The 125,079-nt window shown below is 42.2% G+C and overlaps 1 protein-coding gene across 3 annotated transcripts; it reads left to right on the top strand.

The window, feature by feature from the left end:
- Positions 1-9,187: 9,187 nt before the first annotated feature.
- On the top strand, positions 9,188-75,341 carry slc36a1 (solute carrier family 36 member 1). 3 transcript variants are annotated; one of them, XM_063053140.1, is made up of 13 exons: positions 9,218-9,301; positions 9,685-9,747; positions 20,607-20,784; positions 21,431-21,521; positions 30,366-30,454; positions 42,329-42,424; positions 45,454-45,538; positions 47,828-48,046; positions 54,343-54,441; positions 59,133-59,299; positions 66,008-66,177; positions 72,494-72,616; positions 75,153-75,341. In XM_063053140.1, the coding sequence occupies exons 3-13, from the start codon at positions 20,636-20,638 to the stop codon at positions 75,194-75,196; spliced, it is 1,332 nt and encodes a 443-aa protein (XP_062909210.1). In that variant the 5' UTR covers positions 9,218-9,301; positions 9,685-9,747; positions 20,607-20,635; the 3' UTR covers positions 75,197-75,341. The 3 variants fall into 3 exon arrangements, with proteins under 3 accessions (XP_062909209.1, XP_062909210.1, XP_062909208.1); XM_063053138.1 differs by having other exon boundaries at positions 72,494-75,341; XM_063053139.1 differs by lacking the exon at positions 9,685-9,747 and having other exon boundaries at positions 9,188-9,301; positions 72,494-75,341.
- The last annotated feature ends 49,738 nt before the right edge of the window (positions 75,342-125,079 follow it).

Consider the following 125,079-nt stretch of genomic DNA (forward strand, 5'->3'; position numbering starts at 1 on the left):
AGATGCAGGGAGAAGGCAGGAAATTGAGGCTGAGAGAAAAATTGGGCCTGCCATGATGAAATGGTGGAGCACATTCGATGGGCCAGGAGGCCTAATTCTGCTCCAATATCTAATGGTCTTTCTGGATTTGCACATTGTATGCAACGTTGGCCACAAAGCCATCAATTCCATCAGCCATAGCATTGATGTATAACCTGAAATGAATCAGTTCCAATGCCAGCCACTGTGGAACACCACTAGTCACTGGCAACCAGCCACTCTTTTCTTCCTGCAGTCAGCTAATCTCCTGTGCAAGCCAGTATTTTTCCTGGAGTTACCATGGGTTCTCATCTTGTTAAGCTGCCTCATATACAGCACCTTGTTAAAAGCCTTCTGAAAATCCAAGTACAGTTGGACCAGAGCAAGAAGAAAGTACTTAGCTATTGTGCCAGCCATCCTTTCAAGCTGAATAGATCAAGTCTGTACAATGTTGCTAGGTTTGTCACGTAACACTGTTTCCTTGGTGAAGGTGATCACAACAACTTCAAATGCTCAAGACTGGAAATAGATCACAGCCAAGCTCAGTGCTAGGGATGGTGCTTTGCAATTCCATCCAAGTTTTATTCATGATGGTAAGGAAAATCATGTGTGCAGATTTGACTCAATCATGAACCTTGTATACAAGTATATCGCTGGCTACACACTTTGAAGATCCAGTGGTTTGGATACTTTTGCCAACATACAGTTTTTAGAGAAAATCTAATTTTCTGAATGCCTTTGGTAACTTAACTCTATGGACATGTCTTGCAAAGTATGGAGGAGATCTGCTTTACCCGGCAGTCCACCAATCTAATGTCCAAGCAAATATCTTTCCTGTTAAATCATGGGGTCTTATCGTGTTCAGCAGCCTCATGTATGACACCTTGTCAAATGCCTTCTGAAAATCCAAATAAACAACATCCACTGACTTTCCTTTGTCTATCCAGTCTGTTATTGTCATAACCAGGGGTCGTTTCTTTTCCATTTACTATGTGGATTGTATTTTCTCACTGTAACCTTGTGGGTTGAGGAGCATGACTGTATATTCAATCAAATTCAGAAGTCTGCCTGGAGCAGGCCGTCCTCAAAAACTGAGTGACTGTGCAAGAAAGGGATGAGTGTGGGAGACCACCAAGAGACCTATGACAACTCTGGAAGAGTTACAAGCTTCAGTGGCTGAGATGGGAGAGACTGTGCATTCAACAACTGTTACCCAGGTACTTCACTGGTTGCAGTTTTATGGGAGAGTGGCAAAGAGAAAGCCACTGTTGGAAAAAATTCACATGAAATCTCGGCTAGAGTTTGTCAGAAGGCATGTGGGAGATTCTGAAGTCAGCTGGAAGAAGCTTGTATGATCTGATGAAACCAAAATTGAGCTTTTTGGTCATCAGATTAAATGCTATGTTTGGTGTAAGCCAAACACTGCACATCATCTAAAACAGACCATCCCTCACATGTAGCACGGTCGTGGCTGCATCATGCTCTGGGGATGTTTCACTGCTGAGGCCCTGGAAAGCCCGTGAAGGTAGAGGGTAAATGAATGCAGCAAAATGCAGTACAATCTTGGAGGAAAATATGATGCAGTCTGCATGAGAACTGCAACTTGGAAGAAGATTTGTTTTCCAGCCAGACAATGGCCCCAAACATAAAGCCAAAGCTAGACAGGAATGGCTTAAAAACAATGAAGTTAATGTCCTGGAGTGGCCAAGTCAGAGCGCAGACCTCAATCCAGTTGAGAATTCTTGGCTGGATTTGAAAAGAGCTGTTCACTCACAATCTCAATGTAATCTTGTAGAGCTTGAGCAGTTTTGTATTGAATTGAATTGACTTTATCTCTTACATCCTTCACATACATGAGTAAAAATCTTTACATTATGTCTGTCTAAATGTGCAATGTGCAATCATAGTAATTTATAATAAATAGAACAGTCAATGTAATATAGGGTACACTTAAATCAGTGTGAGTTAATCAGTCTGATGGCCTGGTGGAAAAAGCTGTCCCAGAACCTGTTGGTCCTGGCTTTTATGCTGCGGTACAGTTTCCCGGATGGTAGCAGCTGGAATAGATTGTGGTTGGGGTGACTCAGGTCCCCAATGATCCTACGGGCCCTTTTTACACACCTGTCCTTGTAGCTGTCCTGAATCATGGGAAGTTCACAACTACAGATGTGCTGGCCTGTCTGCACCACTCTCTGCAGAGTCCTGCCATTAAGGGAGGTACAGTTCCCATACCAGGCAGTGATACAGCCAGTCAGGATGCTCTCAATTGTGCCCCTGTAGAAATCTTAGGATTGTAAAGAAGAATGGAGAAAAATTGCAGTGTCCTGATAGAGCTGATAGAGACCTATCCACACAGTCTCAAGGCTATAATTGGTGCCAAAGGTATATCTACTAAATACTGACTTGAAGGGGTGAATACTCATGCAATTAATTGTTTTGTGTTTTATATTTGTAATTTATTTAAATTACTTTGTAGAGATCAGTTTTCACTTTGACACAAAAGAGTCTTTTTCTGTTGATCAGTGTCAAAAAAAAAGCTAAATTAAATCCACGGTGGTTTGATGTTGTAAAACAAAACATGAAAACTTCCAAGGGGGTTGAATGCCTTTCATAGGCACTGTGTATATTGCTCAAGACATTTTTCGTACCATGCTCAACCTTTTGATTCCTGGCTTTGTCTGAGGTCGTACCCACATCTCCTTCCAAAACTGCTTCACTAACTGTTCTGGCATTCTAGTTTCCATCCCCCTACAAATCTAGTTTAAACTCTACCATACAGCATTAACAAACCTTCCCGCTAGTATATTAGTCACCCTCCAGTTCAGATGCAAGCAGTCCCTTCTGTACAGATCCCACCTTCCCAATGATCCAAAAATCTTATGTCCTCCCTCCTACACCAACTCCCTAGCCACATATCAAACCTTATAATCTTTCCCAGTTCCCTTGCCACATATCAAACCTTATAATCTTTCCCAGTTTTGCCCACATTAGCATGTCGCACAGGTAGCAATCCTGAGATCGCAACCCTGGAGGTCCTGCCCTTGGCATCTAACTCCCTCTGCAGGACCTTATCATTTGTCCTACCTGTCTTGGTACCTACATGGACCATGACTTCTGGCTGTTCACCCCCCCACTTAAGAATGCTGAGGACTCCATCCAAGATATCCAGGACCCTGGTACCCAGGAAGCAACATACCATCCAGGAATCTCATTCTCACATGCAGAATATGCTGTCCGTTCCCCTAAATAACGAATCCCCTATCATCACAAGATGCCCCTTCTCTTCACTTCCCTTCTGAGTCACAGATGCAGTGCTAGACACACAAACACTGTGACTTTCCACTGTTAGGTCACCCCTCGACAGTCTCCAAAGTGATATACCTGTTGTTGAGGGGGATGGCCATAGGGGTACTCTACACTGGCTCCTTAACCCCTTTCCCCTTCCTCACTGTCACCTAGTTTCTTGTGTCCTGCACCTTGGATGTAACCACCTCTCTATAGGTCCTATCTATCACCCCCTCAGCCCTCCAAATGATCTGAAGTTCATCCAGTTCCAGCTCCAACTCGTTAATGTGGATTGTTAGAAGCTGCAGCTGGACACACTTCTCGCAGTTGTAGTCATCAGGACACCGGGGGTCTCCCGGCCTTCCCACATCCCACACGAGGAGCTTTCCACTCTCCTGCCTGGCATCTCTACTGTCCTAGCTCAGCAGATGTAAAGAAGGGAGGGAAAAAAAACTTAACCTTGAGCTTTTCTTTCCTTTGTTTCCCCTGACTGAAGCCTCTCTTTGCAGAAGCCTCAAAGAGCTAAAGCCTAAAAATCACCAGTCTGGCTCTGTCCACTCAAACGATGACCACTGCACATCCCCCCCGCCCTCCATTCATTTGCTCTTGCTAATCAATCCCAAACAGTGAATGGCCACTGGCGAACGCTCTTTTTCACTGTAGCAAGGATGTATGTTGAAACTTTATAAGGCATTGCTCAGCACTTGAAGTAATGTGAGTAGTTTTGGGCCCCTTATCTAGGAAAAGATGTGCTGGATTTGGAGATGGTACAGGAGAGGTACACAAGAATGATTCCAGGAATGAAAGGGTTAATGTACCAAGCATGTTGATTGTTCTAGGCCTGTACTTGCTGGAATTTTGAAGAATAAAGGGTAGGGGTGGGGAAGATCTCATTGAAGCCTATTGAATATTTAAAGCTGTAGATAGAGTTGATGTGGAGATGATTCTTCCTATAGTGGGGAAGTCTAGGACCAGAGGGCACAGCCTCAGAATAAAGGGACGTCCACTTAGAACAGGGTTGAGTCGGGAACTCTTCAGCAAATGCTACTGAATCTTTGGAATACATTGCCACAGACAGTTGTGGAGGTCAAGACATTGGGTATATTTATGTGTGTTTGATAGGTCATTGATTAGTCAAATGTCAAAGGTTATGGGGCATGAGAATGTGGTAGACGGGGGTAATAAATCAGTCATGATGGAATAGCGGAGCAGACTCAATGGGCTGCGTGGCCTAATTCTGCTCCTATGTTTTATGATCTTACGTTACAGATCACAGTTAAAATAAGGAAGTTTATCGAAACTGTAAAAAGGCATACAAGGCAAAATATGGCAGTGGTCACTATTTCTCATACTTAAAAAGCCAAACCACGAAAGCGAGGTACTAGCTAACTACAGACCTCTATCAAATCTTCTCTTCCTGGGCAAGATGCTTGAGGAAGTTATTTTTAACCAACTTAACAACTTTTGGAATGAGAACAATATTCTAGAAGTTTGTCAGGTTTTAGAGCAAACCACAGCACTGAAATAGCTCTTTGCAAATTTGTCAGTGACCTTCTCAGCATTGATGCCTCCAAGCTTTCAGTTCTAATTCTCCTCGATCTAAGTGCTGCCTTCGGGACAAATGAGACCATTTCCCACTTCCCCTTGAAAACTGGGTTGGCCTCTCTTAAATGGTTTTGCTCCTACATCTCAGAGAATTTTACTTCTGGTCTGTCCTGGAGACGTATTTTCTAAGAGATATTATGCACCTTTTGCTCAGAGAAGCTGGTTTGGTTCCCTGCTCTTCAGAATCAGGTTTATTATCACCGGCATGTGTCGTGAAATTTGTTAACTTAGCAGCAGCAGCTCAATGCAATACATAATATAGAAGAAGAAAAAAATAAGAAATAAATAAATCAATTACATTATACATATATTGAATAGATTAAAAATTGTGCAAAAAACAGAATATATATTTTAAAAAATGAGGTAGTGTTCATGGGTTCAATGTCCATTTAGGAATCGGATGGCAGAGGGGAAGAATCTGTTCCTGAATCGCTGAGTGTGTGCCTTCAGGCTTCTGTACCTCCTACCTGATGGTAACAGTGAGAAAAGGGCATGCCCTGGGTGCTGGAGGTTCTTAATAATGGACGCTGCCTTTCTGAGACACCGCTCCTTGAAGATGTCCTGGGTACCTTGCAGGCTAGTACCCAAAATGGAACTGACTAAATTTATAACCCTCTGCAGCTTCTTTCAGTCCTGTGCAGTAGCCCCACCCATACCAGACAGTGATGCAACTTGTCAGAATGTTCTCCACTGTACATCTATAGAAGTTTTTGCATGTACTTGTTGACATACCAAATCTCTTCAAACTCCTAATGAAGTATAGTCACTGTCTTGCCTTCTTTATAACTGCATCAACATGTTGGGACCAGGTTAGATCCTCAGAGATCTTGACACCCAGGAACTTGAAACTACTCACTCTCTCCACTTCTGATCCCTCTATGAGGATTGGTATGTGTTCCTTCATTTTACCCTTCCTTAAGTCCATAATCAGCTCTTTTGTTTTACTGACGTTGAGGGCAAGGTTGTTACTGCGACACCACTCCACTAGTCGGCATATCGAGCTCCTGTATGCCCTCTCTTCTCCATCTGAGATTCTACCAACAATAGTTGTAAGATCAGCAAATTTATAGATGGTATTTGAGCTATGCCTAGCAACACAGTCATGGGTATAGAGAGAGTAGAACAGAGGGTAAGCACACACCCCTGAGGTGCACCAGTGTTGATCATCAGCGAGGAGGAGATATTATCACCGATCTGCATAGATTGTGGTCTTCCAGTTAGGAAGTCGAGGATCCAATTGCAGAGGGAGGTACAGAGGCCCAGGTTCTGCAACTTCTCAATCAGGATTTTGGGAATGATGGTGCTAAATGCTGAGCTATAGTTGATGAACAGCACCCTGACATAGGTGTTTGTATTGTCCAGGTGGTCTAAGGCCGTGTAAAGAGCCATTGAGATGGCATCTGCCATTTGTGGTGATTGGCAAATTGCAGTGCGTCTAGGTCCTTGCTGAGGCAGGAGTTCAGTCAGTCATGGCCAACCTCTCAAAGCATTTCATCACTGTAGATGTGAGTGCTACTGGGCAATAGCCATTAAGATAGTCACTCTTCTCCTTATACATGCTCCCCTTATGAGACATCATTAGAGAGCATAACTTGATTTCCATAGTTATGTAGATCCCATACATTATATACCTCAGTTGAGCCTGATGATGATAAACACCTTTTCTTCTCTGACTGATGGTATGACTGTAATAAACAAATGGACGAGCAACAATTTCCTAAAACTAAACAAAGATAAAAACTGAAGTACTTTTGGTTGGTCCCAAAACCAAAAGTGCTAAAACTTCTTCATAGACTTGGGTCCCCTCGTAAAATCAGAAATAACAAGCCCAGATGTTATCACTGATTAAATTTGAATTTTAAATCCCACATAAATAAATTGACCAGAGCAGCATTTCTACACTTATGAAACATTGCAAAGGCATGTCCTTTACCGTCACATAATGCTGCTGAAAAACTAATTCACACCTTTATATCGAATAGATTACTGCAATGCACTTTTTACTGGTCTTCCAAAGCAATCCATTGACAAACTTCAATTCATTCAGAATGCTGCTACTGGACTTTTAACCAAAACCAGGATGAGGGAACAGATCACTCCCATTCTGGATACTCTGCATTGGCTTCCTGTATCTTTTATATTTGATTTTAAATTTCTTTTACTTGTTTTGAAAGCTCTCAATAGTCTGGGACTGGAGTACATCACAGAATCGCTTTCATTTTGCTCTCCCCTGCCTGAACTTTCAGGTTCTCTTCCGCTGGTCCCTTAAATCTAAACAACTTCCCTCAAAAGATAATTGGTGGTGATCTTTTTTAAACTATTAAGTGCTGTCTTGATGATGGAGTTGGCCTGTCTTCTCATCACACGCCCAATCCATTTCCAACGTTTCCTCATGAAGATTGTGGACAGGTCCACTTGGTAACACTGAAGGGAGTAGGGTATGGTTGGAGATCTTTCTTGGTCAGAAAATACAGAGGGTGCAGGAAATGCAAGAGACCAGTGACAATTTGGCGCTGTACCGTAGGGAACCACACCTGGGACACAATAGAGAAGATGGCCAAGGACAGACAGAGGGAGGGCCTTCACTGCTGCCTTAAACTATGCTCCTGAACTGAGGAATTCAACACCTTTAAATAATAAAGGATGCAGACTTGGCTGACACTTTTAAATGACAACTCAATATCTATTTATTTAACCTCATTTTTAAGAAACAGAATTTTCTTTTATTTTTATGTTGATACTTACTCCTATTGTAAAGCACATCACCTGTATGAAAAATGCTCTTTAATTATTATGTATCGGACTACAAAGTGAAAGCTCTTTATGTTAAATATTGCTAACTTGCAATGCCAAAAAGGGGAATTATCATGCTGTGCGAGCATCAGGACAGGAAAGGCCACTGACTCTGTTCTGGTATTTAACTAATTCATCTGTCTGGGCTCTGTACACACTTATACATCCTATATTCGGTGTTGTTAACTGAACAAGCCTCGGGAGCATTTTTGTGGTGTGTGAGAGCCCAAGATTTCCAATGCTCATTGTCCTCTGGCTGCTTGTCAATTGATCTCAGAGAAGCGGGTGAGGCTGCAGGGAGATTTCTGCCTTATTGCATGGCAAAATGTCTTGAATAAAAATCACCCTTACAGAATCCCACAGTACATACTCAAAATTCTCAAGGGTAAATAGAAAATTTATTCCCTTCAGTGGTACCACAGCAACAATCTGGCACTCAACATTAGTAAGAGGAAAGGGCTGATTGCGGACTTCAGGGAGGGTAAGACGAAGGAACACATACCAATCCTCATAGAGGGATTAGAAGTGGAGAGAGTGAGCAGCTTCAAGTTCCTGGGTGTCAAGATCTCTGAGGATCTAACCTGGTCCCAACATATCAATGTAATTATAAAGAAGGCAAGACAGCAGCTATACTTCATTAGAAGTTTGAAGAGATTTGGCATGTCAACAAATACACTCAAAAACTTCTATAGTTGTACCGTGGAGAGCATTCTGACAGGACCAAAAGAAGCTGCAGATGGTTGTATATCTAATCAGCTCCATCTTGGGTACTAGCCTCACTTTTTTAATATGCAGTATTTCTGTTTTTTCACCTTTATAAAATCTATTCAATATACGTATACACTAATTGATTTACTTGTTTATTTATCATTATTTTTATTTATTTTTATCTCCTAGATTATATATTGCATTGAACCGCAGCTGCTAAGTTAACAAATTTCATGTCACACACCGGTAATAATAAACTTGATTTTGATTCTGATAGTTCAAGGCCCTCGGATACTAGATTCTGCTACTAATGGAAACATCTCCATTTCCACTCTAACGGAGCCTTTCAGTATCCGGTAAATTCCAAAGAGATCTCCTCTCAGAATCAGTATCAAGCTCGTTATCACTGTATTATCTGACGTCTTGCGGTAGTTGGAGCGAGCTTGGAGAAAGAATAACGAGTGAGGCAGTCAAACCTGTTCTGCTTCATGCTGGAGACGAGGGACGGATCTGTTCTACCCTTCCCTCCCAGTGCACACACTCACCCTCCCGGCAGAAAGACTGCCATTTAATTATTCAACCACTTGGAATTGCATTAATTTATTATGCCGATCCCACGCTCTCCTGAGTCCTGATGATGAAGTGTGACGACTGTTCACTCCCCCTCCATCGATGCTGCCCGACCCGCTGAGTTCCCCCAGTGCATCGGGCGCGTTGACCCGGCAGCTTCCCTCTCAGCCGCGGCTCGCCGGCAGTTTCCGGTCAGGTGACAGGCACGTGACAATGCACGTCACATGACTGGCGGCTTGTCGGCAGCCGGGGTGAAAGCCGGTTTCTGGTGGGGCTGGTGCCAGTGTCCCGGGGAAAATGAAGTGGCACTGAAATGAGAGAGGTGAGTGCTATGGTCGGGAGGGGGTTTACCATTTCCTTCCTTGCAGGAGTGGGGAATGCACAGGACAGCCTGATCGATGGGTTTGGTGTTAATCCCCTCCCCACCCTTTTCTATACTGCTTAATGCCCACTGGCCCACACCTATCCCGTTCTCTAGTGTTGCTACTTTCTACAGTTGTCAGGTTAACATGTAAGTCCCTTTCTCGTCTCGATTCTCCAACCCCTTCCTGTTTAAACCTGTTCAAATCTGTACGGTCATCGCGATTTTCTTGGTTGACAGCTGTGTTTTCGGCCACGTAGTGTCCAAACAATAGAATTGCTCTTAAATCTGCTTCCTTTTCTAAATGATTCTGAAAACTCTCCCACACTTCGTTCTTCCTCCAGTTCCATAAATTGCTTTGGGCGGGCCGGTGTTGTATTCTGATTTGGTAATGCTGGTATCCTTCGGTAAGTTGTCTTCTGAATGTAAATTGAAATTAATGAGTAATGTCCTAAGACGCGGACATTATTTTAAGAGAAGAGTAATGAACATTTTATGTGATTAATGCATGCTTTCTGATTTGAAATAGCCAAATCTTGAATTTTACGATTGCTTATGCACTTGAGGAAGGTTAATGGAATACAGATTTTGATTTTCCTGATGACTTGTTGCAGTTATTACGTGATTTTTTAAACACAAAATAATCTGCAGATGCTGGGTTCAAAGCAACACTCACAACACGCTGGAGGAACTCAGCAGGTCGGGCAGCATCCGTGGAAAAGATCGGTCGACGTTTCGGGCCGGAATCCTTCATCAGGACTGTAGAGGGAAGGGGCAGAGGCCCTATAAAGAAGGTGGGGGGAGGGTGGGAAGGAAAAGGCTGGTAGGTTCCAGGTGAAAAACCAGTAAGGGGAAAGATAAAGGAGTGGGCGAGGGAAGGCAGGGAGTTGTAGGCAGGAAAGGTGAAGGAATAGGGGAACACACTACCTTCTTTATAGGGCCTCTGCCCCTTCCCCCTACAGTCCTGACGAAGGGTTCCAGCCCAAAACATGGACCAATCTTTTCCACGTGATTTTTTTAACCTCAGACTTGCCTCTTGCCATCTTGCCTTCCTAGGTCTGACCATTCAATTAAAAATTTAAAAATAGCAAAAAGTACAATCTGTCCATATGATTGCACTTTTCTTAGGTTTTGTATTGAATAGAGTATCAGAAATGACTGCTGATGAAAAATTAGTGTTAATTGCCTGAGGCTGGAGGCTGTGGTTTCACACCCATTGCAGACAATGTGTCCATGAATGCAAGTTATGCCATATTGGAATTTTTTTTTTGTTGGTGAAGATGCTTTCTTTCAGAGGTAATGTTAAGCCTTCTCCGAGGATCGTCACCTTGTGATTGTGGCGAGGCTTGTGAGTTCCTGAGGTCTGGAGAGCGATGCCGCCTGGAGTTTAGACTTTTGGCACTTAGCTCCTGCTAGGGTCACCCATGGTGGTTTGGTCAAGGAGACGGTTCCAGAGAGACAGCAATCCCATGGTGGATCTGGCCTAAGATGATGACACATCACAATGGCATTGAAGATGGAGGAAGGCTGCAGCAGTGAAAGATCCCCAGTTGTCTTGTATTTTATGCTACTGGACCCTGACCCTGATCTGTCAAGGACCATGTGGTGGCTGCTCGTGCATCAGCCTCCCCATGTTAAACAAAGACACTCACACACAAGCGTTGCATCAAGGAAATCAACCCCAGCATTCCCATATGTGAATCCTCAAACTATTTTGAACAAGATCAGGGAAGCTGGCTGAGTACAGCTGGACAGCCTCTGCCATAGTCTTTGTTTTAAGATGAGCATTTCTCCGTAAAGTTCATTTAAAGTAATTTATTGCAGTTTGGTTCATTTTTCAAGATATAGAACAGTGCAATGTTCCTGTACTGTGGACAAACTGGCTTGAAAAGAAAAATATTCTTGTCTATTCCAGTGTAAATATTCTTTCAAATGCATGTTAAGACTTATGACCACTGAAATTGCTTTCTACAAGTGCACAAATGTGTGAACTTCTTTTTACTTATTCTGTAATTCAAGCTTTCTTGTTTTGTTTACAGTCAGATTTTTGCATTTTTCTGCTATTCTGAAACTTGTCCATTACTTAATGCTCTGCTCACTGATAGCCTTTATGACAGAGTTGTAGTTGTCTTCCCAAGTTCAAAGTCCCAGGTGTCTTTGGTTAATAAAAACAGACTGCATACAAGCAGAACAAAAGTTCTAAGCTGATGCTGTTGTTTTTGTGTTCCAGTGATGCAACCTTTGTTTTATTTGTTTATTGATTTTTTTTTACTTATCCTTTTGCTTCTGATCTTCTAAATCATATTCTCATTTAGATTCCCGGCTCAATAAAGTCTACTCAAAGCGATATCTAACTAGAAGATTATTGTAAGAGATACCATGTAAGTTCAGTTTAGAACTGTATTAGAAAACAATCTCTAGGTTTTTTATGTCATATGGGGGGGGGGAGAGGAATTTACTTGTAGCATGAAACTTTAAAAAAAAATTAATTTAAACAGACCTAGCATGCTATCTCTAATAATGTTCCATTTTAAAATTGTTGCAAACGGAGACTTTTAATATGCCAAGAATCAAGCTTTGACTTGTAAAGGCAGAAATACCTGAAGAAATGTTCAGCTTCTTTATGGAAGTTAAAGTTGATTTTAATTTCACTCTAGCCGAGCAGTGGTTTAATAACAGGATATTGATGAATGAGGAGGTAAGTGGAATTCTAAGGTACAGATTGCTGAGGATGAAGGGGGTTGTGGGAAGGGATAGGCAGACCAGAAGTGAGAGAGCGGAAAATGCTAGAGTCAGTTATCAAAGATGTGATAACAGCACATTTGGAAAGCGGTGAAATCACCGGACAAAGTCAGCATGGATTTGTAAAAGGAAAATCATGTCTGACGAATCTCATAGAATTTTTTGAGGATGTAGCTAGTAGAGTGGATAGGGGAGAACCAGTGGATGTGGTATATTTGGATTTTCAAAGGGCTTTTGACAAGGTCCCACACAGGAGATTAGTGTGCAAACTTAAAGCACACGGTATTGGGGGTAAGGTATTGGTGTGGGTGGAGAATTGGTTGGCAGACAGGAAGCAAAGAGTGGGAATAAACGGGACCTTTTCAGAATGGCAGGCAGTGACTAGTGGGGTACCGCAAGGCTCAGTGCTGGGGCCCCAGTTGTTTACAATATATATTAGTGACTTAGATGAGGGAATTAAATGCAGCATCTCCAAGTTTGCGGATGACACAAAGCTGGGCGGCAGTGTTAGCTGTGAGGAGGATGCTAAGAGGATGCAGGGTGACTTGGGTAGGTTAGGTGAGTGGGCAAATTTATGGCAGATGCAATTTAATGTGGATAAATGTGAAGTTATCCACTTTGGTGGCAAAAACAGGAAAACAGATTATTATCTGCATGGTGGCCGATTAGGAAAAGGGGAGGTGCAACGAGACCTGGGTGTCATTATACACCAGTCATTGAAAGTGGGCATGCAGGTACAGCAGGCGGTAAAAAAGGCGAATGGTATGCTGGCATTCATAGCAAGAGGATTTGAGTACAGGAGCAGGGAGGTACTACTGCAGTTGTACAAGGCCTTGGTGAGACCACACCTGGAGTATTGTGTGCAGTTTTGGTCCCCTAATCTGAGGAAGGACATCCTTGCCATAGAGGGAGTACAAAGAAGGTTCACCAGATTGATTCTTGGGATGGCAGGACTTTCATATTATGAAAGACTGGATTGACTAGGCTTATACTCATTGGAATTTAGAAGATTGAGGGGGAATCTTATTGAAACATATAAAATCCTAAAGGGATTGGACAGGCTAGATGCAGGAAGATTGTTCCCGATGTTGGGGAAGTCCAGAACGAGGGGTCACAGTTTGAGGATAAAGGGGAAGCCTTTTAGGACCGAGATTAGGAAAAACTTCTTCACCCAGAGCGGTGAATCTCTGGAATTCTCTGCTACAGGAAACAGTTGAGGCCAGTTCATTGGCTATATTTAAGAGGGAGTTAGATATGGCCCTTGTGGCTAAAAGAATCGGGGGTATCGGGGGGAAGGCTGGTACAGGGTTCTGAGTTGGATGATCAGCCATGATCAGACTGAATGGCGGTGCAGGCTCAAAGGGCCGAATGGCCTACTCCTGCATCTATTTTCTATGTTTCTATGATCCTTGCAGCACGCCGGAGAGGAGGAAAGTAGGGTATTTTTTACTTGTTGAAAGTGGCAAAAGATGATATGGCTGTATGCTGAAGCTAGGGAAATGAAAAGATGGAGCAGGTGATCTTTCTTGTCTGGGAAGAGGAGAGGGGAGTGCAGATGTGTAGTAAATGGAAGAAATGTGTATGGAGGCTTCATCAACAATAACAGAGGGGCAGCAAAGTTTCCTGAAGGACAGTGTTTTGGAAGTACTAGAGTGAAAAGGGTCCATTTTGAGTAGCGATGTGGCAGATAGGGAGAAACTGAGACTAATCGTCAGAATCAGGTTTAATGTCACTGCTATATGTCGTGAAATTTGTTAATTTAGCAGCAGTACAATGCAATACATGATATAGAAAAATAGATAAGTAAATCTCTTACAGTAAGTATATATATACAGTGGCATGCAAAAGTTTGGGCACCCCTGGTCAAAATTTATGTTACTGTTAATAGTTAAGTGAATTGTAGGATTGCTAGAAAGGCAAATCAATACCCCCGTTTGACTGCAAAAGACCTTCAGGAAGATTTAACAGACTCTGGAGTGGTGGTGCACTGTTCTACTGTGCAGCAACACTTGCACAAATATGACCTTCATGGAAGAGTTATCAGAAGAAAACCTTTACTGCCTCCTCACCACAAAATTCAGCATCAGATGTTTGCAAAGGAACATCTAAACAAGCCTGATGCATTTTGGAAACAAGTCCTGTGGACTGATTAGATTGGATTATGAGGACACGCAGTCCTCTTTTATTGTCATTTAGTAATGCATGCGTTAAGAAATGATACAATTTGTTCCTCCAGAATGATATCACAGAAACACAAGACAAACACAAAACAAGATGAAGTTAAAATAAGAACTTTTTGGTCGCAATGAGCAAAGCTATGTTTGGAGAAAAAAGGGTGCAAAATTTCATGAAAAGAACACCTCTCCAACTGTTGAGCATGGGGGTGGATCGATCATGCTTTGGGCTTGTGTTGCAGCCAGTGGCATGGGGAACATTTCACTGGTAGAGGGAAGAATGAATTCAATTAAATACCAGCAAATTCTGGAAGCAAACATCACACCGTCTGTAAAAAAGCTGAAGATGAAAAGAGGATGGCTTCTACAACAGGATAATGATCCTAAACACACATCAAAATCCACAATGGACCTCCTCAAGAGGCGAAAGCTGAAGGTTTTGCCATGGCCCTCACAGTCCCCTGACCTAAACATCACCGAAAAACTGTGGATAGACCTCAAAAAGAGCAGTGCATGCAAGACAGCCCAAGAATCTCACAGAACTAGAAGCCTTTTGCAAGGAAGAATGGGCGAAAATTCCCCAAACAAGAATTGAAAGACTCTTAGCTGGCTACAGAAAGCGTTTACAAGCTGTGATACTTGCCAAAGGGGGTGTTACTAAGTACTGACCATGCAGAGTTCCCAAACTTTTGCATGGGGCCCTTTTCCTTTTCTGTTATTTTGAAACTGTAAAAGATGGAAATAAAAAAGTAATCTTGCTTAAAATATTAAGGAAATGTGTAATCTTTAACTTTATGCCTTTTGGAAATCAGGTCACCTTTTACTTGCTTAGCTATTCACAGTAACAGAAATTTTGACTGGGGTGCCCAAACTTTTGCATGCCACTGTATATATTAAATAGTTAAATTAAAAATAGTGCAAAAACAGAAATAATATAAAAGGGACGTAGTGTTCATGGGTTCAATGTCCATTTAGGAATCGTATGGCAGAGGGTAAGAAGCTGTTCCTGAATCACTGAGTGTGTGCCTTCAGGCTTCTGTACCTCCTACCTGATGGTAGCGATGAGAAGAGGGCATGTCCTGGGTGGTGGGGATTCTTAATAATCTGAGGCACTGCTTTTTGAAGGCTAGGAGTGTGATGAAACTGACTCATTTTACAACTTTCTATAACTTCTTTCGATCCTGTGCAGTAGCTCTGCCACCCCATACCAGACAGTGATGCAGCTTGTCAGAATGCTCTCCACAGTACATCTGTAGAAGTTTTGTGAGTGTCTTGGGTAACAAGTCAAATCTTCTCAAACTCCTAATGAACTATAGCCACTGTCTTGCCGCCTTTATAGCTGCATCAATGTGTTGGGACCAGGTTAGATCCTCAGAGAGCTTGACACCCAGGAACTTGAAACTACTCACTCTCTCCACTTCTAATCCCTCTTTGAGGATTGGTTTGTGTTCCCTCATCTTACCCGTTCTGAAGTCCACAATCAGCTCTTTGGTCTTATTGACATTGAGTGTAAGGTTGTTGCTGTGATACCACTCAACTAGCTGGTATATCTTGGTCCTGTACACCCTCTCATCTCTGAGATTCTGCCAACAATGGTTGTATCTTCAGCAAATTTATAGATGGCATTTGAGCTGTGCCTAGCCACATAGTGATGGGTATAGAGACAGTAGAGCAGTGGGCTAAGCACATATCCCTGAGGTGTGCCAGTGTTGATCATTGGCAAGGAGGAGATATTATTACCAGTCTGCACAGATTGTGGTCTGCTGGTTAGGAAGCTGAGGATCCAGTTGCAAAGGGAGGTACAGAGGCTTAGGTTCCATAGCTTATCGATCAAGACTGTGGGAATGATGGTGTCCAACACTGAACTATGGTCAATGACTAGCATCCTGACATGGGTGTTTGTTTTTTCCAAGTGATCTAAGGCCGTGATAATACCATAAGGTACAGGTTCAGAATTAGGCAATTTGGCCCATTGCGTCTGCTCTGTCATTTCATCATGACTGATCCAATTTTCCTCTCAGCCCCAATCTCCTGCCTTCTCCCTATATTCCTTCATGCTTTGACCAATCAAGAATCTATCAACCTCTGCCTTAAATTTAAAGACTTGGCCTCCACAGCTGCCTGTGGTAATGAATTCCACAGATTCACCACGCTCTGGCCTCATCTCTGTTCTAAATGGATGCCCCCTGTTCTGAGTCTGTGTCCTCTGGTCTTAAGAAACATCCTCTCCACATTCACTCCATCGAGGCCTTTCACCACTCATATAACATATAACAATTACAGCACGGAAACAGGCCATCTCGGCCCTTCTAGTCCGTGTCGAACTCTTACCCTATCCTAGTCCCACCGAACTGCACTCAGCCCATAACCCTCCATTCCTTTCCTGTCCATATATCTATCCAATTTAACTTTAAATGACAACATCGAACCTGCCTCAACCACTTCTGCTGGAAGCTCGTTCGACACAGCTACCACTCTCTGAGTAAAGAAGTTCCCCCTCATGTTACCCCTAATCTTTTGTCTTCTAATTCTCAACCCATGTCCTCTTGTTTGAATCTCCCCCACTCTCAATGGGGAAAAAGTCTAACCACGTCAACTCTATCAATCCCCCTCATAATTTTAAACACCTCTATCAAGTCACCCGTCAACCTTCTACGCTCCAAAGAATAAAGACCTAGCTTGTTCAACCTTTCTCTGTAACTTAGGAGATGAAACCCAGGCAACATTTTAGTAAACCTCCTCTGTACTCTCTCAATTTTATTGACATCCTTCCTATAATTCAGTGACCAGAACTGTACACAATACTCCAGATTTGGCCTTACTAATGCCTTATACAAATTCAACATTACATCCCAACATGGGTTTCAATGAGGTCACTCTCCATTCTTCTGAATTCTGTGAATATAGGCCTAGAGCCACCAAACGCTCTTCATATGACAAGCCATTCAATCGTAGAGTCATTTTTATGATGCTCCTTTGAACAGTTTCAGCACAACCTTTCCGAGGGGCCCAAACCTCCTCACAATACTCCGTAAGTCCTCTCAATGCTTCATAAAGTCTCAACATTATACCCATGCATTTATATACTAGTCCTCCTGAAATGAATGCTAACATTGCACTTGCCTTTCCCACCAGAGATTCAACCTGCAAAATAACCTTTAGGGAATCGTGCACAAGGACTCCCACATCCTTTGTTCCTCGGTTTTTTGTATTTTCTTTCCATTTAGAAAATGGTCAATCCTTTCATTTCTTCTACCAAGTGCACGACCATACATTTGCTGACACTGTATTTCATCTGCCACTTCTTTGCCAATTCTCCTAATCTGTCTAAATCCTTCTGTAGCCTGTCTATTTCCTTAAAACTACCTGCCTCTCCACCTATCTTTGTATCGTCTGCAAACTTTGCAGCAAAGCCATCAATTCCATTATCCAATTCCTTGATATATAATGTAAAAAGAATCGGTCCCAACACAGACCCCTGTGGAACACCACAAGTCACTGGCAGCCAGTCAGAAAAGGCTCCCTTTATTCCCACTTTTTTGCCTCCTGCCAGTCAGCCACCACTTTATCCGTGCTGGAATCTTTCCTGCAATACCATAGGCTTGTAGCTTGTTAAGCAGCCTCTTGTGTGGCACCTTGTCAAAAGCCTTCTGAAAATCCAAGTGCACAACATCAACCAATTCTCCTTTGTCTATCCTGCTTGTTATTTTTCAAAGAATTTCAACATATTTGTCAGGCAAGATTTTCCTTTGAGGAAACTATTCCGACTAGAGTCTATTTTATCTTGTGTCTCCAGTTACCCTGAGACTCCATCCTTAATAATCGACCCCAACATCTTCCCAACCACTGAGATCAGACTAACTGGCCTATAGTTTCCTTTCTTCTGCCTCTGCTTTCTTGAAGAGTGCAGTGACATTTGCAATTTTCCAGTCTTCAGAAACCATTCTGGAATCTAGTGATTCTTGAAAGATCATTACTAATCCCTCCACATTCTCCTCAGTCACTTCTTTCAGAACTCTGGGGTGTACACCATCTGGTCCAGATGACTTGTGTACCTTCAGACCTTTCAGTTTCCCAAGGGCCTTCTCTTTAGTTATGGTAACTTCCCACGCTTCATTCCCCCTGACACCTGAAACTTCCACCATACTGCGAGTGTCTTCCACAGTGAAGACTGATGCAAAATACTTACTCAGTTCATCTGCTATTTCATTGTCCCTCCATTACTACCTCTCCAGCAACATTTTCCAGTGGATCGATTTCCAGACCTGCTTCTCTATCACTCTTTATGTATCTGCAGAAACCTTTGGTATCATCTTTAATATTATTGGCTGGCCTTCTTCATATTTCATCTTTAGTTTCTTAATGACTTTTTTTAGTTGCCTTCTGTTGGTTTTTAAAAGCTTCCCAATCCTCTAACTTCTCACTAACTTTTGATCTGGTTTATGCCCACTCTTTGGCTTCAACTTCTCTTGTTAGCAGTGGTTGTGTAATCTTTTCTTTAGAATACCTCTTCCTCTTTGGGATGTAGATATCGTCATAGTAGTCATAGTCATACTTTATTGATCCCGGGGGAAATTGGTTTTCATTACAGTTGCACCATAAATAAATAGTAATAAAACCGTAAATAGTTAAATAGTAATATGTAAATTATGCCAGGAAATAAGTCTAGGACCAGCCTACTGGCTCAGGGTGTCTGACCCTCCAAGGGAGGAGTTGTAAAGTTTGATGGCCACAGGCAGGAATGACTTCCTATGACGTCCCGTGTTACATCTGGGTGGAATGAGTCTCTGGCTGAATGTACTCCTGTGCCCAACCAGTACATTATGTAGTGGATGGGAGACATTGTCCAAGATGGCATGCAACTTGGACAGCATCCTGTACCTTACGAATTGCTTCCAGAAACTCCAGCCATTGCTGCTCTGCCATCATCCCTGCCAGTGTTCTTTTCCAATCAAATCTGGCCAACTTCTGTGTAGTTCCCTTTATTCCACTGTAATACTGACACATCTGACTTTATCTTCTCTTCACCTGGGATAGTTTGTCTCATGGGATGGAAATGGAAAATCAGAAAAGGGAAGGGAAATGTCAAAAGTAGATCAGGTGAATTTGAGAGAAGGGTGGAGGTTGGTGATAAAAGTGATTGAAATTATGAAATCTGCACTAGTGCAGAAAGCTGCACCAAAGTGTTGACGAAGGACCTGTACTGAGCTGTTCTGTGTTTTTGAAGTGTATGTCCACACACCCACAGACCCCCAAAGTAAAAGTTTAGTCAATTGGCACTGATTAAGCTTACTGATACTTTGTCAGAAATATGGAATACAAAAATGGGGAGGTTCAAAGTAAATTTATCAACAAAGTACATGCACGTCACCATAAACTACCCTGAGATTCATTTTCTTGCGGAAACACGATAGAAACACGATAGATTCACTAAAAAACCATGCACAATAACGATAGACAAACAACCAGTGTGCCAAAGCTGGCCGACTGTGCAAAGAGAAAACTGAGGGGGAAAAAAACAAAATAATTATAAATAAATAAACAATAAATATTGAGAACACGAGGTTATAGAGTTCTTGAAAGTCAGTCCTTGGGTTGTGGAATCTGTTCAGTGCTAGAGTGAGTGAAGGTATCCACACTGATTCAAGATCCAGATGCTTGAGGGGTAATAACTGTTCCTGTACCTATAGTGTACGGTTAGAACTGTTATTTAAGGAAAAGATTTCACAAACTGTATACATTTCTCATGATCATATAGTAGGAATCTGGAAGGAGCTTCATTTTACACGAATACATTGGGCCTGAAATCTTCTGCTTCCATACATAATGTAAATATTCATGCAGGAAAATGTGAGAAGCCAGCATGTTGAGTTTGGAGGAATGGTGCAACACCTACAAAATGCTGGAAGAACTCAGCAGGCCAGGCAGCATCTCTGGAAAAGAGTAAACAGTCGACATTTCAGGCCAAGACCCTTCATCAGGTCCTGTCTCATTTAAATAAATGTCAGCAATATAGAATCGAGTTAGAAAAGGTAAGGTTTTCAATGAGTGTCATTCTTTGTGGTGGCTGAGATTTGAAATCTCATTGCAGATAACTTGATAACTTGTAAATAAATAATATGTGGCATTAACATTTATATCCTCCTCAGAACTTACCCCCAGCATTTTCAAAAATAAATGGGGAGAAGGAGCCTGATGAGATTACCCCACTCTCAGAGCACATTTGGCGTTCTGTGTTTTGAGGAAAAAATGCATTACCAATATCGTGCTTAGTTGTGGAACAAGTGTGATGTGTCCCATTAATTAAATTAAAAGTCACATGTTCCATAGTTAATTTCAAATATCTTTAGTTTGCAGCAGTTTTTGAGAGGCTATCACCATGTCGACCAGAAGGCTGAAAAATGAAGACTACAATGATTATAGCTCAATGGAAAACAGCCCGGACAATGACAGCTCGTCACCTGACATCTCAGAAGCACAACAAAATCTGGGCAATTACCAGCGTCTAAATGAAAATGCAGGCACCACGTAAGTGTCACAAACATTTGAAACAATAGTTTGTTTCTAAATATCAATCAATACCTGGGTAGCAGAACTTCTTTCATCTGTGGGTGATGTCTTTGGTTTGTTTTGGGGAAGGGGAATGCTTTCTAGGTGTAGACTTTACAAATGATTGGTTAACTGATTAATTGGGGTGATGGATGTGAATAAGGAGAAGCACTATCTCGCTGTTTAAAAAAAATTCTGTTTTTGCACTACGTATTTTAACTTAGCTATTTAATATACATATATACTTGATATAATTTAGTTTATTTTCTATATTTATCATGTATTACATTGTACTGCTGCCGCAAAGTTCACTAATTTCACGACATGAAGTTGGCATTAAACCTGATTCAGATTCATTTATTTATCTCACACACAAAAACATACAGGCTATGGCTAGGCTGTTTGAATTGTCAGAGTATGAAGGTTTATTTTGAAACAATTAACAAAATGAGTTTGTGTAATTTGAATCTTTTATGACTGTGTGATCTCCTGTGAATAAATGTATATAGAGCTAGAAAACTACGATTTTGATCTTGAACTGTGGATTAATTTGATGGTTCAGTTATGCTGGGCTGTGTGATTGGAATAAGGAAGCAACTTTTAGTCATTTTCTTACCTCTTCTAGGTGTATACAGACATTAATTCACTTGTTGAAAGGCAACATCGGAACAGGGCTACTTGGCCTTCCTCTGGCAGTGAAGAATGCGGGTATTGTGGTGAGATACTTTGAACTTTCTCACAGTGTTACGCAATTGACATTTTGTAATTAACTCATTGTTTGCCCTGGGCAGCCTTTGTATTACACACAGTTAGAAATGCAATATGATTGCACCTTATTGTTTACATAGATTGCACTTTCTCTTTGGCTGTTACACTTTATTCTGCATTGTTCCACCTTAGTGAGTGCAATCATCTGCAGAGCAGACTCAATGGGCCAAATAGACTAATTCTGCTCCACTATCTTTTGGTCTTGTGTCTTATGGCTTGAATAGAAAGCAAGAAAAGCTTTTCATTTCATACATGTGATAATAGTAAATAAATTCCAATTCCTGAATGTTTTGGGATTGTAAATTGTATGCTGGAATTACATTATGATCTGAAATCCTCTATTACATACGCATGTAACGTGAGGTTGTTACTTGTGGCAAGTTTGGGGTTTTCAATGCAGGAAGGAAAGTAATTTGAATGATGAGCAATGGGGCTAGGCATGGGGTCTGCCGGCAAGAAATCACTCAAACATGTGAATGATGATGGAATTGAACCAGCAAGCATACAAAACGTCCAGAGGATATGAACAATTTCTGAGATCCTTGCACTGACTTGTTTCATCCACTACAATACCCACGATGTTGCTTTGACCTATATACAATGGTCATATACAATACTTCACAATGAATCTAACCCACCTGTCCTACACAGCTCATAAACCTCTATTTTTCATACATAGATGCGTCTATGCAAGTCACATGTCCCTGTTGATTCAGCCTACACCACCTCTGCCAGCAGTGCGTTCCAAGCACTTGTTACCCTCTACTTTAAACTACATTCTTCTGTAAACTTTCCATTGCTCACCAGAAATCACTTGCTAAACACAAATCATCGGTGTTCATTAAAAATGGCCACAGCTTTATAAATTACCAATGAAATTTTTTTCCCTAATAGTGAACAATTTGTATTGCAAATAAGCCAGACAGAATTTCCTTCATTTCCCTTTACTTTTAATTTTATTTTGCAATGCAGCCCAGAGTAGACCCTTCCGGTCCTTCAATCCATGCCACCCCAGCAACCCCTGACAGCCCTCGTTAATCCTAATCTAATCATGGGACACTTTACAGTGACCAATTAACCTACCTGGTAGGTCTTTGGACTGTAGGAGGATCTGGAGGACCCAAAGAAAACCCATGCATTCCACAGGGAGAACATAAAGAGACTCCTTACAGAACGGCGCTGGGATTGAACTCCAAACTCCGGAATGCCTCAAGTTGTAATAGTGTCAAACTGACTGCTAACTTACCGTGACGCCCTGCAACTTCAGCAAGCAAAGTCAACCCACTGTGGAATTCTTTGCTGTTATATTTGCGGTGAAAGGAGAAAATTGGTTCAGTTTATTGAATGTTTTCCCCTTAGTGTCATGACTGATATCTAGCATAAGAATTTGCTAAAGTCACATTAGGGTTTCAATTCCCCCTGGTGTGTGGTGTGAGTGCCATACTTATGTTTATCTAATTCTTCCACTGTTTAGGGCTCACTACTTGTCTTGACTGATAGACAAGTAACCAGTTAACCAATTTCCCCTGGGATCAATAAAGTATGACTATGACTAGACAGCTGAACCAGGATCAGATTTTTGTTCTGCACAACTTTGAAGAGAAATGAGTGCCGGGTGAAAGCTATTGGGGCAGGAATATTCATCAAATGTTTTTAACGTTGCGGTCCAACTTCCTAAAGAACCAAAACACTCTGCTAGTTTCCATTGCTTAATTCTAACCAATTTTGTTACCTGATTTCTGCATGTTTCAAAATGACATTATTCTTCCTTAGAAGCATCATCCTAGACCCTTTGCCTAGTAATCCTGTCTGGTTTTATTAGCTCTTCGTGCTGAAGTTGGCCTTGAAATAGTGGTGGGCTTTGAACTACTGCGGTTCTTGTTTTTTTTTATCAGGGAGTCAAAAGTTAAGTTAAGATTGCAGGAGAATGTGATTGAGAGGGTGGAGTGGAAATTGATGGCTGAATGGCCTAGTCCAGCTCCTATGTCTTATCGTCTTTTGGCACTAGGTAAGGCAGCATTGTTTACACAAAGAGAAATATAGTAGTGATAGTGTGTGTAGTTGTCTTATTTAGAGATGCAGCACGATAACGGCTCTTTTCAGCCCAGTGAGCCCAATTGCACTCACGTCGCCAATCAAGTGACTTGAATGCCTTTGGAATGTGTTTTGGTACCACCAGCTTACAGTGTCAAGAGTTGATAACTGTACGTTTGATTTGCATGTGTGCATTGAAAAGAAATGGCATTTTGCAGCTTTTTTTCCTGGGGCTGGTGAGTGACAGACTTTGTCAGTTGGACCTATTACCCTTTTTCAATGGTTCCCAACCCTTTTTTAATGCCATATGCTAATACCATTAAGCAAGGGGTCCATGTACCCTAGGTTGAGAAACTGTGCTCCTTTCAATGTTTTATATCAAATGTACAGCATAGAAAACACTTAGTTCAGCTGCTCTGTTGTGTTCTTTGTCCCTTGTGTTTACCTGTCTTCTCTTGAATGAGCCTCAACCATTTCTAATGGCATACTGTACTTGTCAGTGAAAATGATAGAATCCACTATACGGAAGTGATTACTGAATAATAGAACTGGGCAGAGTTGTTTAATAAACGTTTGAGAGTGTAGCTAGCGGAACAGGTCGAAGTAGACAACCTAGTGCTGTATTTGGACGTTGTAAAGGTCTTCATAATCTCATGTGGTAAATTAGAATGCAGAGCATTAGGAATACCACCACAGCTGGAGCATTGGTCGATGGATGAAAAACTGTAGGAATAAGCAGATCCGACTGGTAACATGTTGTTAGGACGTATATTGGAGTTAGGGTATAGAGCGAGTATTAACTTTACCATCAGCCATTTTTCAGACTGAACATGGATTGTAGATTGAATTTAAAATCTAGCCCTGAATAGTAGTTTCCCTGGAGCAATGGACTGGAGTTGATTGCAAACCAGACAATGCTAATTAACATTCATTTTGGGTGTCTGGAGTGTGGGTGCGAAGAGGGAGGTGTGTGAATACTGTATGTAATTCAAAGGAAGCATTACAAATATGTTGTAACTATAGAATTGTCCTCCTGTTACCTTTGATGTTTAGCACATAGAAATGTCATGTAGTATTAGGTTGGGAGGACTCTTCCTCCTCGAGTGTCTCAATATGATGCCTGCTGCTCATTTTTGTTGAAAACAGCACCTCTATGTCCACTAGCTTCACATGACTTTGTTCACATTACAGCATGTGACACCCTAGTTGTGTACAGTCTACGTTAATAATTTGGGAACGGATAGATAGATATACTTTATTGATCCCGAGGGAAATTGGGTTTCGTTATAGCCGCACCAACTAAGAATAGAGCATAACTATAGCAATACAAAAATCACAAACAATCAAAACAACAAAATGCAAACTATGCCAGATGGAAAATAAGTCCAGGACCAGTCTATTGGCTCAGGGTGTCTGACCCTCCACGGGAGGAGCTGCAAAGTTCGATGGCCACAGGCAGGAACGACCTCCCGTGCCGCCCAGTCTTGTATCTCGGTGGAATATGGCCGAAGTCCAACAGTAAAAAGCTGGACCATGACCGTGTTTACTGATGGTGAAAAACTAGGCAGCTGTGAGAAAGGTGCAGGGAGGACAGTCAGTAACTTAGAGTGGAAGCAACTTTATGAATGGAATGTATTATGTTAAAATGTATAGTCATCCAATCAAAATTTGAAAGATTTTGGTATTCTGAGAGCCCAGGAGTCCTTGCCAGGCAAGAACAGGAAGAGAATTGAGCGGTAGTGTTTGCATGCAGGTAGATTGGCATCCAGTAACAGCCACATAGGCTGAAGGCCCTGTTCCATGTTCTAATTCCCTATCTAAGAAGACTTCACTCACACTCCTGCACTCTACTGGTCCATCTTCTAATTCACTATCTAAGGCTACGTCCACACTAGACTGGATAATTTTGAAAACGCTGATTTTGCGTAATAACGATAGGCATCCACACCAAGCGTTTTTCAAAATACCTCTGTCCACATTAGACGGATATTTGGGCGAATCTCCTCGTACTGGGCATGCGCAGGACACACAGAAACCAAGCGAAGAGGAAACGGTATACTTGGTGCACGTTTGCTCAGTTACAGACTAGAAAAACTTAAAAGGAGTTGCTGTTGGCTCTCGTGCAGGAGGACTTAAAACTGAAAAAAAACAAATATTGGAGCGTATGCAGGCAACTGACGGAGTTCGCGGACAGTAAGATCCGACTGATGTCGAACATTGAAGAACTGACTAACTCTGTTGCATTAATAAAGCACCTTGTTAAATGTATAAAACATGTCTGCATCAGTGTTATCTTGTATTTCCATACAATGTTACATTAGGCTGTTATACATCTATTGTCAGAGAAGTACTTGCATAAATAGGTAAACCACCTTCATACAAGCAAGGACAGAAAACAGGGCAAAGTGAGTATACGTATTTATTCAGTAAGCTATGGGTCAAAGTATTTGGTGAGTACATTTCTAACTCTTCTGGCTTCAGTCTCGTTGCCGTCTGTTCTGAAATTGTTAGGTGGTGTGGGGGGGGGTTGCGTTCAAGAAAACAATGAAATGCCACGCTGCCGCCATCTGTTCCGGCACGTCATGACAGCGTTTTTGAAAATATCCGTTTACCCCGTCCACACTGCTCTGCACAATCAGCGTTTTCAAATTTACACACTCTGGAGAAAAATGCTGTTTCAGTGTGGATGGAGGGTCAAATCGAAGAGAAAAAGCTTTGGTGTCAGATTTATCCAGTCTAGTGTGGACGTAGCGTAAGAACACTTCACTCACATTCCTGCACTCTGCTGCAATTGGCAACATGTCCTTCTGAGTGTGATCAGACTCATAGAATAAAGTATTTCATTTGCCATTTCACAAGGGGTCAATATAACAGGAGCTGAAATGCATCTAACTTTCTCTCAAACCTGCCTGCAATGATGCCGATGTCAGTTTACCTTCCTGCTTGCTTTCTGAATAACCATGTCATCTTTTAAAACTGATTCTGTATTTAATTTCTCTTGTGCTTACTTTATTTCCTTCAATGGCCCTCTGCAATTTCAGCTTCTTGTTTATTTTTGACTAAATTTGCATTATTTCTCATCAAGGGTTCCTGAACCTTGCTATCCTGCCCTTCTTCCTCACACGTTGGCCATGAATCATGATGAGCTGGTCTTTAACCATCTCCCATTCGTCAGATGTGGACTTGCCCAATCTACTCTTAGTTATGAGGAGAGATTACCCATACTGTTGAGGGTAGCAGAATGATTGGTGATCTCATTGAAACACACTCTGCAAACTCAATATTGTGCTGCAACCATTGGCAACCTCCTCATTATCTACAATTGGTACTATAACAATCTGCTCTTTTGGTTTTTGCATTGTTTCTTTTTTTTTGCAATTGCCTCGATCCAAATGAATGAAGGTCTGTAACTAATCACGAGTTGTAAAGCATGGAAAGGTGTTATTCAATGCTTACAGGAGGTGGTAATTTCTTGATATTTTTTGTATGGCTGCCTCCATATCAGTCCAAGCCCCATGTCTGGATGTTGCCCTTAAGCACTGAACCATAGAACCATAGAAACTACAGCACAGAAACAGGCCCTTTGGCCCTTCTTGGCTGTGCTGAACCATTTTCTGCCTAGTCCCACTGACCTGCACATGGATCATATCCCTCCATACACCTCCCATCCATGTATCTGTCCAATTTATTCTTAAATGTTAAAAAAGAACCCGCATTTACCACCTCGTCTGGCAGCTCATTCCATACTCCCACCACTCTCTGTGTGAAGAAGCCCCCCCTAATGTTCCCTTTAAACTTTTCCCCCCTCACCCTTAACCCATGTCCTCTGGTTTTTTTCTCCCCTTGCCTCAGTGGAAAAAGCCTGCTTGCATTCACTCTATCTATACCCATCATAATTTTATATACCTCTATCAAATCTCCCCTCATTCTTCTATGCTCCAGGGAATAAAGTCCTAACCTATTCAACCTTTCTCTGTAACTGAGTTTCTCAAGTCCCGGCAACATCCTCGTAAACCCTCTCTGCACTCTTTCAACCTTATTTATATCCTTCCTGTAATTTGGTGACCAAAACTGAACACAATACTCCAGATTCAGCCTCACCAATGCCTTATACAACCTCATCATAACATTCCAGCTCTTATACTCAATACTTTGATTAATAAAGGCCAATGTACCAAAAGCTCTCTTTATGACCCTATCTACCTGTGACGACACTTTTAGGGAATTTTGTATCTGTATTCCCAGATCCCTCTGTTCCACTGCACTCCTCAGTGCCTTACCATTAACCCTGTATGTTCTACCTTGGTTTGTCCTTCCAACGTGCAATACCTCACACTTGTCAGTATTAAACTCCATCTGCCATTTTTCAGCCCATTTTTCCAGCTGGTCCAAGTCCCTCTGCAGGCTCTGAAAACCTTTCTCACTGTCTACTACACCTCCAATCTTTGTATCATCAGCAAACTTGCTGATCCAATTTACCACATTATCATCCAGATCATTGATATAGATGACAAATAACAATGGACCCAGCACTGATCCCTGTGGCACACCACTAGTCACAGGCCTCCGCTCAGAGAAGCAATTCTCTACCACCACTCTCTGGCTTCTTCCATCGAGCCAATGTCTAATCCAATTTACCACCTCTCCATGTATACCTAGCGACTGAATTTTCCTAACTAACCTCCCATGCGGGACCTTGTCAAAGGCCTTACTGAAGTCCATGTAGACAATATCCACTGCCTTCCCTTCATCCACTTTCCTGGTAACCTCCTCGAAAAACTCCAACAGATTGGTCAAACATGACCTACCACGCACAAAGCCATGTTGACTCTCCCTAATAAGCCCCTGTCTATCCAAATGCTTGTAGATTCTGTCTCTTAGTACTCCCTCCAATAACTTACCTACTACTGACGTTAAACTCAACGGCCTATAATTTCCCGGATTACTTTTCGATCCTTTTTTAAACAACGGAACAACATGAGCCACTCTCCAATCCTCCGGCACTTCACTCATAGACAGCGACATTTTAAATATTTCTGCCAGGGCCCCCGCAATTTCAACACTAGTCTCCTTCAAGGTCCGAGGGAACACTCTGTCAGGTCCCGGGGATTTATCCACTTTAATTTTTCTCAAGACAGCAAGCACCTCCTCCTTTTCAATCCGTACAGTTTCCATGGTCTCACTACTTGATTCCCTCAATTCCATAGATTTCATGCCAGCTTCCTTAGTAAATATAGACGCAAAAAACCTATTTAAGATCTCCCCCATTTCCTTTGGTTCCGCACAAAGCCAACCACTCTGATCTTCAAGAGGACCAATTTTATCCCTTACAATCCTTTTGCTCTTAGTATATTTGTAAAAGCTGTTTGGATTATCCTTCACTTTAACTGCCAAGGCAACCTCATGTCTTCTTTTAGCCCTCCTGATTTCTTTCTTAAGTATTTTCTTAAACTTCTTATACTCCTCAAGCACCTGATTTACCCCCTGTTTCCTATACATTTCATAGAACTCTTCTTCTTTATCAGAGTTGCAATATCCCTTGAGAACCAAGGTTCCTTATTCCTATTCAATTTGCCTTTAATCCTAACAGGAACATACAAACTCTGCATTCTCAAAATTTCCCCTTTGAAGGCTTCCCACCTACCAATCACATCTTTGCCAGAGAACAACCTGTTCCAATCCACGCTTTTTAGATCTTTTCTCATTTCTTCAAATTTGGCCTTCTTCCAGTTCAGAACCTCAACCCTAGGACCAGATCTATCCTTGTCCATGATCAAATTGAAACTAATGGTGTTATGATCGCTGGAACCAAAGTGCTCCCCTACACAGACTTCTGTCACTTGCCCTAATTCGTTTCCTAACAGGAGATCCAATATTGCATCCCCTCTAGTTGGTCCCTCTATATATTGATTTAGAAAACTTTCCTGAACACATTTTACAAACTCTAAACCATCTAGACCCCTAACAGTATGGGAGTCCCCTATTAAAAATTAAAATCCCCTACCGCCACAACTTTATGTTTCCTGCAGTTGCCTGCTATCTCTCTGCAGATTTGCTCTTCCAAGTCTTGTTGACTATTGGGTGGTCTGTAATACAATCCCACTAATGTGGCCATACCTTTCCTGTTACTCACTGTGGAAAATTGTGGTCATGCAATGTGACTGAAAGTGAGAATACACAGTAGCGTAGCGGTTGGTATAATGCTTTACAGTGTGACAGGTGACCCAGGTTCCGTTCCCACCACTGCTTGTAAGCAGTTTGTACGTTCTCCCCATGACCATGTGGGTTTCCTCCGGGTGCTCCAGTATCCACCCACATTCCAACGATGGTTGATAGGTTAACTGGTCATTGTAAATTGTCCTGAGATTCGGTTAGGGTTAAATCGAGGGTTGTTGGGCAGTGTGACTTGAAGGGTTGGGAGTTAATTGTATTATGTGGAGTACAGACTTAGGCTAAATGGACTGTCAGAGAAAGTGAGTTCACCACAAAAAAAGCAAATGACAGAGATCAAAGATATAACATTTATTTGACCCATTTATTGATTCGGTTTAAAACAGGCACTCAGTAGCAATGAATGATTAAATGCACCTCTCCTTTAAGCCTGTTATTCTTCACTCATGTTGCTGTTTTTGTACTTGTAAGTTGTTTGCTTCAAGGGTTGGGCAGGATGTGAATCTAACAATATAGTAAGTTTTGTGACACACATAGTATGAGGCTAGTGTGGAATCATTTTAATTCCCTTTTCTGTCGGTCCACAGCTCGGTCCAATCAGCTTGGTTATCATGGGAGTGGTGGCTGTGCATTGTATGCAAATGCTGGTTAAATGCAGTCGCCATCTAAGTGTTAGGTAAGTTGTGGTTATATTAAAGTCCTACAGGAGGCATGTTTCTGATCTGCAATGCTTTTGGAGAGCTACTGTAAAGCATCTGCTTTTAAAGTTTAAGTGCAACATTGACATTTCATGGAGCTAACGGTTATAAATGAACTGAGTTCATTTTCATTAGTAGTGTATCTCGTAGATTAATGTGCAATGAGTCACTTGCAGCTCAGTATTTAGCCTCTGATCTCCAATTAGCAATCACATCTTGTAGCTGAATGGTAAACCTGCATTTCCCTTGCTCCCTGCCCACTTTCTGCTCTTGTTCTCTGGTGTTTAGGCTCTTCATGGAGATTAATGCCCAATACACCTTTTTCTTTCAATGGATGTAAATGTCACAGGTAAAACTGGCATTTATTTCTTATCTACTCACCAACGCATTTAAGAAGTTCACATTTTTTCTTAACAGAGGCACCCGTTAATCTGCATCCTGTAGGTACCCAGTCAACTATAGCAGGGTCCCTGCAGTGAGTAGCTATCTGGTGGAATATGGCCAGGCCCTGAGCCTCCAACAAACCTGACATGCTTTGATAGAGGCGAAGTGAGACAGAGCTTGAGCTTGGCCTTCCATCAAAGCTATCAAGAAATATCGATTTTTTTTTTAAACTATGAAATTCAAAAAAAATTCTTAATTGTAACTGTGTTTTAATGATTAAACCATTAAGCCACAAAGTAAAATAATGTGAAATAATGAGCAGCACTCACAAAACGCTGGAGGAACTCAGCAGGTCAGGCAGCATCTATGGAGAGAAATGAAGAGCCAACGTTTGGTCTGAGACCTTTTATTTGGATCTGTGGAGGCAGATATGATAGAAGTGTTTAAGAGGCTCTTTGTTAGGCTCATGAATACACAGAAACTGGAGGGAAATGGATCATTCCTGAAGTTAATGAACAGATCTTTTTTTTGGTTCTGTTGGCTCTGAGGGAAAGATTGTTGTAATGACATCATGTCATTAGGCTCTCTTTCCTTCCTATATTCTAACTCGTCGTTAGTCGATTACAGCCCACTGTGGGTGGTATCATCTGTGAACTTGTAGATGAAATGAGAGTAGAAACTGGCCACATAGTCGAGAGTGTACAGGGAGTAGAGTAGGGGTCCAAGAGCACCTGAGTTGAGATTACAGACTGCAGTCTGTTGGTCAGGAAGTCAAGCATCTGGTTGCAAAGAGAACTGTTCTTTCCCAGAATTCAAAGTTTTGGGATGAGTTTGCTTGTAATTATAGTATTGAAGGTGAAGCTGTCATTCATAAACACAGTATTCTAACGTAAGTGTCTTTAATCTTCAGAAGTTTCCGAGATCAGTGTAGGTACTTCTCAAAGAAGAATTCTGAAGGCAGGATGATGTAACCATGGCTCACAAGGGCTGTCAAAGCCAAAGAGAGGGCATAAAATGGAGCAACAATTAGTGGGAAGTTAAAGGATTGTGAAACTTTTAAAAACAAACAGAAGGCGACTGTCACGTACCCTGTGACGGGTTAAAGAACCAGCAGAAATGGAAATCATTTTGGAGTCCAGTATTGCTATTAACTAATAATATTTATTAGTAACTACGCAATACAATAATATAAATGCAGATAAATCAAACAGGTTAGCAAATGATTATATATAAGTAAGTGTGGAATATATAGGAAAACCAAGCTTCTTCAAGTCTTGGGGTAAATAGATAGTTTTATGATAATGAGTACAGTTCAGTTCGTGGTATTGAGTAGAGTAATGATGGAGAGAGAGGGAGAGATTTGAGTCTTCAGGTGAGCTGACACCATTGATCTTCTCATTGTCCTCTGAAATCCTTTAAAAGTCACCGACTGTGACTTCAACAAAGGGGACCGTTCTGTGGTGGAATCATCAACCCAGACAAAGGTTGGACACGTGGACAACTCCCCACCGGTCAAACCCTTTTCTCACTGCAAGAGCCACTGATCGATCCTCCAAAAACCCACTTTTTCTGTGGGCACAACAAAGCTCATTCAGTGTCCAAGAACATGTGCTGCAGGTCGATCATCTGACCTCCTATTTATCTCACCGTACTGAGTACCAACTGTCTCTCAAATAACTCCTTCTTTCTTTGTCTGCGTAAGAATGCGCTAGCAGGCCATGTCCTTGGGAAGTATAACCATGCTTCAGAGAAACTATAACATCGATTGTCCATCAAGTAACGCCACCCTGGGTCACCATAGTGACTTACGAGCTGATCGGTACCCTCCCTCTCTGAATTCAGTAGAAATCCTAAAGTTAGTCTCAGTTCCTCCTTGTGCCTTAAAGTGACAGTCCACAGGAAATATGAACCTTAGGGGTTCATAACACCATCTCAAAGCAGTCTTCCTCTCTCTCTCTGTCTCTCTGTCTCTCTGTCTCTCTGTCTCTCTGTCTCTCTGTCTCTCTGTCTCTCTGTCTCTCTGTCTCTCTGTCTCTCTGTCTCTCTGTCTCTCTGTCTCTCTGTCTCTCTGTCTCTCTCTGTCTCTCTCTGTCTCTCTCTGTCTCTCTCTGTCTCTCTCTGTCTCTCTCTGTCTCTCTCTGTCTCTCTGTCTTTCTTCAAAAGCACAGTTCACAGGGGTAATTCAGGACCCCATCACAGCAACTAAAAACAAACCATAAGGTGGGGGGGAGGTAAAATATGGAGGTAAGCTAGCCAGCAATATCAAAGAGGATATCAAATAATTTTTCAGGTGTATAAAGAGTAAAAGAGAAGCGAGAGTTGGAAAATGATGCTGGCGTGGTAGCAATGGGGGATAAACTGAACAAGTATTTTGCGTCAGTCTTCACTGTGAAAGACACTAGCATTATGCCATAATTTTGAGAATGTCAGGGGTCTGAAGTGTGTGCAGTTGCTATTACTAATGAGAATGTGCTTTGGAAACTAAAAAGTTTGAAGGTAGATAAATCACCTGGGCCAGATGGACTATACCTCAGGGTCCTGAAAGAGGTTGCTGAAGAGACTGTAGAGGTATTAGTGATCATCTTTCAAGAGCCATTAGTTTCTGGAGTGGTTCTGGAGGACTGGAAAATTGCAAATGTCAATCCACTCTTCAAGAAGGGAGGGAGGCAGAAGAGACAAAATTATAGGAGGAGTTGTATTTGTGGGAGTCGATTGTTAAGGATGTGGTTTCAGGATTCTTGGAGGCACATGATAAAGTAGGCCATAGTCGGCATGGTTCTCTTAAGGGAAAGTCTTGCCTGACAAGTCTGTTAGGATTCTTTGAGGAAAAAACAAGCAGGATAGACAATAATAGAGTTGAATGTCTGTTAGATGCATAATAAAGTAACAGAGCTTTAACCAGCGACCAATCCGTACATCAGAAGTTTGAGGTGATGGGATTTCGCTCAGGTCCACTGCCCGAGTAGAAAAAGGGGACAGCAGTTGTGGCACTATAATAGAGCTTTGATCAGCAGCTTATCTGCATTTGAGATTGATTAGCAAGAGCAAATTAAAGGAAGGCATGGGCAAGTGCACTGGCCATCATCTGAGTGGACAGAGTCAGAGTGGTGATCTTGAGGCTTTAGCTCTTCAAGGCTTCAGCGAAGAGAGGCTTGAGACAGAAAGGAAAGAAAAGCTCTGGGTAAAGTGTTTTTTTATATCCTTTCCTTCTTTGTATCTGCTCAGCTGGGACAGTAGAGGTGCTGTGGGAAGGCATGGAGACCTCCAGTGTCTCTGATGACTACAACTTAGAGATGTGCATCCAGCTACAGCTTCTAACAATCCACGCTGAGGAGCTGGAACTGAATGAGGTCTCGATCATTTGGGAACTGAAGGTGCGATAGATAGCAGGTAGAGAGAGGTAGTTACACCCAAGATGCAGGATACAGGAAACTGGGTGACATTCAGGAAGGGGAAAGGAGCTAAGGAGCCAGTGCAGAGTACTCCTGTGGCCATCCCCCTCAACAAAAGGTATATCCCTTTTGATACTGTTGGGGTGGAGGGCACGATTGACCTACAGGAAAGTCACAGTCTCTGGCACTGAGTCTAACTGTTCGACTCAGAAGGGAAGGGTAGGGAGAGAAGAGGCACACTGCGGTGATGGGGGATTTGTTAGTTAGGAGAACAGACAGGAGGTTCCGTGTGCAAGAACGAGATTCTCGTATGGTATGTTGCCCCTCGTGTGCCAGGGCCTGGGACACGTCGGATCGAGTTGTCAGCATTCTTAAGTGGAAAGGTGAACAACCAGAGGTCATGGTCCATATAAGTAACGATGTTATGGGTAGGACAAGTAATAACATTTTGCATAGGAATTTCAAGGAGTTAGGTGCTAAGTTAACTAACCCTAATGCATGGGTTAGGGTTAGGATGCGAGTATGTGGGCGGTGGGCAAAATATCCCTCTAGTATTTGTAGATCTCGTACTGGAGATGCAGTATCACTTCACCTTGCCACTTTGTTTTTGGCCCACATTGTCATTATCTCGGTCCCCGACATGCCTTTATTGGGACCTTCTTCCTCGTTAACCTCTGTTCTGGAGTTTAAGTTAAAATGGTGGAGTTATTGCCTATGGATAGTGTTTGGGGGGGGTGGTTATAGGGAATGGGTGCTGTGTTCTAGGGGTTGTGCAGTAGTTACTTGAGGGGTGTTGTGGGGAGGGACAGGCCTGGGGGTAGAGTTAGGTAATGGGGATGGAGGATTCACGGCGAAGGGGGGTGGGGTGGCAACTGGCATTGCGGGGTGGAGGGGGGCTGGTTTCTGCGGGACCTCGCAGTAGGGGGAGGGCTGAAAGAGGAACTGAACTGCTGGTGATATTGGGTGAATTTGGCCCCTTGGTGGGGTAAGTTCTTGGGTTTATGGGGGTGCATAGGAGGGTTGGAGGTGTTAGGTTTAGGGGCAGGGCACAGGACTGGGGATGCGAGAGGGGATGGTAGAGGCAGATATTACGTAGGCCCCTCTGTGAAGTGTGGCTTGGGTTATTTGGGGTGTGTCCAGTTTAATTGGGGTGTGTGGTCCATTGGAAGTTAGGATTAGGGTGAAGGGTAGTGTTGGGGGTGTTTGTGGGGTGGTGCAGATATCGTTAGACTGGTGCTGTGGGGTGAACCTGGCTCCCTGGTGGGGAGAGGGCTCGGGTTTATGGTGGTGTGCAGGAGGGTTAGAGGTGTTAGGCTTAGGTGTATGGCTGGGAGGTGGGGCTGAGGGACCTTGCGGTGGTGGGAGGGGTTGAAAGAGCACCCGAACTGATGGTGAAGTGGGGTGAACTTGGCCCCCTGGTGGAGAAAGGGCTCTGGTTTATGGGGGTGTGTAGGATGGGTGAAAGTGTTAGGTTTAGGGATAGCGCTGAGGAATGTGGATGCAGGCCTACCCATGGGGGGGTGGTGGGAAGAGGAGCATGGGGCCCAGCGTTAAGTAGGCCCCTTTGTGGGGCTGTGGCCAGGGTTATCTTGGGTGTTGTCCAGTTTAGTTGGGGTTTGTGGTCTTTGGGATGTTAGGGTTAGGTTAGGGGGGTAGGGTCAAGGGATGTCCGCGGGGTGGCGGGAGGTAGACTGGTGGTGTGGGGTGAGGTTGAGCTTGGCCCCCTGGCGAGAAGAGGACTTGGGTTTATGGGGGTGTGAAGATGTTAGGTTTCAGGGCAGGGCCGTGTGATGAAGACGCATTCTTCCCTGTGGGGGTGGGGGGGGAGGAAGCTGGGGGGTTGTGGTGAGTGCTGTGTCTGGATCAAACTGGTCGATAGGAGTCTATTCTTCCCAGGGGTTATCCATTGTAGAGTTATAATTTCTATCTTTATCCCTCTCTATTCCGTTTAGGTGTTACTATTTGGGGAATTAGTTTCTGTTCTGAGGCCTAGTTGTTAGGCTCTATTTCCAAAGTAAGACGTACCTTTCCTATTTAATGGTTACCTGTCTTAATTTTGTTTCTGGGTGGGTGACTGAAGGGGATCCTCCTCTTCCTCCCTACTCTGGTTTTCTCAATAATTTTCTTAATTATTGGGTGCAGTGTTGGTCCTTTAGTGAGTATATTTTATTTTTCTGGCCTAGCTTTTTAGGCCTCGTTTAAACTATTCGGGGAATACGTCTATAGTGTTTCAATCCATCTCCTCTCTGCTCTTTTTCTTTGGAGGTTTGACCAGTTTATGTTAGTTTCCAGGCCCAGGATTTCCAAGGAGTACATTCCATGCTCCAGGAAGTGCCTACTAACTGGTCTGTTTTGGTTTCCTCTTGTGATATTACTGAGGTGCCCTGTGAGTCTGGTTCGCAAGGTCTCCCCTATGTGTATAATATGGCATTGTTTACACTGGATTGCACGTGCTAAATTCTTTTGTTCACAAGTTATCCTCTGCTCTATCTCGGCCCACTTTCCAGTAGCTCTGTTGTGTATGCTTTTTGAGATTTGCAGGTATATGCGTGCCCTTCAGTTTCCCACCTCACAGTTTGGCGCTGCCCGTAATTTGGTACTGACTAGGGTTAGGGTGCTAAGTTAAAGGGCAGGACACCCATGCCACATACTAGTGAGGCCAGAGCTAGTTAGATTATACAGTTTAACACGTGGCTAAGGAGTTGCTGTAGGAGGGAGGGCATAAGATTTTTGGATCATTGGACTCACTTCCAGGGAAGGTGAGACCTGCACAGAAGGGATGGTCTGCACCTGAACTGGAGGGGACTAATATCTTCAGGGGGAAGATTTGTTGATGCTGTACAATATGGTTTAAAGTTGAGTTGCAGAGGGATGGGAACCCATAGTTCATGGAGAGGTTGTAGAGGCAGATGTTGGTAAGACCTCAGACAAAATCAGGAATCACAAGGTTGAGCACGATGTGACTCGTGCCCTGTGCTGCTTTTATTCAATGCAAGAAGTATTGTAGGAGAGGTGGATGAGCTCAGGGTATGGATCAACGCATGCAATTATGACATAGCCATACGTGAGACTTGGTTACAGGAGGGGCGGACTGGCAGCTCCATATTCTGGAGTTCCATTGTTTTAGATGTTACAGAGTGGGAGGATTAAAGGAGGAGGGGTGACATTACTAGTCAGAGAAAATGTTACGGAAGTGCTCCGTCAGAACAGACTGGATCCACTATTAGGGTATGAAAAAGGGCAGGTGATAGAAGTCTGTGTAGGGGAATACTTTGCATCCGGTGACCACAATGCCATTAGTTTCAAAGTGACTATGCAAAGCGGTATTTATCTCTCTTCCTGAGACACCTGGAGCAATATAATGTGAATTATAGAGGACCGTAAGTTTAATGAGTCATATCACCAAGATACTTATAAGAATTTTGATGACAAGAACTGAAAGTAAGATACAAGCTGAAACAGGTAAAGAATACAAACAACAGGAATTCTGCAGATGCTGGAAATTCAAGCAACACACATCAAAGTGGCTGGTGAACGCAGCAGGCCAGACGGCATCTCTAGGAAGAGGTACAGTCGACGTTTCAGGCCGAGACCCTCTCGGCCTGAAATGTCGACTGTACCTCTTCCTAGAGATGCTGCCTGGCCTGCTGAGTTCACCAGCCACTTTGATGTGTGTTGCTTAGGTAAAGAACAATGTGGTTTTGTGAAAGACAGAAGTACAGGAAACGTAATATTGATGTTAAAGATGCTATCAGAACGAGCTATTCAAGTGCAAAAAGATTTGTTTGTTTTATTGACTACACAAAAGCATTTGATAAAGTAAAGCACAATAAGGTATTTGAACTATTACGGAAAACTCTAGATTTAGATTCAAAAGACCTCCACCTAATCAGAAATCTGTACTGGGAACAAACTGCCGCTGTAAGAATAAATGGAGAAGTGAGTCAGTATGCAAAAATCAAGGGAAGCATTAGACAAGGGTGTGTTTTCTCCCCTGATTTATTTAATGTGTACAGTGAAACAATATTACGAAAAATGAGACATCTTGGGAATCAAAGTTGGCGGTGAAAACATCAATAATTTCAGATATGCAGGTGACACTGTGTTAATTGCAAGTACAGAGGAAGAACTACAAAACTTAATTGATATAATTGTTGAAGAAAGTGCAAAAATGGGTCTATCTATCAGTTGCAAAAAGACAGAATGTATGGTGATATCCAAAAAGAAAGAGAATCCTATCTGCAGGCTGAGAATAAATGGGGAAGACATAAATCAAGTACAGAACTTTTGCTACTTAAGAAGCTGGGTGACATCAGATGGCAGGTGCGACTTGGACATCAAAAGAAGAATAGGGATGGCAAAAGACACCTTTACGAGAATGAAGAGTATACTGACCAATACTAAACTAGGCATGACAACCTGCCTCAGAGTTCTGAAATGTTATGTTTATCCAGTTATGTTATATGGCTCAGAATGTTGGACAATATCTAGTAACATGAAGAAACGAATTGTAGCAGCAGAGATGTGGTTTTTGAGGAGGATGCAAAGAATATCATGGATGAAATGAATCTCTAATGAGGATGTCATCAACAGAGCAAACACAAAAAGAGAAGTAATGTATGAGATCATGAAAAGGCAACGTAACCTCATTGGACATCTGATTAGGAAAGAGGAGTTAGAATGCATGGTAATTATGGGAAAGATTGAAGGGAAGAAATCAAGAGGAAGACAGACAAATGATGGAGACAGCAGCCAGAGAACTGGAAATGAATGCCAATGAATTGATCCACTTGACCCGAAACAGGAGTGTGTGGGCCATGGCAGTCAAAGCTCAAACTGGGCACGGCACCTGATGATGATGATGCAAAGAGGTAGGTCGTGTCCCTGGGTTGAAATTCTAAACTGGAGAAAGGCCAATCAGAACTGATTTGGCAAGTGTGAATTGGGACAGGCTGTTTTCTGGCATTGATGTACTTGGAAAGTGGGGCCTTTCAAAAACAAAATTTTGAGAGTACAAAGCTTGTATGTGCCTGTCAGAATAAAAGGTAAAGATAACAGATGTAGGAAACTTTGGTTTTCAAGAGATATTGTGGCCCTGGTTAAAGAGGGAAAAAATGGTGTATAGCAAGTGTAGATAAGTAGGAACAAATTAGGTGCTTACAGTGTATAAAATGCAAGGGATCACTTAAGAAAGAAATAAGGGAAGCCTAAAGTTGCTCTAGCAGATAAAGTGAAGGAGAATCCAAAAGGATTCTACAGATATACTAAGAACAAAAGGATTGGGAGGGAATCATTTGGACCTCTAGAAGACCAGAATGGTAATCCATTGGGAGGGAACGTCGACTCAGACCATGAGAGGCCTGCGTCGGGCATTTTCATGCCTTACAATATACAGATTGGAAGTCTGTGTGGGGTGCCACTCCTCGCACAGACTAGACCAATGTGTGATTAAGTGCCTTGCTCAAGGGCACAAACACGCCGCCAAAGCTGAGGCTCGAACTAGCGACCTTGAGATAACTAGACGAACGCCTTGACCACTTAGCCACATGCCCAACACCATGTGTGGAACCAAAACAGATGGGGGAGGTCTTAATTGCATCCTTTACACCTGCATTTACTCGGGAAATGGATACTGAGTCTACAGAAGGGAGGCAAAGCAGCATCAACTTCATGGACCCTGTACAAATTACAGAGCAGGAGGTGTTTGCTACCCTGAGGCAAATCATGATGGGTATATCCCTATGGCCTGACAAGGTGTTCCCTTGGACCCTACTGGAGGCAAGTGCAGAAATTGCCAGGGCTCTAGCAGAGATATTTAAAACATCATAGTGACAAGAGAGGATTAGCGGATCGCCAGTATTGTTCTGCTGTTTTAAAAAAAGACTCTAAATAGAAACCAGGAAATTATAGGCCGGTGAGTCTGACATCAGTTCTGGGAAAGTTATTGGAAGGTATTCTAAGGGACTCTGTATATAAGTATTTGGATAGACATGGACTAACTAAGGATAGTCATCATGGCTTTGTGCGTAGTTGGTCATGTCCAACCAACCTCAGAGTTTTTTGAGGAAGTTACCAGGAAAGTGGATGAAGGCAAGGCAATGAATGTTGTCTACGTGGATTTTAGTCGGGCATTTGGCAAGGTCCCACGTGGGAGGTTGGTCGAGAAGGTTCAGTCGCCTGGCATTCAGGATGAGGTAGTAAATTGTATTCGACATTGGCTTTGTGGAAGAAGCCAGAGAGTGGTCCTAGAGTGTTGCCTCTCTGACTGGAAACCTGTGACTAGTTGTGTGTCGGAAGGATCGGTGCTGAGTCCTTTGTTGTTTGTCATCTATATTAATGATCTGGATGATGATATATTTCACTGAATCAGCAAATTTGTGGATGACACCAAGACTGGGAGTGTAGTGGACAGTGCAGAAGCCAGTCGTGGCTTGCCAGAGGGATCTCGATCAGCTGGAAAAATGGGCTGAATAATGGCAGGTAGAATTTAATGCAGACAATTTAGTGTGAGGTTTTGCACTTCAGTGTGACCAACCAGGGTAGGCCTTACACAGTGAACAGTAGGGCTCCAAGGAGTCTCGTAGAATAAAGGGATGGGAATACAGGTGCATAATTCGCAGGACACATAGAAGACGAACAATGTAGATCACCAACATTTCACTCGAAGTTGCACTGATGATGTTGCCTAGCTGGGTAATGGAACATCTGCAAAGTAACAAGCCAGCTTGGCGAGCTACTCCTTAACCTGAGCTACAAATCTTTTCCAACATCTTTAAAAGCTAATTTAGAGGTTGATTTTGTCACGTGACCAGCAACAATGAATATAGAATTGAGTCAGGTTTTAAAAACAAACATTTATTAAACTCTGCTCAACAATAGCGAAAAGTCTTCAAACGACTAACTTAACCAGAAGTTAACTGCTATACGGCAACTCTGAAACAGTTCTTAAAGTGGTAAATTTGAACACAGTCTTAAAATGGTAAATTCGAAAGTCCAAGTGATTTACACAGTCAATAAGGAGAGACTTCTCTGGAATCGGATTTCTTCGAAGACGTGACGTTACTGCTGATTCCGTCCAAAGGATTCACAACGAAGAAAATAAAACAGCTTAAAGGAACTGACCTTTTCCTGGTGAATGAACACTGTACCAACCTTCCTGATCTTGCAGGAGTTATCTCCCTCCCTCTCCCACTCCCTCTTCCACTTTCAAATCTTTTACCAGCTCTTCTTTCAGTTAGTCCTGACGAAGGGTCTTGGCCTGAAACGTCAGCTGTACCTCTTCCTAGAGATGCTGCCTGGCCTGCTGCGTTCACCAGCAACTTTTTTGTGTGTTGCTTGAATTTCCAGCATCTGCAGACTTCCTCGTGTTTGCGCCAGAAAAAGCTCCCTTTTTTCCCTACTCTTTGCCTCCTGCTAGTGTTGGTATTCAGAGAGCCTGATTCCAGAAATATCAATGGCCCTCGGGTACAGCAAGTAAGTAATGAGGCAAGTGAATTTTTGGCCTTCTTCATATGGTGGTTGGGGCACTGAAAGAAGGAAACCCTGTTAAATCTGTATTGGGAAAGTGTGCCAAACTTTAGAAAACTTGCAGTTTTGGTTGCCTCAATTAGTGATGGATTTACTTTAAACTGAAGGTTTGGTACATTAGTAGTTAAGGTGATATTCTTTGTAGAAAGTAGAGCAGATTAGGCCAGTGCTTCTGAGGTGAGAAGAGACAAGGTGATCTCATTGACCTGATGTTCTGATAGGGCTTGACAAAGTAGTTGTTTTACAAATGTTTCTCTCTAATTTCCTGTTTTAATTGCCATCTGAGCAATTGTTTGGAATGGCTTCCTTTGAGGTATTTATCCAATTTCTTTATAAACCTGTTGCAATAAAGTTCCATGAATTATTCTCACTTCATTTTGTTGCTATATATTGCTTGCAGTTTGCCCGTGAGTGGGGAAAAAAGCATAGTTGCTAGAGGCACAATTTTCTTGATTGAATTAAGTGGAAAAGGGTTTTCTATTGAAATTATTTTAGAAATGTATATTTCTGATGCTGACATTTTTCCAAATATTGTTTGTAAATATATAGATTAAATAAGCCATTTCTGGATTATGGCAATGTTGTGATGTGCAGTTTGGAAGAATCCCCCAACTCGTGGCTCCAGAAGCGTTCGAATTTTGGAAGGTATTTAACTCTGTTGAGAACATTGCTGGGGTTCATTTGTGAATGGAAGCATATACAGTGCAAATCAGCAGGTGACAGCTGCAGATAAAATTATTGGGCCAGACTTGAAGCCAACGGCATGCTGCTAGTGCTAACTGCTGACATATTGTGCAAGTACTGGCCTGCCTTTGCTAATCCCTGAAGCTCTGTTTTCAGTTTTAAATATGCAAGTAATTGATGGTAAGGGTACAGAATCATTCCAAACTCTATTAACCCAATAAAGCTAAGATGTGCATTATTGCACAAAATATTTAATTTTAAATGTTCAGTAATGTATATTTTAAAATCTATAAAATTAATCTCCGGTGTCTTTCAATATATTTATAGTTAACCTTGTCCTTGAGAGCTGCTCCTGGTCATTCCAGTAATGGACTGAGTTTGCTTTTCCAGGTTTAGCAGACAGATTTCCCATCTTAAGTACTGCAGAATTCAGCCAGTTTAAGCTCTGGAATCTGATGGGCTTCATCGGAGTGTTCTGTGCTTATTATTTATATTCCAATCAAAATCCAATTCAAGTTTAGTTATCATTCAACCACACATGAATGCAAGCGAACGAAACTGTGTTCCATCGGGGCCGAAGTGCAAAAGATACACATCACATTCAAAATAACGAGCAAAATAACAGTCACGCCCACTCCAGCTACTCCGATCAGCGAGCAGTTCACTGACGGGGCAGACCCAGAGCCCTTGCAGCCCAGCACCATCCAACCATAAAAAAGACATTTAACTAAGAAAGGGGCTATTCAGCCTGTCAAGTTTGTGCCTGTTCCCAGCAGAGCAATCCTGGTCTCTTTGGGACTTCTGCATACTGATGAAGGAAACTTCCCTGAACACTTTTAGCAAACTCTATTCCATCTAGTCCTTTTACAGTATGGGATTCCCATTCAATATGTGGAAAGTTAAAATCGCCTGCTGTAACAACCTTGTGTTTCTTGCAACAATCTGTGATCTTTTTACAAATTTGTTGCTTGAAGTTCCTAGGACTGTTGGGTGGTCTGTAATATAGCCCCATTGACGTGGTCATAACTTTCTTATTTCCGTGCCCTGTTGATCTATGCCCTGACCTCGTCCATCTTTCCTACAGTACTGCTTGCATTGAAATATACACAGCTCAGGACACTAGTTGCACTATGCACAACCTTTTGATTCCTGATTTTTGTCTGAGGTCTTGCAGGATCTGTCTGCACTAACTGTTCTGACACTCTGGTTTCCATCCCCCTGCCACTCTAGTTAAACCCCGCTGTGCAGCATTGTCAAACATTCCTGCTAAGATACTAAAAGAGGCCTGATGCTCCAATAATCTTATGCCCTCCCTCCTACTCCAGCCCCTTAGCCACATGTTAAACTGTATAATCTTCCTAGTTCTGGCCTCACCTGCACATGGCAGTGCTAGCAATCCAGAAATCACAACCCTTGAGGTCCTGCCCTTTAACTTAGCACCTAACTCCCTGGACTCACTTTACAGAATGTCGTCACTCGTCCTACACATGTAATTTGTACCGACATGGACCATGGTCTGTGGGTGTTCACCCTCCCACTTAAGAATGCTGCGGACTCAATCTGAGATATCTCAGATCCTGAAACCTAGGGGGCAACGTACAATGAGGGAATCTTGTTCTCGCCCACAGGACCTTCTGTCCATTCCCCTAGCTAACGAGTCCCCTATCACCACAGTGTGCCTCTTCTCCCTGTTTCCCTTCTGAGTCGCAGAGCCAGACTCAGTGCCAGAGACCCAACCACTGTGACTTTCCTCTGTAAAGTCAACCACCCCCACCCCACAGCAGTCTCTGAAGTAATATACCTGCTCTTGAGGGGGATGGCCACAGGGGTACTCTCCACTGGCTCCTTATCCCCCTTCTCTTTCCTGACTGTCACCCAGTTTCCTGTGTCCTGCACCCTGGGTGTAACTACCTCTCGGTAAGTCTATCTATCACCCATTCAGCCTCCTGAATGATCTGGAGCTCATCCAGTTCCAGCTCCAACCCATTAATGTGGATTGGAGCACCTTGCAGTTGTCATCAGGAACACTGGAGGCCGCCCTGCTTTCCTACATCCTGCAGGAAGAGCGTTCCACTATCCTGTGTCATCTCTACTGTCTTAGCTGAACAGATGTAAAGAAAGGAAGGAAACAAGAGAACTTTACCTAGATCTTTTGTGCCTTCTCGGACTGAAGCCTTGAAGAGCTAAAGCATCACCACTCTAACCGCTCCAACGATGGCCACTGCGCTTGCCGCTGCTTTTCTTTAATTTCTCTTGCTAATGAATACCAAACACCGATTGGTCACTGGTCAGACCTAAAATAAGCTGCTGCGATCTGCCGCTGCCTTTTTCTACTCGGTTAGTGGGCCTGAGTGAAATCCGCTCCTCTCGAACTTCCGAAGTCCAGATTGGTTGCTGGTCAGAACTCAAGTAAGCTGCCCCTGCCTTTTTCTACTCGATCAATGGACCTGATTGAAACTGCCTTCTTTCAAACTTCCTATGATCAGATTGGTCATTGCCAAGAATGTTTTCAACAACCTCTTTGAATGCCTTCCATGAGATTTTCTCCAGTCCCACTAGAAGTTCTTCAAATTGCCTGTCACTGGTGACCGGTTAGATTTGTGGAAAAACAAATCTGCCTTCCTTAATCTTGGCATCAGTTATTCTGACTCAAATTATGAATTGAAATAACAAATACTGGTGACTTCAAAAAAAAAATGGCGAGTGATAGGGGAATTTCATGGTGATTTTCACGATCAGCAGCCCAAAATCCGTAAGATATACCCAAAAGTATTCAGGAAGCAAAATCTCTGTTGTTCAGTGTATTTTATAATGTATCTTCCACACTGCCAAATGGGTGATGACTGAGTTTCAGTGACCTAGTGTAAGGTAATTGGGGATGGGGAGTGGGTAGTGGGTAGTCTCATAATGACATTAATACTTTCTGTGCATTTTTAAGTGCAAGAAACCAAATCAATTGCAGTTTAATTGTTGCTTGTATTGTCTGACAGGTGGTTTGTGGAATTCTTCTTGATTCTAACCCAGCTGGGGTTCTGCTGTGTTTACTTTGTATTTCTGGCTGACAACATTAAGCAGGTAGGTGTTACCTTACCTTAATGACTACTTATAATGTTGCAGTAAAGTCATTGCATTGAAAGCTGTTTAGCAACATGGATAGCAAAAGCCATTCTTCAAAAACCAAAGAAAATGTGCAGATGCTGGAAATCCAAGCAACACACACAAAATGCTGCAGGATCTCAGCAGGCCAGGCAGCATCTCTGAAACAGAGTACAGTTGACATTTCATGCTGAGACCCTTCATCAGGACTGGAGAGAAAAAAAGATGAGGAGTCAGAGTAAGAGGGTGGGAGGAGGGGAGGAAGAAACGCAGGTGATAGGTGAAACCAGGAGGCGGGAGGGGAGAAGTAAAGAGCTGGGAAGTTTATTGGTGAAAGAGATACTGGGCTAGAGAAGAGGGAATTTGATAGAAGAAGACAGAAGGCCATGTGGAAGAAAGAAGATGGGGGAGGAACACCAGAGGGAGACGATGGGCAGGTGAGGAGGTGAGGTGTGAGAGGGGAACAGTGAAGTAGGGGTGGGCAGTTACTGGAAGTTTGAGAAATCGATGTTCATGCCATCAGGTTGGAGGCTACTCAAACCAAATATAAGGTGCTGCTCCTCCAACCTGAGTGTGGCTTCATTGCGACAGTCGAGGAGGCCGTGGACTGATGTGTCAGAATGGAAATGGGAAGTGAAATTAAAATGGGTGGCCACTGGGAGATCCTGCTTTTTCTGGTGGGCAGAGCATAGACACTCGATGAAGCAGTCTCCCAATCTATGTCGGGTCTCACCGATATACGGGAGGTCACGCTGGGAGCAGCGGACACAGTATATGACTCCAACAGACTCGGGAGATGAAGTGTTGTCTCATCTGGAAGGACTGTTTGGGGCCCTAAGTGGTAGTGAGGGAGGAGATGTCGCACTTGTTCTGCTACGCCTACTTTCTTCCTTTGTTTGTTGAAGCATTGATTCAGGAGTCAGGAGGTTGTATTGCAGCTTTACACAACTCTAGTTTGGCCACACCTGAAGCATTGCATTCGACTGTGGTTCTCCACCACCACCACCCCCCCCCCCCCCAGCCCCCAATCACAGGAAGAATGCCTAGGCTTTGGAAAGGGTGCTGGAGAAGTTTCCTGAGATGCTGTCTGGATTCGAGGGCATGAACTATAAGGAGAAGTTAACAAACCAGGGCGGTTTTACCATTAGAGACCTGTTTGTGTGAAGGCACACAGCTCAATGTCCCTACATTTTGCTGTTTTGGATTTGATAGGGGTAGTGTAAAGGAGATGGAGGGGTTGCACTGATAAGGGAGAATGTCACCAGCAGTACTTAGACAGCTCAGCCAAAGAGGCAATTTGGATGGAGCTCGGGAACATGGTGCAGTTGTGCTGATGAGATTGTGCTATGGGCCCTCCTGTAGACACTGAGAGCGGGAGGAACAGATAGGTCAGCATTATGGAGGCGCAGGAACAATAGAGCAGTCCTAGTGTGGGGACTTTAACTTCACCAGTATTGACTGGAATTTCCTGAATAAAAGAGGTTTGGATGGGACGGGATTTCTTTGTTGCATGCAAGGTGGGTGTGTGGGGGCTGGTGTGTACCACATTTACTAGGATGCTCCATGGGTTGGAGCGTATGAGCTACAAGGAAGGATAAGTCAAACTGGGTTGTTCCTTTCAAAGTGTCAGGTTGAGGTATGGTTATCAGCAAAGTTCAAAGTACATACATGTCACCATATTCAACCCTGCGATTTGTTTTCTTGCGGGCATACTCAGTAAATCCAAGAGCCTTAATAGAACAAGTGAAAGACCGCAACCAATAGGACAGCAAGCAACCAATGTGCAAGAGGCAACAAATTGTGCAAATACAAAAGAAATAATAATAAATAATAAGCAAAAAATATCAACAAGTGAGTCCATAGGTTGTGGGACAGTTCCGTGATGGGCCATGTGAAGTTGGGTGAAGATCTTTTCCAGGTTGGCAGCCGGTAACTAGCCATGTAACTTGGAGATTGGTGCTCCAGCTTTTCAAAGTCTATATTGAGTATGGCCAAGGCACCAAACGTTATTTCCAGTACAAAACAAAATAAAAAAATGAAACCTGTAGTCTTACGCAGATAAAGTAGGGGGTCCCTGCAAAGGGAGCTGTGTGCGTCATTTGTGAAGTGATGTGTTTTTTCAGCTCCTTTATCTGGATTTCTGTGTGTTCCAGATACTTAGCTACAAAGTTCACAGGAGAAATGTCTCCTCCAGTCTGGTGTAGTGCAAACCAAATGCGCATTAAACGGCCGGCTGACTGACTTTAAAGTCTAACTTTTTACTTTTAGGTTGTGGATGCAGCAAATGTTACCACTAATGACTGCAGTCGAAACATCTCAAGTGTTGGATATGGAAGCATGGACAGCCGCCTGTATATGCTGAGCTTTCTGCCTTTCATCATTCTGTTGGTCTTCATTCAAAACCTGAAGTATCTGGCTCCTTTGTCAATGCTAGCCAATTTAGCTATGCTTCTGAGCCTTATTTTGATTTATATCCACCTCTTCTCAGTGAGTAATTTCAGTTTATTTTCCTGCATGTGTGACTTAATTTTACTTTTGTCATGTTTTTGAAAACATGATTTAAGTTGCTAAAGCTCACTTTTTAAAAAGTGAGGAAGGTGGGGAAAAAAAATCACAAACCTCTGGTAAAACCTCTTGAAATGTTAGTGTTTCAACTATATTTGTACAAATCTTGAGTATTTTTGTTGTCATTGTGTGCCATTTGAAATTGTAGCCATGACTGGAAGAAAAAGATCGTTTTATGTACCAAATTAACTACTTTACATTTTGGAACAGAATGCTGATTCAAATAGATAACTTCGGCCAAAGATACAAGTTTGGAATAGTTGGGTGTCATAACTTACAGTCTACATTTTGTTGATGCATGTATCTCAGAGTTCATTATCTTCTATAACTGTTCTCAGAAGTGCAATTTGTTTCAACTAGTTTACAGTCAAGTTTTGATTAAATGCCAATAAAATATTGGGGTGGATATCGGGTGTTCTGTTTGGAAAGGCAGAAACTGTGATGTTGCTTAGGCATAGCATCACATGCCACTTTGAACCAAACTGACAGAATATGCTTTAATACTCAACTCAGTAAGTCAGAAAGTAAATTGTCAGGCACTGTTGAAAATTGAATCAGAATCAGGTTTAATATGTCATGAAATTTTTAACTTTGCTGAAGTCGTATATTACAATACATGATATAGGAAAAACCAAATTACGGTAAGTAATTACTGTATATGTGTATCAAATAGTTAAATTAAATAAGTAATGCAAAAACAGTAGTGAGGTAGTGTTCATGGTTTCAATGTTCATTCAGAAATAGGATGGCAGAGGGGAAGAAGCTGTTCCTGAATCGCTGAGTGTGTGCCTTCAGGCTTCTATACCTCTTACCTCATGATAACAATGAGAAAGGACACGTCCTGGGAGATGGGGGTCCTTAATGATGGACACCACCTTTCTGAGACATCACTTCTTGAAGATGTTTTGGATGCTACAGAGGCTCGTGTCCATGATGGAGCTGACTAATTTTACAACACACGAGCTTACTACAATCCTGTGCAATACGCACCCCATACCAGATCTTGATGCAGCCAGTCAGAAAGCTCTTCACAGTACATTTATACAAATTTTCGAGTGTTTTAGGTGACATACGAAATCTCCTCAAACTCCTAATGAAATATAGCCACTGCTTTCCTCCTTTGTAGCTGCATCGATATGTAGGAATCAAGAGCTTGAAATTGTTCATCCTTTCCACTTCTGATTACTCATGAGGATTAGTGTGTGCTCCCTTGTTTTTTCCTTTCTGAAGTCCATAATCAGCTCTTTGGTCTTACTGACACTGAGTGCAAGGTTGTTGCTACAACACTGCTCAACTGGCTGGTATATCCCACTCCTGTATGCACACTCGTCATCATCTGAGATTCTGCCAACAATGATTGTATCATCACCAAATTTATAGATAGCATTTGAGCTATGCCTAGCCACACAGTCATGGTTATAAGGAGAGTAGAGCAGTGGGTTAAGCACACACCCCTGAGGAGCACCAGTGTCGATTGTCAGTGAGGTGGAGATGTTATTACCAATCTGCAGAGATTGTGGTCTTCTGGTTAAGAAGTCGAGGATCCAGTTGCCGAGACCCAGGTTCTGTAGCTTTTCGATCAGGGCTTTTAAGTTGATCTAAATGAGTCAACCAATTTGGCCTCCTAGATGATTTAATTTTCCATATGAAGCCTTGTATTTCTCATTGACAAATTATCTGAATAAATTTAATTTTCCTGATAAAATTCTTGCCAACTTCCTGGATAAATGCAACAAAAGCATTTTGAAGCTACAACTTCTTTGCAACAAAAATCGCCTGCCTTTTTGTTTTTAACTCATTAGACCTGTATGTTAGCTTTATTGATCCATGGATAGAAGCCCTGAAGTCCCTGTACTTCATTCACTTGTAGTCTTTCTACATTTAAATCTGCCGTTTGATTTCTCTTACCAGAGTGCATGACCTCACTTTATCGCTTTAAACTCCATTTCATGGTATTCTTATCACAGTAATCTACTCCATTTATTTCCCATATCATGGATCCCGTGCAAACTTTCCCTTCCTCCAAGTCCTTCAAACTTCAAAGTGCATTTATTATCAAGGCATACGTACGGTGTGCAACCCTGAGATTCGTCTTCTTGCAGGCAAGACAATGAAATGTGCAGAAAAAAGATTGCGCAAACAACAAAAAGTGAATTAATTAGCACACAGAAAATTAAACATCACACCACAGCATCCCAAAAAGTAAGCCCACAGCCACGTGCCGCCGAGGCGGGTGAAAGAGATGGTGGCTGCCACAGTAGCCACTAAGTCAGTCAGTTCAGTGCTGCGTCAATTGCTGCAGGCCAGAGTCACAGATCCAGTTCCATGCCTAAGCGTCTTGATCAAATTGAGCAAATAGTAAAGTGTGCTTAGTGCTGAGGGAATTAAACAGGAAACCGCAGCCTAAAGTGAGTCCACCGCCAAGGTGATCAAACCTTGCAGTGTTGGACACAAGACTCCTGCACTTCCGCCAACAGCAGCGAGATGGAGCCTGGTCAAGCACGAGCAGACGACACTGAACCCCCATTGGTTTCCCACTCTCATCCTCGTCGATTTCAATCTTGCTCGACGCTTTAATATGTGCACAGTAACGGAGCTGACCATGGGTTTGTGTTCCGCCATTAGGGATCGATGCAGCGTACACCCCCAATAACAGCCATAGCTGCGTTCCATGCCAAATCCCCCAGGAGGTCGCAGAAGCTCCAGATTGTTAAGTCGACCCAAAAATACATTCATTAAAGGGAAATTACAGGTTGCAATCGATCGCAGCCCAGAAGTATACTTAGAAGAAAAAAAGTATCCCGAAGCTTTGTAAGCTGTCTACAAGGTGTCACCATTGGTGACTGGCACCATCTTGCCTGAAATGTCCTTAATGAATATTAAACCATTGTCGGTCAAGCACTGGTCTCTGTGGTGCTCCACTAGTTATATCCATCCACTTTAGAAAGGATCCATTTATACCATTTTTTTTAATGGGAGCTATCTTCAATCCATTCTAATCTACTTCCTCTGATAGAGTACCTATAAAATGTATTTGCCCCGCTTGGAAGAGTTCATCTTTTCTTCTTTTACAACATTAAATCACAATGGATTTAATTTGGCTTTTTTTGACACTGATCAACAGAAAAAGACTTTAGGGTCAAAGTGAAACCAAATCTCCACAGAGCGATCTAAATTACAGATATAAAACACAAAATGATTGATAGCATTAACTATTCGCACCTCTTTAATATGATCAAACTAAATTTTAACTGGTGCTGCTAATTGGTTTTCATAGTCACATAATTAGCTAAATGAAGATCTGTTTTTGGAGACCTGTGTGCAGTCAAGGCGTTTGAATTGATTACAGTGAAAAGACAGCTGTATCTAACTGCTGGCGAGACAGTATCCTGGCAAAAACTACACCATAAAGGCAAAAGAACATGCCAAGCAACTCCGCAAGAAGGTTATTGAAAAGCATAATTCAGGAGATGGATACAAGAAAATCTCCAAGCCCTGACTATCCCGGAGTACAGTTAAGTCAATCATCAAGAAATGGAAAGAATATGGCACGGCTGTAAATCTGCCCAGAGCAGACCATCCTCAGAAACTGAGTGACCGTCTGAGAAGGGGAGTAATAAGGGAGGTCACCAAGAGATCTATAACAACTCCGGAAGTGTTACAAGCTCCAGTGACTGAGATGGGAGAGACTACACATACAGCAACTGTTGCCTGGGTGCTTCACCAATTACAGCTTTATGGTAGAGTGGCAAAGAGAAAGCCACTGTTGGAAAAAACTCACATGAAATCTTACCTAGAGTTTACCAGAAGGCATGTGGGAGACGCTGAAGTCAGCTGGAAGAAGCTTCTATGTTCTGAAACAACCAAAAATGTTTGGTGTAAGCCAAACACTGCACATCAGAAACACAGCACCCTTACCGTGAAGCATGGTGGTGGCTGCATCATGCTTTGGGGATGCTTCACAACAGCAGGCTGGAAGGCTTGTGAAGTTAGAGGATAAAATGAATACAGCAGAATACAGGGAATCCTGGAGGGAAAACTGTGACTTGGAAGAAGATTTGTTTTCCAGCAAGACAATCACCCCAAACATAAAGCCAAAACTGCACAGGAATGGCTTAAAAACAACAAAGTTAACGTCCTGGAGTGGCCAAGTCAGAGTCCAGACCTCTATCCAATTGAGAATTTGTGGCTCAATTTGAAACGGGCTGTTCACTCACAATTTCCATGCAATGTAATAGAGTTTGAGCAGTTTTTTTAAACAAGAATGGGGAAGAATTGCAGTGCCCATTACAAAGTTGATAGAGCTCTATCCCCACAGACTCAAGGCTGTAATTGCTGCCGAAAGTGTGTCTACTAAATACTGACTTAAAGGGGGGTGAATACTTAGGCAATCAATTACTTTATGTTTTATATTTATAATTGATTTAGATCATTTTTAGAAATTTGCTTTCATTTTGACACCAAGGTCTTTTTCTGCTGATCAGTGTCAAAAAAGCAAATTAAATCCACTGTAATTCACTGTCGTAAAACAATAAAATATGAAAACTTTCAAGGTGGGGTAAATACTTTTTATAGGCACTGTACCATGCACTTTTAATGTGTGCACCATCCTCTATTCTTGTTACATGAAATTAAGATCCACCACATCTTCAAGTTCCCCTCAATCACCTCTTCCTGATATATACTTAAAGAAATGGAGTAAATTTGTCAAATATAATTGACCTTTCACAAAACCATGTTTACAAGGTTTCATTAATTCTGCTTCTCCAAATGAACAGCTAGTTCCTCAGACTCTGGCATCTTTCCAATAACGGCCATTAAGCTATCTGCCCTGTAGTTTCCCACCATCTGCATTCAGTAGACGCTTGTCTGAAATTCGCCGTTGACTTGTCGTTCAACTAAAACATCTCAGATTGGGGGTGGGCTGTAGTTCTCCTCTTCTCTGATTAAACTTAATTCCGGTAATGAAGTGTTGATTAATTGATGTGTCTCATCCAACGTAGTGCACTTGATCATGACACACCAAATCCATAGTTTTGACTGAATCAGTGGCAGAACTATTTGCTCCAGTTGTGCATGACTGCTTTGACCATGAGTCCCGAGATAGGTGATCCTATTGGTGTGCCCTTGATTTGTTCGTGCGGTTGTCTATCAAGAATAAAAGACCCCCTACCTACGATGCACAGAACGAACACCATATACAAAATTCCATGTGCCAACTGCAACTAGCATTATATTGGACAGACTGGTACGAAGCTATCATGAACATGAACACCAACAGTCCGTAAACCGTCATGATCAACTTTCCCTTGTATCTATACATTGTGGCAGCGAAGCACATCAATTCGACTGGACCAATGTCACTATCCTAGGCCAAGCCCGTCAACGACAAGCCCGAGAATTCTTGGAGGCTTTGTTCTCTGCACAGAATTCTATCAACGAGCACATCAAAATGAAAACACGAAATCTGCAGATGCTGGAATTACAAGCAACACACATAAAAGTTGCTGGTGAACGCAGCAGGTCAGGCAGCATCTATAAGAAGAGGTACAGTCAACATTTTGGGCAGAGACCCTTCGTCCTGACATTCACCAGCAACTTTTATGTGTGTTATGTCAAAATGAACCCAGTTTACATCCCACTTCAGCATCAAGTCATCAGTCCAGAGCCAAGTCACACCTGATTACACGCGTCAATCAGTGAGGATGACGTTAATCCTACATAACGGTCGACTAACACAGCCTGGACGACAATTATTACCTAATTGGATTTTAGCGAACCAATCGCGGATTACACAATTGGTAACCAATAGAAATGGCACGCATGCATACACACGCGCACTAGATCACCAACGTTTCATTAGAAATTGCACTGATGATGTTGCCTGGCTGGGTAACGAAATGTCTGCAAGCTAAGAAGCCAGCTCGACGAACTAGTCAACAACAACATCCTCAACCTGAGCTACAAATCTTTTCCAACATCTTATCTTAGTCCAATATATTGTAAATGTAGAAAATGAGACAAAAAATGTAAAAATTGTTGTGGGGGGCTTAATATATTATCAATACACTATATATACTATATCCATCAGCAGCTGTCTGTCCTTCATTATACGATTATCCTCATTATTGAATTTAATCTTGAGCATGAATTTATGAATGTGGTGAAAATTTTACTTATAAACATTAGATCTAAATATATAATTCTTAATTGTGCAGCATTTTTCACATACGATGGATCTACCAAAAGTTGGTGATTGGAAATCTTTTGCAATGTTTTTTGGAACAGCTATATTCGCATTTGAAGGCATTGGTGTGGTAAGTGAAAGATAATGGTGGTGGTGTTAGTCTTTTTAATATATGATTGAAATTACACAGCTATTTCTGTATTTAACCCTGCAGTCAACAAAACTGTAACCTGAGCTACTGCTTCGGTAGCCATTGGTTTGGTTAACTTTACTAATTTTTCCCTTTACTGCATGTGACAAGGAGCACTTGGTAAACACACACAAACATTGCCTTGTCATTCTACTGTCATTGTGATAAGTGTACATGCTTTAGTATCTTCCCCGGTATGGTTTTATAAGGGGTCCTAAACCAAGCTGATGTGCTCAGATTAGCTTTATGGTGCCTTTCCTGCCCTACATTGTTTAGGCATCACTGACAAATCTGTTGGAATTCTTTAAGGAAATAATAAGCAGGATAGACAAAAAAGAATCGGTTGATGTTGTGTACTTGGATTTTCAGAAGGCCTTTGACAAGGTGCTACACGTGGGGCTGCTTAACAAGTTAAGAGCCCATGGTGTTACAGGAAAAATGCTAGCATGGATAGACCATTGGCTGATTGGCAGGAGGCAAGAGTGAGAATAAAGGGAGCATTTTCTAGTTGGCTGTCAGTGACTAGTGGTGTTCCAGAGAGGACTGTATTGGGACCACTTTTTTTTGTTATATGTCAATGACTTGGATGATGGAAAGTTTAAGAAAGCTTTTTGTAAAGTTTGCAAACAACACAAATATAGGTGGAGGGGCGTATTTGTTTTGAGGAAATAGAGAGGCTACAGAAGAAATTACGACAGATTAGGAGAATGGGCAAAGAAGTGGCAGATGGAACACAGTGTTGGGAAGTGTATGGTCATGCACTTGAGTAGAAAAAATAAAAGGGTAGACTATTTTCCAAATGGAAAGACTATTCAAAAGATTTTATTTATACTTAATACAAACATAGAAAACCTACAGCACAATACAGGCTTTTCGGCCCACAAAGCTGTGCCAAACATGTCCTTACCTTAGAAATTACCTCGGGTTACCCATAGCCCTCTATTTTTCTGAGCTCCATGTACCTGTCCAGGAATCTCTGAAAAGACCCTGTCGTATCCACCTCCACCGCCGTCGCCAGCAGCCCATTCCATGCACTTACCACTCCCTGCATAAAAAAACTTACCCCTGACATCTCCTCTGTACCTGCTTCCAAGCACCTTAAAACTGTGCCCTCTCGTGCTAGCCATTTCAGCCCTGGGAAAACGCCTCTGACTATCCATATGATCAATGCCTCTCATCATCTTGTACACCTCTAGCAGGTCACTTCTCATCCTCCATTGTTCCAAGGAGAAAAGGCAGAATTCACGCAACCCATTCTCATAAATGCATACTCCCCATCCAGGCAACATCCTTGTAAATCTCCTCTGCACCCTTTCTATGGTTTCTACATCCTTCCTATAGTGAGGCGACCAGAACTGAGCACAGTACTCCAAATGGGGTCTCACCAGGGTCCTATGTAGCTGCAACATTACCCCTGGCTCCTAAACTCAATCCCACGATTGATGAAGGCCAATGCACCGTATGCCTTCTTAACCACAGAGTCAACCTGCGCAGCAGCTTTGGGTGTCCTATGGACTTGGACCCCAAGATCCCTCTGATCCTCCACACTGCCAAGAGTCTTACCATTAATACTATATTCTGTCATCATATTTGACCTACCAAAATGAACTACCTCACACTTATCTGGGTTGAACTTCATCTGCCACTGCTTACCCCAGTTTTGCATCCTAGCAATATCCGGTTGTAACCTCTGACAGCCCTCCACACTATCCACAACACCTCCAAGCTTTGTGTCATCAGCAAATTTACTAACCCATCCCTCCACTTCTTCATTTATAAAAATCACGAAGAGTAAGGGTCCCAGAACAGTGAGGCACTGTTGACCGACCTCCATGCAGAATATGACCCATCTACAAGCGCTCTTTGCCACCTGTGGGCAAGCCAGTTCTGGATCCACAAAGCAATGTCCCCTTGGATCCCATGCCTCCCTACTTTTTCAATAAGCCTGGCATAGGGTACCTTATCAAATGCCTTGCTGAAATCAATATACACTACATCTACTGCTCTACCTTCATCAATGTGTTTAGTCACATCCTCAAAAAATTCAATCAGGTTCGTACGACACGACCTGCCTTTGACAAAGCCATGCTGACTATCCTAATCATATTATGCCTCTCCTGATGTTCATAAATCCTGCCTCTCAGGATCTTCTCAATCAACTTACCAACCACTGAAGTAAGAAGGTTGATAGGCAGGGGTTGATAGATACTTGATTGGTTGGGCATGAAGGAATATGAGGAGAAGGCAGGAGATTGGGGCTGAGGGGGATAATGCATCAGCCATGATGAAATGGCAGGGCAGACTCAATGGGCCAAATGGCCCAATTCTGCTCCTATATCTTACCGTCTTGTACTCCATTCCTTTAGTAATGAGGATATGTAAATATGTCATGTTGTTTGTGTACTATATTTAAGGTCAAAATTTCTGTTTATATTGTAATGTGATTGTAACTACATTGTGGGGTGCATCATATTCTAATTCATGTGCAGACTTAAGTTAGCTTTGTTGGCATGTCCTAGTGCCTAAACAAAAATGCTGATTGCCCTCAGTGAGAGAGAGCGAGAGACTGAATTCCCAGGAGTACACACTGGCCAAGTATAAGTACAGAACTATTATTGTGTTTTATAGTAGATATCTTTTTGTAAGGCCGGAAGATATTCAGCCCATCAAATCTGCTCCACCATTCCATCAGGACTGATTCCGGATCCCACTCAACCCCATATAGCTGCCTTCTCACCATATCCTTTGATGGACTGACCAGTCCACCTTATCTGGTATTTTTAACATTTGGTAGGTTTCAATGAGATCCCCCCAGCATTCTTCTAAATTCCAGTGAGTACAGGCCCAAGGCTGTCAAATTCTCCTCATCTGTTAACACCTTCATTCCTGGAATCATCCTCGTGAACCTCCTCTGGACTTTCTCCAATGACAACATATCCTTTCTGAAATATGAGGCCCAAAACTGTTGACAATACTCCAAGTGCAACCTGACTAGTGCCTTATAAAGCCTCAGCATTATCTCCTTGTTTTTATGTTCTATTACCTGTGAAATAAATGTTAACATTGCATTTGTCGTCTTTAGCACAGACTCGACCTGTAAATTAACCTTATGGGAGTCTTGCATGATGACTCCTAAGTCTCTCTGCACCTCTGACGTTTGAATTTTCTCTCCATTTAGATAATAGTCTGCAGTATTGTTCCTTTTACCAAAATGCATTATCATACATTTCACAACACTCTGTACTATCTGCCACTTTTTTTGCCCATTCTTCGAACTTGTCTAAGATCTGCTGCAATGACGTTGTTTCCTCAGCACTTCCTACCCCTCCACCCATCTTCGTATCATCCGCAACCTTTGCCACAAAACCATCAGTTCCATTATCTGAATCATTGACAAACAATGTGAAAAGTAACAGTCCTATTACTGACCCCTGAGGAACAGCACTAGTCAGGGGTAGCCAACCAGTTAAGACCCCTTTATTCCCACTCACTGCCTCCTGCCTGTCGACCATTCTTCAGTCCGTGCCAATATCTTTCCTGTACAGCACCTCATCAAATGCCTTCTGAAAATCCAAGTAAATGACATCCACTGCCTTTCTTTTGTTCACCCTGCTTGTTACTTCTTCAAAGAACTCTAATAGATTTGTCAGGCAAGATTTTCCTTGACAAAAACCATGCTGACTTTGACTTTCTTTATCATTAATCTCCAAGCACCCCAAAACCCTGTCTGTAACAGTAGACTCCAACACTTTACGAGCCACTGAGGTTAGGCTAACTGGCCTATATATATATTTTTTTTTTTGCCTTCCTCCCTTCTTAAAGAATGGAGTGACATTTGCAATCTTCTAGTCCTCCATGACCAGGCCAGAATCAAGAGATTCTTGAAAGATCATGACCAACGCATCCGTTATCTCTTAAGCAACCTCTCTCAGGACTCTGGGACATAGTCCATCTGGTCCAGGTGACTTATCGACCTTAAGACCTTTGAACTTGCCTGCACTTCTTCCTTGTAATAGCAATGGCACTCATTCCTGCTCCCTGACACTCACAGAGCTTTGGCATACTGCTAGTGTCTTCCACAGTGAAGACTGATGCAATGTACTCATTAAGTTCATCCACCATTTTTTTGTCCCCCATTACTACCTCACCAGCATCATTTTCCAGTGGTCCAATATGAACTCTCACCTCCCTTTTACTTTTTATATAACCCACATATCTAACACTTTACTAAATTCACTTCACTGCTCAGCCTTTCCTTATTTAAAGCGTTTTGCATCTGTTTGATAAATGCTAATGTCAAACCTTTTGTTTTCTCTTGACGAAAGCTTTTCTGACCAAAGTAGCACATTTTGGGCAGTCCTGATGCTCTAGGTATAGTTCAAAGTCAGTGAGAGACATTTTAAAAGTCTGGCTGCTGTTGTAATGTGAAAAACATAATGTACGCATGGAAAGATCTCACCAACACTATGGTAATTGACAAATCAGCTTCAGGGAAAATTTTCCACCATTAAAGATTCATGAAAATTTACAATTATTCTTTTTCCATCCCAGTTAAAGAATTTTGCAACACTAGTAGTGACTATGCTGAATATGTCTAAAATGTTATGTTTTTATTCATTATTTTGTCAAAGGTGCTTCCACTTGAAAACCAGATGCAGAGACCACATAAATTTCCAACAATTCTGTATTTAGCTATGTCAATTGTGATAACTTTGTATGTAATCACTGGAGTTCTGGGATACATTTGCTTTGGAGCTGACATTAAAGGAAGTGTAACCCTCAATCTGCCACCTTGCTGGTAAGTGTTCATGAGCATTGCTAGTCTGAAGCTTGATGACTGATTAATTTGATCTCTTAGATGCATTGTATTTTTGTTAAGTATTTTGATACCTTCCCTTTGGAATATTTTGTCAGTAAAACTTAGCAACCAGCTTTGCATATTTATCTTTACCAAAATGTCACTGGGACCTCTGGATTGTTTCTCTTTCAGCAAGTATTTGCAAGAAAAGGCAGCTATTAAAAATCCTTGTTCATTTTGAAATGAACTAGTGAGCCTTCTTTTGAAAAGACCTTGTAGATCTGATAAGGTTCAAAGTAAATCTGATTTTGAAAATCCATATATGTCAGCACACACAACCCTGAGGTTCATTTTCTTGCAGACATACTCATTAAATCCATAATAGAATAATGTCCATAATAAAATCAATGAAAGTCTGCACCAGCTGGTACAACCATTGTGCAAAAGACAACAAGCTGTGCAAATACAAAAAGAAGGAAATAATAATAAGCGATAAGTAAAAAATAAATATTGAGAACATGAGATGAAGAATCCTTGAAAATGAGTCCAGGGGTTGTAGGAACAAGTGAAGTTACCACCTTTAGTTCAAAAGCCTGATGGTTGAGAGGTAATAACTGTTCCTGAACCTGGTCGTGTGAGTCCTAAGGCTCCTGCAGCTTCTTCCTGATGGCAGCAGTTGGAAGAGAGCATGATCTGGGTGTTGGGGTCCCTGATGACAGATGCTGGGTTCCTGTGACAACACTTCATGTAGATGTGCACAGTGGTGGGGAAGGCTTTACTCCGTGATGGACTGGGCCATATCCATTACTCTTTGTTGGATTTTCTGTTAACATTATATGAAGTGAGACTTTTCCACTACTTATTTTTGGACTGTTGGGTTCTTCAAGCCTGCCCACTTCCAATGATCATTAGTATCCTGTTATGTTTGTTTGATGTGGAATTGAGCAGTTGAGAAAAGGCGTACAGACATTGAAAGCTAAGAAATTCAAGATTTCTAAAAATGCTGAATTAATGTGGTTAAATTGCATCATTCGAATTTTATTCTCAAAGCTTCTTGCCTATTGTAAAAACAGTGGCCTTGTGGATATTTTTGTTCAGAGAGGTGGTGGACTGAAATTTTTTTGGATTGAAGAGATTTAGGGGGCTAGGAGCCAAAAACAGGTTGATGGAACTAGCTCACTGGTTAACACAGCCTGGATGAGTTAGGCCAAGGGCTGCATGTCTCTATCCTCATTTGTATTGTAGCCATGTGATTAAATTTATAACAATCTAAAATACATAACTTAAAATGTAACTATTCTTCTGCTGTTTCCAATATCTGTAACGTTAAGAGGCCAGAGTTATAAACAGAGACACAAATTTAAATTGCACCATGATTATCTAGAGGTTTTACTTGAATTATTAAGTCTAAATAATCACCAATAATAGTCATGAAACTATCAGATTGTCAAAGTGGCCTGGATGGAAGAAATCAGTCTTTCCTTAAAAACATACACTCAGTGGCCACTTTATTTATTAGGTATCTCCTGTACCTAGTAGAGAGACTACTGAGTATACAGTTGCAAGAAAATGTTTGTGAACCCTTTGTAATTACCTGGTTTTCTGCATTAATTACTCATAAAATGTGGTCTCATCTTCATCTAAGTCACAAAATTAAACACAAACAATCTGCCTAAACTGATAACACACAAACTTTTCATGTCTTTATTGATCATATTGTTGAATCATTCGCAGTCCAAGATGGAAAAAGTATGTGAACCCTTGTATTTTAAGACCTGGTAGAACCTCCTTTAGTAGCATTAACCTCCACCAAACATTTCCTGTAGCTGCTGATCAGACTTGGACAACAACGAGGAGGAATTTTAGACCATTCCTCCATATAAAACTGTTCCAGTTCATCAATATTTCTGGGATACCTTGTATGAACAGTCCTCTTCAGGTTGTGCCACAGCATCTCAATTTGGTTAAGGTCTGGACTCCAACTTGACCATTGCAAAAGATGTATTTTGTTCTTTTTAATTCACTCTGTTGTTGATTTGCTGTTGTGTTTTGGATCATTGTCTTGTGTCATCCAACTTCTATTCAGCTTCAGGTGATAGACAGCTACCCTGACATTTTCCTGTAAAATGTCTTGATACTATTTGAGTTCATTGTTCCCTCAATGATTGCAAGTTGGCCAGGCCCTGAGCCAGCAAAGCAGCCCCAAACCATAATGCACCTTCCACCATGCTTCACAGTTGAGATGAGGTGTTGATGTGCAGTGCCCTTTCCCCTCCAAACATAGTGGTGTGCATTTCTGCCAAAAAGTTCAACTTTTGTTTCAGCTGTCCACAGAACATTGTCCCAAAAGCATTGTGAAACACCAGGTGTTTTTTGTTTTTTTTTTCAAACTTGAGACGTGTAGCAGCTTTTTTTTTTGGAGAGCAGTTCTTTCCTTTGTAGGGTCCTTCCATGAACAGAGACTTTAACAAGTTCTAGAGATTTCTGCAGGTCTTTTGATGTTATCCTCGGGTTCTTTTTCACCTCCTTCAGCATTGCACATTCTTCACTTGGTGTGATCTTTGCAGGACTCCCACTCCTAGGGAGAGTAGCAACAGTACTGAGTTTCCTCCATTTATAGACTTTCTCTTACTGTGGACTGATGAACAATCAGGTCTTTAGAAATGCTTCTGTAGCTTTTTCCAGCTTAATGCATCTCTACAATTCTTCTAAGGTCCTCTGGAAGTTGTTTTGATTGAGACATGGTGCACACAAACAGATCTTTCTTGAGAAGAGCAGGCTCTGTTAGTAAACTGGCTTTGTGTGTCTTATTTTAAGGGCAAAGCATCTCTACAACTCACACCTCTAATCATATCTTATTGATTGGAACTCATGACTTTAAATAGCTTTTATAGAAGGCATACCTCTGAGGTTCATATACTTTTTTGAACCTAGACTGAGATTGTTTAAATTCTCAGTATTGATGAGAAGTACAATTGTTTGTGTATAAATGGGTTAGGCAGATTGTGTTTGTCTATTACTATGACATAGATGAAGGTCAGAACACATTTTATGAGTAATTAATGCAAAAAAAACTAGATAATTACAAAGGGTTCACAAACTTTTTCTTGCAACCGCATGTTTGTGGCCGTCTGTTGCTGCAACCTATCCACTTCTAGGTACACAATGTGTCGTGCATTCAGAGATGCTCTCTGCATGCCGCTGTTTTAGCACTTACTAAAAGTAACAAGGTATTTTTGCCCACAGAATTGCTGCTCACTAGATGTTTTTAGGTTTTTTTTGCACCATCTTCTGTTGTATGTGAAAATCCCAGGTCAGCAGTTTCTGAGGTACTCAAACCACCCTGTTTGGCACCAACAATCATTTCTTAGTCAGTCATTTAGGACATTTGTTCTCCATTCTGATGTTTGGTCTGAACAACAACTGAACCTCTTGACCACGTCTGCATGCTTTGATGCTTGAGTTGCCGCCACATGATTGGCTGATTAGATATTTGCATTAACGGGCAGATGTACCTAATAAAAAGGCCACTGTATACAAAATGTTGGGGGAACTCGGCAGACTAGGCAACACCTATGGAGAGGAATAAACAGTCGACTTTTTGGGCCGAGACCCTGTGAACTCAAAATGAATTGACGTTGTCGGGGAAAAGCTCAATTTGAGGGTACATACACAAATTAATGTAACTAGTCTGTATGAAAGCTTGACAACATGATGTGACATTTGCCCCTTGTCCTGCTTAAGATTGACGAGTTAAGATTTTTTAACTGTTCGCACCTGACAGCTAAATCTTTCCACATTAAAATTCCAATGTTACGGAAGATGACCCTCAAACAAAAATGAGGTGAGAGCAGCTTTATGTTCTAAAGCCCCTTGTAAGAAGAGAGGTTGGACAATTTGCAGAAATGAGCGTTGGCTAATCTTGCACTCATTTAGTCGCACAAGCAGAAAGGGACGAGGAAGTGTAATCAAATCAAATTCAAGTTTAATTTTCATTCAACCATACATAAATACAGTCAAACAAAACAGCATTCCTCTGGGACCAAGGTGTAAAACACAATGCACAATACTGCACAGGGCACACCGCACATTCAAGACGGTGAGCACACATACTGTCATAGCCCAAGTCCCTGAGTGGCATGTCCTGCAAATTGATGATGTAGATCCCAGAAGTCCATACGCACACACATGCAATTCCACCGATCAAACACTGGAGGGCAGCACCGATAGACAAGGCCAGCCCCCAACCGAACTTGGGCACCACACTACACAGCCTCCGGTGTCACTCTCCTGGCCTGCAATAGCAAGCAAGCCCACGGCTTGAGGCCCAGTCCTCGCTACAATAGAGGCCACGCAGTTCCCCTGCCATCTGTCGTGTCACCAGACAAGTCAAACAGACCTGTGGCGTCTTGCATTATCCGTGTCCAACAAGGTCTTGCGATCGCAAGAGAAATATCCAAGAGAATCACCCGTGCTTACAGTGCATGCCACCTTCACGGATCAACTTTCTATAGCAGGAAACAACAAAGTTTGCACCAAGTCCAGCTCCTGAGTGTTGAATTTGCTAGCTAGTTTTGCTGGCAGGAATTTCAGAATACAACATTTATATTATGTACAGCCATGGTGGGACATAGTTGGAACTAAACATTAAAATTCTGTCACAACCCTACATTGGAACCACATGGTGAAGCGGTATCCCAAATAACTGACAGTAACTATGTTGCTAGCAATTCCGTGCAGATGGAAGATGCTCAACCCAATATTATGCCTGAAGGGCTGCTCAGCCGAGACTAATTGGCAAACCAGTGATACTTAGAGTCATTGAATCATACAGCATGGAAGCAGCCCCTTTGGCCCATTGGCCCATGCTAACCAAGATGGCCCGTCCAAGGTGGTTCCATTTCCAGCATTTGGCCCATAATCTATACCATTCCAATCCATGTAATTATCCCAATTGTCTTTTAAAAGTTGTTATTAAACCTCACTCAACCACTTGGTGTGGCAGTTGATTTCACATAGACACCACTCTTTATTTTTAAATGCAAAAAGTTTCTCCTTGATTTTCTCTTAAATATTTGCCCTCTCATCTTAAACTTGTACTTTCTAGTCTTGATGCCCTAACTCTGGGGTGGGGAGAAGGAGGACTGAGTGCATTCACCCTGTCTTTGCCTCTCATGATTTTAGATGCCTCTATAAGATCACCTCTCGGTCTCATGCTCTAAGGAATAAAGTCCTCGAGTGACCAGCCTCTCCCTTTAACACAGTCCCTCAAGTCCTGTCAGCATTCTTGAAAATCTTTTCTGCATTTTTTCCAGTATAATTGCATCTTTCATGTACCAGGATGACCAGAAATGAACACAACATTCCAAGTGCAGCCTTATCCTGTATAACTGCACCATGCCCTCCTGACCTTTCTACCTGATGCCCTGATGTAAGGCCAATATGTCAGAAGCAGCCTTTGTCACCCTATCGGTGCCTCTTCTTTCAGTGAAGCATGCACTTGGTACCCCACGAATCCTCTGTTCTAAAACACTCCCAGGGCTCTGCTGTTCACTGTGAAATATCTGCCTGAATTTGACTTTCTAAAATTAAATTTCATTCCCTCTTACTCAGCTCTTCAAAGCCACCCTGTAATTTTTGATAACCTTCATTGTCCATTATCTCAACTATTTCAGTGTTATCTTACCCAAATCATTGATACAGATACCAAACAACAGTGGGCCCAGTGCTGATCCCTGGGGCTCATTACTAATGACAGGCCTCCAGTCCAAGAAACAACCTACCTTGGGTGGCATGGTAGCGTAGGTTAGCATAATGCTATCACAGTGCCAGCAACCCGGGTTCAATCCCACCGCTCTCTGTCGGTAGATTGTACATTCTCCCCTTGACCACATGGGTTTCCTCCAGGTGCTCTGGTTTCCTCCCACATTCCAGAGATGTACGGGTCAGTAAGTTAATAGGTCACATGGGTATCAAGGGTGGTACAGGCTCACTGAGCCAGAAGGGCCTGCTGCCATGCTGTGTCTCTAAATAAAAATGAAATCTACTATCACTTCAGGCTTTCTACCATCAAGCAAATTTTGTATGCAAGTAGCCTGCTCTCCACTCAACCTGTATATTTAGTCTTCTAATTACCATTGACTGGAGGCCTAGAGTGCAATCACTACATCCTCTGTGATCATCCTCATCTTTTGTCTCAGCTACCCACCTACAAAGCCTCACTGGATGATGCTTCATATCACTGAATGATAGATGTGTTGTTGAGAACAAAACAAAGGGCCAGCCATTCATACTGTCTTTATAGTGGTGATGTTCTCTCCATTTTCATTATTCTTCCCACAACTTAATCATCCAAGTTTAAACAAAAGACTGAATTAAATAACTGTGCAGCTGGAGAGGGGTTTATTCAATTTCGTGATATTCTCTTCATAACAGACCAGACCATACTGGTAGCAGAATGGATTACCAGCGTCAATATATAAAATATGGAAGATATTTACAGGAGAATATTCCAACACTCAAATTAAGATGAGATGGAATTCACTTCCACATGTTTAAAATAACAAAGATGAAGCCTTCTGGGTGCTCTCCTGTGCTAAATATTATTGCATCATGTTGAGTGGTATTGTTTCCGCTTCATTGTCATGTTTATTGGAAAAAAATGAAATGCAATCTCCAGAGTTTAATTGCATACTTTTTTTTTGTCAGGTTGTATCAGTCGGTGAAGATTTTGTATTCTTTCGGAATCCTCATAACCTATGCCATCCAGTTTTTTGTTGCAGCAGAGATTCTCGTCCCCTTTGCGGTAGACAGGGTTTCTGAACGCTGGAAGCTGTGTGTCAGCTTGGTAGCTCGAAGTGTTCTCGTCATCCTCACGTGTAAGTAAGCTTCCTTTCAGTGAAGAGTTTAACAGGGCGTTTAGAAATGAGGTATGGAGCAGGAGTAGGCCACTTAGCCCTTTGCATCTGACATTGGCTGATTACCCATCTTCCTACACTGCCTTCTGCAGTAGAGAATTCCACAATTTTCCAGATCACTGATTGACGTGGCGTCTGCGCCATTTGTATAAAGCACATCAGAGCTTCTTTGTATCAACCTTGGAGCTTGTATTCTTCCCCTCCGACCCAGACTTTGGGTCATCTGTAGCCTTTAGTTCCCAGATCTAACCAATGATTTGAATTCCAGTTAGCTGGTGTCCAAGCACTAATCCCTTTGGTTCCACACTATTTGTTAACTCCCACCTAGAAAAGGGCCCTTTGTTTCCTAGAGCAATGAACAGTCTGCTGGAGGAACACAGTCATCTGTGGGAGGAAAGGAATTGTCAAAATGTTGGCTTGAAGCCTTGCATCAGGATCAGATTCTAGCATCTGAAGTCTCTCTTGTGCATCTTTATTTCTGACCAGTTTAATCTCTTATCCAATTCGCAACGTGTTTTTATTTTACTGGGAGAAAATGCAAATACTAGAGATTTAAAACAAAACCAGAAAATGTTTTAAGTACGCAGCAGGTCAGTTAACACCTGTGGAAAGAGACATGGTCAGTATTCTGACAGGTCTCTGTCTTGAGACTTTGACTCTGTTTTTCTACCCACAGATACTGTCTAACTTGCTGAGTCCTTCAACTTTTTAAAAATTACTTAGAGATACCTTCTATATAGGACCTTATGGCCCGTCAAGCTGCTTTGTCCAACAACCTAGCCTAATCACAGTACAATTTGCAATGACCAATTAACCTACTAACCGGTCTGTCTTTGGGCTGTTAGAGGAAACTGGAGCACCCAAAGGAAACCCACGTGTTCACGGGGAGAACCTACAAACTACTTACAGATGGTGTGGGAATTGAACTCCAAACTCCAACGTCCTGAGCTGTAATAATATTGCGCTAACCGCCACATTACCATGGCTACATAAAAATCTGTTCAGGTTTCTGGCACCTGCAGGCTTCAATTTTTCACCTGCCTGTTCCAGGTACAGCATCACAATGTCTGCATAACAGCACGCAATTCCATTCAGTATCCTAACTTCAGCAAATTTGGAAATGCTTCTTCCCTCCTTCAGTTCATTCATGTAGACAACTGGGAGCCAAAATCCTGGGGTAATTCAGCAAGTAGATTTTACCACTCTGAAAAGGACACATTAATTCTAACTCTTTATTTTCTATGTGACTAAAGGGTTTCAGTCCATTTCACACTTCCAGTGATACTTTCAGCTCTTAATTGATACAGAAGTGCCTTCAGAAGGAATGGGGGTAAATGTTGTAGGTGGAAAGCATAAACACAAGAGATTCTGCAGATGCTGGAAATCTTGAGCAACACCCATAAAATGCTGGAGGAACTCTGCAAGTCGGGCAACGTCCATGGAGGGAATAAACAGTGACTGCTTATTCCCCTCCGCAGTTGTTACCTGACTTGCTGAGTTCCTCCAGCATTTTGTATGTGTGTGTTGCGTATATGAAGATCAGCTTTATGTGTCATGTGTACATTGAAACATGCAGTGAAATGTCTCATTTACATCAAATCAAATAAGTGAGGATTGTGCTGGGCAGCCCACAAGTGTTGCCATGCTTCTGGCACCTTCATAGCATGCTCACAACTTGTTAACCCACCGCCCAGCGGACCCCCCTCAACCCTACCCCCACAACCTAATCGTGACATCCAAAAGGACCTCACACCCCAACTAAACCAGACGGCGCCCAAGTGGACCCTGACCACACCCCCACAAAGGGGCCTACTTAACGATGGACCCCATGCTCCTTTTTTTCCCACCCCCCCACCATGGGTAGGCCTGCGTGCACATTCCTTGGCCATATCCCTAAACATAACAACTTCACCCATCCAACCCGAGCCCTCTCTCCGCTGGGGGGGCCAAGTTCACCCCACTACACCATCGGTTTGGGTGCTGTAACCCTAGCTGTAACCCTCCCACCACCTCAAGGTTCCGTGACCCCACTACCCTGCCATACACCTCAGCCTAATACCGCCAACCCTTCAGCACACCCCCATAAACCCTAGCCCTCTCCCCACCCGGGAGCCAGGTTCACCCCACGTCACCAGCACCACACCACACCACAGACATCCCCATCCCTAGCATTCACCATAACGGTAACTTCCAATGGACCGCGCACCCCAACTAAACCGGACAGCACCCCAAATAACCCGAACTACACCACACAAAAGGGCTTATGTAACAGTCCTTTACCCTACTCTTAAACCTAACATCTTCAACCCTGCTATACACCCCCATAAACCCAAGCCCTCACCCCATCAAGGGGCCAAATTCACCCACTATCACCAGCAGTTAGGCTCTTATTTCAGCCCTCCCCCCTACTGCAGGGGAAACCCCCCCCCCGCCGCAATGCCATTTGCCACCCCACCCCACCTCCCTTCGCCATGAATCCTCAACCCCCATTACCTAACTCTACCCCCGGGCATGTCCCTCCCCACAACACCCCTCAATTAGCTACCACACAATCCCCCCAGATCACAGCACACAGTCCCTATAATAAAAAAAGACCCCAAATCCAAAACACTATCCACAGACAATAACTCCATCATTCTAAATTAAACTCCAGAATGGAGGTTAAAGAGGAGGAAGATCCCAGTAAAGGAAAGTTGAGGACCGAGATGATGAGAACGTGGGCCAAAAACAAAGTGGCAGAGTAAAGTGATACTGCATCTCCAGTACGAGATCCACAAACACTTGGGGGATATTTTGCCCACTGCCCGCATACTCGCATCCTAACCCTAACTGTATGTCTTTGGAATGTGGGAGGAACCAACATACCAATTCCTTACAGACAACGGTAGAAATAAGATGTTTCCAAAAAAATGTAGCCTTCACAAATTGACTATGGATGAAGCTGATTTACTCAAGTCACAAGTTAAATTTCTGCAATAGTGGGCCTGATGTCACTTGAGTGAATGGCAAGTTGTATTCAATCCTTTCATCTTTAAGCTGGTCCACATGGAGAACTAAATCAAAAGAAAGCATTCAAGCTCTGGAAATAGTGCAGATCAAATAATCCTCAAATGAAGAGGTAGCTCTGAAGGTGAGAAATTTTCCTGTGTCCCAGTGTCCAATAGGGTCGTAAAGAGCTGCTGCAATTTTGCAATCTCTTCCAAATGCTCTGTAAATTTGCTGCTCTTTCCAAGAAAATGCCCATCGCTCCTTTGATGCAGCAAATGTACTCTAGCTTCCAACTCCTTTTTCTCATTTACTAACACTTTGCTCAGCATTTTTGCAACTTGTGTGTCTAAAACAGTTAGTTTTTATACTTGTAGCAATAGTATAACTACACTTGATCACAAGTGCCCTCTACTCACTGGAATTCAGAAGAATGGAGGGGGAGATCTCATTGAAACTTAATTCTGCTCCTTATCTTATGGTTTTGTGATCAAAATGACATCTGATTTGGCTTCTGGGTTCTTAAACTTCTGTCCAGTTATGTTGGGTCTGCCATTGCCTGATTTTTCACTACTGTTAATTTTATAGCACAGATTGCATTCTCCCAGGAGTCAAAAGGTTTTTGGTTGAAGTCCTTCTTCAGAATTTGAGAGCATCATTTGGCATTGATGGAGCCGACTCTGTTGGAAATGCAAGCCTTTAAAAGAAGGTTCTGTCCACCTGCTTTGGATAGAAAGTGTCTCTGGGGAGTTGACATTTTTCTGAAAATCATTGTTAATATATCAGCACAGTCAGGGGCACGAATGTGTCACCACTCCAGAACTGATAGAAATTGATTCAGATTTATGTAATGGTGATTGATGGTTGTCATGGACTTGGTTGGCTGAACCAGTTTGCATTCTACATCTTTGAGAAGTAATTTGCTGTTTGTAACTGTTATTTTCTACATTACAACAATTATTATGTTTTAAGAGATTTTAGGTAGTTTTTTAAACATGCATTTTCATGAGCTATGAAAAATACTACATAATTGCATATTCCTGACGAAGGGTCTCAGCCCGAAACGTCGACTGTACTTCTTCCTATTGATGCTGCCTGGCCTGCTGCGTTCCACCAGCGTTTTGTGTGTGTTGCTTGAATTTCCAGCATCTGCAGATTTCCTTGTGTTGACATAATTACATATCCTTAGCTTTTGAGTCAATTAGTAAGTTAGTCAATTGGGGCTCTCACTCCTATATACAGTCTGGAGTCCCCTCCTCCTTGATCTTTTGTATTGAATCTGTGTATTTTCTTGTGATAGAAAAATGACTATTGAAGATTATGAATGAATACCTAAATTATAGTGAGGTTAAGTGAGAAGTTTTGGGAAAATTAAAAGTAAGAAAAATGTCCCTAGAACTCTTTCTCTCGAGGCTGAGCACCTTTTTATAATCTTGAACCAGTTGTGCCATGTTTTGTATTGCTACAGACCCTGCATTGGTTGCAAAGCCCTCTAGAAGGCATTGCTGTACTGCTTAACTGCACTTGGCTCTGTTTTAAACTTCAAAATCGTTTAAACTGTATAGTGATTTTGTTTGGTGATTAGTAAGGAGCTGACTGGACAAACAACATCAGTGTTATTCCCTCACAAACAAGAGAAAATCTGCAGATGCTGGAATTCCAAGCAATACACACAAAATGCTGGAGGAGTTCAGCAGGCCAGGCAGCATCTATGGAACAGTGTACTGTCGACGTTTTGGGCCGAGACCTGGGTCACCTTCTTATTGGCTCTGATCCAGGGCTACAAACAGTATTGTTCTATGGCCTTTGACCTCAGCCTCATGTCTTTTGTTCTTTTCAACCCTGACTGGTTCAGATCAGGTGACCCAGTCACTGAGCCTAATGAGATTACGCATTGCTCCTGCAAGCCTGCCACTTTACATAATAAACAGTCTGAGAACGGTCTCGGGTTTAGCAGGTCATTAGCAGAAAACTCCTTGCGTCTGTATTCCGTAGCTCTGATTAAATTATCACAGTTCTGTTCAAACAGTTCACAAAATGGCAACTGCAAGGGCAGCCTCCACTCCTGTTCACTAGTTGTCGTTCTTTCTGGCCAACAAGGTAGACAATAACAAGCAATGATGAAGAGATTTTGAGAACAAGTTAATCTTTAATGTTCATGAGATCCATTCAAGAGTTTTAGAAATTGCATTAAAAGCTGTCCTTGAGCTTGGTGGTGTATGTTTTACAGTTTCTTTTCTTCTGCCCAATAGAAGGGGGTGGGGGGGGGGAGAGAATGTCCAGAATGGGAGGAGTCTTGGTATTGCTGTCTGCTTTCCTGAGGCAGTGAGGTGTGAACTGTTGTTCTTGTGTCACCACTCTACCAAATATTTTACTCCTGTATGCTGATTCATCACCATCTATAATTTGCTCAACAACAGTGGTGAAGTAGGTGAATCTGTATATGGCATTGGAGATATTGATTACTTCCAGTCTGTGTTTAAAGTTGTTACATCCACTAATTGTGTATTTTCAAGTTCAAAGTTACAAATTTGATTCTTCAAACCACCACATTTACAATCTTCTGATGATTTAACCTCTCTGTCGATGATCCAAGTTTATCCAAACTCTGTCTGGTCATAATCTGGTAGTGGCAACTACATCTCAAATATTACAGCAGTTTTGACGGATGTACCTTTAAAACAAGGTCAGAAAAGAGCTAAGAAAGAGGTTATGGCATTAGGTTTCTAAAATCAACTCATTTTAAGACACCATTATTCATTATATATGACATTTAGCTAGTTCCGAACCCCAATTCCAATAAATTTAATGAGAGACTCAAATCGACAATTTTGAGTATATTTTTGTCATTCAACTTTGCTTTTGTTTAACTTCAGCTGGAAAGCAGTCGTCTCATCTTCAGCGATGAGCTCAAGCTCCACTAGTCAGACTTAAGCACATAACATAACTGATGATCGATGCAAACTAAAGGGCTAGCACAATACTAGAAGAGGCACCTTTCAGATAAGTTGTCAAATTGAGGCCATGCCTATCCTTAAGTGAATATAACTTCCTGAGGCACTGATTCGTCATCATCACATCCCAACTAGAAATTAATTTCCAAGAATTGCAAACATTGATCATGGTGGGACCATAATGTGTTCAAATTCCCTGACATAATTATCACACAACTGAATGCGCACCAAAATTAACTGTGCAGCTGCAAAATGCTTTGACCTGAAGATGTCATGATATATTATAGTAAGTTTGTAAGTTCCTGCCCTTTATTGTTAATTTATTTTTGTTTTTGCAGGTCTCTTGGCAATCCTGATACCCCGTTTGGAAATTGTAATCTCATTAGTTGGGTCAGTTAGCAGTAGCACACTGGCTTTAATCGTCCCTCCTCTTCTCGAAATTACCACGTTCCAAAGCGAAGGTATGAGCTGGTGGATCGTTGCCAAAAACATCTTGATCAGCCTGGTGGGCTTCTTAGGATTTTTGGTGGGAACCTATGTGTCCATTGGACAGCTGATCTTTCAAACAGTACCTATGACCAATGTGACAATTAATCACTAAAGTTAGTTAGGTTTTACTCTCTTGCTTTGTGTCCTAAATCATATGGATTTGTTTTCTGAAGCACTTTACTGTGAGTTCTGTGCAGGTTAATATGTAACAGTTTACACATGATGTTGTATTTTTAAGGCAGGAGCAAATGTTATTTTTGGAGAAAATGCACATGGTTTTATTCTCCTGATTTTAGCTTTTGACAGTTGTAGATGAAAATGCCCATGCTCATAACTCTAACAGTATCCTGCAGAAAACTGAAAATTATGCAGAATGGGTAATGCGTAGAGCAGGGAATGAAATTGTGGTTGCTCACTCAATTTAAAATGGGCATTTGCATGTTTTTAATCTGAGGAGAAGTGGATTGTCTCAATTTGTTTCTCCGTGCTTGAATTTTAATGAGGAAGTTGATTATCAGTGTATCTAGATATCGGGTCTTTTTGCGGTAGCTATTACAATTTAGTTTTAGTGTGATGGAAAATACTGTTTAACACAATAGTTCCGTATCTGTTGCAGCCTTTAGTTTAGAAACACATTTCAAATGCCAAAAGGGATTTCAATTTCCATGAATCAGGAGCAGAAAGTGGCCACTTCTAGGCTAACCTCTTAGTTTAGTCCATTAAGGGATAGCTAAATATCCAAGGAAAATCAGATTCAGACCCTTATTTCTTGATTTACTAAATCAAGCAAAGTCGTGCTCTTTCATTCTCAATTCCATACTGAATTTGGGATAGAGTGTATCCATTTCCTAACCTCTACTGGCAGGGAACATGATAATTAAAAAAATGAAATACGAGTAATTTTGTTGGGGGGGGGGAACGGGAGCTAGATGCAGACAAGCAACTTGTCCCTCTACCACAAAGGAATCAGGTTGACAAATTATTCATTTTTAATTTTACATATTCATGTAAAGTGAATTAGGTGTGGCTATTTTTCAGCATTTCAAAATCTAGCCTAATCCAGAACTGTCATATGTCAATCTGGAGTGAATTCTGTCATAACTCCTGAAGCTGATTTCTGGTTGAACTTCTGTGCTGTGTATTCAGTTTTTATTATGAGCCATTTTTGATCATTGGTAATTCAATGTTAGGACATAGAGCACATGGACATAATTTCATATCGAGATAAATTAGTTAAGAGCTCCAAAATTTTCAAATTCAAATGTTATTGAACATTGCCAAGCTCTCAGGCACACACCTGAGAAATTTTATTCCATTATGGAAATAAAAAATCAAGGTTTCAAGACAAATAGTGAAATAAAGTCCTTTGTACAGTGGGAAAAATTTGGTTAAGATGATAGACCTTAAAACACTGAGTGCAGACTTGGGCCATTCGGCCCATCACGTTGATTCTGCAGGTTTCTGCCAGTTTTAAATTCTGACTCCATGGTGCAATATTGTTTACACAAATGGTAGACAAGCCTTTTTGTTGCAGTAAGTGAAACATTGGGAGAGTAAGTGGAATTTGCATAGATACAGAAGTGGGTTTATACAACATGTCTACTGCAACACTTCTGGCTGATAGAAAATTAGATCCTCCATAATTTTGATTGTATTGTATGTAGAGATTTCATATTTTTGCACCTCATTCAAATGACACTCTCAAAACTACTTGTGTAAACTCAAAAATGAATTGCATTTGGAGAGCAGCTTTTTGATGTACCAAATCATCCCAAGGCACTTTGCAAGACCTTTACCTGAAAACAAAATGAGGCAAATTTTGTAGAATGTTGCGTGCTGCGCTATTAATGTTATGTGATGTAAGAATTATACAAGTGTTGTAGGTACTTTAATGTAGACTGTGGCTTTAGCCACAACTTATTATAAATTAATCTGAGTGTATAAAACTTACTGTGCTTGGGTGCTATACAGACTACTATAATAAAAATGCAGATTTCTTTATCACAAACAAGAGAAAATCGGCAGATGCTGGAAATCCAAGCAGCGCGCACAGAATGCTGGAAGATACAATAGGGTCTTGTAAGAGACTCTCAGATAAGTACATGGAGCTTAGAAAAATAGAGAACTATGTGGTAGGGAAATTCTAGGTAGTTTCTAGAGTAGGTTACATGGTCGGCACAACATTGTGGGCTGAAGGGCCTGTAATGTACTGTAGATCTCTATGTTTCTATGATGCTGCCTTGCCTGTTGAGTTCCACCAGCATTCTGTGTGTTAACTGTTACTTTATAATTGTTAATTATTACTACAAGTTTCAAATGTGCTTTTTTGTGTAATGTGGTGGAGAGAATGAAGGGAATATATGGTCAAACAAATTGAGGTGATACTCAATTATTTTTTGTTATCTCTCTCTCATCTCCATCTTCTTATGTGAGATAAATGATTGCCTGTCTTTTAAATAACCAGTTTGAGTGTTAAACTATATTTGTATATTTTGGGCATTATTTCAGATCTGCAATTCATGGTATATCTTACTGGAACCTCCTCAGGGTAATATACTACAACTGAGAAACCCAATGCTATGGTGAATCCCAGGCAACCTCTAGTCATACAGTTATTTACAGCAAACTTTGTTGTACTTATTTTTATGAATGTAAAAACTAAAGCTTGTGATCTTTTTATGCTAATTAAAATTGTCTTCAGTATTTGGTCTTTATTTGTACTTATTTTTGTCTCATTAATTGGAATCGCAGAATCTTACAATGCAAAAAGAGACAACTTGGCTCACCTTTGAAAGTGTTGTCAATTATTTTTGTGATAGATCCATTGAGCAAGTGAGTATTATCCCTGCCATTCCAAAGACTGCTGCTTGAAGGCATGAACTCAACAATAGCAGCATGTGTAAATAATCATTTTTATTATAATGAATAATGTTATCAAGGAACAACTGTGCCCAAAACATAATGATATCTAATCCCGGTCTACTGCTCTCACTGTGACGTGTGAACTATGCAGCAAGCTGAGCAACCTCTCAAAAATCACCTGAGACTAAAGTTTTCTTTTCAGCGTTTTAATGAGAAGATTTTGTGAAGCTGAAGAGAGTTAAGTAAAGTACATATTAACTTCAAAGCAGAATCATCAGTCACCTGACTATGCTAATACTGTTGATTATTTCTATAACAGATGTTAACCACATATATGTAAAACTCCACATCTATAATGGATGGTTCTTTGCTTACCAAGATCAGAAAGGAAGACGCGTTGGCACACTCGGTGACTGTGGAGGCCAATTCTGGATCTGCAGACTCTGGAGCAGTAGGACACTGGAACAGCTGGGATGTGGGCACTTGAGTAGTGGGATCCTTCCTGCATCTCCTCCTCTCTGCACCAGTCACTGTTCTGGATTCCTCAAAGTTCTTGACTGCCCCGTGGATCAGCACTCTCCAGTGGTCTCCGTCACAAGTCAGCTGCAGCCTCTCATTGACCTCTGTATTTACCTGACAGAGCTGCAGCTTAAGTTGGTCTTTGTACCTCCTGCGCTCTCTCCCTTACCCTGAGAGAGTTCTCCATAGAGTACTGCTTTCGGTAAGCTGGAGTTGTCCTTACCAGACCCGTGGCCTGACCAGCGGGGCTGCCTGGAAGCTGAGCCTTCTCCAGGAGCTCTGTGTTGGAGACACATTCCTACCTGCTGATACCCATGATGGAGCAGAGGCAGCGCCGATGGAAGCGCTTGACCAACCGGATTCGTTTCTGGTACAAGACCCAGGTTTCGGAGCTGTATCGCAGTGTGTGACGACAGCAGCCCTTTACACCTGTATTTTTTGTGGACAGTCGTAGCTGGTGGTTCTTCCACACACGTTTCTGCTGGCTCTGGCGAGTCAGTTGTCAACGTCCCTTACTACTGTAGTGTCATTAGACATGACGTTGCCCAGGTAGGTGAGAGGGTGGTTGTTAATGGTGATCCAAGGTGGGTTGTAAATGCCATGTGGGGGTTTCTGATGGAGGATCACTGTTTTCTTCAGACTGCCAGTTAACCCAAAAGGCCTTGCAGCCTTGGCGAACTGAGTGACTGCAGCCTGTAGCACATCCTCTGTGTGCTTGTGAAGAGCACAGTTGTCCGCATACAGTAGCTCGAGAATGGGCTCTTGCGTGGCTTTTGATTGGGCAAGATGGCGACCGAGATTGAAGATATTTCTGTCAGTGCGGAACGGAATGTAGATCCTCCTTGAGGTGGTTTCTTTCTCTTCCCGTAGCAACCTGCTGAAAAAGGTGGCAAAGAACATTGGTGCCGAAACACAGCCTTGTTTCACACTGGTACTGATGGAGAATAGGTCAGACAGGTTGCCGTTGTGTTTAAGCTGACCACTTCAGCCTTCATGGAGCCGTTGCAGGATGGTGAGAAATTTCGGGGTCACCTGAGTTTCACCAGAATCTTCCAGAAGCTGTTGCATCAGGTTGATGAACGCCGCGTACAGCCGCATGTTCACGATATTTCTCCTGTATCAGGTGCAGGACGAAGATCATGTCGGATGTGCCTCTGTTCGATCTAAATCCACACTAACTCTCTGTGACGTTGCCTTCGGCAATTATAGGGATGTTTCTATCCAGGAGAATTCTGGCGAGCAACGTAATACCTCTGTAGTTTCAACAATCCAATTTCTCCCCTTTGTGCTTGTGAAGGGAGATAATTACATTATTGTGAAGGTCATTTGGGACAGAACCTTTCTCCCAACGGAACATGTTTGTGAGTTTGCTCAGGGGAATGTCTTTGCCCATTTTGTGTGCTTCTGCTGGGATCCCTTCAATGCCTGGGGATTTGTGGCATCTTAGCTTGGAAGTGATGGCTTTGACCTCATCCAGGGTAGGCAGGCCATCAGGCTTAACCCTGACCTCATGCTGGGGGATCATTTCAATAGATGCTCCTTGTACTTGACGATTATCCCAAAAAAGACTCTTATAGAGCTCTGTCCATTGCCTCATGCTGTCTTCCTTGCCCGTCAGCAGGCTGGAAGCGGTGGATAGATGTAGAGGAGCTTGAATCGGACAGGTTGGACCATACACTATGTGTAGCAATTCGTCGAAGGCTAGAGTGTTGCCGGTGTCTGCATAATGCTGCGTTCTTTCTGCGAGGGCAGTCCACTGATCGTTTCACATCTGTCTCAGTTTGACTTGGAGGATGCTGTGTGCAGCTCTGTATTCTGCCTTGGCCACTCGGTCATTGGGTCTAGACAGCACCACTTGATGGGCAGAGTATTTCTTCTGGAGCAGGTTCCAGATTTCAATGTCATTTCATCAAACCGGTCCTTGTTTCTTCTGGCCTTTGGCTTTTGGTATGCTGGTTCTTATTAATCAGAACATTGAGTATAGGAGTTGGGATGTAATGTTGAAATTGTATAAGGCATTGGTAAGGCCAAATTTGGAGTATTGTGTACAGTTCTGGTCACTGAATTATAGGAAAGATGTCAATAAAATTGAGAGAATACAGAGGAGATTTACTAGAATGTTGCCTGGGTTTCATCTCCTAAGTAACAGAGAAAGGTTGAACAAGCTGGGTCTTTATTCTTTGGAGCGTAGAAGGTTGAGGGGGGACTTGATAGAGGTATTTAAAATTATGAGGGGAATGGATAGAGTTGACGTGGATAGGCTTTTTCCATTAAGAGTGGGGGAGATTCAAACAAGAGGACATGAGCTGAGAGTTAAAGGGCAAAAGTTCAGGGATAACATGAGGAGGAACTTCTTTACTCAGAGAGTGGTAGCTGTGTGGAATGAGCTTCCAACAGAAGTGGTCGAGGCAGATTCGATGTTGTCATTTAAAGTTGAATTGGATAGCTATATGGACAGGGAAGGAATGGAGGGTTATGGGCTGAGTGCAGGTCAGTGGGACTAGGTGAGAGTAAGAGTTTGGCACGGACTAGGAGGGCCGAGATGGCCTGTTTCCGTGCTGTAATTGTTATATGGTTATAAGAGTACCCAACTACCTCGACAGCCGCATCTTGGAAGGCAGTCTTCAGGTATTCCTATTTCTTTCCTGTGCCGGAGTCTGTGCTTGGTATGCCTTTGTTATCCAGTTTCTCCCTTAGCTTGATCTGGAATACCTCTCAGAGGCCAAAGAGCGTACCACCTGGAGTCTCTCCAACCATGGTCCCCTTTACCTTATTGCTTGCTTGATAGACAGTCTGACTTTCACCCTGACAGGTCTGTGATCCCTGTAGCAGGCCGTGCTCCCATGACCCTGGTATGTAGAATGTCCGACACATCCTTTTGGTGCACCAGGATGTAGTCCAGGAGGTGATGATGTTTGGATTGGGGGTGTCTCCAGTTCATCTTGAACCTGGCTTTCTGTTGAAACAGCGTATTCGTTATGGCCAGGCCTAATTCTGTGTAGAGCTCCAGGAGCATCCTCCCATTGCCATTGCAGTTTCCAGCACCATGATGACCAAAGACTCCCGGCCATTCCTCGACATCTCTATCCACCTGGCATTAAGGTCACGTAGGACGATGAACTTGGCTGCCTTTATATGTTTCCGATAGGAGGGACTTCAACTCCCTATAGAATGCCTCTTTGACAGCAGGGTCTGCTTGCAGTGTGGGGGGAGTGACAAATCGGTTGTCTTGCAGTGGGAGTTGCAGGGGCAGATGTCGATCTGAGTGTCTGACCAGTAGGCTTTGAATCTTATTGACGATAGTGATTTTGATCATGAAGCCCACCCCTGAGAGTCTGCACTCATTGCTGATTCTACCTGACCAGAAGAGAGTATAGCCTGCACCATGCTCTGTCACAGATCCTTGATCTACAAAACACACTTAGCTTATAGCAGCGATTTCAATGTCCAGCCAAACTAGTTCTCGGCCTCTGTAGAGTCCTGCTTGTGCATACATTCCAGCACGTGATTTTGAGATGTGTTGACGACTTTGATTTATTTTTCCAATTTCCTACTGCTTGATTGAAATGCCTGTTGGCTGCAGCGAACCAACCAGGTTGTGGTATGGCAAGCTTATTTTGGACCTACTTTTCTAGGTCCATCTCCGCCCAGAGCAAGCAGTGGTATCCCTTATTAGTCACTCAGAGGGCGGCTGAATGCTCTTGTTGCCTCAGGTCAACAGACGGACGACCCATGGGTCTGAGCCGCCAGTGCCCGCAAGGCTGTGGGTTGAGTATCGGAGTTTTCCTTCTAGACAGACTGCCTGGTAAGGCTAACAAGTCCCATCTACCCAGGTTGGAGTCGGGGTCGTCCTTCTCCTAGGCTGGCTGCCAACCAAGGTGGATGAGCCCAGCCTGCCTGCGCAGTTATACTGCTGGAGACTTGGATGCACTATGACATAGCAAACTCAGTAAAGGCAGGGACGCCACGTAAAGGCGTTGAAGTGGGAGAGGCCGTATGCAAGTGACCTCCTACATGGCAAGCCGAACAGTGGTTCTGCGGCAATCACTACGCCTGGAAAGGAGAGGCTATGGGAGACACCTCACCTTCCTTAAGTGAGCAGGACGTCCAGCCCAAGACTCACCCCTCCCCATATCTATACAATGTAAACTAAAGTAAATATCAGGTGCAAAATAAACTTAAACGTAATACTTCAAAGTATGTATATAAATGTTTACCAATACTACCAAAACCTTAAGCTTCACAGATACTGGATGGAAATAAGTGTCTTTCCTCTGTGTGCTTCAAGTCAGAAAAAATTTACCTGTGCATTAAGTGGTATTAAAAAAAACTTGCATACAAGAAGTAATATTTACACAAAATGATCTATGCCTCTGTAGTGTTATTTGGAACACTCAGTGTTTTGAATAGTGTAGATTTGGAAATGGTAGATGCGAGAGGCAAAATCTTACAGGCACATTTAGTGCATGAATTGGTCCTGTGTTTGTAAATCTAACCCCAATAGCCTGTATTTCTTTGAGAGGTGCCAACAGTTCCGTGTTCTGTACAGGGTCACCTGTATTTTCATCCATAAATTGGATGTTTGACACTGCAGGACCAGCGTGTATGAAGAAATTGCAGGAGTCCTGGCTGAGATATTTGCATAATCATGAACCATTGGTAAAGTGCTGAAACACCTGAGGGTAGCAATTTTTGTACATTTATTTAAGAATTTACAGAAATGTCTCTCTGTAAGCTCTTTGTATTCTCATCGATCACCTTTCCAGCTTTAATTCAATCCACAAATGTAGCAAAGGTACATTTGCTTCTTTACTCTAAATCATTAATAGTATTAAAAGCAGTTGTTATCTCAGCACTAATCTGAACTAAAAGAAAGAGGAAATAATAGCTTTATTTGTCACAGGTGCATAAAACAAACAGTGAAGTGCATCAAATCAAATCAAATCAGGGAGGATTGTGCTCGGCAGCCCACAAGTGCCGCCATGCTTCCACCACTATCATAGCATGCCCACAACTCACTGATCCTGACAGCACATCTTTGGAATGTGGGAGGAAATCCCACACGGCTCATGGAGAGGACATTAAACTTCCTTACAGGCAGAGGTAGAAATTGAACCCAGAGTGAAGATCACTAGCGCTCTAATAGCATTGTGCCTCACTACTGTGCTGCCCCTGTGTTGTACCCTATTGCTTTCAGGTCACCAACCTGAAACTGTGACCCCCTTATCCCTTACTTTCAGCTTCCTGTTTATGAACTTATTTTCTGTTCATGCCAATGTACAGTACTACATCTAGCCACAATTTGTACTAGGTCAGTGATTTTCCATTTCAAAATGAACTGGATTAACCTCAGAGCAAGTGCATTTAAAACACATGGACAGGTGGATGGAAATTGATCAGGTGCTTATGGTTTTCTGCTCCAAGTGTATGTGCAAGTGAGATGATGGGCACATCTGCTTGGAAAGAATAGTCTTCACCTTCCATCGGTTAAAATTAAGATCTAAATTTTACCATGTGCAAGTGTATTAGTAGAATCCCTGGTGAAATCTCTGAGTAACCTAATGGTGCTTCAGCTGGTATCCTGCTGATTCTTACACTGAAGAACACCCATGAGTACAATGGACAGCAGTCTGGAAAATGTCTGTAAGCAGAAGAGAACATTTCCAGTGTTCCTCCTATTGACCTTGCAGACCAATTCATTTGTAATGTAAATGATATGCAGTTATAACATGAGCCAACACCATACCAAATGGGAACACCACCACTTGGAAATCCCCCTCCATGTCACTCACCATCCTCACTTGGAAACATATCGCCTTTCCTCCATTGTCACTGGGTCAAAATCATGGAATTCCCTTCCTAACAGCACTGTGGGTATACCTACACCTCAGGGACTGCAGCGGTTCCAGAAAGCAGCTCATCACCACCTTCTCGAGGGCAACTAGGGATGGGCAATAAATGCTGACTTAGCTGGCGATGCCCACATCCCATAAATGAATAAATTTTTAAAATGAACATAAAGTTCTTGAGCTATATAGAGCTACAGCCAGAGTAACAATCCCATTTCCTTACATGCTTAACAGTGAAATGTCTGCAATGCTCATGCCTAAACATGAGATTTCACCCATTTTGGTTGTGCTAAATGAACATAGAAACATAGAAAATAGGTGCAGGAGTAGGCCATTCAGCCCTTCGAGCCTGCACCGCCATTTATTATGATTATGGCTGATCATCCAACTCAGAACCCCGGCCCAGCCTTCCCTCCATACCCCCTGACCCCTGTAGCCACAAGGGCCATACCTAACTCCCTCTTAAACATAGCCAATGAACTGGCCTCAACAGTTTCCTGTGGCAGAGAATTCCACAGATTCACCACTCTCTGTGTGAAGAAGTTTTTCCTAATCTCGGTCCTAAAAGGCTTCCCCTCTATCCTCAAACTGTGACCCCTCGTTCTGGACTTCCCCAACATCGGGAACAATCTTCCTGCATCTAGCCTGTCCAATCCCTTTAGGATCTTATACGTTTCAATCAGATCCCCCCTCAATCTTCTAAATTCCAACGAGTACAAGCCCAGTTCATCCAGTCTTTCTTCATATGAAAGTCCTGCCATCCCAGGAATCAATCTGGTGAACCTTCTTTGTACTCTCTCTATGGCAAAGATGTCTTTCCTCAGATTAGGGGACCAAATCTGCACACAATACTCCAGGTGTGGTCTCACCAAGGCCTTGTACAACTGCAGTAGTACCTCCCTGCTCCTGTACTCGAATCCTCTCGCTATAAATGCCAGCATACCATTCGCCTTTTTCACCGCCTGCTGTACCTGCATGCCCACTTTCAATGACTGGTGTATGATGACACCCAGGTCTCGTTGCACCTCCCCTTTTCCTAATCGGCCACCATTCAGATAATAATCTGTTTTCCTATTTTTGCCAGCAAAGTGGATAACTTCACATTTATCCACATTAAATTGCATCTGCCATGAGTTTGCCCACTCACCCAACCTATCCAAGTCACCCTGCATCCTCTTAGTATCCTCCTCACTGCTAACACTGCCACCCAGCTTCGTGCCATCCGCAAACTTGGAGATGCTGCATTTAATTCCCTCATCCAAGTCATTAATATATATTGTAAACAACTGGGGTCCCAGCACTGAGCCTTGCGGTACCCCACTAGTCACCGCCTGCCATTCTGAAAAGGTCCCGTTTATTCCCACTCTTTGCTTCCTGTCTGCTAACCAATTCTCTATCCACATCAATACCTTACCCCCAATACCGTGTGGTTTAAGTTTGCACACTAATCTTCTGTGTGGGACCTTGTCAAAAGCCTTTTGAAAATCCAAATATACCACATCCACTGGTTCTCCCCTATCCACTCTACTAGTTACATCCTCAAAAAATTCTATGAGATTCGTCAGACATGATTTTCCTTTCACAAATCCATACTGACTTTGTCCGATCATTTCACCGCTTTCCAAATGTGCTGTTATCACATCCTTGATAACTGACTCCAGCAGTTTCCCCACCACCGACCTTAGGCTAACCGGTCTATAATTCCCCGGTTTCTCTCTCCCTCCTTTTTTAAAAAGTGGGGTTACATTAGCCACCCTCCAATCCTCAGGAACTAGTCCAGAATCTAATGAGTTTTGAAAAATTATCACTAATGCATCCACTATTTCTTGGGCTACTTCCTTAAGCACTCTGGGATGCAGACCATCTGGCCCTGGGGATTTATCTGCCTTCAATCCCTTCAATTTACCTAACACCACTTCCCCACTAACATGTATTTCACTCAGTTCCTCCATCTCACTGGACCCTCTGTCCCTTACTATTTCTGGAAGATTATTTATGTCCTCCTTAGTGAAGACAGAACCAAAGTAATTATTCAATTGGTCTGCCATGCCCTTGCTCCCCATAATCAATTCACCTGTTTCTGTCTGCAGGGGACCTACATTTTCTCTTGTGCTAATTGGTGTGCCATCAAAAAACTCTATAAAATTAAGATCTTTGATTCTTCCCCACCCCCGAGAAACATTAAATACCTGAGCTGTTCAATTAAGCAGTTGCTGTCTCATTATTTGTTAAGAGTTGTGGTAAGTGGATTAGTGCTATGAAGAAGCTTTGTCAGTGCCACCTGGTAGCAGGTACGAAGATGATGATTGGTGGGAAACTATAATTAATGATGGGAATTAAATAAGTTTGTTGGTAAAATCTCAGTTGGCACTGAAGAGGCATACAGGAGTGAGATAGATTGGCTGGTTGTGTGGTGTTCCAACAACAACCTTGCATTCAACATCAGCAAGACCAAGGGATTGATGATGGACTTCAGGAAGGGGAATTCAGGAGAACACACTCCAGTCCTCATTGAGAGATCAGTTGTGCAAAAGGTGAGTAGCTGTAAGTTCCCTGCTGTCAACACCTCAGAAGTTCAGTCCTGGGCACAGAACATTGATGCAATCAGGAAGAAGGCATCATTATTGATCATTACTTCATTAGATGTTTGAGGAGATTTAGTATGTCATTAAAAAGCTGCAAATTTCTAGAGATTTCCAGCAGAGAGCAATCTGGTAGCATCACAAACTAGTATAGATGCCCAATGCACAGAATTGCAAGAGCCCACAGAGGGTTGTAGACTTAGCCAACTCATCATGGGGGCAAACCTCGCCACCATTGAGGACATCTTCAGGGTGGCATCCATCGTGAAGGACCCTCACCATCCAGGCCCTATCCTCCTCTCATTACCACCATCAAAAAGCAGGTACAGGAGCCTGAAGACCCAATTTAGGAACACTTAATCCATTCTGTCATAACATTTCTGAAAAGCCCATGACCCCTACTCGTTTATTCCTTTTGCACTATTTTCTGATTTATATTAATTTTATGACTTTGCATTGTACTGTTACAGCAAAACAAATTTGGTGACTTATATGGCATTGATAATAAACTTCATTCTGATTCAAAGCAATTACAAATAAAGACCCCAATTCTGCCTCATGCCATGTCGGGTTGAGACAGAGATCTGCTTAAATTTCAATACTGAATTATTTTTCTTAGCTTGAATGTTATGACTTTAACTAGTTTTTGAGGGGTGATGAAGACAATATTTCAGAGTCTTAAGCCTGCCACTTTGTTACTGACCAGCGATGAGTATTGCCTTGACCTCTTTGATATATTAATCAAGTGCATTTGGAAGTAAGAAAAAATTAAATATCTCCTTCATTCCACCATAAATTTGATGTGTTTGGGCTAATGAGATTCTCAGCCAGATATTTGATTCTACAGATTAGTCTCAGTCTTATCGATCAGAGAAATCAGAGATAGTATCCCATTGAACAGCCTAATTACTAAAACAGAAAGGAACATAAAGTGAACACAACGTTTACCCCAGATTCTATGAATGAAGGTGAAATACCTCCATCCATAGAAAATCCTTTTTAAAAAGTAACAACTTGAAACTTAATTATTCTTCCTGTATGTTATAAGCTTCAGTTCTTTCTTGCTGCTCTGTCTATTGCAAGCACACAATGTTCCATTTCTCTGAAAAGTTTCCATCAAAAATAAAAGAAATCCATTTCTTTTCTATTTCCCTGATTAACTACTAATTCTGAATTATTTAGAATTCAATAGATCTCCAAAAAAGGAAATATGTCACAATGTACTGTCACCCAGTGTGTATTAACAATCATCTTCATGCAAAGTAAAGACATCCACAAAGTTGATAAATGTACTGAAAAGATCTTGGAGGAAGCCATGTCAATGTTATGAATGACAGTGAATTTGAAGTATAAATTAACGTAATCTTAGCCAGGCCTTCAGGATCAACAATGATTTGCTTTGGTGGATTCTGAGGTGAGTGATTGGGCCAGTGTGGCAGCAGAGTCTCCTCCAGATGAGCAGGAAGTCTCCTGATGGGATGGGCCTGTAGTCCTCCCCTTTACCACTCCTGATGCTGGTCTTTCAAGTGTGGCTGACACATAGATCAGAATAATGACATCTGTTGTTTTGTGGCAGTATTACAGTGTAATTATTTTAAAAAATATATTACAATTGGAAATATTCTTTTAAAAGTGCAGAAAAGGAGCAAAATAGTGAGGTAGTTCAAAATAGGTTCATTGACGGTTTACATCAGATGGTGCATGGAAAAAAGCTGTTTCTAAAACGTTGAGGCCTTTAGGGCCTGTACCTCCTCCTTAATGGTAGTAGTGAGAAGAGTGTGTGTGTTCTGAAGATGGGGGACCAGTTGCTCTTGGGACTTTCCAAATTCTTCTTTGCCACCCTGCCATTCAGCGATCTCCGCAAGATAATGGAATTGGTGTACATTTTCAAGAAGGATTTGAGAACATCTACAGAACCCCTTCTTCATCCATTCAGTGATCTCTTCCTGTGACAGAACTCAGAACTAAGAGTCTTGTAGTGTTGAACATTTAAATAACACAGCCTTCTCAACAGGGACAATCAAGTGTAACTGGTGCATCAGTGTTGAGAATGTCAGCTTGCAAGAAGACTTGGAGGACTATCGACAGACAGCTTTAGCGGTATTGCTTGAGCTCCTTGAGATGCTGATAGTAGGTGAATCTGGTCTTGGAGGCATAAAGGAGGATGAGGAATATTGTTGTCCTGGGAGCTGGAGTACTTCACCTGGCCCCTCAGACCTGGCCTGCCATTCAATATAATCATGGCAGTTTGGAAAGAAATCACAAGAATATCCATTTTGCTCTGACCACTTGCAATTCAGTATTAGATTAGGAGTGCCCTTCAATCCTGCTCTATAATTTATCAAGATAATGGCCAATCTCTATCTCCTGCTCTCTTCCCATACCCCTTGCTTTTCCTTAATATTCAGAAATCTCTGTTTTGAATGAACCCATTGACTGCACCTCCAACAGCTCTCCATGGCAGAGAATTTTATACATCCAGCACCTTCTGTGCAAAGGATTTCCCCTCTTATCCTGGTGAAAGGCCTCAGCCCACAATGTTGACTGTTCAGTCGTCTCCAGAGATGCCTGATCAAAGGGATTTGGTGTGGGCACATGGGTACCATGAGGGGAGGAGATGCAATGGGAGGATGAGTGGATGATGGGCAATTGGAGTAAGTGGAAGAAGGGAGGGAAACCAGATGAGAGGAGCTGGGATGGATGTTGGAGGAATTGGATAGATCATGGGGTGAGAGAATGGTGATAGAGGGGGCAACAGCATAATTGAAACTGGAGAATTTAATGTTGATACCTTTGGGTTCTAGACTTAATTCAGTCAGCCAATTTGAGAAGGACTTTCCATATGATTCTAAGTGTCTATCAGTATATCACGTTGGATATAATTTGGTTTTTTGACATTGATCAGCAGAAAAGACCCTTTCATATCAGAGTGAAAACAGATCTCTACAAAGTGATCAAAATTCATGACAAATATAAAACACAAAATAATTAATTGCATGAGTACTCATCCACCCCCTTTCATATGACACACTAAATCATCACTGATGTAGCCAATTGGTTTTAGGAGTCACATAATTAGTTAAACAGAGAAACACACCATCCCTGCGTGTGCAGTCAAGGTGTTTCAATTGATTGTAGTAAAAATTCACCTGTATCTGGAAAGTCCAACTGCTAGTGAGTCAGTATTCTGGCAGAAGCTACACCATGAAATCGAAAGAACACTCCAAGCAACTCCATGGAAAGGTTATTGAAAAGCACAGGTCAGGGGATGGATACAAGTAAATTTCCAAGTCACTGAAAATCCCTTGGAGTACAGTTAAGTCTGCCTAGAGCAGGCCATCCTCAAAAACTGAGTGACTGTGCAAAAATGAAGGCCACCAAGCCAAGAGACCTGTGACAACTGTGGAGGAGTTACAAGCTTCTGAGGCTGAGATGGGACAGATTGCACATACAACTGTTGCCCGGGTGCTTCACCAGTCACAGCTTTATGGGAAAATGGCAAAGAGAAAGCCACTGTTGAAAAAACCTCACATGAAATCTTGGCTAGAGTTTGCCGGAAGGCATGTGAGAAACTCTGAAGTCAGCTGGAAGAAGGTTGTATGGTCTAATGAAACCGAAATTGAGCTTTCTGGCCATCAGGCTAAATGCCTGGCTTGGCATAAGCAAAACACCGCACGTCACCAAAAACAGGCATCCTTACTGTGAAGCTTGGTGGTGGCTGCATCATGCTGTGGGGATGCTTCAGTGTAGTAAGCCCTGGAAGGCTTGTGAAGGTAGAGGAAAAAATGAATGCAGAGAAATACAGGGAAATCCTGGAAGAAAACCTGATGCAGTCTGCAAGAGAACTGTGACTTGGGAGAAGAATGGTTTTCCAGCAAGACAATCACCCCAAGCATTAAGCCAAAGCTACACAGGAATGAATGGCTTAAAAGCAACAAAGTTAATATCTTAGAGTGGCCAAGTGAGAATCGAGACCTATATCCAAATGAGAATTTGTGGCTGGACTTGTAAATGGCTGTTCATTGGCAATACCCATGAAATCTGTCAGAGCTTGAGCAGTTTTGTAAAGAAGAATGGGGAAAATTTGTCGTGTCCAGATATGCAAAACTGATGGAGACCTATCCACATGGATTCAAGGGTGCAATTCTGTCAGGGTGCATCTACTAAATACTGACTTGAAGGGGTGAATACTTGTGCAATCAATTGTTTTCTGTTTTATACTTTTAATTAATTTAGTTCACTTTGTAGATATCTATTTGCACTTTGACATGGAAGAGTCTTTTTCTGTTCATCAATGTCAAAAAAGCCAAATTAAATCCCTGGTGATTCAATGTTGTAAAACAATAAAACATGAAAACTTCCAAGTATGTGCTTCTTATGGGCATTGTAGTTAACTTGGCGTCATACTGTGTCATTCGTCGATGTACATACTTTACACCACGCCACACTCTGTAATCAGAGCTGACCGACTGAATTATTTGCTGGAGACACGCCCAATGTGCTTAGCGACATTAAACAGAAGAATTGCCTGTCCAATTATTTTTTTCCCTCTCAGTGATTAACTGCTGGCGGGCTCTGATAGCATTAAGACATCATACTAACAAGGAAGAGGGTGGTGAATCTGTGGAATTTGTTGTGACAGAACAGCTGTGGAGGCCAAGTCATTTGCATTTATTGTGGAGTTTGAAGGGTTCTTGATTTGTCAGGTTATTGGAGGTTATGGGGAGAAATCAGAAGGGGTTTCAGGGGGTAATAAATCATCCATGATGGAAAAGTGGAACAGGCTCAATGAGCTGAATGGTCTAGTTCTGCTCCTAGGTCTTATGGTCTCACGATAAAATAGTTTCGTCTGAAGGTTCACCAGTGCTTAAACCACAACCTACATCTAATAACCAATTCAAATCCTGAAAAGGCCTGAACACTCAGCAGGTCAGACACCTGATTGCTGTTCATGTGTGAGCTGGTTGATTTATTTCCTACACAACTGCAGTGTGAGCACTTCTAAAGTACTTCACTGGCTCCGAAGTACTCTGAAAGATCCTCAGATCATTAAAGGACCACTGAAATGCTTATCTTTCCATACACCTGAATGAAGCACATTTGAATTCGATTTAGCCAAAAAAAGTGCCGCTGTAATGCACAGTCTGCGCTAACTGAAGGTCACAAACAGATAAAGCATGAGAGTTTTAGCAGTATATAGATAGATGGAAAAATTAAGCTCCAGACTGACAGATTGATGGGTTAAAGTGCCTGGAGAAGAAAAGTAGGATTGGATAATGTATAGAAGACAGTTCTCAGTGAAACTGGGATTCCTATGGACCAAAAGCAGAATGCAGCCAGAAATTACTGTAGAGAAACTATCAGACCTGTCATGAAATTTGATGTTTTGTAGCGGCAGTAGTGTAATACACAAAATAACTATACATTTCAATAAAGTTGTATAACGTAAATGAGTAGTGCAATAAGAGAGCAAAAAATCGAGATGATTTTCATGGATTCATGGGTCATTCAGAAATCAGATGGCAGGCGGGGAGAAACCGTTCTTAAAATGTTGAGTGTGCATCTTCGGGATCCCGTACCTCCTCAGTGACGGTAGTAACGAGAAGAAGGCATGTCTGGATGGTAGGGTTCTTTATGAAGGATGCTGCCTTTTTCTGAGTTTTTGTACTAAAGCATAAATATAATGAAAGAATACGTAAATTTTGACAGTGAAAAGCACAGTAACAGATTTTTACATGCTTATATTGCATTAAAACTATTTTGATCATACTTTTACATGAGATCAATATCCAGCTGATGCCCTTCAGCATCATTCACATACACCAAGGAACAAGCATCAATTTTACTGTCTACTTTTACATATATTAGGAATTTGCATATATTCAGACTTTATTCCTTAGGGCATAGGAGAATGAGGGGAGATTTTGTAGAGATATATGTAATTACGAAAATTAATTAGAGTAAATGTAAGCAGGTTTTTTTTCCATTAAGGTTGGGTGAGACTAGAACTAGAGGTCATGGGTTAAGGGGAAAAGGTGCAATGTGTAAGGGGAATATGAGGGAAACGTCTTTACTCAGAGAGTGGTGAGAGTGTGTAACGGCCTACCGGTGGAAGTGGTGGATATAGGTTCAATTTCAATATGTAAGAGAAGTTTGGATAGGTACATGGATGGGATGGGTATGGTCCGGGTACAGATCAATGGGACTAGGCAGATTCATAGTTTAGCATGGACTAGATGGGCTGAAGGGCCTGTTACTGTACTGTAGTGCTGTATGACTCCATGAATTTGCTATGGTCAGGGTGTGACATGGAACAAATAACAACAGCATTCAACAATTAAGAACAATAAAGAACTATATAAAAATAAAGTTAGAAGATGAAAAATAAAATTAGAGGTTAGTGGTTACATGTGGATGTCATCAATGCACCTGATGCGCATCTCAATCTAATTCATAAACATTTGAGCAAAAGTGTGCAACTTATGGGTTAGCTTCCAATTACAGTATCAAGAGGCAGCCCATGTGGACTGGCTGGAGGAGCTGAGTCAAAAGTCTGCTCTGAGACATCAATATACACTCAGTGACCACTCTATCAGGTAGCCCCTGCACTAGTTTCTGTAAACTCTAGAGACTGTTGTGTGTGAAAATCCCAGGAGATCCACACTTTCTGAGATACTGAAAGCACCCTGACTGCCATCAGCAATCATGCCACAGTCAAAGAAAACTTAAATCACATTTCTTCCCCATTTTGATGTTTGGTCTGAACAACAAATGAACCTCTTGATCATATCTGCATACTTTAATGCATTGAGTTGCTGATTATTTGATGAGATACTTGCATTACAAGCAGGTGTGTAGGTGTACCTAATAAAGTGGTCACTATATCTGTTAGCATTGGCCTGTCTGAGGTATTAAAGCTCTGCCTATTTCTCGTGTGATTATTGGACATTGAAGTATTAATTTCAGCTATGTACAGCAGAGATACACAAGCCATTCACAGTCTAGGATTCAATCAGTGGGTAGCAAGAATCACAGAGAGAGAGGTTGTAATCACATACACTGGAGGCACATTTCATCCTCCTGCCCCATGTCATCCTTCATTTCCATGGCAACCTTGCAGGTGGCTGAAATCTGCCATGGAACGAATAACTTCACCATGAGATTGATCTCCCATGGTTCCAGTGGAAACATGCCAGAGTCAAATCACGTTAATTGTCAGAACTTGCTTGCTGCAGCATCAGAGACACTTACGTTCAAACTTCACACTGAACATAAATTATACACTCTCTGGAGATAGCTGCTATTGGAAATTAAACAGATCCTTTCAATTCACCAGTCAGAGTGAAAGCCACTTTAAAGTATTTTTTTCAATGTTGTGATATTTTTACTGACCTCTCAATTGCATTTTATCACAAAACGCATCTTTTGTCTTGCACATCAGGTTCGGATGAAATTAAACTTAAATGCAGATAGATCTTACTAAAAGCTTCCTCTCTACATACAGCTTTTAAAAATGTGGATGAAGGAACTCTGTCAACTAACATAATTAAGAGTTTCACAACAGTTATTACCCCTCAATCATCAGGCTCCTGAAGCAGAGAGGATAACTTCATTTTCCCCAACACTGAACAAATTCTACAACCAATAGACTCACTTTCAAGGACTCTACAACTCAGGTTCTCAATATTTACTCCTTATTGGTTTATTTATTATTCTTTTTTTGTATTTGCACAATTTGCTGTCTTTTGCATATTGGTTGTTCTTTCTGTTTTTGTCTGTGTGCAATTTTTCATTAATTCTATTGTTTCTATGTGAATTCAGGCAAGAAAATGAATCTTGGGTAGAATATGGTGACTCACTGTATATCTACTTAACTTTGCTTTGAACTTTGAATTTTGCCTGTGAAAAACATTGATTTAAATGTAGAAGTATCTGGACAGAGGAGGTATATTTGTGAGTCTTAGAGCATAGAGCAAAGCATCTTCTGATCCATATCTACCGACATTGAGGGTGATCTTCTAATACGTATACCAGTAATTTTACTAAGAATGCCCATAGTCATTCTGGACTGACCAAAGAAAAAAAACAATTTGCTGGGCACAGAAGTAAGGGAAACCTACAGTGAAGGAATTTAGAAAAAGCATTGGTCAGAAATTTTCTGAGGTGTTGCAGTATATCGTTAAGGAATCAATAATCTCTGCAGCTGATGGAGGAGAGGATCTATTCTATTAATTTAGTTTAGAAGTATTTAATCATAAAATCATGACTTTTTTGGCCAAGAAGGAGGCCAATTAGTTCTTAATCTCTATTCTGTTTCCTAGCAATGTAATGCTATCAGTCCCATTTCCTATCCATTCCTCAGAGTCCTCCAAAGTCAAAAATCAAAGTACATTTTTCTCACAATATGTATGCAGTGTACAACCCTGATATTGGTCTTCCCACAGACAGCCACAAACCAAAGGAACACCATGGAACCTGTTCAGAGAAAACATCAAGCACCCAACGTGCAAAAAAGAAAAAAATTACAAACAGCAAAAAACCAGAGAATAGCATATTAAATGTCAAACTGAAGAGCCCTTGAAACAGTGTAGCAATATTCACGTTAGTTCAGTTCAATTCAGTTTAGCACTGTGTCATTCATTGACTGCAGACCAGTCTGCTTCGATTAAAATCACGCAAAATAACAATTAAAAAAGGAATAACCAGAAACCAGAAACATATTTAACATATTTAAAGAGTCCTCTAAAAATGAGTCCAATCCACAAACTGCGCTGATCAAACCTTGCTCAAGACCCAAGACTCCTGCACCTTCGTCCGGCAGCAGTGAGCAAGAGGAAGAGAGAGACTGGTCAAACGAAGGCAGATGGCCCTGAGCACCTGCTCACCTTGCATTCTCAAACTCATTGATTTCAATCTTTCTCGATGCTTTAATCAGTGAGTTTGTCAAGAATTAGAGCTGATCATAAGTTCACATTCCCACCATTAGGCTGCACGCTCCATTCTCAACCTCACTCTCAACCACGCTAAATTACCTCAGAGACAGCTGAAACACCAGATTGCCCAGTTGGCCCAAAAACACTTTATTAAAATGTAAATTAGGCTTTTCAATCACAGATTGGTCGTAGAGCTATATTCAAAAGAGGGAGAAGGCGAAGTAGCTGGACATCACCATTAGTCGTGTTGGTCACTCACAAATGCCAACCTAGTTCTCTTTTGAAACAATGATTGCTTCTATTTCTACTAATCCTTCAGCCAGTGATTTCCTAATTGCTCTCCATGTATCATCGTAGTCATAGTCATAGTCATACTTTATTGATCCTGGGGGAAATTGGTTTTTGTTACAGTTGCACCATAAATAATAAATAGTAATAAAACCATAAATAGTTAAATAGTAATATGTAAATTACGTCAGGAAATAAATCCAGGGCCAGCCTATTGGCTCAGGATGTCTGACCCTCCAAGAGAGGAGTAGTAAAGTTTGATGGCCACAGGCAGGAATGACTTCCTATGACGCTCAGTGCTGCATCTCGGTGGAATGAGTCTCTGGCTGAATGTACTCCTGTGTCCACCCAGTACATTATGTAGTGGATGGGAGACATTGCTTTAGGACAGCCTTCCTAAAGCAAAGTTTAATGCATTTAAATTCTGCTGTAATACTGTATATACAATGTCATTACATAGTATAGGCATCTATTAGTCTCATGAGACCATGGATTTGTGCCTTGGAAGGTTTCCAGGGCGTAGGCCTGGGCAAGGTTGTTATGGAAGACCAGCAGTTGCCCATGCTGCAAGTCTCCCCTCTCCTTGCCACCGATGTTGTCCAAGGGAAGGGCATTAGGACCCATACAGCTTGGCACCGGTGTTGTCGCAGAGCAATGTGCGGTTAAGTGTCTTGCTCAAGGACACACACGCTGCCTCAGCCAAGGCTCGAACTAGCGACCTTTAAATCACCAGACGAACGCCTTAACCACTTGGCCACGTGCAAACACACAATGTCATTAGATATTTAAATAATTGACGGTCCTCACATATGACTCTTCCGATGCTTGGAAGTTAATAGTGTAAAGCTGATGATACATCACAAAATTTTAAGAAGATCTTTTAACATCCTCCCATTATTTTCAGTTCAGTGAGGTGGTGAGTGTTTACCTTGTCTGGTTCAAGAGCCTGATGGTTGAGGGATAACAACAGATCCTGAACCAGCTGGTGTGAATGCTGAGGCTCTTGTACCTTCTTCCTGATGGCAGTTGTGTGAAGGGAGCCTAGCCTGGATGGTGGGGGTCCCTGATGATGGATGCTGCTTTCTTGTGACAGCACTCCATGCAGATGTGCTCAGTGGTGGGGAAGGCTTTACCTGTGATGGACTGGGCTGTACCTGCTCTTCTTGTAGGCTTTTCAGTTCATGGACATTGGCGTTACTATACCAGACCGTGACACAACCAGAAAATATACTCTCTTCCATACATCTTTTGAAGTTTATCAATGTTTTAGATGACATGCAGAATCTCTGCAAGCTTCTAAGGAAGTAGAGGTGCTGGTGTGCTTTGCTTTGTAATGTCACTTACGAGCTGGATGCAGGGCAGGTCCTCTGAAACAATAATACTGAGGAATTTGAAGTTGCTGACTCTCTGCATTTCCGATTCCCTGCTGAGGTTCTGTCAAAGGTGTCTCAGCCCAAAACATCAACTGTACTTTTTTTCCATAGATGCAGCCGGGGCTGCTGAGTTCCTCCACCATTTTTTGTGTGTTTCTAGAATATAGGCCTCCGGTTTCTTCCTCCTGTATTCAATAATCAGCTCTGTGGTCTCGCTGATATTGAGTATAAGGTTGTTGTCGTGGTACCACTTCACCAGACTTTTAGTCTCTTTCCTATATGCTAATTTGTCAAGGTTATGTAGTTAATATTTCAGTAATATTTGAGTAATATTGTAAATATATTGTTTGTTTAAATAATTATATATAAAAGTATGTGAACGGCCTGCGTCATCACACCATCAGGTCATATGTGTATGCCTCACTTAAAGTAAAAACGAAACTAAGACATGTTTATCTTGGCCTCCCTGTGTTTTTCTTTCAATTAGTTTCTGGAGTTACAAAATGCAATAATTACCACCTTTGGTTCAGCTAACAACAGGGGTGTTGTCAACAATCGAAAAAAAATGGCATTGGAGCTGTGCTTATCCACATAGTTATAAGTATAACGGGAGTAGAGCAGGGGGCAAAGCACACACAGCCTTGTGGTACACCTGTGCTGATGGAAATTGTGGAGGAGATGTTATTGCCAACTAAAACTGACTGGGATCTGCAAGTGAGGGAATCAAGGATCTGGTTCTACAAGGAGGTATTGAAGCCGAGGTCTTGAAGCTTATTAATTAGTTTTGAGAGGATGATAGTATTGAATGCTGAACTGTAGGCAATGAAGAGCAACCTGATGCATGCACCTTCATCGCCCAGATGTTCCGGGGTTGAGTGAAGAGCCAATGAAATGGCATCTGCTGTTGACCTGTTGTGAAGGTAGGCAAATTGGAGTGGATCCAAGTTGCTTCTCAGGCAGGAGTTGATTTGTTTCATTACTGACCTCTCAAAGTTCTTCATCACAGTGCTGCTGGACGTTCATCATTAAAGCAGGTTACCACATTCTCCTTAGGCTCTGGTATAATTGAAGCCTGCTTGAAGCAGGTGAATACTTCAGACCGCCAAAGTGAGAGGTTAAAGATATCAGCGAACATTCCAGCCAGGTCTTTAGTACTCAGCCAGGTACCTGGTCTGGGCTGGATGCTTTGCATCAGTTCACCCTACTGAAGGATGATCTCACGCTGGCCTCAGAGTCTGAAATCATACGGTCATCGGGGCTGTGAGACTTTGTGAATGTTATCCTCTGAGCTGTATCAGGCCCTTCTTCCCATCGTGTTTATGCAGACCATCATGCCTAGAGTATGCATACTGATCAACACTTGCCTGCATTAATTCCATATCCCTCTGTGGCCTGCTCATTCGTGTACCTGTCCATATGCCTCTTAAATGTTGTTACTGTTCCTGTCTTCACCACCTCCTCTGGCAGCTCCTTCCAGATGCCAGCTACTGTTTGCATGAAAAATTTACTCCACAGATCCCCTTCAATTCTCTAGCCTCTCACCTTAAACCCGTACCCTCCAGCTTTGTCTACTCCCACTAGGCTCCACACTCTTTGAAGGAGATATCAAAGAAAGAGTTCATCATAGAAGTTAATTAATTTCTTGTCATGATTACATTTTTGTGCCTTCTTTGCATTTCCAGCCATATTTTTAATAACAGTTCAGGCCACCAGAAAAGCAAATTTTGACTGTCAAAATGAATTTAGAATAGCTTCATTTGTTCGCCTTTGTTTTGATTTTTGATTATTCCTTCTGAACTGTGCTCTACTATCAAATAGTGTCTTCTCATTGGATGATTCATTTACCTACATTTCGAAGTGGATTACTAACTGCTGTAAAGGGACTTGGACAAGTACTTGAAAGGAGATTTCCCCATGATAATTCCTGCCCACTTGTTTTTCCTGGGCACATGCAAGTCATTTCTCATTTGGTGGGATCTAATGAGTGAAGAGGCTGTTAAAGGCAAATCATTTTCCGTTATCTGTGTTATGTGTTGCCAAGAGCAGAGCTGTGGACATGGTCAACAAACCGGACTCTCCCAGGACAGGAAGAAAACTGAGCCAAACTCAAAGATGGACAGGAGACAGAAACGGTCAATTCTGTTATAGATGCGAATTAAAAGCAAGTTACCTGAAGTTGGAGGATTCAATATTGAGCCTGGAAGGCTGCAGTTTGCCCAGGCAAACGATGTGGTGTCGTTCTTCAGGCTAGAGTTGTTACTTGTTGTAGCAGTACAGGAGGTCACAATCAGAACTGGCTGAATGGTGAAGGAAAATTAAACTGGTGGGGAACAGGAAACTGACAGCCTCTAGGCTGAACACAGGCATTCTGAAAAATGATCATTCAATCATGGTCCCACACAGGAGATTAGTTTGCAAACTTAAAGCACACGGTATTGGGGGTAAGGTATTGGTGTGGGTGGAGAATTGGTTAGCAGACAGGAAGCAAAGAGTGGGAATAAACAGGACCTTTTCAGAATGGCAGGCGGTGACTAGTGGGGTACCGCAAGGCTCAGTGCTGGGACCCCAGTTGTTTACAATATATATTAATGACTTGGATGAGGGAATTAAATGCAGCATCTCCAAGTTTGCGGATGACACGAAGCTGGGTGGCAGTGTTAGCAGTGAGGAGGATGCTAAGAGGATGCAGAGTGACTTGGATAGGTTGGGTGAGTGGGCAAACTCATGGCAGATGCAATTTAATGTGGATAAATGTGAAGTTATCCACTTTGGTGGCAAAAATAGGAAAACAGATTATTATCTGAATGGTGGCCGATTAGGAAAAGGGGAGGTGCAACGAGACCTGGGTGTCATTATACACCAGTCATTGAAAGTGGGCATGCAGGTACAGCAGGCGGTGAAAAAGGCGAATGGTATGCTGGCATTTATAGCGAGAGGATTCGAGTACAGGAGCAGGGAGGTACTACTGCAGTTGTACAAGGCCTTGGTGAGACCACACCTGGAGTATTGTGTGCAGTTTTGGTCCCCTAATCTGAGGAAAGACATCTTTGCCATAGAGGGAGTACAAAGAAGGTTCACCAGATTGATTCCTGGGATGGCAGGACTTTAATATGAAGAAAGACTGGATGAACTGGGCTTGTACTCGTTGGAATTTAGAAGATTGAGGGGGGATCTGATTGAAACGTATAAGATCCTAAAGGGATTGGACAGGCTAGATGCAGGAAGATTGTTCCCGATGTTGGGGAAGTCCAGAACGAGGGGTCACAGTTTGAGGATAGAGGGGAAGCCTTTTAGGACCGAGATTAGGGAAAACTTCTTCACACAGAGAGTGGTGAATCTGTGGAATTCTCTGCCACAGGAAACTGTTGAGGCCAGTTCATTGGCTATGTTTAAGAGGGAGTTAGATATGGCCCTTGTGGCTACGGGGGTCAGGGGGTATGGAGGGAAGGCTGGGGCGGGGTTCTGAGTTGGATGATCAGCCATGATCATAATAAATGGCGGTGCAGGCTCGAAGGGCCGAATGGCCTACTCCTGCACCTATTTTCTATGTTTCTATGTTTCTAATCTGAGTTTGGATTCTCCATGCAGAGACAACAGCATTTGATTGGAAAAAGAGCCAGTGAACCTCTGTTTCACTGGCTGGGGGCTGGTGGATTAGGGTGTAGAATTGTTATTGTTCTTGTAGTTTAAATTTGTTTTACTTGTTTGTATTTTTTTATAATCACCCATATACAGTGAGTTTTCCAGTTGTTACAGTTGTCCCTGTATTTTTCTGTAAACTTCTTGGTTTCTGGGGTGGGTGTCATCAGGCTGTCTTTTTGGTTAACTGTTATCAGTGGAATTTCTGTTCTCTCCAGTCTGATAAACTTTTTAAACTCATGCTCCTTTCTTTGTCTCTTGCCATGCTTTTTCTTTGCTTTATCAACACTAACAAAATGATTGTAAGCAACAAGTTTTATGCCTCATTCTTGACTTCCAAAGAACCTTTGGATCACAAGGGTTTGGGGCACCGCTGTATCATAGCGGTTAGTGCAACGTTATTACAGCTCGGGGTGCTGGAGTTCAGGGTGCACTCCCAGCGTCCTCTGTACGGAGTTTGTCAGTCCTCCCTGTGGAATACATGGGCTTCCTCCTGATGTTTCAGTTTCCTGGTTAGGCTAGGGTTAAATCAGGGGCTGCTGGTGGTGTGACCTGAAGGGCCGGAAGGACCTATTCTGCACTGTATCTTTAAATAAACAACTGAATAAATAAATAAATAGTTGATAGATAGATAAAAAGATAGATAGATAGGTGAGCAACAGGATCCAATAGGTCCCTTCTTGGTGTCGGTTGGTGAGAAGTGATGTGCTGGGGGGGTGGATGTTGTATCTCCTGCAGTTGCCGTAAGATGGGAGGCGATTGGTGGGGATGGAAATGCAGTCCAGGGAATTGTTAGGGAACAATCCCTCCAAAATGTTGAAGGGGAGGGAAAGTAGAGGGGAATATTATTCTAGTGGTGGGACAAATGTCAGGGGTTGGAAAAATCTCTAGGATTCCTACACTGAGTTGCCATCAAAAAAAGCAGAAATGAAGGAGTGAAATTTAGCCCCCTATGCCTCCATTCAGATGAAAGATTTTGCATTATTTGTCACTGTGCATCAAAACATACTGTGAAATGTATCGTTAGCATCTACGATCAACGCAGTCTGTGGATGTTTTGAGGGACAGTCCGTAAGAGTTTGCATGTTTCCAAAACCAATACACTAACCCTAACCCGTACATCTTTGGAATACTGAAGGGAACGGAGCACCCGGAGAAACCCCATGTGGTCATGGGCGATCAGACAGAGGCTGGAGTTGAGCCCTGATTGGTGATCACTGGCATGTTAGCTACTACAGTACTGTGTCACATTCTCAATGACTTTGGAAATATTGAATATTGCAATGCTTACCTCTTGTCAGATTGGATCCGACAGAAATTATTTTCTGTAAATGCATGATTAGAATGTTAACTTTTTAACAGCATAGGTAGCAATTTCAGAGATTAAGGGAGCTAGGGCTTTACTCTTTGGAGAGAAGGAGGATGAGAGGAGACATGATAGAGGTTTACAAGATAATAAGAGGAATAGATGGAGTGGATAGCCAGCGCCTCTTCCCCAGGGCACCACTGCTCAATACAAGAGGACATGGCTTTAAGGTAAGGAGTGGGAAGTTCAAGGGGGATATTAGAGGAAGGTTTTTCACTCAGAGAGTGGTTGGTGCGTGGAATGCACTGCCTGAGTCAGTGGTGGAGGCAGATACACTAGTGAAGTTTAAGAGACTACTAGACAGGTATATGGAGGAATCTAAGGTGGGGGCTTATATGGGAGGCAGGGTTTGAGGGTCGGCACAACATTGTGGGCCGAAGGGCCTGTACTGTGCTGTACTATTCTATGTTCTATGTTCAATTTCAATAGGACTGTATTATGTTAAAGATAAAATGACAATTTAGTTCTTTTTGATCTTGTAGCATGTGGGATCTGTTAGTGGGTAATGTTTGTGAAGTGTCTGTACAAGATAAGTACTATAGGTCTGTTAATTCCTGTTAGCGGCTGAGTGTCTATTGGTCACTTTGAGTGCTGAGATGACGGACTCTTTCTTAGTGTCTGCATTCACGCTTATTGTTTACGTGTGTAGATATTAAAGAATTTTTCTAAGTCCAAAGGAATGTTGTGTCCAAGTTATTGGTGGACTAATGGATGATGAGTGACCATTACAATGTCTAACTGATTCATGAGGGTTTACGCTGAACACTGTGTTAATGGACTTTGGATGTATTTGAAAAAAAGAGAGACTGTGTTGAGACAAAAGAGCAAAGAGTTTGTCTGTTTCTGAGTTTCCATGCCTTGTGAAGCTTGTGAATGTACTGGGCTGCCTTTCTCTGTTTTATTGGACTTTCTCCAGACTGGGATCATGATGGGAGCCTGGTGCCCAAGGGTGGTTTCACGAGTGAGTCAGAATTTGGAGGGGATCCAGGAGTGCCCCTATTAACTGTTTGGAGAGAGACATTTATCATTGATGGTTTGTTTGGAAAGGAGAGAGAGAGACAGAGTTATTTACCACCGATATATGTTGCTTTTGAAAAGAGAGAGAGAGAGAGAGAGAGAGAGAGAGAGAGAGAGAGATGAAGATTAATGGTTGAACTGTCACTTTAAGGCATTGGAAGTAACTTTGGATTTTTACTGAGTTTGGAGTTGGAAACAGCACCGAGCAGCTCTAAAGTTGCTATGGTGACCAAAGGCAGGTTGTTGATGTTACTTTCAAGGACTTGTTGCCTGCTTGTGCACTCCTTTACAGACAAAGGAGGGAGGGACTCTTTGAGTGACAGCTGATGCTCAGCCTGGTGAAATAAATGAGAGGTCAGATGATACAGACCTCAGACACATGATCTGGACACTGAATGAGCATTGTTGTGCCCACAGAGAAAGTGGGTTTTGGAGGATCGATCAGGCGGATCGATCCAACTTGCTATTCCACCGGTGAAGAAGGGGTTGACTGGTGGGGAGTTGTCTATGTGTCCACACTTGCCGGGGTGATAGCTCCACCACAGGAAAACCGGTCCCCCTGGTTAACGTCACAGTCGGTGACTTGTAAAGGATTTCGGAGGACGACGAGAAGATTGACGGCATCAGCTCACCTGAAGGCTCAACTCACTCACTCTCTCTCCATCACTACTCAACTAAATACCACGAACTGAACTGAACTGAACTTTACTCAACATCGTAAGACTATCTTTTTACCCCTAAACTTAAAGAAGCTTGGTTTTTTCATACATATATATTCCACACTTACTTTTATATATAATCATTGCTAACCTGTTTGATTTATATACATTTTTATTACTGTATTGTGTAGTTACTAATAAATATTATTAGTTTATAGCAATATGAGACTCCAAAGTGTTTTCCATCTCTGCTGGTTCTTTATTCCCGTCACGGGGTATGTGACAGGCTGCCTTTCTCTGTTTTATTGGACTTTCTCCAGACCGGGATCATGATCAGTGCCTGGGGCCCAAGGGTGGTTTCACGAGTGAGTCAGAATTTGGAGTTGCCCCGACAACAGCAGCAATAGAGTGGCGACATAGAATCATGAGCTCTGAAATCTTGGTGCCTTGCAGAAATCTTTGTGACTTGCTATGTAGTAATTGTGTGATTTATTTGTGTTTTCTATATTATAATGATAAATTAGGCTTAAATTACTTTGTTATGCTTGTACACTTATTACCACATCTTCTGGACACTTGAATAGTTAGGTTTATGTAATCCAGCCCATTAAAAGGAGGAGGGTAAACTTGGTGTTAAAGAGATGCCTCGAATGGTTGTTTGGAAGGAAAATAAATTCATGTTCTGAAAATATGAACTATTGTTGGACACTTGACTGGGTGCACAATACTCTCTTAAAGTATGAAAAAATATCAAATATTTTAGGCAATAATCATTTTATTCATTTTAATTTATTCACTACGTAATGCAACAATAATGGAATGAAGAAATTAATATGTGCACCATGTGCAGTGTACAAGTTATAAAGCAGTTATTGCATGCAAAGTGAGGTCTATCCCTGTGAGGTTATGCAGTTCTATTTGCATTGCAGTGCTTCCAGTAAACAGGAGAGGGCAGTATTAGAATCTTGGCTATTGTCAATTTTTGCTAACTAGATGGGAAAGATTTCTTTCATAAGATCCCACATAAAAAGGTATACAATTTCTTTACACGACTCACAGAAGAAATTTCACCTTTTTTTTTGCATTCTACCCCACTGTTAAAAATGGTTGCCTAGAATATGAACTCGTGACCTCATAATCTATAAACACAAAATGTGCCGCAGATGCTAGAAATCCAGAGCAACGCAACTAAAATGCTGGAGGAGCTCGGCAGGTCATGCGACATCTATGGAGGGGAATAAAAAGTCAGCATTTAAGGCTGAGGCCTTTCATCAGGCGTTATGTGCCTGTGAACTACACAGTCTACCTTGGTATGAATTTGTACGTAATTGTTTCACTGCACTGCACTTTCTCTACAGCTGTTACACTTTAGTCTGCATTATTACTGTTTTTCCTTGTTCTCATTGTGTAATGATTTGATCTGTAGTAATATTATGCAAGACAAGCTTTTCACTGTATATTGGTACGTGGAATGATAATAAACCAATTCCAATTCCATTCAGCTCATGAAAGAATTAAGTTAGTTCAGTAAGTAATGTTTGCTTAAAATTTGTTACATCTGTAATATTTTCCTGTTTTTGACAGAGGTCTTGGGTGCTTATGTGTCAATTTGACACATGTTTCTTTCAGGTATACCTAAAAACAGTTTTACCTAAAAACCCAAGATCTGTTAACATTTTGCTGAAATTTATATTTTCTTCCGGAAACCTGGAAAACACAATGACTAATCCTGTTCACTGTCAGTTGGCTCATGGCTGTCTGTACCTCAGAGATTCAAGAGATCATCCAAAATGTTTCTTAAAGATTGCAAGATGTCCAGCCTCCATCATCTTCTCAGAAAGTGTGCTCCAGATCGCACACTGAAAAGTTTTGAATTTTATGAATAAATTTTCATGTTTTGATTAGTTTATCAAAGCTATCTCAGCATGATGGGGCAGTAACTTCATGAAGGATCCCACCACCCTGCTCATGGACTGTCTGCCCCACTCCCATCAGGGAGGAGGCTATGTAGCATCCACACCTGGACCACCAGACTCAAAAACAGTTACTTTCCCCATGATCAGCAGCCCAAAATCCATAAGATCCTCCCAAAAGTACTCAGGAAGCAACATCCTTGTTGTCTAGTGTTGCTATTTGTTCCTAAGAACTGTTATCTAAGAAAGAGTTGGGAATATTGCTAATACAAGGAAATGTGCAGATGCTGGAAATCCAAAGCAACACACATAAAATACTGGAGGAACTGAGCAGGCCAGGCAGCATCTATGGAAATGAATACAGTCAATGTTTCAGGCCGAGACCCTTCTTCAGGACTGGAAAGGAAGGGGAGAAGTCGGAGGAAGAAGGTGGAGGAGGGGAGGAAGAAGTACAAGGTGGTAGGTGACAGGTGAAACTGGCTGAGGGGGCGGGGTGATGTAAAGAGCTGAGTAGTTGATTGGTGAAAGGTAAAGGGCTGGAGAAGGGGGAAGCTGATAGGAGAGGGTAGAAGACCATGGAAAAAAGGGAAGGGGAAGGAGCACCAGAGGGAGGTGATGGGCAGGTAAGGAGATAAAGTGAGAGAGGGAAACAGGAATGGGGAATGGTGAAGGAAAGGGGGGCACTAACAGAAGTTCGGGAAATCGATGTTCCTGCCATCAAGTTGGAAGTTACCCAAATGGAATATAACTTGTTGCTCCTCCAACCTGAGTGTGGCCTCATCGTGGCATCATCTTCTTCCAACAGTTCATTTCAAGTTCACATTAAATGTAAAACCTTTCCAGAAGGGAGTGCAGGATTCTCTGTTTAGTTTGAAATCCATTACCAATTATGCAGAGCATGCCATGATAATGCTATTAATATTTTGTAAGCATTTCCTTTAATCTAACAGTTCTTCTGGGAGCTTGGATGGTTTACTTCAACTATCCTTTTGAATGGCAATGAATTCTTCATGTAACTTATGGACTTTGATTAATTATAAAGTTCAGAAGTCTCTGAATCCTGTTATACAGATAAATTTGGTGCTGTTTTGTCAAACACCTTCGTTCCATCTGCCAAAAGCAGAACTTTCCGGTGACCAAACATCTTAATTCCAATCCCCATTCCTGTACGGACATGTCAGTCCATGGCCTTGCCAGTGGGAGGAGCAACACCCTATATTCCATTTGGTAGCCTCCAACCTGATGGTATGAATATCGATTTCTCCTTCCGGTGAAGAAACTATCCCAACCTCTCCCATCTTCTTCTATTACCCACTCTGACCTCTTACCTTGTTTCAACTGCCTAAGACTTTCCTCTGAGTCCATTCCTCCTTCCCTTTCTCCAATGATCCACTCTCCTCTCCTATCAGACTCCTTCCTCTCTAACCCTTTATTTTTCCTATCCACCTGGCCTCGCCTATCGCCTTCTCGCTATCCTCCTTCCTCTCCCCCCATCTTTTCATTCTGCTATCTTCCCCCTTCCTTTCAATCCTAAAGAAGGATCTTGGCCCAAAATCTCAATTGTTCACTCTTTTCCATAGATGCTGCCTGACCTGCTGAGTTCCTCCAGCATTTTGTGTGTGTTGCATAGATGGGAAGAGTATGTTTCCTATAGTGGGGGAGTCTAGGACCAGAGCGCACTGCCTCAGAATACCAGGATGATCCTTTAGAACAGAGATGAGCAAGAATTTCTTAAGACAGAGGGTGGTGAATCTGTGGAATTTATTGCCACACATGACTGTAGAAGCTGTTTAAAGTAGTGGTTGATAGGTTCTTGATTAGTGAGAATGTCAAGTGTTCCAGGGAGAAGGCAGGAGAATGGAGTTGAGGGGGATAATAAATCAGACATGATGGAATGGTTGAATGGACTTGATGGGCCAAATGGCCTAAATATGTTCCTATGTCTCATGGTCTTACGATTCTGATGTTTCAATGGTAGTGGCTGTAATCTGCTGCAGTTCCAGTAGACCTTGTAGGTTCAGTTTGGCTTTGATAGAATTTGCAGTTAGTTTAAACAGGTGTGGTTTTCTATATACAAACTTACTGTATATGGTAGCATATTTTCCATATACCACCTGCAGATGGCGTAACTCAGCTGGGCAGGCTATTACCTGTTCACAATGTATTTCTGCTAATGTTTGACGCTGGCCCTTATGACAACACTACTGCACTATTTCACAGCAACCTAATCGCCTCACTGAATCAGTGCTGCTCTGGTGGGTCCAATATCCAAATCACAAATCACAGCAGTTTGTTTTTTGCTTCTTCGACAAAGTTGGCTTTTTGAATGCAGTTAAAGTAGAAAAAACTATTTGCCCTCGGTTGAAGGATAATATCCCCTTAGTTGCTCCTTGCTGATGAAAATCCAATTGCACTTCGGAAGAGGCAGCTCACCTGAAAGGTATATTTAAATGTGTGCATTGTGAGTTTTGATCTCAAAGCTATGAAAAATTCACTTTAGATGTTGTGGATTTATTTAATCAAAGGGCTCCTGTTGTCAGGACAGAGAAGCTTTCCTCTCATGCTGGAGCGATTCCCCGCGGCGATGCCCAGGTCCTAATGCAAGGTACAATACACAGTTTGGGCAAACTGAATGGCCCTGATAGACTAGAAAGGCAGGGTGTCGAGAGTCGGGCAAAGTTGGATCTCTCCATGCACCAAGCCGATTTGGAGAGGTTGAGAACAGCTTCTCCAGCAGTGAAATCTAGGCCTGGAGCAATTCAGCACAGTGGGGCCCAGTTCCTAGCGTGAGATTTGGACAATTTAAATGCCGGCCCAGGTAGTCTGGGGGCTCCTCTCTCCACGACGCTAAGACTGTGAGATTGGACCCAGCTGCCGTGCTTCACGTCTACAAATTTTGTGGTGACTTGCCCCGCTAATGTGATGAATTGAATACCCAGGCTATGGGCCTACTCCAGGCTACTCCGGGGATTTGGATCTAAGGACCCAGTCTGGTTTGGAATGCTGTTGTTGTTGCTTGTTTCTACTGTTCCATGATATGTTTTGGGTTTTTTTTTGCTCTTTCTCTGTGGGCACTTGGGGAGGAGGTTGGTCTTATTTTTCTTAATTGGTTTCTTTTGGGTTCCTTGCTTTGCAACTGACTGTTAAGCAAACAAATCTCAAGATTGTATGAAACATAGAAACATAGAAAATAGGTGCAGGAGTAGGCCATTTGGCCCTTCGAGCCTGCACCGCCATTTATTATGATCATGGCTGATCATCCAACTCAGAACCCCGCCCCAGCCTTCCCTCCATACCTCCTGATCCCCGTAGCCACAAGGGCCATATCTAACTCCCTCTTAAATATAGCCAATGAACTGGCCTCAACTGTTTCCTGTGGCAGAGAATTCCACAGATTCACCACTCTCTGTGTGAAGAAGTTTTTCCTAATCTCGGTCCTAAAAGGCTTCCCCTTTATCCTCAAACTGTGACCCCTTGTTCTGGACTTCCCCAACATCGGGAACAATCTTCCTGCATCTAGCCTGTCCAATCCCTTCAGGGTTTTATACGTTTCAATCAGATCCCCCCTCAATCTTCTAAATTCCAACGAGTACAAGCCCAGTTCATCCAGTCTTTCTTCATATGAAAGTTCTGCCATCCCAGGAATCAATCTGGTGAACCTTCTTTGTACTCCCTCTATGGCAAGGATGTCTTTCCTCAGATTAGGGGACCAAATCTGCACACAATACTCCAGGTGTGGTCTCACCAAGGCCTTGTACAACTGCAGTAGTACCTCCCTGCTCCTGTACTCGAACCCTCTCGCTATAGATGCCAGCATACCATTCGCCTTTTTCACCGCCTGCTGTACCTGCATGCCCACTTTCAATGACTGGTGTATAATGACACCCAGGTCTCGTTGCACCTCCCCTTTTCCTAATCGGCCACCATTCAGATAATAATCTGTTTTCATATTTTTGCCACCAAAGTGGATAACTTCACATTTATCCACATTAAATTGCATCTGCCATGAATTTGCCCACTCACCCAACCTATCCAAGTCACTCTGCATCCTCTTAGCATCCTCCTCACAGCTAACACTGCCACCCAGCTTCGTGTCATCCGCAAACTTGGAGATGCTGCATTTAATTCCCTCATCCAAGTCATTAATATATATTGTAAACAACTGGGGTCCCAGCACTGAGCCTTGCGGTACCCCACTAGTCACCGCCTGCCATTCTGAAAAGGTCCCGTTTATTCCCACTCTTTGCTTCCTGTCTGCTAACCAATTCTCCATCCACATCAATACCTTACCCTCAATACCGTGTGCTTTAAGTTTGCACACTAATCTCCTGTGTGGGACCTTGTCAAAAGCCTTTTGAAAATCCAAATATACCACATCCACTGGTTCTCCCCTATCCACTCTACTGGTTACATCCTCAAAAAATTAATGAGATTCGTCTGACATGAGTTTCCTTTCACAAATCCATGCTGACTTTGTCCGATGATTTCACCGCTTTCCAAATATGCTGTTATCACATCTTTGATAACTGACTCCAGCAGTTTCCCCACCACCAATGTTAGGCTAACCGGTCTATAATTCCCCGGTTTCTCTCTCCCTCCTTTTTTAAAAAGTGGGGTTACATTAGCCACCCTCCAATCCTCAGGAACTAGTCCAGAATCTAACAAGTTTTGAAAAATTATCACTAATGCATCCACTATTTCTTGGGCTACTTCCTTAAGCACTCTAGGATGCAGACCATCTGGCCCTGGGGATTTATCTGCCTTTAATCCCTTCAATTTACCTCACACCACTTCCCTACTAACAAGTATTTCGCTCAGTTCCTCCATCTCACTGGACCCTCTGTCCCCTACTATTTCTGGAAGATTATTTATGTCCTCCTTAGTGAAGACAGAACCAAAGTAATTATTCAATTGGTCTGCCATGTTCTTGCTCCCCATAATCAATTCACCTGTTCTGTCTTTAGGGGACCTACATTTATCTTTACCAGTCTTTTCCTTTTTACATATCTATAAAAGCTTTTACAGTCAGTTTTTATGTTCCCTGCCAGTTTTCTCTCATAATCTTTTTTCCCCTTCCTAATTAAGCCCTTTGACCTCCTCTGCTGAACTCTGAATTTCTCCCAGTCCTCAGGTGAGCCACTTTTTCTGGCTAATTTGTATGCTTCTTCTTTGGAATTGATACTATCCCTAATTTCTCTTGTCAGCCACGGGTGCACTACCTTCCTTGATTTATTCTTTTGCCAAACCGGGATGAACAATTGTTGTAGTTCATCCATGCAACATTTGTTGATAATAAATGCATTTTGAAGCCTTGAAGTCTTGAAAGGTATACTGTACAAACTGACTGCACTTTTTATACACAAAACAACTAATCATCTCTGGGACATAACTAATGAATACGTCATCTACATTCAGTGGCTACCTTAGTAGGTCCCTCCTGTATGTAATAAAGTGGCCACTGAGTGTTTGTTTGTGATCTTCTGCTGCTGCAGCCCATCCATCTTAAGGTTCATTGTATTGTGAGTTCAGAGATGCTCCAGGACAAAGGCATGGATCACTGAGGCCCAATTCTTTAAATAATGGGACTGGGGAGGGGGTGGAAATAAAAAAATTGGCAGGGAGCTGTGAATTATAATGATCATTAGAGCATGAGTGATATTGTTGTGTGCTGGGGCAGCAGGCTGAGGGTAGCAGACACCAACAGAATCAACAAACTCATTCGTAAGGCCAGTGATGTTGTGGGGATGGAACTGGACTCTCTCACTGGGGTGTCTGAGAAGAAGATGCTGTCTAAGTTGCATGCCATCTTGGTCAATGTCTCCCATCCACTACATAATGTACTGGGTGGGCACAGGAGTACATTCAGCCAGAGACTCATTCCACCGAGATGCAACACAGAGCGTCATAGGAAGTCATTCCTGCCTGTGGCCATCAAACTTTACAACTCGTCCCTTGGAGGGTCAGGCACCCTGAGCTGATAGGCTGGTCCTGGACTTACTTCATAATTTACATATTACTACTTATGGTTCTATTACTATTTATTATTTATGGTGCAACCATAACAAAAACCAATTTCCCCCAGGATCAACAAAGTATGACTATGACTATGACTATGACTATTGTCAATGAATTTCCAAAGTCAGCAATACATCAGCTGTTATGGTTTTGCAATTTATATGAAATACCATTAACTAAGTGGGCACTAATCAGCTAATGAACTACAATGCAACATGTTTCTTGCCTTTGTGAAACACATTAAAAAGCAATAAATGAAATGGGACAAAAATTAGAATAAACGAAACTGCGACAAAATTACAGATGATGCTATTTCTATAATAGGATACCTTTGTACATGTTCGTGGAGAATGAGGGGCTGGATGTTTGCTCGATAACTTCATTCTCCTTACATCTATTACCTAATATTGAACCTGATTATGGGTCTCCTCCAGCTCCATAACGCTCTGTGACCTTCCTACTGATACAGTTCTATCTTCTGAGCATTCCAGAGTATTCCTGGCTTTCTCACGTACCCGTGTACCTACAGCTGCCAAGCTACAGGTTTCTGAAGGCGTTTTATAGGGGAGTTCCTCCATCTTGAACTTATCCAAAAATATGACTAGTTCAGAAGTCTAATATTAATAGGGATAATTCACAAAACAGTTCTCCACTCTCAGGTTTGGCAGATATATCCTGAAAATGGAACAGTATGGTGGCAGATGAGCTATAAATATGGCCATCACCAATCTGATGAATGCTTTCCCACTTGTGACATTGGGATATTGGTGAGGGTAGAGTGCAGTTGGACTAGTTCTTTCAATTTTTGTCTGGAAAAAATGCATCTGAGGTTTATTTTTCCTCTTTTAACAGGACTTTGAAAATCAGTTATGTTCTCAAATACACAACCAACTAGGCATAGTTGGGAAGATACTAATCAATCTGTTTTGTTTTTAATAAATATTCGTTGATGTTTCTGTTACTAGTCCATATATCATCAGATATGACTGGTTTGACTGTCACACAGAGAATTACATAACAGCTCAGAACTAGATCACTGGGGAGCATTCCTGTTTAAGGGTGTCCTATCTTAGCTTGCTAACTAAATTCACTTGAATAGATACAATGGTAGGAAAGTTGTAGAAAGATATAGAAGCAAAGACGATTAGCTTAGTCAGCAGGAAGATGCTGGGCCAAGTGTCCATTCTCTGTGCTGTATTACTCAGGGCAATATATAAAAGGAATGGACAAAAAGAACTTGTTTTCAGATATAAGAGGAAGTAGAATTTTTAACTGCTTGATGTTTCAGTAGATAATTAACAGTTTAATAGGAGCATCGCACTGTTCCTACTTTGTGATTCGACTGTTGCTGTGTCTCTGTGATAAGGGCACAATTCTTGCTACAATGATTGAGCCATTACATGGATACATAGATAAATTCACCACACCAGCCGTGATCCTAATTAACAAATTTACAACAGAACCAAACTCAGAGAAGAATGGTATCAGAAAAGACTGTGTCATTGCCCCAACACTTTTTTCAGTCTTTCTGTCAGCATTGCCGCTCCTCACCTCCAACAAAGATCCCATGGATGCAGAACAGAGGTTCCCAGCCTGGGATCCACTGACCCCTCGATTAATGGTAGGGATCCATGGCATAAAAAAAGGTGGGGACCCCCTGATATAGGGCTTATTTTTAAAACAATGGAGGAGCATTGAAGCTCAGGTGACCACATTACAGAACCAAGGTCATCCCAATCTCAGTCATCAGCATCAGGGCTTTATTGAAACCCATCAAATATTGAAAGGCCTAAATATAGTGGACGTTGAGAGGATGTTTCCAGTAGTGGGAGTGTTGAGGACCTGAGAACAGAAGGAATTTGCTTTAGAACAGAGATGAGGACGAATTTCTTGAGCAAGAGTGTGGTGGACCTATGGAGTTCACTGCCACAGACAGCTGTGGAGGGCAAGCGATTGAGCAGAGTTTGGTAGGTTCTTGATCAGCAAGGCATCAAAGGTTGTGGGAGAAGGCCGGAGAATGAGGTTGAGAGGGAAATGAGCAACACGCACAAAACGCTGGAGGAACTCAGCAGGTCGGGCAGCATCTGTGGAAACGTTGGCTGTTCGTTTCCTCGGATGCTGCCCGACCTGCTGAGTTCCTCCAGTGTTTTGTGCGTGTTGCTTTGACCCCAGCATCTGCAGAATATTTTGCGTTTGAGAGGGAAATGAATCAGCCATGATCAGATGGTGAAGCAGACTCAATGGTATGAGTAGCCTAATACTGCTCCTACATCATATGGTCTTATGGTCTTATCAAGATGTAACATGTTGACAATATTTGTGCATGAAGGCCATGCTCCCAAACACTGTTGACTTCTTGACTGAAACATAAAATAAGTGCAAGACCAAGCTTCCCTCACGACACAGTCCACCAGCAGTAAAAGATCATGAGGAGACCATGGAAATGATCTTAGTGAAAGTAGACATTACTAGTATTCACCATCACCATCAATGCACAAGGGTGATATTGAGTCCCTTGAGGAAAAGGGTGTTTGAAATTTAATACCACAAAATGCATTATCCACTGGGCAGCATTGCTCCCTGCCAATGCTCCCTCTACAACACACACAAAATGCTGGAGGAACTCATCAGGCCAGGCAGCATCTATGGCAAAAAGTGTGTTGTTTGGATTTCCAGCATTTACAGATTTCCCCTTGTTTGTCAATGTTCCCTCTATTTTTCTTTACAGAGGTGTGGACTGACCATTACTCTGGGCAGGAAATTTTTACACGGCCTGAAAACGGCGCAGTACTTTAAAAATTTTTATTTGGTAATATGGGTACTGTGAATATTTTGAATGAAAATTGAAAAATCATATACTATGATTTTATTTATTAATTAAAGGGTATAATGAAATATAGTACAACAAAGAAAATCTTTCACATTTGGTAGACTTTTTCTCATCTGTCTTTATTCCAGCTGTGTGGCAACAAAGGCTATGTGTGCAGGAGCATTTCAGTTACTGTGCGGCCACACACCCACACAGTCCAGAGGGAACAGTGCTCCCTGCTCTCCAATATAATTCTGAGACCTAGGGTAACTGCAACAGACATCTCAAGGCATTAGAGAAATGCCAGCAAAACTGCTTCCCCTGGACCTATTTGAACACAGTGTCCTCCACTCTCTTCTCCTTTTGCACCAATCGCAATCTCATCATCAACCCCGCTGACAAGAGGGGTGCTGTTGTAGTCTGACAGACTGACTTCTACCTTGCTGAGGCCAGATGGCAGCTTTTAGATACATCCTCTTACTCAGAAGCAACAAATACAGTTGATGCCGACAGACTCGCAAGTGAAGTGTTGCCTCACTTAGAAGGACTGCTTGGGGCCCTGAATGGAGGTGAGGGCAGAGGTGAATGGGCAAATTTAGCACATCTTCCATTGCAGGGGTAAGAGCAAGGAGGGAGATCGGGGATGATCACAGGGAGATTGCCACACAGACAAAGTTGGAGGTTAGGATTGAATCTGGGTTAGCAAAGTCAGGAGGCAAGACTTCTGCAGCTGTTCCTCTTCAATAGAAGAAGATCGTTTAATATTGAACATTATGGGCATGTTGTGTTGGTGCTGGAATGTATGGCAACACTTGCAGACTGCCTTCAGCGCATCCATAGGCTGAGTTGTATAGGAACACAAATTACACATTTCACTAGATGAAGAGCAATATTAGCTGCCAAGAAGAGCAGTGTAAGTTGCCTTAAAGCCTATCATCCAGTAGAACTCATGTCTGAGGTGATAAAATGCTTCGAGAGGCTGGTAATGGCTACATTCAACTCTTGTCTCAGTCAGGACCTGGACCTTTGCAATTTGCCTATCGTCACAATAGGTCTACAACAGATACGATCTCAATGGCTCTCCACGTGGCCACGGATCACGGACAATACGAATACCTATATCAGGATGCTATTTATTGACAATAGCTCAGTGTTCCACACCATTATTCCTAGAGTCCTTATTGAAAAGGTATGGAACCTGGGCCTCTGTACCTCCCTCTGCAACTGGATCCTCGAATTCCTAACCAGAAGACCACATTATGTGCCGATTGGAAATAACATCTCCACCTCACTGACAATTGACACTGGTGCATCACAGAGATGTGCGCTTAGTCCACTGCTCTACTCTCTCTACACCCATGACTGTGTAGCTAGATATAGTTCAAACGCCATCTGTAAATTTGGTGATGATACAGCCATTGTTGGCAGAATCTCAGATGGTGATGAGAAGGGGTATCGGAACGAGATATACCAGCTTGTTGAGTGGTGTCATAGCAACAACCTTGCACTGAACGTTAGTAAGACCAAAGAATTGATTGTGGACTTCAGAAAGTGTAGAATGAGGGAACACAAACCAATCCTCATAGAGGGATCAGAAATGGAGAGAGTGAGCAGTTCAGTTCAATTTCAAAATGAACATTTAACCCATGAACGCTTCATCACTACTTTCTACTTCTGTTTTTGCACTACTTATTGTAACTTACCTAGTTAGTACACATACGAGGGGTGATTGATAAGTTCGTGGCCTAAGGTAGACGGAATCAATTTTAGAAAACCTAGCACATTTATTTTTCCTACATTTACGCACTTAGTTCAGTGGTTGTGGAACATACGGTTCCCTTCTTTGTAGAAGTCAGCATCTTGGACCCCTAGCAAGTGGTCCACAGCAGGGGTGATTGATAAGTTTGTGGCCTAAGGTAGAAGGAGATGAGTTATTAATTTCAAACTTTCTGCATTTTCACTCAAAGAGTTGAAATGCATGTGCATGTAACAAGAGCTGTATAACTCATCTCCTTCTACCTTAGGCCACGAACTTATCCATCACCCCTGCTGTGGACCACTTTTACGAAGAAGGGATCCGTATGCTCCACGACCGCTGGACTAAGTGTGTACATGTAGGACGGGACTATGTTGAAAAATAAATGTGCTAGGTTTTCTAAAATTGATTCCTTCTACCTTAAACCACATACTTATCAATCACCCTTCGTATATATACTTCTGTAATTCAGATTTTGTCTATAATTATTATGTATTGTGTTGTACTGCTGCTGCAAAGTTAACAAAATTCATGAACATATGCCGATGATATTTAACCTGATTCTGATTTTACATGTTTCTATGTGCCTGTGATAAATAAGTTAATTGCAATCTGAATCTGATTATGAAATTAATCTAATCTAATCTAAGTTTCCAACTCAACAACAATCAAGTTTTACCAGTGTCAAATAAAGCTGTCTCCACTCTGAACCGAGTTCAAATGAAGTTTAAATTTTCTGTTAACACTCTATCATTCAATAAAAAATGTTTGAAAAAGTACTATTTCAGTTAATGGTTTCACAGACTTAACAGCGTGTAACTTGGAAAAAAATGTTCAAGTGTAATTGGTTTCATGTGGAATCTTATAATCAAATTCAGAAAATAACATGGTGAATTTGTGTTAACCATGCTCTGTTTCATATTAAGGTTAAATTAACTTTAGTTACTATATGGATTCTATAAATTTGGTATTCAAACATACCAAACCCAGGGTTGTACATGGTGATATATATGCACTTAGATAATAAATTTGCTTTGAACTCTGTTTTAAATATATCAGGGGAACTGTCACATGGTGATATGAATTAATGAAACCTTACTTCAAATTGCATTCACTGAAATTGAAAGATGTAAAATAAATTACTTTTGTAATTTGGAATTAAAGGGAGAGCATAAATATTAATATCGAGATAACTGAACTGCAATTAAAACTCAACAGGCTCACAAAAAATTGAGTGAGCAGCAGTTCTGTGGATGAAAAGGCCTTGTTAATGAGAGGGATCAGTGGAGAATGGCCAGACTGGTTCAAGCTGCCAGAAAAGGGACGGTAACTCAAATAACCACGTGAGAGGTTGAGCAGGCTTGGTCTTCATCCAGCGTCAGGGATCGAGTGAGGTAACTAGACAAACGCCTTAACCACTTGGCCACATGCCCAACACATATGGAATAAAACGTACATAAATACCAGCATGTACTTACACTGTAAACAGTGGTTTAAAGCAGGGGTCCCCAACCTTTTTTGCACTGTGGACCGGTGAGGTGGGGGGGGCGGTGGGTAGGGTTGCCAACGGCCAAGAGTAGCAGTCAAATACGTTGTTTACCCAAAAAGACTACAATGACCATGAAGCCTTGCACGGGCACCAGTGTGCATGCATGTACCTGCCGATTTTTTCCCCTGCAAATCGTTTTTGGCGATTCTGTTCGGGGTGGGGGGGGGTGATGTTAATCACAACCGGAATATTGGTGATAAGCGGCTAATACACTCAATTTCGTTTCTAAAAGGGTTTATCTAACAAATTTAATATTAAACACACAGCGCATATTTTCGTCGCATGAATATATGATAAGTCAGTTATCAGGGGAGGACAGGGGAGCTTGAAGAAAGTGTTGAACGAACTTCCAGTAGAAGTGGTAGAGGCAGGTTCGATATTGTCATTTAAAGAAAAATTGGACAGGTATATGGACAGGAAAGGATTGGAGGGTTATGGACTGAGTGCAGGTCGGTGGGACTAGATGAGAGTAGCGTTCGGCACGGACTAGAAGGGCCGAGATGGCCTGTTTCCGTGCTGTAATTGTTATATGGTTATATAAGTCAATAGCATCGTAACATTTTAAGTAACGTTTGGATATTAAACACACAGCACATATTTTCCCCGTATGAATATATAAAATCATTGCAGCACACCAATATCACTGAATCAGTGGGAGCCCTGGGCTTGTTTCCCTGCAACAAGACGGTACCATCGAGGGGTGATGGGAGACAGCGATACTCGAACGGGGTTCCTTATGTCCAGTCTATTCCGCAATTTAGTTTTCATTGCATTCATTGCAGAAAACTCCGCTTCGCAGAGATATGTTGGAAGTGGAAGCAACGTTTTCAGTGCTTTCGTGACTATCTCAGGATATTTAGCCTTGACTTTGATCCAGATTGCCGGCAGAGATGTTATGTCAAACATACTTTTCAGCCCGCTGTCATTTGCAAGCTCGAGGAGTTGATCTCCTTCCCGCACTGACATGGATGACGCGTGCGTTCCAGCTCTACAGTGGGTGTGACAGGGAATGAGGAAAGGTGCCGCTGACTCCTATCGCCAAGTCATATCATTTCCTCGCGGCCCGGTGGTTGGGGACCACTGGTTTAAAGTGTTTACAGTGTAATGCAGTGTAGTGACATGGGAACCCCACCCTCGCCATTCCCAACATCCTTTACTCCCACCAGATTCACAAACTCACTCTCCACTGCACATTAACAAATACAGTACTGTGCAAAAGTCTTAGGCACCCTATATATTTATTTATTTATATTTATACAGTATGTACCTAAGACTGTTGTCTCTAAAAGAAACAATTGATTTAACTATAGTGCCATGGGAATTGTCACATAGTGAGTTTGATTACCACAATGTGTGTTCAAATCCCATTCACAGAAGTTGGAAGATGTAAATTTAATTATTTTAGTAACTTGCAATTAAATGGATGGCATCAAAATAACTGTAATTAAAACTCTATGAGCTCAATGATATCTTTTCAGGAAGGAATTCTGCCTCGCTTACATAGTCTGGCTCATTGGGAATTTCAAACATACTGTAACTGTCCTATAAAATAGATTAAAATTCAAGAAAACATAATTCTAAGCCTATTGCCCATCCAGGCACTAGGTTTGGACAGAAAGAAGGCACGCTTAACTCATTCTGTTACAGTCATTCTTCCTGTTGTGAGGGGCTGCGGCAGTGTTGGGGGGGGGGGGTTCTTAAGGCAGAGACTGGTACGTGAGAGGTGGAATCTTTAGACAAATGGAACCAGGTGGAGGAAGGGTAGTGACAAGCTGATAGATGATAGACGATAGGTGGAACCAGACAATAGGAGGATGGAACCATGTGGGGGAACAGGATAAGAAAGGTGAACCTAGGGGGAAAGAATCCCAGATAGTTTATATACGTGGTTGATGGGCAGATGGAACAGAAGGGTAAACTTGAGGTATTATTCTTCTAGACTGCATTTGGCCTCAACGTGGTAGTGGAGAAGGTCAAGGGTAGACACGTTGGTGCGGGAATGGGAACTGGAGGCCTTCACAGGCAGGTAACTTCCAATCTCTACCCAGCTAACAGGGGCCACCTGCCACTTATTTCAAACTCTCATCCGCAGCCCTTATTCACCCAATGAACCAGCCAGCCTCAACCAGCTGCTCCTAGCCTTAGCTACCTTGTTGCCTTGTTTGTTAAGTATCTGTTCTCTCTTGGTGGCTACTCATGGCTTGTTATTTTGTAGATTATTAAAGTTATCAATCACCACAAAATCATTTTCACTACTTTGCATTTGGGTCAAGCTTCCTCTACCTTTCCTGATGCTGGAAGCTCAAGATGGCTGCTAAGGACAGAATGTTCATTTTCTGCAAAACTGGTGCCAAGTCACTGCTTGACCTAACCAACATAGACGCCATATTACAATTGTTTTGCACTAAAATTGATGTTTTGTTTGTGTTTTAATTGTTGTAAAATGCATATAATTAATGTTTCTCTTGTTCCTGCTGCTTATATGTTTGTGGCTGTGAAATTGCTGTAACAAAGTTTTCCATTCCACCTGTATGTTATGTATTTGTGCATGTTGAGTCAATAAAGTGCTACAGCACAGAAACAGGTCCTTCAGCCCATCTAGTCCATGCTGACCTAGTCTTAGGCCTATTCCCATCTATCTGCATCCAGACCATATCCATCCAAATCTTTCTCACTGGCCAGAAATACCGAGTGGATGAACTATTTTTAAAGATATCCACCGTGACTTAAGTCAGTCTTCGACATATTTACTTTACCATGCAATATCAAGAAGTGTTCAAGTGTACTGGATCATACAGAGGTGTTATACTCTGGTGGTCAAGGTGTTACACTCTGGTGATCAAGACTTTACACTTTGGTGGCCAAAGCCATTATACTCTGGCAAGATCCCATCTGTGGCATTGACGACTTATGCTCCAGAATGTGCTGCACTGACAGCTAGTCTGTTTGGACACTGGAATCTACTGACAATATGAAAATTAAACCTGTTTACAATAGCAGGATAGTTTTTAAATCAGCTAGTTAGCCTCAGGGGAGTGCTTTCAGATACTAAAGTGAAAGAAAGTGTTAAATGGGCTAGAGTTGCATTGAATATTCAATACCATCCAAGACGATATGATGCCCTTGTTTCTTAACTCATCCACAAAGAGAGTATTCTCTTTCCCCATCATGAATGTACTGCACCTTAGCAGTGTGTACCTTGTACGGGTTATTAGGACTCTTATATTAACACCATGCCAGCATACTCTGTGACTTAAAAAGGGGGGAGGGACAGAAAATATATACTCTGTGGGTTCCACTCTGTTGGTGTGAAAGACGAGGATATGTCCATTGCATTGGGTCAGAATACTGGAACCATGTAATATTCAGTCTCAGAATAAAGGAGGTCCCTTCAGATCAGATATGATGAGGAAAATAGTCAGCCAGAGGGTGCTGAATCCATGGAATTCATTGCCACGGGCAGCAAGTCTTTGTGTATATTTAAAGTGTAGATTGCTAAGTTCTTGATTAGTAAAGGCATCAAAGGTTACAGGAAGAAGGCAGGAGAGTGGGTTCAGCGGGATAAAAGATCAGCCATGATCAAATGGCAGAGCAGATTCGATGGGCCGAATGGCCTAAGCTCCTATGCCTTATGGTCTAGAATAGAACTGTAGACATCACATCAGCGCTCCAAGGTTGTGGCTCAGCACCACCTTCTCCAGGACGATTTGTAATTGATATTAAGTGATAACCACATTCCGTGAGAGAAATAACAGCACATAGGTGATAATTTACAGCAACTGTCCTGAAACTCTGAAACCGAGCTGAAAAGCTAGGGAAAATAAAGGACAGGACTTTAGAAATTGTAAATCGGTAATTGTATTCGTTCACAATTTATAGTGCAGACTAAAAAGATTTTTTACAAAGGTATGTTTATAAAATGCATCAAAATGAATAAAAAAATCACTGTTCCACACCAACAAACAGCAATCAACCTGCAATTATGCTCCATATTCCAAAGATATAATTACATCTTTAAATACTTTTGCAAGAACTTAGAATTAACGCATCCTTTAAAATATCAGTTCAATTGGAAATCAATTTACTATGAACCGTTATACAAAAACAATCTTTTTTCTACCTCACAGTTTGATAAGGGTGAAAGAAATGTCATACGTACAGAATACAAAAGGAGTCACTGCTCTCTGATTACATTCTCCTTCAATTTTCCCCAGCTTCTGGACACAGACAGAAAATAATTGAGTCAAAAACAAGAGATGGCATGAAAAATAACATTGTAAGCTTCAAGTGATAGGGAAAGGGATCCATTCAGTAATAATGTTCAAAGGGAAAAATTGGCATATGCGTACCAATAGGACCACAATCCCGTCATGCCTCAGTGCCGGACAGCTATGTTGGCTGGAGTCAGAGCTTTATGCTTTGGCTCTTGGTAGGGTCACTCATGCCAAATAGGTCAAAGTGTAGGGGCCAGACTAAGAGTGCTCCACCGGTCCTCAAGGTTCAGGGGTTCAGCTCAGGGCCAACAACCCTGACTGGAGAAACAAAATTGTTACGGAAACAGCAATGAAGAACCATTCTACATCTGAGAGTGACAATATTCCTGAGTCTCCACCTGGGACTTGCATACCTCACCGTAGCGAAAACTGACAGGAAGCTACTGAGATGATGAAGGAAGCCCTAAGCACCGCCAGAGATGGAGGACCTTCATTGCTGCCCTAAATGTCTGTAGTATAACAAGCTAGTAGATACCAATAGGACAGGGAATGACTAGGTTAACAGGAAGGGGAAGTCGAGGGAACACGCACCAGTCCTCACTGAGGGGTCAGCAGTGGAAAGAATGAGTAGTTTTATGTTTATGGGTGTCAATATCCCGGAGGATCTATCCTGGGCCCAACATGTTGATGCGATTATGAAGAAGGAATGCCGGCAGCTAGACTTCAGTAGCAGTTTGAGGGGATCTGGTATGTCACCAAAGACACTAGCAAATTTCTGCAGCTATACCATGGAGAGCATTAACATAGAAACATAGAAAACCTACAGCACAATACAAGCCCTACGGCCCACAAAGTTGTGCCGAACATATCCTGCCTTAGAAATTACTAGGCTTACCTATAGCCCTCTATTTTTCTAAGCTCGATGTACCTATCTAAAAATCTCTTAAAAGACCCTATCGTATCCGCCTCCACCACCATTGCCGGCAGCCCATTCCATGCAGTCACTGCTCTCTGAGTAAAAAACTTACCCCTGACATCTCCTCTGTACCTACTCCCCAGCACCTTAAACCTGTGCCCTCTTGTGGCAACTATTTCTGCCCTCTGACTATCCACATGATCAATGCCTCTCATCATCTTATACACCTCTATCAGGTCACCTTTCATCCTCCGTCGCTCCAAGGAGAAAAGGCCGAATTCACTCAACCTAATCTCATAAATCATGCTCCCCAATCCAGGAAACATCCTTGTAAATCTCCTCTGCACCCTATGGCTTCCACATCCTTCCTGTAGGGAGGTGACCAGAACTGAGCACAGTACTCCAAGTGGGGTCTGACCAGGGTCCTATATAGCTGTAACATTACCTCTTGGCTCCTAGATTCAATTCCACGACTGATGAAGGCCAATACACCGTATGCCTTCTTAACCACAGAGTCAACCTGCGCAGCTGCTTTGAGCGTCCTATGGACTCGGACCCCAAGACCCCTCTGATCCTCCACACTGCCAAGAGTCTTACCATCAATACTATATTAATACAGGTTGACCTTCTATAATCCAGCACCACTGGGACCTGAGGAGTGCCGGATTAGTGACAATGCCGAATTACAGAAGGATCACATTAAGCGATAGTCTACCGCCTCATCATACCTTTAAAATATGTAAATCAGTACTTGTTAGATAGTAATGAAACAGAAATATTAAATGAGTAGCAAGTGAAATTTTGAAGTATTATACTGTACAGGCACAGATAAAATAAAGGGTACAGGTAAATGTACAGGAATTAACTGGCAGGTGAGATGGGCGGGTGCCGGGCGGCTGCGCTTCACACAAAAGATATTAATAATAGCAGGAAAACAAGCAGGAATCCCCTGTCTGTGCTTACAAGAGTGCCCCAGCACGTGAACAGATCTAGCGCAACCAAAACAATGCACAGCAGATTGGTACGGTGGCCCGGGAAATTTGAAATTACAGTTGCACGGAAAAAATGAAATCAGTGCCAGATTACCAAAGGAACTGGATTATAGGTAGCTGGATTAGTGGAGGGCGACCTGTACTATATTCTGTCAATAATAAGACTGAAATAAGATTGATGATCTCAGGGCAAGGCGGCTGTATCAGAGGCAGATCTTAATAGTTTGTTGCATTGAGACTTGGTTAACAGCAAACACAATGGACGCAGCTATCTGATGAGACGGTTTTAAGATTTTCTTTATCCTCCTTTACACTCCAATTTGATATTAATTTTTCTTTGTACGTTCACAACATCAGACAATCTTGACATCTGATTTTGGAACTTCAATTCTTATGTTTCTTTTCTGCATTTCTCTGTAATATATTTATAACTTTTATTTTGGCAAAAAGCTCCTTGCTAAATTAAGTTTATTTTTCTTCTTTCTCCATTTGATGTTGTTCTCTTGCAGCTTGAAGCAGCATGACTGGTTGCACAAGATCTGAAAAATTCGCAGATGGTTGTAGACTTAGCCAGCTCCATCATGGGCACTAGCCTCCCAGGCACTGAAAACATCTTCAAAAGGCAATGCTTCAAGATCCACTGTGAAGGACCCTGGCCATCTGGGACATGCCCTCTTCTCATTGCTACCATCAGGGAGGAGGAATAGGAGCCTGAAGACACACCCTCATCGACTTAGGAAGAGTTTCTTCTCCTTTGCCATCAGATTTTGGAATGGACCATGAGCACTACATCACTTTTTGCACTATGCTTTTAAGTTGTTTTAATCTCTTATTGTAAGTTCCAGTAATTTTTATGTATTACACTGTACTGCTGCCGCAAAACAACATGTCAGTGATAATAAACCAGATCCGAGAAACACGCAGGCATACTAATCTGTTTGCGAGCTTTAAGTGTTGGCTGTTCTGCAACATTCCCCATGGCAATTTTCCACTGTGACAACATTAGATGGGGATTTTGCAGATCCGGGAGCTGACTGTCTTTTGCTGCATGTTATAGACTAGATTATAACTTCGGGCATGTCCACCAAAGCAACAGATGTGCAAGTGAGGCTAAGGACTCCCTAATTAAAGTATTGCTATACCCTTGGCATCAGGCAGTTTGACTCAGATTGGTAAAAATTCATATTTTTGGAAGAAGCGCCCCATTCTGTCGGACAGTGCTGACTATGAGACTCCAGGCTGACAGCTCCCTTAAGTTCCTCGTGCAAATGCTTCTCTGCAATTTCAATTTCCATCGCAACCAATCTCACGTACTATATTTAGCAACATCCTGGGTAAGGTAGAGCCCAGTGCAGTCACCCTGATGCAATGGGAGGGGAAACCCAAGTAGCCCCTTGAGGGTTCTTATCAAACTGAGCAACGTCATTGGCTGTACATCACCCGTATGGTTTAAGGATGTCTGTGACATTATTGGCTCAGGGCTAATTATTCACTTCAGCTCACTGCATTAATACCATACTCACGGTTCATAGAACATTGAATAGGACAGCACAGTACCGGCCCTTCGGCCCACAAAGTTGTGCCGACCTTTTAACCTACTCCAAAACCATGCTAGTGCTTCCCTCGTACGCAGCCCTCCATCTTTTTTGTCTTGCATGTGCCTGACTAAGAATCCCCTTACATCTCCCGAATGTATCTGCCTCTGCCATAAAACCATGACACAGAAGCAGAATTAGGCCATTCAGAGTGTGCTCTGACTCTATGTCATGGCTGATTTATTATCCCTTCCACCATCCCTGGCAGTGTGTTCCACCCACTTACCGCTCTTCGTGTGTAAAAAATACCTCTGACATCCCCTGTATACTCCAATTACCTTAAAATTCTATCCTCTTGTATTAGCCATTGCCACCTGAAGATAAAGACACTGGCTGTCCACACCATCTATCTCTCATCATCCTATACATCCTATAACTAAAAATCTATTAGTCTCTCTCAGGAGTATTATTTGTTTATTTCCAACTCAACAAGTCCATGTTACTCAATTACATCCAGGTGACCGATGATCCTATTAACCTGTACGTATGTGGGAGGAAACCGGAGCATCTGGAGGGACCTCAAACGGTCATGGGGAGAATCCTTACAGAGAGCGGTGGAATTGAACACAGCTCACTGGTGCTGTAATAACATTATGCCCTCTGCTACGTTACAGTCATAGAATTCTACAATCAGAGAATTGGCAGGGAATTCCAAGGTTCGCTGTCCTCTGAGTGAAGAACTTTCTTCTGATGTCAGTGCTGAATGGCAAAGCACATGTTTTGAAACTGCCACTCCTGGAGGTGGGGGGATACCATCCACTGTGACACTGTCCAATTGCTTTGGCCTTAGATATGCTTCCCCAGTGGCACATAACCTGGCTGGATCAATGCCCAACATACATTGTTCTTTGATTTACCCATGCATAACACATTGTTTAAACAGAGCTAGAATAACTCAGGGTCATCTTGAATGTTGCTGATAACACAAAGATGACAACATCAAACTGAACACTGCCTGCACAAGAATCAGACCAGGTGCTCCGAATATGATGTTGGCCACTTTAAAACACCAGCCGTGTAAAAATGCTTCATAATCATTATATTACCCATGGTTAATACCAGCACACACAAGATGCCTTGCCCATGATACAGATTTGAGAAGATAGTGCTTATTTAAGCATAATGTCAAACCCTTCATATTGACGATCAGTGAACTGTCCAACAAGAATGCTGAAACATTCAATCTTTCATAATTACAATGCTATAATAAAAACTATTTATGATACATAAATACTAAACTACCACTATAGTTTTAAAATGAGGCAAAACCAGTTCATATTCCATGTTGGAGGAGGAGAAGATGGCGGCTGTTATCTGTCAAGTAGGGTGCCGTGCACAATCCTGATTTGATGGAGACAGACGTGAGAACATGGAGGAACATCTGGAGAAACTTCTGAAATGCCCTTTCTCGCTGCCGCTGCTACTGTGTGATCCAGAATCTCCGGAGGAGAAGGCCCCGAGTCCTCGGCTTTGCTTGTTGCTTGGCGGCCGGGGCTGGGTCGAAGTACTAGACAGAGGATGGTGCTTGGGAGGCTGTATCGGAGGGACTGGTTGGAGGCTCGAAGTTTTCGGATGGACTCAGAGTCGGC

Source organism: Mobula hypostoma, chromosome 7 (genome assembly GCF_963921235.1).
Source record: "Mobula hypostoma chromosome 7, sMobHyp1.1, whole genome shotgun sequence".
Lineage (NCBI taxonomy): Eukaryota > Metazoa > Chordata > Chondrichthyes > Myliobatiformes > Myliobatidae > Mobula > Mobula hypostoma.

Coding starts and splice junctions, on each gene's coding strand:
- slc36a1 (XM_063053139.1), top strand. CDS start 20,636: ATGTCGACCAGAAGGCTGAAAAATGAAGACTACAATGATTATAGCTCA. Junction 48,047..54,342: donor TTTATATCCACCTCTTCTCA/GTGAGTAATTTC, acceptor TTAATTGTGCAG/CATTTTTCACATACGATGGA. Junction 54,442..59,132: donor CATTTGAAGGCATTGGTGTG/GTAAGTGAAAGA, acceptor ATTTTGTCAAAG/GTGCTTCCACTTGAAAACCA.